This window comes from Mercenaria mercenaria, chromosome 14 (genome assembly GCF_021730395.1).
Source record: "Mercenaria mercenaria strain notata chromosome 14, MADL_Memer_1, whole genome shotgun sequence".
In the NCBI taxonomy this organism is placed as follows: Eukaryota; Metazoa; Mollusca; class Bivalvia; order Venerida; family Veneridae; genus Mercenaria; species Mercenaria mercenaria.
In genome coordinates, this window is record NC_069374.1 from 73,481,995 (window position 1) to 73,626,173 (window position 144,179).

The 144,179-nt window shown below is 35.1% G+C and overlaps 3 protein-coding genes and 1 long non-coding RNA gene across 5 annotated transcripts; 1 reads left to right on the top strand and 3 right to left on the bottom strand.

Annotated features, from left to right (window-relative positions):
- Nucleotides 1–53,369: 53,369 nt before the first annotated feature.
- On the top strand, nucleotides 53,370–55,242 carry LOC123559661 (gastrula zinc finger protein XlCGF66.1-like). Of its 2 annotated transcripts, none has more exons than XM_045351663.2 (3): nucleotides 53,370–53,677; nucleotides 54,017–54,178; nucleotides 54,739–55,242. In XM_045351663.2, the coding sequence occupies exons 1-3, from the start codon at nucleotides 53,613–53,615 to the stop codon at nucleotides 55,001–55,003; spliced, it is 492 nt and encodes a 163-aa protein (XP_045207598.1). In that variant the 5' UTR covers nucleotides 53,370–53,612; the 3' UTR covers nucleotides 55,004–55,242. The 2 variants fall into 2 exon arrangements, with proteins under 2 accessions (XP_045207598.1, XP_045207600.1); XM_045351665.2 differs by having other exon boundaries at nucleotides 53,371–53,458.
- A 2,211-nt stretch (nucleotides 55,243–57,453) lies between these two features.
- LOC123559660 (uncharacterized) lies at nucleotides 57,454–60,141 on the bottom strand. The gene is made up of 3 exons (XM_045351662.2): nucleotides 59,578–60,141; nucleotides 58,524–58,658; nucleotides 57,454–58,154 (listed from the first exon to the last, which is right to left on the bottom strand). Exons 1-3 carry the CDS (start codon nucleotides 60,117–60,119, stop codon nucleotides 57,950–57,952), a joined length of 882 nt encoding a protein of 293 aa, XP_045207597.2. The 5' UTR covers nucleotides 60,120–60,141; the 3' UTR covers nucleotides 57,454–57,949.
- A 12,277-nt stretch (nucleotides 60,142–72,418) lies between these two features.
- LOC123526932 (uncharacterized) lies at nucleotides 72,419–103,497 on the bottom strand. Its single transcript, XM_053523888.1, has 11 exons — nucleotides 103,330–103,497; nucleotides 101,272–101,428; nucleotides 100,204–100,467; nucleotides 98,721–98,938; nucleotides 96,377–96,641; nucleotides 92,175–92,348; nucleotides 90,437–90,658; nucleotides 88,958–89,017; nucleotides 74,632–74,673; nucleotides 73,250–73,471; nucleotides 72,419–72,566 (listed from the first exon to the last, which is right to left on the bottom strand). The coding sequence occupies exons 1-11, from the start codon at nucleotides 103,417–103,419 to the stop codon at nucleotides 72,439–72,441; spliced, it is 1,842 nt and encodes a 613-aa protein (XP_053379863.1). The 5' UTR covers nucleotides 103,420–103,497; the 3' UTR covers nucleotides 72,419–72,438.
- A 9,863-nt stretch (nucleotides 103,498–113,360) lies between these two features.
- Nucleotides 113,361–118,827, bottom strand: LOC128548303 (uncharacterized). Its single transcript, XR_008366926.1, has 3 exons — nucleotides 118,517–118,827; nucleotides 117,692–117,799; nucleotides 113,361–113,524 (listed from the first exon to the last, which is right to left on the bottom strand). It is a non-coding gene; the product is annotated as an uncharacterized LOC128548303 (long non-coding RNA).
- Nucleotides 118,828–144,179: the final 25,352 nt, after the last annotated feature.

Consider the following 144,179-nt stretch of genomic DNA (forward strand, 5'->3'; position numbering starts at 1 on the left):
GTTATCAGGCTGTGTACATCTTGCTTATTTTTCATCAACTTGGGAAAATATAATATATTGCATATGTGCTTCCTTTAAATACGTACCTTTGGGAGAAAGCTGTTATAAGGTGACTAGAAATGAAAATTACTTAATACATGTATATGCATATTTGTTCATTACCCGGAATTTAAAAGAAAAGCATATATCAAAATTTGAGTTACGTTCAGCTTTGTAAACATTAAAAGATATTACAACATTACGGAATTCGGCTAGAGCTGTCAAAGTGTAGTGTTGTCGCGCAACGGTAAGACACGTTAAAGTTTTGATATTCAAAATGTCATTCGTCGTGCCATGCCGTTAAGATTTGCGATACTTAATGTCGCGCGCCGTGTCATACATTCTCGTGTCGTGGTACTAAATGTCGCGCGTCGTGTTATACATTCTCGTGTCGCGGTACTAAATGTCATGCGTCGTGTCATACCGTCTAGATTCGCGGTACTAAATGTCGCTCTCGTGTCATACCGTCTCGTGTAGCGGTACTAAATGTCGCGACTCGTGTCATAGCGTCTAGATTCGCCGTACTTAATATCGTGCGTCGTGTCATACATTCTCGTGTCGCGGTACTACATGTTGTGCGTTGTGTCATTCCGTCTCATGTCGCGGTACTAAATGTCATGCGTCGTGTCATATCGTCTTGATTCGCGGTACTTAATACCGCGCGTCGTGTAATACATTCTCGTGTCGCGGTACTACATGTTGTGCGTTGTGTCATTCCGTCTCATGTCGCGGTACTAAATGTCATGCGTCGTGTCATACCGTCTAGATTCGCGATGCTAAATGTTGTTCTCGTTTCGTGGTACTAAATGTGGTGAGTCGTGTCACCGTCCAGATCCGCGGTACTTAATGTCGCGTGTCGTGTCAAACAGTCTTGTGTAGCGGTACTAAATATCGCGAATTATCGCGAATTACACGATAACAGCATTCCTGCAATATAAGCTTTTTCAAAAGAAAAAATGTATTATTATCATATACCTTTCCAAATTGTGTTTGTTAAATCCCAATTGGGCTCACATTCTCCGATCAGTAGATCGGACGTGTGCTCAACATTCAATTTTGATATGAACACTTCAATTTTATATGTCATTGAAGGAAATTTCTTTTTCCACCACATAATTTATGCCAAATTTCATATTGTCCACTATGTCTATTTCAATACTACTGTTTGCAGATCAAATTGACCTTTCACATGTTTTGAAGACGATAGATTTACATGTATACGTTTATGTCCCAAAAGCGACGAAACTAAATCTATTTTAAGAGTAATCCTCACAGGTTAACCCCGCCCCATCCGCTAGCTTTTACCGCTTGAAAGAATTGAATGCGTCCTTTCACATGTACACAAAGCGCGCGCTCTGACTCTACAACATGTCTAAAAATAGGCCCAGTATCCCCGTCCTATACGTTGAAACTTTATCCATTGAAAAGAGGTACAATAGCGTGAATATAACGGATACGTTGTGTAAAAAGTAAAATATTCCTATTTCAACTACGTCCAAATGGGAACAGGATTTTTTGGTTGTTTTGACAATTATTATCGACGTGGGAAAAATATTTGCATCTATAGTAATGTTTCGGCCACGACGTATATAGAACTAGTTTTTATTGCGTAATAATAATTAGTGAGTGACCTTATTACGGAGATTTAATGTTAAATAGTCATTGAGCTACACAGCACTTGTAAGTGTGATATCCATAAAAATCTGATTCTTAAACAACCGTAAATCAACCTTTTATCTTGTAAACACGCGACCAACGTAAACAAGTTCATTCAGTGTATGCGTAAAATAATCTGACCTCGTATCGGAAAAAAACAAGTTTACTGAAAGGGCGGAGTTACCAGCATCGCCGTTCTATCGATTTAAAAAAAGGCGAAAGGGCAATTTGATCTGCAAACAGTAGTAACATGAACGCCTCTAGCTATATATCAAACTGTCAAAGTAGGTTAAACCCATATCCAAAAATATGACAACATTCGTTTATCCATCTAAAACATAATTTACATTGATATCTTTGAAATACAAAATAAATTGTGAAAAGAGTTCTTCTGTTTCGCATCAAATTCTTACTAGGTTCCTATCGCAATAGAGAGCTTCCTTTTTTGTAGAAAAGTCACATAACCCTTTATAGTTAAATTTACAAACACATGAAACTAGTACAAAATGTACTTTTGAATTTCGAAACGTTTGACTACCTGGCATATATTTGTTTTTCTGTATTCTAATACACACATTGGTTAGCTCTAGGGTTAGAATCCATACTTTACGAAATGTTCCCGGAATAATCGCCTGAAGAAAATACGCTATATTTATATTAACTATTTGTTTTACATAGAAAGGGAAAAAACGTTTATTTTCTAATATAAATATTGGTAAAATAATATCAAGGATTACCATTTCTGAGAGTTTGCACGCGCGATTTGACGTTATTCACAAAATATACACGAGCGAAATGCCGTCGTTCGTAAACCTCTTTCAAAATAGAACACAAAACGTCCAAAAAGAATAAACATTATCGGTAAACCGATTTTTCTGACGATAAAGATCAAAACTAAATCGACAAAACTCCATGATTTATCCTTGATCTGTATTAAAATAAAAATCAATAACTGAATTTTTATCGGAAAATGATTTACAATTTAACGTGGGCGGGTGTTTCGGGCTGTTCTATTTAAATGTAGTAAAATCAGCATGCTGATGTTTATGTTGGTTTCTGACACTGAGGAAATGCACACCATTTGTTTTTGTAGCAAGATGCTGACGACGATAGCGTTTGTGCATTCTGGCTTGTTCTCTACAATTAACTTACAACTTCTCTGTTTGTCTTGGAAGTAGAGAATCAATGAGTTTTAGATACACTATGTTAAATCGTATAGAACATACTACGCGTCCGCGGATCGAACGCCCTGATTCCTAAATGTAAAGTCGATAGCGCTACCTTACCAGCTACGAAAGCTGGCTTACATAACCTAAAATGGATTTCCAAATCCCAATGTGGCATATATTCGAACAACAAACAAGGGTAGCAACATTCCAAAACAATCTATTCGTCACATTAAATTTAAAAATTCCTCTTGAAAAAGAAACACTTTCGATAATGCATATGAGTATTTTATAAAACCCGCCTGCAACGAAAGAGCCCACGTTTATTTTTTTTTTAATTTTACCCTTTTGTCAGATTAGTATTTAGTTACAAACCTGCGTTCGTGCAATTTTCAGATTGATACTTACAATACTAACCATGTCAAAACAAAGAAACTATCCTGTAAAATATCGTAAATAATATTAAAGAAATACTAACCCATACAGCCAATTGGAAACCAGCACATAAAGTCAGTGGTTATCAGGAATAACAAATTTCTTGCAACATGCAAATCATTTTTCCGAGTAACGTTCATCCTTATGTTGATAGATGTTTGTTTCTTCACTTCCAGGAAGATCAGGAGCTGCCCTATAACTATCAAGACGAACATAACAAAATTGAATCCGACAAAGATGCTGATAGAGTAAAGCCATCCAGGGGGTCTGTTTCGTGTCAATGGCAAAGCAAGGCAGACCGCCGATTTATTGTAGAAACCGTCGCTGAAATACTCAACGTAAACCAGTGGTAAGATAGAGAGAAACAATACGGATACCCAGCATAATACAGACATCATAATTGCCATACGATCAGATAAACGGACATTTCCGAATGGAAACTTTATGACAAGTATCCTATCTATTGTTATGAAAACGATGAATACAACACTTGCCTCTGACGACAAGGTAGATAAAACACCAGCCAGTCGGCACCAGGCACTGTTCCTCCAGTAGTCTTCTACCTCTATGTACCTGAAATGAAAAGAACAAAGTATATAACAACACTTGTTCCTTAAATAAACGTCAACTTCTATGTACCCTAAAAATTAACTTAAATACAATCGTGAATAGAATACCTGCCAGGCTGAAAAAATGTAATCCTCTACCTGTTTTAACTAGAAAAGCAAAAACAAAGTAGATAATATATCTGTCAACCGGTACCATGTCCTGTTCCTGCATAATCTGATCATCCAAAGGCTTTCAACCTCTTTGCCTCTGTCATAGTAAAGATAGAGCTGATAATACACCTACTTGCCTGCACCCTGTAGTATTACGCAATGCAGATAAAACATCAGCCAGCAAAGTACAGTTTTTCCAGTATTTACTAACATTGTGTAGCAAACAAAATGAGAAAATACACCTATCAGCCGATACTGTGTAGGTTTTCTACATAGTCGCTACCTCTAGTGAAAAAAAGATAAATTATACACCTTTCTTGAGATAACGTGTACCAAACCCCCAGCTGTCATTTACCCGTATATTCCTACAATAGTAAGGAAAGGATAGACAGTACGCCTATCATGCTATAACGTGTACTGTACCCTCACTATTCATCTACATCAGTATAGTATACCTAATATAGTAAAGAAAAATAGACGACAACGTGTTCTGTTCACAAAGTAGTCATTCATCTCTGTTGCCTAAAACAGTAAGGAAAAAGTAAAGAAGATAATACTTGTACATCTGTTGTGCGACAACGTGTTCTGTTCACGAAATAGTCTCCCACATCTAATTTCCTAAAACAGTAAGAAAAGAGTAAACAAAACATCTACCATGTGAGAACGTGTACTGTACCCCTAGTAGTCAGCAACCCCAATATACCTTAAAATAACTAAAGAATAAGTAGATAATGCAGTTGCTATACGACAACGTGTACTGTTCCCAAAGTAACTCATCCACATACATGCATCTGAAACAGAAAAGTATAAGTAGATAATACACTTGCGATGTGACAACGTGTACTGACACCCCCACCCCCAGTAGTCATCTACCTCTATACATCTGAAATAGAATAGTAGCCAACACCTCTTTGTTGACTTCATATGTATAATTCAGCTACCAGAGTAACATTATTATAATCAAATTAAAAATGGGTTGACTCTGTGAATGCTTTTAACAATAATAATATAATAGCCAGAAACATATGAGATAAGCTATTCCTTTGACGTGAAAGCATACAAACTTATTTATTCCGAAAATTCGCTCCTTAATTTTACTTCTTTTTCTGTCTTATTCAAGTACCTACCTATCTCTAAACACCCTATCGGCTATTGCAATAATGGTCAAGTAGATTCCCATCAATAGGTCTGATACAGCAAGGTTTGTTACAAATATGCCATAGCCAGTGTTTAGTCTTTTCTTGTCAAACTTAGTTCTGTATATAAGGCACAGGGCGTTTCCAAGCAGGGCTAAGCTGCCGATCGTCCATAGTAGTACCTGTAGGGTTTGGTTCCTCATTAAGTCCGCACACGATGAAAACTCATCTTTATATGGCAAACATGAGTCTTCCTGAACATATGACGGTCGAATGCAGCAGAATTTGTAGGCAGGAGTTACCAGTGTTTTAACATCTGTTATACCTTGGAACATTTTCTTTGTAAACACAGCTATCTTATTGCCTTGAAGGTTCAACTGTTTGACAGAAAAACTGTCAAAAGCACGATCATCTATTTTTTCTATCATATTGTATGACAAATCTATCTCATCAAGTATAAGACCGTCAAAGGTATTCGCTGATATGGCAGAAATACCACAACCTGTTAAATCTAGAGACCGGATCTTTAGGCCACTTAAAGCTTTAGGCTCAATATAAGTTAGAAAGGAATTTCCATGTAAATATAGACTGGTCAAACGGGTAAGATCAGATAAAATGTGAGACGTTAAACGTGTGAGGCGATTGTAAGATAGGTCTAGTGTTCTCAGATTTTTTACAATCGAAAAAAAGGAGTTTAATAATTCCGTGATTTCACACTTTGAGACGTTCAAAGAAATCAGATAACTAAACTTAACTTCGATTTCATATGAAGTTAGAAAAGTATTTCCAAAAGATTTTGTAACGCTCAAATCTAAAGTTCGGGTAGAGCTGTGTATGTCTGACACAACAAATGTTCCATTCTTGTCGTGTTCCGTACATTTCATTGTACCAAGACCGCAAGCACAGGCTGATGGACATTTAAAATCGCAAAGTTTTTCATCATCACCTTTTGGGCATTGTTTGATGCTGTCGCACATTTGATCAAACGGGATGCACACCCTGCTCAAAAGACATCGATATCCTTCCTTGCATGACGTATTTCTCAGACCTGAATTAGGAAAGTAATTCTAAAGGAAAAAACACAACAGTTACTGCTGACAATTGAATGGACTATATGTCGCGCATTTATTACAAGCACACATAAAATTATGCATTAGCTTGGAACTCTACAATACTACAGAAACAGAAAAAAACGTAATTATAAACCTTGATATAGTAAGTTAAACATTTCAGCGAGAATTTCACAGAAACTATATTTCAGTTGTTTAGCACTGCGAAAAAGGGTCAATATACTGGAGTATACGGTCCCGTATATTTCGAAAATACGGGAGTATACGGGATGTATATTACAAATATACGGACCTAATATACGATCCCGTATTCAGAACATCTAGTATACGGGAAGTCCGTATATTTGTCATGCATATACGGGATCCCGTATACGCCGAATATACATATATGTATATCTCCCGTATATATGAAATATACGAACTTTAAAAAAAATCCATAGAAATGGTGTTTATTCGTGTCCTGCTTTAACATAAGTTTTATTTTCATGTATTCGAAGGGCCTTGAGGCTTTTTCCCCCGTATACTTTCCGTATTTTAGAATATACGGAACACGTATACGAGCCTGTATATTCCGGATATACGTAGTATACGGATCCCGTATTTTTGTCATATACGGACTGTGATTGCATCTAACAAACGGTGCATATGCGGACCTGTATTTTCTAATATACGGGCTTCGGATTTTTTCCGTATACGCAAGATATACTTTGTATACGGATCCCGTACTTTTGTCATATACGGGGAATATACGAGACTGTATTTTTTGATATACGGGCTATTGACTAGTCCCGTATATGCATGGTATACGCAATATACGGATCCCGTATTTGTGTCATATACGGAATGTATTTGCATCTGATATACGGGGATATACGGACCTGTAGTTTTTGATATACGGGCCAGGTTTTTTTCCCGTTTATGCAAGATATACGTAGTATACAGATCCAATATTTGTGTCACATTCAGACTGATTTTGTTTTTCGTATTTGGGGAATTCACGGACCAGTATTTCTAAAAGATACGTTTACCAGGCTTTTCTCGTATATGCACTATGTGTAGTATACGGATCCCGTATTTTTCTTTTATGTGAACTGATTTCGTATATGAGCACAAACTGAAAGATGACATAAATTGAAGGTTAAACATACCTACAGCAGAATATGGTATCTAAGAAAAAAGCAAGACAAAGACATGGTATGAGAAAAAATGTCAAATTATTATTATTAATTGGAGACATGTCAGCTTAATATAACATTTTATTCAACTTAAATACTTTTTAAAACAGTTTTTCATACGATTATGAATTATTTTCATTTCTTGTCCAAATGAAATCAGCAGAAAATGTGAGTAATCAATAACATCAAGCATTTCTTATGTTCATTTCTAATTGAAAAACTAGCAATCCGCACATTTAATTCTGCGCCGTTTACTCAACAAATCAGTTGAGCATCACTTCTTTTATTACTGTTTGTACATGTTTTCAAAGTCTTTTCGATTTGCCGTCTGCTAAGAAGAGCAGTAAACCCCTTCTGATGTCCGAAGATGTATTCAAAACGAGCGCTTTGAAAAGACACACGTTGCTTCTGTGTTGGAACTCGATATGTAAGCAGGTTACCCCAAGAAAATATTCAGTTTCCTGATCTCAATAAGTATAAGCGTTTATCTGTTGTTATGACTGTCACTGAGAACGAATGGCTTATCCGGGCTGTCTGTCTGCATCTGTTGATCAAACTAGTAGAAACTTCTCACATAAGCATATTCTCTATCGTGAAAATAAATCGTCGTCCCGTTTTGTGATTCCAGTTGGTTTTAACCAAAAAAAGATCTCTTGTGTCAACCTGAAATAAAAAAATGCACGCATTAAAAGTTATAAAAATGGACTCTTGCAATTCTAGTGTCCCATAACCTTTCCGCCGTTATTATGCTGAATTAGTGTTCTATAACCTGTCCGCCATTACGCAATCCTCCGTGTAAGAACTTATTCAAAATGCACAATAATTCTTTTGTACAGTTTTGATAAAATATTTGAATGTGACATAACAGTCGCGTTGTTAAGCCTTTTTATTTAATTTCAAACATCTCGCGGTCAGTATAATATTCTCGCTAAGATTTATTGTAGACAAGTAAAATATTCATCATAAACGTCTCATCTCTGTTAAAATAAACATAATGCATCTCGGCTTTTAATTCAGTAGTCCTATATTAAAGTATGAAAATAGAAAACTAACTGTAAATCTGGATTTAAGATTTTCCAAATCTCATAGATTAACCTAACTGAAATATAATAAATAATGCCAGAGTATCAATAATTTACATTATTTCGTATTAGAGTTGCCAAATATTCGATAATGATTATGTGATAGTGTATACATGTCTAATCTGTGGTAAAATGAAAGAAATGGTACTAGTTTGATTGAATGTTTGAAGGTCGAATTTACAGACATACTCTATTTCATTTCTAACAAATGACCACTTTGTTTTCAGAATGACTGGTTTTGCACGAGCGCATGTCTATCCGTGCACGTGAAATGGCCTGGCTAGAGTAACAGAAAAACGGTGGACAAGCCAAGATAGACCTTACCGCGACATGTTTATTATTCTCAAAGATTGTTTTTTTTTGTTGTTTTTTTTTTTCGTTTTTTTTTTTAAATATATAGACCCTAGGCAAACCGGCTTTAATATTCCTTAATTAATATTCCTTAAATGCACAAGATATACTTGACGATAAAAATCTACAAATGACACCTGTCATTTATGAATACATAATAAAATATTGAAAGGAGGTTCGATTAAAAAGCAGAATTATCAGTTCATCAAGGATATCTTTTAAGCTGAAGTTTGGTCACATTATGAAAATTAAAATAAGAATTTTTGTTTCTAAACTATTTAAAAATATCATATATAGAAAAAAGATGATCGCACCAGGAATCGAACCCTCACCGCCTCGGCATTAAAGAAGTTTCAGCTGTCGTTACCAATAACGCTCTGTAGGGTTTAGTGTTCAATGCGCGTCAAATATATACAAATTTCATCGTAAAAAGTAGTTAAAACATGTAATTCTCATGTGTTTCCGCACCATATAGTCTGTCAGTATACGTAGCATATACACCATTACTTTCCAGATATATATTTGTTCTTGTCGGACGATCTGGAGGCCAGTGCTTTTTTTAATTATTCGTTTAAAAATTGCGTTATTTTTTTATTATTTATTTTGGTCCCAAGATTGCATACAGTTACATTTAAAATAAAATAATTTAATTGTGTCAAATGTTTGATCACCCTTTAAATTTCATTGTGTATTACAATATTGCCTGGAGATAAGAAATATCCGGTCAGTGTTGTTTCAAGCTGGGTCATAAAAAATATGTTACCCACTTACTATAAGTGATAGGTATTTTTATGGTTTTATGGTTTTTGCGTTGTAATATATGCATATCACTTTCTTTCTTCTGTCTTTAAATCGTCATTTTTCTTTCTCTCGGGGTTTTAGTTTTATGATTTTTACACTTATGTCATATAAATTATGACAGACGGAGGAATCAGTACAAACTGTTACCCAACCTTAGAATTAACAGTAATAAGTTATCGTAATGGACATGTTAATAGAGTTGCATACTGAGTGAATAGCGAACAGTAAAGATCCTGGCCCAAATTTCACGAAAAAAAAATTAAAGGTATCATGATTTTACTGGGTTTGGGGAAGCGCAATGGTAAATAGAGCGAAATCTAAAACGGTGACCCCCCCCCCCCCCCCCCCCACCATCCCCCATTTTTCTTATCTTTTTATTTTTGGAATCGATAGCGAATGAAATGATGTACGCTTTTTCAAAATTGTTCAAAAACTATCGGGCAGTTTCTTAAATACAGGCGTCTTTACGCAAAGTTTTGGGTGAAACTCGACGTCAGTTTTACGTGTTTTGTGTTCAAAATAGTTTGCCTCCAATGTGACGACTAATTAAACTTGACAAATTATATATCATTGGAGAGATAATTTTAACACAACCTTGAAAATAAAGCATTTTTGCCGTATTTTTGTTGTATATAGAAACGCTACTTAGAAAACCTATTAAGTACATCATTTTGCGCCCGTTGAAAAAAAGACATTTGTGGTCATATTTGAAGATTTTACAGCTGCAAAATGGAGTAACAGAGAACTAAGAAAATACCAGTCAATCGGAAATATCGTCAGCTTTAATTTGTGAAAATTAAATAATGGTCCGTTGAAAATCGATCGGTGGCGCCTATTTGAAAAAACAGACTTAGCTGAGCAATTACTTGTTTTTTGTACATGCATGGTCTTGAAAGTAAATGTTTGTGTTAGATGTATAATATGTGAGGCTTTCTAAATATATTAGATACCATATTCATATTACTAAATATTACTTTTATTTGACAATAAGTAAAATATTATATACATATTCGACTTGTTCTGCATTTCACTTTAATACTAATTAAAACTTCATTCAAGTACATCGTTTAGTAAACCGTCCGCCTGTAAATGCATCAGATAAAATTATAATGACCAAAGCTATTAGTTATCGATTCCCCCCAACTCCACCACTATGTTACTACAACAACAATACTTAGTACGGATATCGACGAATTGGATAATTTGTTCTATTGACTTTTATGATAGGTAAAGCTGTCCCGCTTTATCGGTTTTAAAGATGTTACTAAAAGTTGGTAATGCAAACGATCTAGAGTATGTATGTATTTTTTCCGTATTTTTAGGTTAATATAAAATTCTTAACACTTTCAGATTAAAAATCAAATTCTACATAATATGAAATTTTATTATGACCAAACTTTTTTGATATAATACTTTGAAAAAATAATACGCATCACAACCGTTTAATTTTAGTCTAGAAAAAGCGTTATTTTGTCAGTTAGATTACCCATTTTCTAAAGATAAAAGATCGTAATTATTAACTTCATGAATGCTTTCCCGAGATTCCAGTTTTGATCGAATGAATGAATGAACGTGCCGCCTTATTCATTGTTAAAGAAGCTAGCCTTGGCTACTTAGCTTCTACGAAATAAAATTTCTATCAGTAGCTGTTTTTGTCCTTGCAACTTTATTCTCGTTTAACCCCAATGGTACTCATCAAATGTTTTTGCACGATATTGTTTTATTTCAAACACTTGCAACATTAACTTTTGGTGACTGACATTCTTGTCGACTATTGGATGAAAGAATGAATGAATAGTTAAATGATGAGTTGTGAAAAAAATGATCGATCGATCGAACGAACGAACGAACGAACGAATGAATGAAACTATTTAATGGCTATTCTGAATTTCTTTTTCCGTATTAAGATTACAAAATTTATTAATTGACTTTTTTTGACACTTAGGAATTCGTTAAAGCAATAGAAGAATATTTCTTCTGAAGTGTAACATTAAATATTTTCATTTAAATCGACATAAGAAGCAACCCGTGTTTCCGATTAATTGAAATATAATTCATGGTCTGCTTTGTAACAAAAAGAAGTCATATTGAGAAAAAATCGGTCAAATTCAGTTTATCAAAAATTAAAACATATTAAATCAAATAAGTACTTACCCGTGACTTCCTTTCCCTCTGTAGATGCAATTTACAGATTATCGCGTGCGGTCACTTCAGCCAGATGTTATCGCCTCGGGATACATGAACGCGCGAAGCGTGTTCCCACTGATTGGACGGAAGAAATCATAGCTAATATCTATGCATTAAAGATCCCACTTAATTTGCGCTAATTTGTGTTAATTGGCATTTATCGAGTTTCTGATATTGTCAATTCGCAGGTAGAAAAAAGTTAGAAATTGTCAGACTGGATTCCCAGGCTTAGGGTACATGGGCTATGTCTATATTATTTATATCTCTTAAATTTAGTTAATATGCTTACAATTATTATTGATTAATGTTGCAGTAAATCTGTTCCGCAGAAATTATATGTATGTGTTTCGTAGAGATGGGTAAATCAGTGTAAACGCTTATAAATAGCATTTGATGAAAGGTTTATGTTAGACGATTGTGTTTATTTTCAATTTATCTAATATATATTATATATAATATATTATATAATATATAATCATATATTGTCCGTAAATATTGACCTTCCACCCACGTTACCACGGTTATCATTTCTTTAAAGTAAAGTAATGTAATGTTATCGCTACCTGTTTTATTTTTATGAATTTTAATTATTTTCTCTTAAAGTATTTATTTTCAACTACACTTGTGACAGGTAATTTGTCTTTTTGTCTAGAATAGTTTTAATAATCCGCTATTTTACAACGGGTGAACATGATAACTTTTAATAAATGGGCCATAAATATCACGATACGTTTGATAAATAAGTGCAAGTTTGCAAATAAAATTTTGGGGAAAAGGTATGGTCAAAACTCGAACCCACTAACCTGATATTGGCAGTTAAACGCTTTGTCCGCTCAGCTACCTGCACATGCGACAGTATAATATCAACTAAGGATTATATATGTAATATTTGTATCGCTATCTATGTTTGGACATTGAAAATAAATTTACGGAAATATACGAAATATTCATGAGTGCTAGGTCAATACTAAAGGACACTACATCCACGAGAAATGAAATAGTCTTAGAACAGTGTATACTACGGTGGCATAGAGGGGACATAGGGAACATTTTATCTATCACATGCGCACGTGTTAGCACCACATTCGCACATGTTAGCTACCACTTGCGAATGTGTTGATTAACACGTGCGCACGTGATAACTATCTTAGCTAATACGTTCGCTTGTGATAGCTATCACGTTCGCAGTTGTTAGCTGACACGTGCAAACGCGATTAATGACCAACGAAACTAATCAAGATATTAGCTTTTTTTCAAAATCAAGAAACACATACTTCATAAATTACAGGCAACTACTAAATAACACTTCCTTATGAAAGACATCCATATAGAAAAATTGCAGATCTTTCACGCTTTTTCACTGGTTAGCTAACACATGCGCACGTGTTAGCTATCACATGCGCACATGGTAGTATAACGTGCGAACGTGATAGCTGTCACTTGCGCCCGTGATAGGTACCACCCGCGCACGTGTGAATTACCACATTCGCACATGGTAGCTAACACCTGCGCACGGGAAAAATAAAATATTTCCTATGCCCTCGCTATGCCACCATACTATTCATAGAACATCTGCGGAATTACTTCGAAACAAAAGTCAACGGATATGAAAATATATTTCACTTAAAAATTCATAATCATATAACAGCTGAAATTGAACATTGAACAAAAAAGTATGAAATACATTTTTATAGCTCTTTGAATTATATTAAACTGAATGACTTCGGTTAAATATGTACTTTCTTTATAACCAAAATGCTATGATATCTACATGTTTGTTAAAAGGTCCGACCTACCCGGATTGGGTATCCGTGGCCGAGTGGTTTAGATCGATGACTTCGAACCAATTGCCCATCACCGATGTGGATTCAAGCCTCACTCAGGGTGTTAAATTCTTCATTTGAGGAAGACATTAAGCTCGGTATTTCTACCCAGGTGCTCGCTCGTGATGAAATAATGCACGTATGGGCACCTGAGGTATTCCTCTACAAACAAAACTGGAAAGCCGCTTAAGGACCTATAAGTGTGTCAATACAACGTTAAACAAAAACACAAAAAAACGACCTACTCGGACGGTAGCAGACGATACTGTATTAAATTAAAGTGCGTTTGTTCGAATCTTTGGACGCAGACACATCATATCGATTATTTTGCGTCTGTAAAACTATTAGAATCGATTTCATAAGTAAAGTATCAATACATGTCTTATATATTTTTTTCAGTACAAAACATAAATGGATAAGTTCATGTTTTTTTTTCTTTAAATATTTGCTTTGTATGCACAAGCGTTGGAAATGTGCAGAAAAAAGAGTTAATTTATGCTTGCATTTGATTTTTACAATGGCGATTATCCACGAATGTATTTATCACTACAAATAAATAGGGATGAATTAATTAATTAATCTTTTTTTTTTCAGTCGGATATTTAGATTATATGTTAAAATAAATCGGAAACGCGCAAGATGAAATGATGGATTCATTCATGTCTGATTTTATACTTGTTTTGGTCCATGAATGCTTTTTTTCGAGTTCATGACATATTAGTATTAAACATTTCTTTCTTTCAATATTGGCATTCATTCTACATACATGTACATGTTCGAAATCATGCAAAAAGTTTGACCTTTGAAACGGCCGGAGAATATAATTTTCACTATATATATTGATTGCATCCCGTATTTTCGAAATATATAAATTATTCAAATCCCGTATTTCCGGCATATACGGGAAATATACGGAGTTGTTTACAAAGAATATACGGGTAAGTCCCGTATTTTCAAAATATACAAATTATTTAAATCCCGTATTTCTGGCATATACGGGAATAATACGGAGTTGTATACCAAGCAAATACGGGACATATATCTTCTACAACATTTTGGAAATTAGAATGTTTAGTAATCAAATTCCGAGATAGGGAGAATACAAAATTCAGGGCTTGCAAAATGAAAACTAGATGTTATACTTGTAATGCTGATGGTTTGTAATGAAATATAGTTGTGGTAATATTGCAATATTTTTATTTCGGTTAAGCGATTCAAGACTTATGTGAGTTTTTGAAAATCAAGTCCGTCCGAAAGCGAAGAAGATGTATTTTTTAAAAGGAAGAATGGTAAGGTGTATTATATTACAAAAGTAACATAACGATAGCACGGAATAAGCACAGCAGGGTACAGAAAGAAGATAATAAAAGCACAGAAAAAAATACAATAAAGTTCAAACAGAAAATAATAGCACGAAAAGATACATTAGAGTACAAAATGAACAGCTTGGTTAAAGCACAGTACAGTAAAAATGGAATATAAATGCACGAAAAGGTACACCACAGTATAAAAAGAAGAGAATAACAGCAAAGAATATGTATAGTATAGTAAAAACGGAAGACTACCATACAATAACAGTAGCGCACAAACTATTAAAACTAAAAAGGGCTACAAAGACAAAAAGTTGACGCTACGGAAAAGAACCTGCAAAACAAACAGAAAATGCATTGCTGTTACACAGTGTACGAGAACATTGAACTAGATTGTACATAGAATAGGTGAAGACAATAGGTGGCGATAGAAAAGATACAAAAAACGATGTTTTCAAGAATGTTTAAATCAGATATCACTCATGGTGGTTCAGCTGTCGCTGATGGAAGCGGAAACTAAATATTGTTTCGTCAATTGATGTCGTACTCTGGCCTTTATATATCAGTAAGACCATTGTTATGTTTGAAAATGGAAATGAAAGGATTCTAGCTATAAATTATGCCAATTGTTTTACATTTTCTTGATTCCGAAAAGATATCGCTTACATTGTTAGATAACCTCATTATTTAGAGGGCAAATTTGTGATTATGGACCGAATACAAATGACCTCCGCTAAATCTTATTGCGCAGAAAATTCAGAACAAAATTAAACAATGGACAACGATCCAGAGGAATAGCTTTGTTCCAAAAATACAGACTCAAAGCAACCAAACCCTACATCAGTGTAGGTATTATACAGGGATCACTTTTGGCAGATACTATAATGAGATTAATTCCCATTTGCCTTGAATCAATGAGATTTTTGACAAAATGAATGGGATTTTTTCTTTTTATAATGAGATTTTACATCGGCGGACAGCTTTTATTACACTGAAAAGCAAACATCTGTTTATTTGCTTGTAAATAAACATAACAGTTCCTTTCAGAGACACCTTTTACAACTCTAAAATTCAGTGCAAGGAATTGCTCTGAATAGGTTGATGAAAGTTGTAACCATGTCTTGGGTCCACATGCATTTTTTCCCTAATGGTTTTACTTCAAAGCTGCTTTGTCAAAGTTGAAGTTCAGTTATGTTTTAATCTTTCTGGACTTGATACACTTCCTTTAGGTCAAAACAATTTTAAAGTCAAACTTATCTATAACCTATCCTCAACCATTTCGTTTAGAAATTCGGGCGTTCAGCGTTTTTTATGAAGGGACTTCACCGGGAGTTTCTCCACCATCTTGTTATTCTCATCGCTATTCATCCATGCGAATGGAGGCAGAAAGTATAGCCTTCCAAATGCTTAAATTTCTGTTTCAGTGGTATTTTAAAACATCGCGAAAACAGATTATTTTTGTCTGGTAGTCATAATCATCGGACGCTCTATGGAGATAAAAGCGAAATTCAAGCGCCTAAATGAACGTCATACGAAAATTAAGTAACGGCAAGACCGCATTGCAGTGAAAAGTTGCAATTTCGGCAAAAGATCTACGGCCACGCGGATGCGATTTTTAAGCGCATTTGAGCAAAATTTATGCGATTTTCACCAAAATAATGCGAGAATATCGCGAAATCGCGGCCAAAAGTGATCCCTGCGGTATAGAAATGTTTGTCATCAGGCAAGAATACTTAGATAAAGTAATACAATAAGACAATGTGGACAGGACAAACAAATTGAGGAGCAATGTTGGGCATCGCCTCAGGATAGTCAGTGATAAAGATGTAACTAAAATGTTAAAGACGATTAATGATGCGCACAAAAAAATAATAGGTAAGGGTAGATTTCTTGGAAGCACAGAGCACCACAAACACAACCTCAGAGCCACACATTTGCAAAGTAGGCCCGCTGTAATGGAAAAATATTATAGACGGGTTGCTTCAAATATCCAACAAGTACATTTTAGTTTTATGCAAAATATAGAAAAAGTAGGGGGTGGGACGGGGGGTTGAAGGAGAAAATGGAGCAAGGATGAATATTCAAAAGGGAATACTACATTCACAGTCACCCTACAGCAGTGCAGACACTCATGAACAAAAGACAAACACACACACAGACGCACTCTTACCATCCACTCATACTAGTATTAGAAGTTTAATTAGTCTACCAGTACAACATCTTCTAACAAGTAACAAAAATATCGACTTATCTTTGCATTCCTCTTTAAACAGCAATGGTCCGACGGCGTTAACAATTGCCCAGTTACGCACGAGGACCTTAGTCAAAGCTGCTTGGATAACTTTTATTTCTGTCTTTAACAGCGGATCCGAACGCACATTGTAAACACTGACTTCACCTTTGTTAGCGAGAATATACTTTTTTATATAATTTAGATAGGCTCGCTCTATTTCATTTAATTCGTATTCTGATATCCATAGAAGCACATACGGTCTCGATGAGTTGAAAATTTTATCAAATTTATGCAAATAATCTAATGGCCAATCGTTCCAGTCCCAATATTCTGCTCTAAGATTCGTATCAAATTCAAATTGGTCATAGGGTAACTGTTGTCCGGCCCTTGATTTAATCACCTGACCATGTAGACGACCAAACTCTGTACGAACTTTCAAAATCATAATAGTGCAACTGTTTGAATACAGTTTACCTGCCAGTTTATGTGCTATATCGTGATATTCCGTTTTCAAAAGTGCAACTAATATCACAATAGTCTTTTCATCTTCTGCACACCCTGTAATATGATTATTAGTTCAATAAATAAGCAAATACGAATCTACAAAGATAAATAACGCCATCTAGATATATCTAATTTATATGAATTTGGAACGAACATTAGAAATAAGTCTTCCCTTGCACCAACAGTTATACTTAGATGAATTGTCATAGTGATTCCTTAACTTCACTACGATCATTTATTAGAACAAAAGCCGAGTGCAAACTTTGTTCACGTATTTAAATATTAACTATTTATGTTTCATCTATAAACATCACTTACAGCAGTTTTCTTCATCTTCGCCATTCGGACAATCCATATTGCCATCACATACACGGTTCAGTAAAATACAATAACTTCCAGGACATTTCACGTACCATTCTGGACAAACAAAGTCAGCTGTAAAAGTAATATATGATCAAACATGTGTTACTTAAAGTGCCTTCATTTGGTGGTTTCACAATTAACACAGACAGTGAGTTGTTCAATACTGCAAAAAAAAAATTCTAATGAGCCAGTCAGGTTTTTGATCATTCCTATATGTATGTTCCAAGATAGTATTGTACTGCTTCGGTCAGTTTCTCACCTGTCATGCATGGGGCCTAATCATGTATATATGTATTCAATAACCTCAGCTCATAATTAACAAGATAGTTATTATTACGTAAATATCCCTTATTCATTTATTTAAGGTAGTGGAAGCGTTACAAGAATCGGATATCCGTTCGTTTACGTATTCTCCAGTATGAAAGGAAAACCAGGTGCTCGTTTGAGCACCACACATAGTTGTAAGGAAAATGGTGAAAGAAAGAGTTATGTTTGCTAGAATTGGTTGGACAATTGTCAAAAGAAAGTGTCGGTAAACATGGTGAAACAGAAATTAAAGTTTCAGTGCAAAATGAACATTCTTCAAATGATTCAAATAAAAATAAACACTCAGTGGCGAGAAGAAATTCCAATCGGTCTAATCGTACTTGTTGCACTAATTCGCTCTCAAGAAACATGAGCGACATTTTGTTACAATGAAAAACAAAGGCTGAAGCAGCTACGGCAAGGTTCAAGGACAATGATCTAGCAAAGCCGCTTATAGAACATAGAATGCGAGTTCATGTCTTTTGTAAACCCATCCTATGGATACGACGTACATATGGAATCCGTCAAGCTCTTTGTGGCCATGATACAGACGAAAGGTGTGATGGTATTTGTGACTATGTCAAAAACAATGTTTATGTAGAGGACGGACTTGTATCAAAGGCGCAATGACCTAAATAAACATACACAAGAAATATTACACAGGGTGGTGATATTTGTCTTCACAGGATTGTTTTAAGTAGTTTCCCTCCAAGTAACTTAGCAAAGAACATTCATAAAATTGACTTTAGTTCTGAAACACCGTACATAAAGAGAAGTTTAAGCTTAGGTTGAACTATTGTTCAAGACATGTTTATGTATCAGGTGTCTACATATAGAACACCGTATGCTAAGAAAGGGTTTTCGTCAACGACAAATGGTTTATTTGATTCACTTTGTTTCGTAGCACCGGTTGTTTTTGGTGGTCGCCTTATCATGAGAAAAGCTATACAAGCCAAATTGTAGGTTGGGATCATCCGTTGCCTGATAACCTCGTGAAAGACTGGACAAAATGGCAAATTTCCTTTACAAGTCTTGAACAGCTACAAATGCTATACGTATTTACAGTGTTGACAATTGGAAATAGCATAAATAAAACTTTATGTACATGTGTTCCAGGCGCATTAAAGGAAGCTGTAGCTGTGGTAGCGTAAATTCGAACATTTTGAATTAACTGGAAATTCTAAATAGGGTTCGTTGGAGTCGTGTGCTACAGTTTTTTTCCCTACGGAAATGGCTACATTCATACAGATACACCTGGACATTCAAATCGACATATTTCTATACGGACTGTCAAGTGGTCTTGGGTTACATAAACAACGAATCCCGCAGATGTTTTTTTTTTATTTAGCTTACAGAATTGAAAGCAATTTGAAGGCATTGTGAAGAAGTCAATGGAATTTTGTTCTTACCCATAGCGACCGAAGTATACGACCTGAATATGCATAAACTTAAAATATTGTAAGTGTCCAACAGGAACTGAAGCATGTTTGATAGCTAACCCTGACAACAACAAGAAAATGTTCGACTTGGTAGAACCTGATAAGGACAAGAAAAAGATTTAAGAAAATTAAAACTTGGTAGCCAGCGTCTCAAGCGGTTTTCATCTCGGAACAGGCTAGTGTTGGCAATTTCTTATTAAAAACAGAAAGCTGCATCATGTTGTAAAACTTTAAAATAATATAGATTTCAAGAATGATGCAGAAGTTGCAATTATCAAAGCAGAAAAAGTGTTTGTTTTTTTACAGACATTAACTGTTTGCAAAACTACAAAGCAATTCCCAGGGATAGTTATTTAATGAATCTTTCACCAGTCATAGACTCTTATGGATTGTTAATAGTTGATGTTAGGTTAAATAATTCTAGGCTGGAAACAGGGGAGACAAGTCCGATTATCATAGCAGGCAAACACCATATAGCGGTATCACTGGTTGGACATTTTCATAAGTTGGTAGCACACCAAGGCCGTCACCTTAAAGAAGGGGCATTTTGCTCTGCAGAATTATTGATAGCACGGGGTAAAAAGCTTATCAGCAGTGTTATTCATCAATGTGTTCGTTGTCGCAAGCTAAGAAAACCAGTTAGCAATATGTCGGACCTTCCAACTTGTCGTTTGACATTCACATATGTAGGAGTTGATACTTTCGGACCCTGAACCATATTCTCGAGGTGTACCGCGGTGGTTTGAATAACAATAAACGATAGGCAATATTATTTTTATGTTTGAATATTTGGTCTGTTCATATTAAGACTATAGAGGATATGAATGTTTCGTCCATTGTAAATGCTCGGAGACGTTTGATCGCTATACGAGGTACGGTAAAAGAGTTTGACTCAGATCGCGGAACAAACTTCGTGGATGCTGTTGGAGAAATAGGAATAGACAAAGTGAACGTAGAAAATACAGACGTGAAACATTTTCTGGTGAAACATGGAACTGTCTGGCATTTCAAGAAAGATTTCAGAATCTATGTTGTGTGAACATAAACATCCAGCTCATGAACTACTTAAATAGAGAATATTAGGTTACTGTCTTATAAATTTAAATTTATTAAGTGAGTCGGAGAAAATATAAAAGTCGAGGCTCTGCCGAGACTTTTATTTTTTCGTAGACGAACTTATAAATTTAAATTTATAAGACAGTAACCTAATGTTCTATTTATCCTACCTTCTGATCTAAAATCATTCTTTAATTAAAATTCAAAATTTACCACCAACTAGATCTGAGTCTGTCTTGCACAGAAATTAATACGCCCCACCATTACACAAACAGGTCTTTAAAATAAAAATATTATAAAATTAGAGCCGAAAAACAAAGGCTAACCTTGTTCTGCTTTGTGTCTGACTTCTCTGTTCTGCTGAACATTAAAGAATAATTTTAATTTGCTGCCAAGTGAAGTTTTGTCCGAAGTTCAGTTGAAATGTCGGATTGCCCATCCTCACCAAGCAAACAATTGACGATACTTATATACACGCCATATCGCCGCTTGACAAAACGAATAGGCAAACCGTTTCCTCGATGATTTTATTCAATAACACTCCATTACAGATGCAATATATTCCTAGATTGACGAGTAGAAAGCTAAAATTCTGAACAAACGCTATACATGAGTCACTTTCCGTTTCTCAGAGCGTTTCCGTTATAAAAACTTTTTGTAGTAATTGCAAGTACGGTATGCATACACTATACATTTGTGATGGTCTCACATACCTAATAAAAGCGCGTTTATGAAAATAATTGCATAAATATGTCTTTTAGCAGTTATTCTCAAAAACAAGATGGCGTCGTTTTAAAAAAAAATCCAAAAAGTAGTCCGCCAAGCTTTATTTAGTCACTGACCAGATAAAGCAAAATTTATCTGACCCCTTGATTTTTGCCTTTATTTTGCATGAAGGTAGGATAAAAGTTTGCACGTTCATGTGTATCATTAATAGCAAGCCAATTACTATAGCATTTTATTTCCCTAGTAGCGTTGTTTCTCCAAACGAGTTACTGAAACAAAAGGAGAATTCTAACATTATACCTTACCAAAATTTAGATATTAAAGACATGTATAAATCTCAGTGGAGGTAGGTACAAGTGCTTGGAATCGCTGAAAAAAAGTCAGTACCTTCAGGGTTACAAACTAGGAGAAAATGGCAAACTGAGCGTTCAAACCTAACGACAGGATATGTGTCCTAAAGAGCGACAATATTTTACCGCGTATTTATTGGCCAAATGGGATCATTAAAACTGTGTTTCCGAGTTAAGACAGACTAGTACGCAATATAATATGATATACTTTAATGTATTTTCCTTTTTGTACTTACAGTCAATTAACTTGCTTCCGTGGAAGAATGTAGCTTAGTAAGAAATAAAGACTAGAAAAGTTATAGGCGGTTCGTAACAACATATTATATATTTTCCGTTTTTGTCTGCGCCAAAAACATCTATTTATAAATGCAAAGAGATCCTTTCTAAAATGGTTAGAACATTAATTATATTATTCCCATGCCAACATCAACGAAATGCCTTTCAAACACACTTAATCCCAGAAGAATACAATAACATAAGAATAATTATAAATTATTAGAAACCATATGTTCGAACAGTGACCCTATATATTTATATAGCTTTCACTACACTACTAACAAAGGCATATACAACACTGCTTTCAAATAATTTGAAACTTAAATCATGAACTTTAATTATGTTTAATGGTCAAATTACCACAGTCTACAAGGTGATTCAAAAATACACATCCTTGGGAATAGAATTCGAAATCAACATTGTACAAGCAGCGCTTCCCCTCATCCATCGAACGTACTTCTTTTCCACATGATATTGATTGTGTAAAATGTTCTTCCGAAGCTACAATTAAACAAGACAATATTGGTAAATCAGGTGGATTCTCCCCGAAGTATGAATATTGCATTTTAAAATAATAAAAGTGGAATTCATCGACAGAACAAAACCTTTGTTTTAGTAGTGAAGCTTCCTTGACCATTGACAAAGTATGGGTCATGTATGTGACATACTCTCTGGTCAACGTTTGTGTTTAGCACTAAGATAATCCATCATTGCATATAAAAGTTATGGAGAGGAAACTATCTTTACTTGACCTTCAATAGTGACCTTTACCTACAAGCATATGTTATGTACGTGCATAATAAACATATTGCCCTCTGTTCACATACTAAGTTTTATTAATCTAGTTTGAATACATTTTGAGTAATTGCAGAATCAAGATTTGCGGACGGTCGTACGGACGGACGGACGAATGACACTATAGTCCCATCCCACCCGGTGTTCCGCCGGTAGGGAACTAATAACCGAAGAACAGTAACTCAACGAAAAACCATTTGACTAAATTAAACATGAAGACAACATGCGCATTTTCTACTGGGGAAGAATCTTTCTTTGAAGCTCTGCTGAATTCCAGCCAATAGTTGCTGGGGGAATATCCCGGACAAGAAATAAAGCTATAATTAAAGGGCAATAACTCCGTGAAAAAAGAACACTGGACAGAAAGATGAAGACAACATGTGCATTCCCGCTTGTTTGAAGCGTCCTATGAAATTTTGCTGAATTCCAGCCAAAGGTTGCTAAGAAATACCCCGGACAAAGATGACACTATAGTTTGCTATTACTCAATTGGCAATAGTTCAATGAAATACCATTGGACCGGAACATGAAGACAATATGCATATTTCCACTTCAAAGTAAAGCTTCCTATCAACTTTCATTAAACTCCAGCAAGCGATCGCTGAGGAATACTCCGAACAAGAAATAGTGCTGCTAGAGTATACTAAGGTTGAAAAATCAAAGGCCAGTAACTCTCTAAAACTGATCAGACCGGAACGTGCAGATAAATACCATCTACTCTTGGGAGCAAATCTTCCTATAAATTTTCACAGAATTCCGTCCAAGAATTGTTGAGAAATAATCACTAAAGTGTTCACTTATGATGAATAATTAAGGGCAACAACTCAGTGAAATATCATCCGACTGGAACACAAAGATAATATGCGCATTGCCGCTTGAGAGTGAAGCTTCCTTTGAAGTTTAATTGAATATATTGAAGCGGATGGCTGCTGAGGAATACTTCTGCTATTGTACACTTATGTTGACTTATCAAAGAACAATAACTCATTTAAAAATAATCCGACCAAAAATTGAAGAAAATACGCACAACTCCTTGTGAGAGTGAAACTTTCTATGAACTTTCGCTGAATTTCTACCCAACGGTTGCTGAGAAATACTCAGGACAAAGATGGCACTATTGTTTATCTCGCGATGACACATTAACCAACCCAAAGGCAATTTGCGCATCTCCTCTTAGGAGTGAAGCTTTCTGTGAAGTTTATCTGAATGCTTGAGGGTGGTTGCTGAGGAATACTTCGGACATGAAATGGTGATATTCTACTAATTCTAATAATATTCTAATGTTGCATAATCTAAGGGCAAAAATATTAGTGAAAATCATCCGACCGCAAAATAAAGACAATTTTCGCATATTTTCTTGGGACTGAAGCTTCCTATGAAGTTTAGCTTAATTCCTGCCAGTTTTGCTGAGCAATACTGCGAAGAGAAATTGCCGGACGTGCGGACGATGAAGACATTCGAGGAGCCTAAAACCGAATTATACCTTTTATTTTAGTGCATTCTATGGGTTCTACTCATGATAATTTGCAGCGATGTTATTTCCTTTTTGTACATATTAATTAGAATATTTTATAAAAATACAATACCTTCAAGGACAAAACTTTAAATAAGACATGACATATGTTATACGATTTACGACATCTGCAAATGTGCCATTACCCTAAGTATACGTTAAATGTACTCAAACTTGTGGTAGCTGCAAGGACGCACTCACTTTTGGTATAAGACGTAGGCTGTGTAAGGATGAGATTTTCTTATTAACATATTATATGTCATACAAAGAGTGGAATTTGCAAGGACGCAATGAACTTTAGTTATGTATGTATTACAAACTATGACATCAATGTCATACGATGCAATTACTATTCGTGTATGATAACTGCAGGCGATGAATGACCAACGAATGACGATATTGCTATTCTGCAATAAACCTTTCCTTCATTATATATACCTCAAATATGATTAGTGACATTTTGTAAGTTCTACAAATGACAATATTGGCTAGTCTGCACTTTACTTTTCTGTATGATACTCGAATATATGTCATATATGACTAGTGACATGCTATAAGTTCTACAAAAGTTTTAATGAAGTTATTTGCTAGCCTGTGATTTACTTTCCTGTATGAAGATATTTACATCCTATGAATAATGACATCTTATACAAATTCTACAAATGACAGTGATATAAAAATATTAAGATATTTTATAGCGTGCAATTACCTTTAAAACATGTTATAGGTCCTATTGTAATTCGATCGTTCACAACATCAAAATTGTCATAGTATCTCAACTGAAAACTTTGAAAGCTGAAGTGTACTTCAAAAGTATTTGTCTTTGCAAAACTGAAATACAAAATGTTACGTTAGTCGTCTTCTGATCTATACATACTCTTTTTATGTTTTTGTGAATGTTTTCTGTAGGTAGTTTGTACGAGTTGGCAATTACACCAAAGGTACACATATTAAAAATCCTAGTAGCTTGATGGATGTTAAACATTTCATGCTTCAAAATTGACTTCTTTCATTCAGAAAATGTATAGACCAGGGGCCATATTCATAAAGCATCTTAAGTATAAGTATAAAAATTGATTATTTACTTAAGTATTACTTAAGTAAGAAATTTATTTTACTTAAGTAGATTTGTTATTCATAAAACAACTTAATAAGTAATTATTGGCTTTTATTGTGGACGAATACATTAAAAGAAAACAACATTAATTCCAGACACATACAACATGCATAGTTATGTTTTTATCTGAAAAACAACGCTTTAATCGTACTCACGACGCCATTTTGTTTTTTGACTTAAGTCATTTCATACGTATCTTAAGTTTAAGCTGTTTTATGAATAGGACTTAAGTTTTTTTACGTAGACTTAAGCTGAAATCACTACAAACTTAAGTAAAATTTTCAACTTAAGTCAAAACTTTATGAATACGGCCCCAGGCATAATGTCAGATTATCAGACGGCGGACGGACGTACGAACGAATAACTTGCGACCTATATATCTTCGTCTACGACCTGGGTAACATACTTTGGTCTTGGTAACAAAAGCTTCTTTTTTTCTAATTCATATTGTACTTTCAATCAGTTAGTTGCAAACACTAAAGAAATAAGATTTCACCCTTCTTATGTAAGAGAAATTTGTTTATTGTGAGGAAAGTTTGTTATGTTGAGGACTTCAAGTCAAGCATTCTTATCCGTCTAATTCTTTTATTAACATAATATTGCTTGTTTGCTTGATCTCACCATAGTCAAACTCCATAGAATGATTGCCTGTAGTCAGTTGTTGTCTTTATTGCTTTGGGGTCAATAAGGCAGACCGTATAAGCGCACAGTCGTCCAATTGCAAAAGATAATTGCTTTTGGTTAGCAGATGGCCCTTACACATTGGATGTCAGAAAGTCTAAGGTAATGGTGAAACGGAACTTTGAGATTGAAAACGGGTTCCGGTCTGTAAGTTATGAACGTTTGCCTACATTTGTAAAATATGATTAGGTAATTGCATGCCCTCAGAATAGCACTCCTACTGCTGCAAGGGGCAGTAATTCAAAGGTAAATGTCATTGAGCTTGATAGCAACAATGCATATAGTCCGCAAAACTCACAAGATGACTGCATGTGTTCAGCAAATGACTCTTTTGTTTAAGGTTCAGTTGAACAAAGGGAAAGATCCCATTGACCTCTAAATCCTGTTTACACTAATAACTAGAAAATGCTTCGGATGTTTGCATTTGATCGATAGATGACTCATATTGTTTGAGGGAACAGTAGGTCAAAGTTCAATATCACAATGATCTTGTGACTGAAAATAATTCAGCTTAATAACGACAGAAATCTTTGATTTACATAGGATAGTTGCCTGTGGTACGTGGATGATCATGACAATTTTTGGACAGTAAATGATAAGGGATATGTTAATACCGGGACATAAAATGGGTCATACCATTATGTGGTCAAATGTTTTACAAACGGTTATTGTTTTCCTTTAGCTTAGCGTATATATTCTATTACGCACCACTTTAAAATAAAATTTCTTGATATTTTTAATACCTGTTGTTTTTGTAAAGAACCTCAAATAGATTGATTTCCAATACTGCTTGTTTTGTGTCATTGTCCGACGAATTCAATAGCTCTTTGACAAACTTCAGTCGCCTTCTAGGTTCCTGTGTAAACTTGCCGTGCAGAAACAAGTAAAAATGAGATTTAAATTATTGCAAAGAGAATGTCACATTACTAATTTATTTACCTAAGCACAACTACAGGCATCGCCCTGTGTTTGCTTGAAACATACAGGTAGATGTATGCAAAGTAAATGACAAAGTTTCAAAATTGAACGTTTACTGAGCTGCTGCATACTGGCATATTTCTTTGCAAAATGTAGATAAACATAACGTTACTCTGCTTTTAAAATTCCTGTCCGGTGGCACAATTATGTACACAGCTATTATAAATTATCAGATTAAATTATCAAAAAAGAACATGTTTCTACATAAAAACTTTTGCAATCTTACCATTAAGACTAGAGGTTTAATCGAATAAAACTCTACTGTCTTAATTTGATTGCTAAAGGTCAATTCTAGTCTAGAGTTAGAAATAATGTTTATTCAAATAATGTTTCCAGATACATTTGAAATATTTAACGAAATATATTTTAAAAAGTACCTTTTGGGAGCAGGTATACCCTTGTCCAAAGGCATTAAGTATGAACTCATGTGATTCCAAGTTGTATTCCGCCTGTTTCTGGTATAACCAGTCAACGTTATGGTACGTCATCGTGTGCTGTAGATGATTACCATATGCATCTGTTTCAAATGCACAGTGAATGTACTTGCCATCTGAAAGAAACCATTTGATTTTCACTTATTCACTAATTTTATTTTAAAACCGACAGTTGAAATCTTCTAGGTGCTTTTTTTAAGGGTTTATTAACAAAACGCAAGTGTGAGAACTGTTTACTATTAATATTTCATTCTTTACAAATAAGTCGATAATCGAAGTAAAAAAAAAAAGTTATATTGAATTAATATCAATTTCATTAGAATATAAATTTATCTAAAATATATGTTTTTTACACCTTTATTTTAAAATGAATATAAGTTACGGCCATAAAATATGGACAATAATACCGAGTATTTTCATACTATTAATATTTCATTCTTTACAAATAAGTCGATAATCGAAGTTTAAAAAAACGTTATTTTGAACTAATATCAATTTCATTAGAATATAGATTTATCTAAAATATATGTTTTTTACACCTTTATTTTAAAATGAATATAAGTTACGGCCATAAAATATGGACAATAATACCGAGTATTTTCATTCCATTTTCTGTAATTCCACTGTTCAGAAGGTCTTCGCATGTTTTAATGGTTGATTGACAACTCGACTCATCAGATGCATCGTCGCAATCAATAACCCCATTACAAACATAATGGTGTGGGATACAGGTTCTCGTCAGTGCACATTTAAATCCACTGAAACAGTTATCTGCAGTATAAATATCATCAGTTATAATATCGCCTGCGTGTGCCAATGCTCGTCTGTGAGTGAAAGAAAACAACATGCAAGAAGGTAGTTAATATAAATTAGGGAAATATACAGTGTTTCAAAGCTACAGTATTCAAAACATACTAACAAGAATATAACCAAATACCAGAACTATCAAATAAGAAGGTCATATTAGAGATGGTAATGGTTTTTAATCTAATTACAATATACCTAACAGTGTTCAAGGAAAGCAGACATAAACAAATATTTTTTACAAACTAGATGTGTGTCCATAGGACACAGGTGCCTCCCCCCCCCCCCCCTCCCCCTCCCCCCGCCACTCCTGCCACTGTTACATGCGGATGTCTCTAAATTGCTTTTTGTACTTTTAGCATTGTATAAATGTTGAGTTCTGCTCAACCCGGGGCTAGAGGGCGTGGACGGTAGCATGCATTTCCACTACCGTCCATGAACAGGCTCAATCAAACCGAGCCTGCAACATTTTCGTTTTTGTCGTGTTGAGCGACCTGTGAAGTTTCTACTTTTCTCTATTTTAATGACTCAGGTTAAACAATTTTTAAAATGTTTGCAACACAAACTTTTAAGAACCTTAAGTGTATTTTTCACTTAGTTGGCCATATCCCTGGCCTAGCTGAGTAAAATCCTAGAGAACACTTCATAGGCTATAAATAATCCTCTAATGTTTTATGATTTTAGGTCAAGTACATTTTAACATACATTTTTCACAAACTTTTTTTTTTTTAGTAGTCTGGACAAGAAGTCTGGTCTTGTGTAGTGAAATAATGACTGTAGGTAGAATCTTTTCGGAGCTAGGCGAGACAAAACATTAAAATGACAATTTTTTCCTAGGTCAGGGGCCATAACTCCTACAATACTGAATGAATCCGGACGCGAAACTCCAGGTGCACAATTGCACATGCTGACCAACATTCCTGTAAACTTTGGTGGTGACTCTAGGTCAAATACTTTTGGAGCTACACGCGACAAAACATTAAAATGACCAATTTTTAACTAAGTCAGGGGCCATAACCCCCACTCGACTGAATGAATCCGGACGCGAAACCCCAGGTGCATAACTGCACATGCTGACCAACATTCCTGTATACTTTGGTGACTCTAGGTCAAATACTTTTGGAGCTAGGCGCGACACAACATTAAAATGACCAAATTTTTACTAAGTCAGGGGACAAAAATCCTACAATACTGAATGAATCCGAGCGCGAAACCCCAGGTACACAACTACACATGCTGACCAACATTCCTGTAAAGTTTTGTGACTCTACGTCAAATACTTTTGGAGCTAGACGCGACACAACACTAAAATGACCAATTTTTACAAAGTCAGGGGCCATTACTCCTACACGACTGAATAAATCTGGACGCGAAACCCCAGGTGCACAACTACACATGCGGACCAATATTCCTGTAAAGTTTTGTGATTCTACGTCAAATACTTTTGGAGCTAGGCGCGACACAACATTCTCGGAAGGACGGACGGATGGAAGGACGGATGGACGGACAAGAGCAAATCTATATGCCCCCACCACTCATGGGGGGCACAAAAATCCCAATTTATTTATTACATGTAGGCCATAATTCTGACAAAGTACGGAGTTATGAGAGATATTGGTCTAGATCTACATATCAACCTAATGATAATATGCAAGGCTGCAAACTTCCAGGAAAGCTATAATTCTAATAGTTTTTGAGAACAAAAATCTCAAACAACGCCAATCATCAAGTGATGATAAAACCTTACAGATTGTTTTAAAGATCAGATGAGCTATAAATAGAATTAGTTCATATAATGGAATAATTTTCTTCGTGGAAATACACTTGTGTCATTTAAGATGTCATGTCGGTTACTTTTGAATATTTTTTACATCCGATAGTTTTTATAAATTTTGGAAACATGTTTTCAGATGGATTTCACAAGGCATACAGATAACATGAAAGATACTCACTAAGCACTAATTCAAGAATGGTAAAAGAATGCCATCCATGTTCAAGTAAAGGTTGGAACAAAATATAAAAATTGCTAATATTATGTAAATAAGTTCAAATAAAATAAACAGACAGAGATTAGTGATGCAATGAAAAACGAATAAATGTTAAGTTCTCTAAAGGCAATACATGTATGTCAGAAACCTATGCATTGATGAATCAAAAACGCACTTTACAATGTGAATTTAAGATAATGTTAAAGGGTACAATCAATGCAGAATTCGTCAGGTACGCGCACACTTTTGTTCTCTGTTCTATCCTAAAGACGAAAGGATTTTGCCTGAAATGACTGTGTATTATGGACAGGATGGGTACAGGTAACTATGGACATAAAAACCCGTAATGTTTTTTTAAAGTTAGGGTTGGAGCGGGGGTTTTGTTTGGGGGTTTGGCTCGGGAGGTGGGGATGGGGAAAATGTGTATTGCTGCACTCTTCGAATCACCTTATCACCACCCAGATGTATTGCAAGTTTAAATGCAATACCTCTGGACACAAAATACAATGGACATGGTTGAACTCAATTTGTAGCCTTGATTTTTGACCTACAGACCAAATTAATGTGCTTTGTACATCGTCCCATCGCCACCTACCTTTATGTCAAGTTTGAAGTCAATGCCTTAATTTGTTATCAAGTTATGCTCTCGACATAAATATGACAGGCATATTTTGACCTTGCCGTGACCTTGACCTTTCACCTACAGAACTGGTTTGTATGCGTTGCACATAGTCACATTGCCACCTACATATATGAGTTTAAAGTCAATACCTTTAATAGTTATAAGGTATGCTCCCGACACAAAATATGACGAACAGAAGCACAGACGAACGCCCCATAACATAATACGTCAAAACGGGCGTATAAAAATGTTGCAGACTCGGCTTAATTTAGACTGTTCGGACGGTAATTGATCAGAACTCAACATTTGCACATGGCACAAGTACTAAAATACAATTTACAGACAGACGTGTTCATTCGGCAGTGTACACAAAACATTCCAAGATACACTAAAATGCAATTCCGTGAAAAGCGCCTCTAGAATTTAACAATTGAGAAAGCGTAAAATAAGCCTGAATTTGCTTGTTTCTCCTGCAAGATCAAATTAACTTGTGAACGACAAATATTACATTTTTGCTCATGGCCACTAGTAGAGCGGCTTAATGTTGATTTTTCTTTTAGGAAATCTTTTTCAGATTGTGCACAGCTGTTCCAAACAATTGACCAAACAAGTGACGCATATACAATGAGGACAAATATATCTGATTAAGTATATTACGTTTAAATTTGTATTTTAACTGACGCATAAATCCGACGACTTTAAACACAGACGTCACAATGTTACTGACATGTTAATGCCATTTACCATCTTGACTGAGAGTTATACTTATGTCAAGGGAGATAATCATTTTCATCTGAAAGTTGAATTTTTTTTTTTTGGTGGCGGGGGGGGGGGGGGGGTGAATAATTAGATGAGGAAATGAATACCATAGAACATCTAATAGAAAAACACAAGATAAAACTATCAGAAAGAGTAAATCATTTATATATCCTTAATAAATATTGGTGACTATGAGAAGTTCAAATACTTTTTTCGATGTCACATAGGAGACAAACGAGTTATGAACGCAAAACACGTAAAACCGACGTCGAGTGTCAACCAGAAATTTGCGTAAAGACGCCTATATGTAAGAAACAGCGAGATATGTTTAAAAATGGTTTTACAAAATGTAACAAGCGTACAAAATGTCAATTCCCATCGATTCCTGAAACGAAAAATTGGGGTAATCGTTTTAGATTTCGCTTAATTACAGTGGAGCTTCCCCTAGCCCAAGTAAAAATACGGACCTTTTAAATTTCCATTAATTTAAATTCAGTTTCTGTACCTATTAGTGGTTATAAACATATACAATCTCAACAATGATGAAATGAAGATGTTATTTCGCGAAGTTCTTAAATAGATGTATGATTTTGAGAAAATGCTCTCGTATACATGACAAACAGAACAAACAATACTTTTATTGACAACAAGAACACCAATTACACCGATGATACTTTGCGTCTGATATCAGAAGACGTATGTTCGAACCATACAAATACCACAGTTATAAATTCTAAGCTGAAGGTGTTAAAAGCATGTGCACATCAGATCTGAGGTCAGAAATTAAAAGACAGACTTTGTAAAGCATGACTGCAGTACAAAGCCGTGCTAATGCTTTGTGAGTGCTTTATTGAATTCATGAGATATTTTCCAGCAAAAGTTAATTTTCATTGTCAGGATTTATTGCACATGCACATACATGTCCGGCAAACAAAATAAAATGTTGAGATAAAGTACTCAGTCATATTCGATATTTTTTTGCAGTCTGTTCTGTTGACACTTTCGCTAGTAGTCACTAGTTTTATATGTCGAGTTTAAGTATCTGCACGTCAAGTACCACAAATGAAACTACGCAGTGTGAATCTGTTGAAGAACATGTAATTCAGGACACCTTTCATAGAATAATCGGTCGAATCATTTCCGCTCCATATTAGTGTATGTGTAATCTAAATTGCTATTAATTGCTAAATTGCTTTACTGTTTCGATGTAAGAATGATATCAGTAATTACAGACTCTTCACAATTATGGAAAGAAAACTCACTACCATTTTTATTTTAGTATCCACGAGCTTGTATTCCAGTGAATCTTATATACATTTATTTCGGAAATTGACACGAAGAATAAGCAAAATAGGCGAATTGGTACTACGTTATTCGAAAAGCAACGAAAAGCAACGAAAAATGCATTACTGTATTTTTGAAAATAGAAACAGTTAATACGCTTTGCAGAGACACTTTGGCAAAATTGTTGTCAATAATAAGGCATGAACAGTGGTCGCTAACCTAGTAACACGTGTTTTAGAAAGGCGGGCGATAGAAAAATGCTTTTTAAAGTCAGTTACTACGATTTTGGAGACAAAATTTTAATGCATATGGTTTATTTTACAACAGGACGATATAGAGTTAGTGAAGGAATAAATAGAGATTTGAATTTGACAGTGAAATTGACGTTTTTGTGATTTTGTGCGGACAATTCGTTCGAGGGTGATCTCGTAAGGTAACACTGTTGGAATATTGTAATCTTTTCCGACGCGAAAGTGAGAGTTGATGAGTATTTGGACTCATACATAATTACACTTGTAAGCTGCAAAGTACGGATTGTGTACAGACAGATGGAAGTTAATACAGCAAAAGACTATGTGAACCATATTTTAGGTTTATCACAACCAGTTATGAAGAAAACTGTGCAAAAATCAGTACGTAGGAGACATCATTCAGAAACGGTAACTATGGACTTTCCTGATTTTGAGATGAGTAGTTGTAAAGAGGTAAAACAGAATTCAAATGAAGAAGATGAAGGAAGGGTGAGGGACAAATCAGTGAACTCCACAAACAATGTCTCATTCTGGAAGGGTCTTACACGTCAAAACTCCAGCAAAAAATCGATAGTCAACAGCATGGAGAACAGGTTATTAAAGACATACAACAAACAGGTGATAGTAACCTTGGCATGGCACTCATCCTCAAAAAATTAGATGCTTTAGCCAATGAAATTAAAAATGTAAGCACTTCTGTGACAGACAGAATAGATAAATTAGAAGTCGAACTAGAGAGGAAATTATCAAGTAAAATATCAAATATTGTAGACAAACGTATCACTTATGAAATGAAGAAAGAGCATCTAATATGGCCGTACTTGGCGATTGTGGAAGACACCCTCTGTATATTACAGCAACAAAACGGTGCTTGAAATATTGGCTCAAAATCCTTAACATGAAAGATCATAGATTAGTAAAAAAATGTTACCATATGTTACTACATATGGACGATCAAGGACATAACAACTGGGCATCTGAAATCAAAAACCTACTTACCAAAAATGGATTTGGCTATGTTTGGCACAATCAGTATGTAAGTGATGAAAAGCAATTCATACAAGTATTTATGCAAAGACTAAAAGACCAATTTCTCCAAGTTTGGACAGCAAATATAACAAGCAGCTCTAAACTTCTGTGTTACAGCAGTTTCAAAACAAATTTTGAACATGAAGAATATCTTAATATGTTAACTATAAGAAAATTTCGCAGTGCATTAGCCAAATTAAGAATATCAAACCATGATCTTGGTATAGAAAGAGGAAGATATAGAAATATCCCTAGAGAGGAAAGACTTTGTGAAATATGTCAGGAGGAGAACTGTATTGAGTCCGAATTTCATTTTGTTTTAATTTGTAAAGCTTATACAACTTTAAGAGAACAGTATATACCACGTAAATATTGGGTTTCGCCAAATATAAATAAATTTAATATATTGCTTAGCTCAAGATCAGAAAATGTATTGAAAAATTTAGCATTCTTTGTATACTATGCATTTAAGCACAGATCGGAGTTAAGAAATTAGTTAAAATTATAAACATGTGACTGCACATGTAGTGAGTACGGCTAATAACTTAACATACCATGTTACTGTATGTATATAATTACATTAATTGCTTGTAGAATTATGCAATTACCAGTGAATTTTCACAATATTGTTCAAATGTAAAAAAACTTAACACACCAGATGATGTTGCTGTATGAATATTTTTACATGTAAATTACTTTCTTGTAAAATTATGTATTTACTAGTTATACAATTGTTAAACTAATGACACACATGTACATATTTGTACCCTTTTCCATTAAAGGGAACCATGCAGTATCTAAAGATATAAACCGATATTATCTATTTTTTGAATATGTACACACTTTACCAACTACATTTTTGTGTTATGATTAGTAAGTATGCCTTTCTGTTTCGTTTCATTTAAGGCTACTGGTTAAAATTTCACAACGGTTGAATTAAAACACAGATATATACAGAACTTTCAAATATCTTTTTTCGACCACGGTAAAATTATAAATAAACACTTAAAATTGTACTACAAATTACCTGCAGTTTAAAAAAGTTTAATATTATAGAAAATATGGTTATTAAGTTACAATTCATAAACAGTTCACAGATCATACTTAAAGATGGTAAGGATATGACTATGAAGTGAAATTATGTGTATATGTTTGATATTACATTGTTTGAAACCGACTTGTAAAATTTACACTGCTCTGTACATTAGCATAATAATACACCCTTTGTGCCTTAATTGATTTCAGAAAAGCTTACGATTTCATATACCTCAGTCTGCTGTGGAAGAAACTTTTTGATATTGGCATAGGGGGTGGCATGTTTAATGCTTTGAAATTATTGTAACTGTATCATCATGTGTTAGAATTAATGGCCGATATACTGATTGGTTTGAAAACACGTGGGGTCTACGTCGAGGCTGCTCTTTATCACTTTTGCTTTTAAGTCTATTTTTAAATGACTTGGTTACGCAAATAAAAGCTACAGGTAGAGGTGTTCACATAGATAACGAAACAGTCTGTATTCTGCTATACGCAGATGATATTGTGCTTAGAGCTGAAAATGAAAATGATCTTCAATATTTACTTGATTCGTTTTATCAAATTGGTTTTTTGTGAATTCTATGACTGTAAACCCAAAGAAAAGCAATACTAGTATTATACATTTTAGATCACCATCTGTTACAAGAACACCCTATATCTTTACATGTGGTGAACATAATTTACAGACTGTCAATCAATTATCTTGGCATTCTTTTGGATCAGCATTTAGACTTTGATAAAACCGCAAAGTGTGTTGCACAAAGTGCTGGTCGAGCACTTGGACTCTTAAAAGCAAAATTTAAATGTCTTTGTGGCATGCCATATAATATATTCACCAAATTATACAATAGCACAATATGGCCAATGGTATCTTATGGTGCATCAATTTGGGGTATTAAGTCTCACTCTGGGGCCTCCGTGGCCGAGTGGTTAAGGTCGCTGGCTTCAAATCACTTACCCCTCATCGATGTGGGTTCGAGCCACACTCGGGGCGTTGAATTCTTCATGTGAGGAAGGCATCCAGCTGGCTTACGGAAGGTCGGCGGTTCTACCCAGGTGCCCGCTCTTGATGAAATAATGCACGGAGGGGCACCTGGGGTCTTCCTCCACCATTAAAGCTGGAAAGTCGCCATATGACCTGTCATGTGTCGGTGCGACCTTAAATCCAAAAAAGTCTCACTCTTGAATCAATGCCGTACAAAACCGTGCAATGCGTTTTATCTGGGTTTGGGAAATATACTCCGACTGCAGCTGTATTTGGTGAACTTGGTTGGCAACCTCCACATGTAAAGCAATGGGTATCTGTTGCAAGACAATGGCACAGATTTATGAAAATGGATGTTTCTAGATTGAATTATTATAAAAGAAAGTCAGGTAGTAGATGTAAGAATGGGCAATATAACTTTGTACAACATATGAGCTTGATTAACTTGTCTCAAACTTTAGAACAATGTACCCTTTTTTCATCTAGAGCTTTCTGTGATATTGTTGAAAAACATAATATACTGAACAGCAAAAGAAACTATCCAGATGTTTAACTGGTATATTTTGAAATAAAAAAATAATTTTTAAAATTTGAATTGTTTCTTCATTTCAAAATTACAATTGAAGATCTTCACGTGATAATTTTTTAAAAATCAATCAACCGTGAAGTCAGTAGTCCCACAATAACACTTTGAAAGTCTATATCTTCTGCGTGTCAGTTGCATTGTAACATCCAAATTTGGCGCTCGCGCTAAATTTGATTCAGTCGTGTGGTGCAACCAACAATATTTTTTCAACTTTATGCTGTTTTTCGAATTAGCCACTTATCAGTATTTTAAATGACAACAAAATTTCACAACGAAAATTGTTAGTTACAGGCGCACGCAAATTTCGTGCGAAACGATTTTGGGACTACTGACTTCACGGTTGATTGATTTTTTAAAAAATTTACACGTGAAATTCTTCAAGTGTAATGTGACATGAAAAACACAAGTGATTTGAAATTAATGTTTTTAAATAAAAAATACCCAAGTTATAAAACTGGATAGTTTCTTTTGCTGTTCAGTATATGAATATTTATATTGATGACTGGAAAGAATACAAAACAAGTCAGACTGGTTCTAATGGTCGATCCAGAAATAAATTGCGCACATATCAACTTTTCAAACATAGTTTTGAAACCGAAAGATACGTATATATTCCGATGCCTCTAAAACATAGATCAGCACTGGCTAAGTTTAGGTGTGGAGTTGCACCAATACGACTGGAAACACGGAGATTTGAAAACATAGCTGTACATGAAAGAATATGTCCAATTTGTAAATCAAGTGTAGAAACTAAAATACATGTATTAGCTCAATGTCCAGCCTATGAACCACATTGAAATGTGTTATTTGATCAAACTAAGGATATTAATGAAGATTTTGAAAATTTAAATGATGAACAAAAATGTATGTTTGTACTCTCTAATGTAAACATTGCTAAGCTAACTGCCAAAACCTGTTATTATATTCTTCAAGTACGTTTTGAGACACTATATCGATAGTGTTTGGTTAATTTACTAACCATGTATTTTAAGCTTCATATTTTTTTTTTTTAGTACGTAAGTGTGTACAATTATTGTTTTAATAGTACACTATCTTTTATGATAATGTAAGAGATGTCTGTTAATCTGTTCTCTACCAATCTGATTGGTGGTGATACATAATATTTTAGACCATTTCATACTAGAGCGCATATAGTGCACCTTTCACCCTATTTTTCAAATTTTAACATTTCCTTTTTAATGAAATCTTAAGAAACTAATGTAAATGGCGTTATGATTAACGGACATAGCCTACTTTTTAAGTAATTTCTTGTATATAAATTGAGACATAGGTATGTTGTAGTTTGACCTTTTGAAGTATTTGATATGAAAACTTTATACATTGTATTTGATGAAACATTTATGATACAAGTTGTATGAAGGTTTAGTAACAGTATCCCAATATCAGAGATAAATACTCGTTTGATATTTCTGGCTACCAGTATACTTTGTATACTCTAAATTCTTTAGAGACATATTAGTCAATCTAATTTCCACTCACTTTGGATATAACTATACTTTTTAGCTCGACTTTTCGAAGAAAAAGTAGAGTTATTGGACTCGCCCCATAACTCGGATTTGAATTTTGACAGAGTAATGCCCCCTTTTGTAACTTAGATTTTTTGGTTATAGTTTTATAAAGTTTTTACTGGCAAATCTCCAAATCAGAGTCAAACACTGAGAAAAGTCGAGCCCGCTGTCTTACGGAAAGCTCCTGTTATACTTTTATATCTTTATACTGTAATTGGGATTTGGTATGCCTTCATACAGTATGTTAGAATATTTGGGTTAAAATTAGAAGTAAACCATCTTTTGTAACTCAAATCTATGAGTGGCAACACATATATTTTATATATGTTTTATGTACCATTTATTTCTATTGTGTTGATGAGATGTAAATAAACTAGATAAATAATGTTTGTATTTGTTTGTCATGTATAGGAGACTTTTGCTCGAGCGCATTTATCTGTGAAAAGAATGTGATGAAATAACATTTCATTATATCATTATTTTGATCTTATTTCATTATATCAAGGAATTCAAACAAAAACTAAATTTATATTATATTTCAATTATATATTTTTATTTTAAATGGAAAATTACGAAATAACAATCAAAACGTCTTTTTTCTGGGGATAGCGAAAGCGCCACGGTAAATAGAGCGAAATCTAAAACGGTGACCCCCCATGTTTATTTTCAGGAATCGATAGCGACTGAAATTCTGTACGATTGTTAAATATATTTAAAATACTGTCGAAATTTTAGGTGAACCTCAACGTCAGATTTACGTATTTTGCGTTCATAAATCGTTTGCCTCCGATATGAGGCCGAAAAACAATTGAAAAATTAAGTTTATCACATGTTTGACGTCGCGGGAGTGTAATAAAGCCATTAAATAAAAATGATAATACACTAGTGTAATAAAGCTTTGACGTCGACGTCATTTATAGTATCGGAGACGTTGGTGAAATTGAGTTGTTTATATAGTAAAATAATGTAGAATTTTTGATGTTTCAAAAAGAAAAACTAACGTGATAAAAAGAATATTACATTTGTGACTTTCCACATTGAATTTATTAAACTCGTTAAATAAAATTGATAAAATGCTCGGCAGAACCTCGCATTTTATTATTTTATTCAACTCGTTTAATAAATTCAATATGAAAATACACTCATGTAATATCCTCTATATATCTGGAGAGAGAATTTTAAGACACATTTGAAATTATTTGCCGTGTTTTTTTTTTATTTGTTTTTTTTATATATAAAAACGCTGCTTATAAAATATGTCAGGTACGTAATTTTTCGCTTTGTTAAAATAAAACGTTAGTGGTCATGTTTGAAGGTTTTCAGCAGTGAAATGGAGAATAATAGAGAACTTAAAAATACCAGTGTAATGGAAATATCCCAATCTTTATTATTTGAAAATTTCATAACAGTACGTTAAAAAATATTGGGTGGCGCATTTTACCTTATCTGCAGTTTCATTTCAATTTTACCTCACAATTATTTGTGAAGATGCTATAAGGTATTATTCATTTAGTAAAATGAATCAAATTCATATCCGGACCAGACGCACGCACAAATAGAATACGATTTATATTATGACCAACAGAACACTCACCACAGTCCGTTTCGTCACTTCTGTCATTGCAATGATAAACAGAGTCACACTTCTCGGCCTTGTCGTGACATATTCTACCATCACAGGTAAATCCGTAACAAGGTTCGTACACTGATTGGAAAGAAAAACTTATTTATATTGTAGCAAATAATTGTGAATAATTTCTCTTATTGGTAATTGTCACAAAAATTAATAGTTATTCCATGAAGAATACTAAATGAAATGTAATGCTAGTCCTTAGAGAATATCACTTTGTGACAAATATTCAGTCCTTAGAGAAAATCCCAATATGACAAACAGTAGTTCCTTAACCCCCAGTCAAGTTAGTCCTCAGAGAATACCACCATGCGGCAACAGTCAGTCCTTACAGAATAACCCATGTGTACGTCTATACAAAATACACTAAGTGAGTTAGTTCTCAAAGGATTTCAATATGTTACAAGCAATTAGTCCTTAAAGGGTACCCCTGCATGAAAATAGTTAGTCCTAAGAAAAGTATCGAAAGGTTGTATACAGTTAGTCCTAGGCGAATACCCCTTTGTGACAAACAGTTAGTCCACAGAGAATATACCACATATTACAAACCGCTGTAGTTCTTAGAAGATCCTCCATGTGAAACACAGTTAGTTCTTAAAGAATAACAGAGTACCACCGTGTGATGCATATTTAGTCCTCAGAAAATACACCACTGTATCTAAAATTCCCAAGAGAAACCATCATGTGACAAACAGTTAGTCCCCCTCCCCCATGTTTAAAGAGAATAACCAAACGTGACAAGCAGTTTGTCCTCGGAGGAAACCCCAAGGGGAAAATAGTTAGCCCTTAGAGAACATCCCCATACGACAAACAGTCCATCCTGAGCAACCCCATGTTACAAACAGTCAGTCCGAAGAGAATACCCCTATTTGACAGACATTGAAATCTTATTCCTTACAAAATAACCCAAGTGACAGGCAGTTAGTCTTAGGTTTTAGTAAATACCAAATGTGATAAACAGAAAATCATTAGAGAATAACCATTATGACAAACAATTAGTCCCTAGACAATACCCAAATGTGACAAACAGTCAGTCATTAAAACATTCCCCCATGTGACAAACAGTCAGTCAATGGAGAATACACCCGTAAAATGTAAGCCATTAAAAAGTAACCACGTGCAAGAAACTGTTACTCCAACGAGAATACCCCTTTGTGGCAAACACAACTGATCCTTAGAGAATTACCAAATATAACAAGCAGTTAGTCTATTGATAATACGTCAATGTGAACGATCCTTAGAGAATACCCCCATTTGACAAAATGCCCTACGAGAATATCCCCATCTGAGAAACAGTCCAAAGAGAATATCCCCATATGATAAACAGTCCTAAGAGACAACCCTCGTTTGACAAACAGTCCTAAGAGAACGCCCACATTCGACAATCAATTCTAAAAGAATATCCCTATTAGAAAACCAGTCCTAAGAGAATATTCTCTTTAGAAAAACAGTCCAAAGAGAATATCCCCATCTGAGAAACAGTCCAAAGAGAATACCCCCATTTGACAAACAGTCATAAGAGAATATCCCATCTGAGTAACAGTCCAAAGAGAATATCCCCATTTGACAAACAGTCCTAAGAGACTACCCCCGTTTGAAAAACAATCTTAGGCGAATGCCCGCATTCGACAATCAATTCTAAGAGAATATCCCCATCTGAAAGCCAGTCCTAAGAGATGTGTGTGTGTGTGTGTTCGGGTTTAACGTCTTTTTCAACAATGTTTCAGTCATATAAACGACGGTGTCTACTTATAGCAGTGAGCACAATGCCCAACTTTATAGTGCTGCCTCACTGGAATATCACGCCGTAGACACGTGGCATGATACCCCACCCAGTCACATTATACTGACACCGGGCTGACCAGTCCTAGCACTATCCCCTTAATGCTGAGCGCCAAGCGAAGAAGCTACTAGTACCATTTTTTACGTCTTTGGTATGACGCGGCCGGGGATCGAACCCACGACCTCCCGCACTCAAAGCGGACGCTCTACCACTAGGCTACCGAGGCGGTAGTCCTAAGAGAATATCCTCTTTTGACAAACAGTCCTAAGAGAATATCCCCATTTGGCGTCTTCGATTGGAATGCTTTTAGAAAGTAAAAATAGATTGGATTGGTGTCTACTACTAGGCTAAGCATTATGACATGTAGGAAACTTCTGTAACGCGTTTGTCATGCATTTCAATATTCAGTACGACGATCTTTATTCTACATTAATGAGATATCAATTTCGATGATATCTTTTTAAGATATTGCTTTTTACACCTCTAAACTTCTATTTATGAAATGTTGAATTGGACATTCGATCAAAACAAATGTAATTTGATTTCTAGAAAAACACCATTGCGTTTTACATGTTTAGATATAGGCGATTAGATTGTATTTTAATCTTACATAGCAGAACGTGTTTTGCGGATGGGCATGCTGGCATATTTGCAGGTTTTTTGTCAGATCCCTGTGTAAATTGTTTTACTTGTATATGAAAGAAACTTGTACGTTGTACAGTTGTACAATCACGTTTAACAGAAATATATTAAATATTTTTATGGATACAGGTTTCGTTTATCATTCAGTTTTTCTTGTTCACTTATTTTATCATTCGTTTTAACTAACTGGCAGTATAAGGACCTTATGTTTTAAGCCACTTCTACCCGGTATATATTGATAGAAGTAGCTTCTTATGTTAAATAATAGTTAAAACTAAAACTGTTTAGTGAAAGTCCTTTTTGATGAAATAATAATCATAATATGGCATACACAGTGTTTGATGCCGCTCGTGTACATAACATTTTCATACCAACGTTTTTATTGTTAAGTGTGATAAAAACATAATAATATTCGTCCTTTTTATGCGAAACTAACTCATTACATACTTTCTAGACTAATACTGTTACGGTTACTTACGACTAGTTAATGTATTAAAGCATTTACTAAGTAAACTTCAAAAGACGACTGACTCGCAGATAGCTGAATTCGTACATAGCTGCATGGGATATTTGCATTAGAAGTTTTTTCTAGTTTCTGGACGTTAATACTAATAGTCTGATAACAAATAAATATAATCGGCTATGTCTGTTTTGCAATATAAAGGATCTTGTTATAATGAAAATACCAAAACAACATATTCAGCATTTATCTTAGGTTTTAATATATGCGATAACAATTTTATCACTGTTTAATACAAAAGTACAGTTGTTTGTTAAATCTTATGGACATGTCACAATAACTGACTTTTACTTACTTACTAACAAAACAGCTATCTTACTGTATCTTAATATTCTAATATTTTATTAATCTTATCTGATGCCTGATTTTTTGTTTAATACTTACTTAATAGTTTATTTACAATGATATTTATGCTCATTTTTATCTTACATCTTTAAAATGTCTTAATATTTAGACGTACATTTTTTATGTGTTTGTAAAACGCCACTGAATACGTTTTACGTAAAAATAGGCGTTTAATCAAATAAAGCAGTTTTCAAGTTTTCAAGTTTTTTAAGATAGCTATATCAACTTTGTATTTTTTTTTCAATACGCAACTTCGTACGATTGTCGCAAGTTTAAGAACCTTTCTTAAACACCTTTTAGTTCATACGAAATGCGTAAGAAGTTTGTACGATAAAAAACTTTCGTACGCAGTTTTGTGAAACAGGCCGCTGATTTTTGTGCCAGGAAGCACTTCATTTTCAAATATCGGCATAAATCAATAAGCGACGATCAAATCCAACCATTCTTGTGTAGATTCGTCGTTTTTTCCGTATGAAATGATTGTGGCTCACTTTCAAATAGAATAATTATCTTACCACAAGCCTCGTCTGTTAAATCATCACAGTCATTTACATGGTCACAGACTTGACTGACATGTATACATCGCTCGCCGTCACACTTGATTTCATCTTCCGCACATATACCTTCTACAATAAGTAGATAGTTTAAATGTTTAACGAATGCTTGCAATGCACTTTTATATTAAGAAGCTACATGTACTATTCGCACTGTATTTTACCAACTTTGGTTACTTTTTACTATACACATTTAATAATTCGAAACATATAGCACATTTTCAGATTACAGGTATCACTACGTCACACTCAATGCGGTCATCCCTATTATTAGTAACAAACACACGTGGCAGAGAGATTTTCGGACAGTAGAATTCTATAGCACATAGAGTTAATTACTGTAAGGATTGCATTTGCACATTCTTATCTCACAGTAAATGATGTACCTGACCAGTGTTGCAAAATTTGTTTATATTTAAGGCACTAGTATGCATATTAACTGAGATGGTTGAATATTTGATGCATTTTGTTTATATCTTTTAATATAATCATAAATGGAATATACATATAATAATTGATCATGTATACATATTTATGAGACTTATTCTTTGTATAAGAAATGCTTATAAAATGTCTTAACAATTGGCGAAATGGGCAGATAAAATAAGAACATCTGCATGGTTTATATATATATATACGATAGTATAACTTAAAAAATTAATGGGTTGTAATTTTATAGCCCATTTTAAGCTACATAATGAATGTACCTAGTAAAGGTGCTGGACAACTTTTAAACTATTATTTTCCGCGATGTTATTAGATGATATTTGTTAATGATAATAAATGGATTGCATTTTGTTACAATCTCTACTTTTGTTTAAGACGGAAAATTAAGTTTAAATTTTTAACTTTTACACATAATAATTATTTATATAATCTTGAATGATAGTAAAAAAATGCAAATAAAATATATTGTTTTTAATTTTTGTTACATATATAAATTTGTAACATTTGTTCTGACAGATTCTACTTGCTTTTTTTCTTTATTGTTTGTTGCAGCATTATTATCATTTTAGTCCTATCTAAGCTATGTATCATGAGTCTCTGAAGTAATGTAAATTGTCATACAACTTCCCCACAAAATTTGTTATCGAGAACAAATTATTTCTGATTTACTCTCTCTAGTCAAATTGTCACTGAGATCAAACATTCAACATCTGGATTGGTCACATTGAGTTGGCTAAAATACTGATTATGTTTTAGTTTAAACAAAAAAAAAATAATTCTCTTACAAAGTTAAGACAGTTGTTCATGATCTCCCCACTCTGGTTCTCAAAAAAGGGAAAATTGTTTTATACTGACAGATCACATTATGTAACTTTCATATTAATATGTATCTTTTTATTGATATAGATTTCAATCTAATTAAGGCTTCAATAACAGATGGTTTATTTTCCTATCGGTGTCATCTGTTGTTTACATTCACCAATGATAGAGAGCTAATACAGAACAATATGTGATTTGATTTTATGATAATCTTAGTTAAAACCAATTTTTAATGTTATTTTTTATTCATCAAGTTTTCGTGAATTATTATTTGTTATAACTAATGTCATAGCTCTCAGTATAGTCAATCTAATTAAATTTCAACACTAATAAGATATACTAACTAGTAATCTAATTTGGTGTGAAAACAGTTTACTGCACATGTTATAATAACATCAGGTAAAGTAAATGTTTCTGTAATTCAGTCAACAGAGTTCTAGGACATGTCTGAATCCATTTAAGTTCTTAAACAGAACAAATAATGTGTAAAACAATATTCAACCATCACATAACATTCATTGAGTCTATATAAATAACACCATCTCTCTGAATGTTTGTCCGAATCATAAAACCACAAACCTGGGATTTATCAGGTCATTCTAAAAATAGACACAGGGGCTGATTAGAGAATGTGCTATTGAATACATTTGCCACTTTCCATGAGTAGGTATTAAATAAAGCATAATCGGCCTTTAGAATGAGCTCTGTAGGTTAGGTGTGTAAACATTTACAATACAAACTAAGCAAGCCTGTACGGTCTGATTAGGTTGAACTCACTTGTATAGACATTACAGGCGCTTGTATGAATATATGAATTACTAGTATACCGAAACAAATAAAAACAATCAATCATTACGTTTCTATTGACGTTTCAATACATCAATATAATATATTACAGCCTGACTGTTACACTTACTTTATCTTATCCTACTAATGTGTGTCCATAAGACACTGGTACCCCGAGAAAACGTGAAATAATCAGGTGCCCGCCCTAAAAGTTTGACCTCACAAATGCTAGTTTCATTATTTGTGAAGGAAGCTCTACATGTACTGTTATTCACAGTGTTTATATTCAGTAAAGTTAACAACAGTTCATGAGGACTTTCTACAGTAAACGTTAATATCTAATGATACCAATTGCTTACAGACGAGCATAGAATATCTTTAACGGAACAGTAATGTAAAAAAACAAATTCTTATTTATTTTTATTCTGCTTTGATAAATATGTCCTGAAATATTTTTCTTTGCTTTACGTAAACGAATTTTTTCTTCATAAAATTTCAAAGCGAATGTTGTTACTTAAAATAACTATTAACTCATAAAATATATTGTATGAGAAATAACCTGGTAAGCAATCTTTTTCATCTGAATGGTCAATGCATTCCCAAACTCCATTACACTTTGCAAGCCTTGACACCCATTCACCGTTTGTGCAATTGAACAATAAATGTTGCAGTTTGAAGAGCACGCTAGCATTCGAGTTGACATTCACTGACAGTAGCGGAGTTGCTGTGTCTGAAACCAAAATGCTTTCCAATCAGTCTCAACAAGATGTTCTTACTTGAGAATTTAACTATTTGATGGTGATATAACAAGGTATACAGCTACGTACAGGTAAAATAAACTACTTTATTTTATGCTAGCTAATGAAATACTGTATTCTATCAGTTAAATATTTTTATATCTCATCACTCACACTGTGAGAGATATAGCTCCGCCCCTTCATACATTGTGTATGAATTTTAAATTATTTGCTTAAAACAGGATGAAAATTGTAGTCGCACTTTGTTCTTTATAGTATATTTCTCGATTCTAATTATTTTACTTAATGAGAATTTCATAACGTTATGCAGCAAAAAATAAAATAAATGGAACTCTATGTTGTGTGCGTCTTTCTAACGTCACAACATGTCTGATGTCATGTCTGTTTGAGCGCGTTTGTTTCCCGCGCTGAGATTAAAAATTGTTGCAAAATGCACATCTCAACGTCATTGAACATAAAATAAAAAGAAAATTTGTTTGTTTTTTCGTGAATATTGAATATATCTCACCTCGAAGTGAGAAAATGCTAACTTCTCAGTGAGATATATTCCATATTCACTCAAAACAAACAAATATCCTCTATGTATGCAAAAAAGAACTTTTAATCTCTCACAAATACTACAGTTTGATTCAAGCTGTAAAAAGTAAATGACTTTTGTTTTTGTTTGTTTTGTTGGGTTTAACGTCGCATTGACACAATTATAGGTCATATGGCGACTTTCCAGCTTTAATAGTGGATGAAGCCCCAGATGCCCCTCCGTGTATTTTTTCATAACGAGCTCGCACATGGGTAAAACCACCGACCATCCGTAAGCCAGCTGGATGGCTTTTTCACATGAAGAATTCATCGCCCCGAGTGAGGCTCGAACCCACATCGGTGAGGGGCAAGTGATTTGAAGTCAGCGACCTTAACCTTCCGGCCATTGAGGCGCCCAAATAACTTTTGTTTGATCGCGTATATTTGAAATACTATAAATGTACTGTAAACAATTGATGCTCTTTACAGACTTTAACTTCTGTTCGCAAAAGCTACATTACTGAAGAATGTTGTATGTAACATGATGTATATATTGTTAACCTTGCTCTTTTTTCTTCTAAAATATAAATTATTACAATTTTATTTTCGTAACACATCATAACCTATTTCTAAAGACAGTACATAGAAAAACTCGGTGTCATTTTCTTTTGAGAAAACCACGGGTCGGGTAAGCATTTAAGGCCCTTTCTTCCAAAATGCTGTAACTGCATTTCATATAACTATCTTGCATATCACATTATGTAAGGGATAACACACGCTTTTTGTGTGTATTAACGTCTGGAGAAACCCGCGGGAATTTTTTTGTCCGAGACGGTCTCTGTCACAAACATATCCCAAGGGCTTCTGCAGATGTTAATACACAACACAAACTTGTATTGTCGCTTATTCTTGCACGAAAAAATACGACACGGCGACTAACTGTATTGTTTTCATTTGTGATTTACTTTATGATTCCGGTACACTTTTTATTTATCATTTTGTTGTTCCTGGAAACGGTTAACATGTTTTCAATATCCGGAGCCCACAAATTAGCAACACCACCAAAAAGCATGAGCTGAAGAGTTTTTTTAACATTTTTTCATTTCTTGTTATAATACACATGACGGTACCCATAATTATGCATATTACTTTGGATAACAGTAACAAGAATTGTAACTTTACATTTGAGTTATTCTGAGTACGGACATATTTCGAGTACGTATAAGTATTAACGTAGTGAATAGCTTTCAAAATTTATATGATTTCTGCTAGAAATTAGATAAAAACATACTGACTGATACTTCCCAAAATCATTAATATGATACCCAAAAGCAAACAATAGCACAAGTTACACGCAGTTCAATACATTCACGGTTATCGACAAAAATTGAATCGACACCTAGTTCAAAAAAAAGGAGTAAACAAGAGGAGAAGCTGAAACCAAACTATAGTTCGACCGTGTGTTTTGAGCCGTGACGGAAAAATTCACTTTTTCAACTCGAGGATATCGGTATTCGGTCCATACCTGGCTTACTCTATAGAGTAAATTAATATATATGTTTTGTTTACTACAAACTTGATTATATCGCTGACGCAGTTATTACGAACCCCGAGGTGCAAGTACAGTCCTGATTACGCCCATTTTGTTTCTCGTATACATTATTTTTATTTCATTTTAGTGAAGAATCTTTGAAGACTCTGTACGAAAGCCAATTTATATATTTTGATAATATTATTTGACTTATATTTCTTTTTATTCTTTCGATATCTTTGATATATTTTTCTAGTTTAATTTCAATTAAATCCATGTCTCATAATTTCAACTTCACTTGCTGTGTCTGTTGACCACCCTTCAGCTGTGTCAGTCTCCGAGTCAGATGATCCGAGTTAAGCTCGATGATCACAGGGGCTGGTATATTTCGTTTCTTTCATCCTCTTTGATGCAGGTTCACTCGAGTCACACTTTTTATGATTGGCGAGCATCATCACTATATTTGTAACGTGTTGATGCCATTACGCGGTAACTAAAACTAATAGGCAATTATTTTTTACTAACTAACACATCATTAACATATCGAATCAATGAACTGCACAATTTTCTCGTGCAATGGCGATGTGTATCGAAACAAACAATAATAAAAAAATAAAACATGTGAACATACCAAGGCTCGAACCTCGAAATGCAAGTTTCTTATGCCAACTCCATATTCTTTTGGCAATGCATTCGCTTAGATTCATCGGTAACTTACACCGCTTTACTATGTAATACATGTACGTTCCTACCCTTTTTTGGTGAATCAACTGTCCCGCATAAATTAGTCACGGCTCAAAATTCGTGGTCGAACTATACATTGTTGGAGGCATTGCGTTTGGGGTTGGTAACTGATCAGCAAAATAAACTATAGATTAGAATGCATCTTTAATGCAACATGCTACAAAAAAGGTTATTATGGAAGAAACAAGACGCAGATGTCAGATGTCAGTCTGCGCAGAAATACATATATACGACTTAAAAATAAAAATTATATATTAACAGCACGTGAATTGCCTTGTTAGCACACGATTTTTCTCCCGTTAGTATATGGGCGGATTCAGTGAAAAAAAGAAGTTTTTTATGCAAGAATAAGTTACCATTGGCTTGGTGCTATTATTTGAAACACGGTGCAAAAGTGAGGAGCAGCTTGTCTGAAACATAACTGTATTACCCTTGTTCTCATACGGTCAAACTCTGCCACAATATTACATTATGGAACACATTAAATTTTAGATACTAGACGGGAAAACAGAAAGTTTACCTATTAACTCTGTTACCTCCACCTTAGTGGACTTCTCACATACAATGTTTGCATGAACGTCTCGAAAACAGTCCTCTGTTTTCCATCCCCGATTACCGGATAATGACATGCTAGTACAACGCCGATGATCAACATTTCTTGGTTCATTTTCATCCCTAAAGGTAGAAAAATGAACAAAATCTATACCAAACAAAGATATGTATAGAATGTATAGAATGTTTGTACACTACTTTGTTATAACTGACTGATAATATATTAAATCAAATTACATGCGCTTATCAATGTTTGTCCGGCCTTATTTTACATAAAAAATGACTATGTCAACGACTAAAACACGGACATTTTATATACCTAAAGAGTTTTAAAGGAACACAGTTTTAAATGATACAGTTTAACCTTTACTCTGCTAGCGGAAGGTGATTCTGCCTTTGCGACCAGTGCAGATCAAGATCAGCCAGCACGTCCGTGCAGGCTGATCAAAGTCTGCAATGTTCGCTATTCAGTAAACACCCGTTAGAATGATAAATGGTACTACCGAAATTGAATGGTGGACCAGTCCATTTTAGCAATTTAGCAGGGTAAAGATTAAATATCCTTAAGGCCAAACGTTCTGCACGGTCCTTTGAATCTGAATTAAATTAAAAGTAATAATTTTAAGACAAAACATGTTAGTAAAAAGTGGAAAACCACAGGTCGCCCTACACGACATAAATAAAAATGTTGCAGGCTCGGTTTGATTGAGCCTGTTCATGGATGGTTGTGGAAATGCAAGCTACCGTCGACGCCCTCTAGCCCCGGATTGAGCAGAATGTAACATTTACACATGTTATATATACTAGAATATAATTTAGAGACATCCGCAGATGTATTCATACGGCGGTGCACATGGAATCTCAAATGATGCACAGAGTGCAATGCCATGAAAACCGGTATATCGTCCCCTAAATATCTACCCTAAACGAGACAACAATGGGCAGAACTAAACAGGCTGGAATTTAGAGAGGGGATCTGAGGTTATGGAACCTGAAAATGCATAAAGACACGATTAAAAGGCAGGCACCATATTTAAGGGCTGATTAAACAATACCGCGTGAGTATTGAAACCACCCAAGCAAGAATGTTCAAGCTGAAAAACGGTATACTAAAATAACATAAATCTCGAAGAGATTAAAATATAACAGCTCTCACTTAAGGTACGGGGAAACTTTTTACAGCCGCCACACGGCACAAACACCGATTCTGTGATAATAAAACAAAAAAGTGGAAACCCATAGGTCGCCCAACACGAAATCACAGTTGCCAAAAAAATGATTAACGAAAAGGCAATGCTAAATTCTCAGAAACCACTGTCAAAATTTATTTCACAGTCCGTTTAAATCCAATTATACTAAATCACTAGACACCGCAGTCAATAATGCATATGTTTTCCATTACCTCTAATATCCGCAGTGCATCTTCTCCACATAGAGCTCACAAGCCCCTGTATTAAACTGTTTATCTAATGCTGAGACATATTTTTAGCTGGACCGTATTCTGAAGATTATTCTGAAGAAGTTAAATTTTCAAGTCGGAACATATATGTTCGAAAGTGCTCAAGTCCGAGGTCGTTGCTGGCATTGGATAAAAAAAAAGACAATATTATTCTTCCTGGGGAAATCTTTTGTCCTGTTAGTCGTGGATGGACGTGCATTTTCTTGTAATAACACAAATCCTGTGTTCTGTTGTGAAAAAGGTACAACAACTGGGCGTAGCACTTCATTGGTGAACAACGCCATCAAAGAAGACTAAATCTGTTTTCCAATAGCATTTGAACTCGACCATATCATTGTTTTTGGACTCGCTCGTTAACACAGGCATCAGAGAACCGTTCATTTTAATGTCGGTAGTAAATTGACGTCTGTCGTTTAATGCAATCTGGAAATTGCACTTGTAGGTGAATATAACTTCTCGCCAACGTTGGTCTGACCATTGCTATTGTTGTCGAGCAAAATGAGAACGAATGCGACGGTGTTGCAAATGTGCTCCACAATATCGATGTCTTGCCGTCAACTTCATGCAGACGACGTCGAACGGTTCCTGCGCTGGTATGTGTGAGTCCGACCAGAAGTGTCAGTCGGCACCTCAAAGCGCCTTCGCAGACGTATTAACGCAGTATGTCTGTCCTGCTGACGGGTCGTATCACGTGGACGTCCCGTTCTGGGCAGGTCATTAATTGGCCTATTTGAGACATAATGTTGTTGTAGGCGTCTGAATGTTTGTCCATGCACATCTAAGTTCCTTGAAACATGCGCACCATTTATTCCGGCCTGGAACAGCCTGCAACTGTTTGATTGCTCGCATACGTTCCGTAGTTGAAAGCTTCGTAATTTATAAAAGTCCGTCAACGATTGTTAAAAATATACTATTTAAACCCCCGAACAAGAAGTCCAGCCTTAAGTATATTTACCAAAACAATTAAATAGTTGCTATTACCAAATTACTATTTAATACAAAGAAATAAAAAAAACAATTTCGATCTCACATATAACTACTGATCAGAAATAATGATAAAGACATTAACTAAGCAAGATTAAAACATTGTCATGACGTCACTCCTTTGTATTCGCAGTGCTGTAATTTTGATTTTGGACTGCTTTTAATGGGACTCAGTACAGTATTTTCCACGTGGAGTCCAATATTTGTTTTAATATTGGACTGTTTACTTAATAGTGGACTGCACGACAAAAACGATTAATATACAGAATCAATGTACTCGTGTAGTCCAATATTTAGCAATAGTGAATTCCATATAAAAATACTGTAACCAAATGAAAGCAGTCCAATATTATAACACAGTACAGATAATAAAAAGGAAAATTAATAAATTAATATCAAAACTATAGATGACTAATAAATATGGACAGAATCGCAAAATTTTAAAAAATACATTATATATATTTTTTGCAGGCGTCGACGTAGTCTTACTCCCTAAACGACAACTTCCTAGAGCAACAATTTCTTCAATAATGTTTACGTTTCCTGGATTTCGAGACGAGGGAGGGCCTACTACAGTCTCAAGTCCTCTATATTTAACGAAACAATTATTTACTGCTTGTGTTAACTTTGAAAATAAAACAATAAATACAGTAAAAATCAACCATAATAATTCGGTAGTGCTTGTTTTACGTTCAATTCAGTGCGGGGAATCACGTGATTCTATTTGATGTTAAGCACGAGAAAATGGCGTCGAATCCTTCTCGATTCAGCGAAAATTAGCCGTTAAATCAGGTATTATTTTTTTATTATTGCATATTTCAACTTGCGACCTAGCCCACAACCTGGCCATTCGGACGCGCTTTCCGATGCTGTATGGAACAACTATCAAAAGCTCCTGGATTATTAGAACACTTCGACCAAAATTTTGATCGGCCAGAAGTGGGCGATGGTGTTTTACATGAACGTAACACTTTTTTACCGAAATCTCCTCTGTATGACTGCCAAGTGGAGGTAAAAGACCATAGAAATTGTTTATGTTGTTTGATGTTAGCCCACGGGATCGTTACACTTTGCAATTTTAACAATTTCCTCTTTTTCGGACGGTTTTTGTCTAGTGGTGTTATTCACGAACGATAATTGGAGGTGATGTTTTTCACGAACAGAATAATTAAATGACTACTTCATGTATTACTTAATACTTTGACCTACTATTACCTATTTTTATGTATTCTTTACACAAGCTTAAAGTAACGTTATGCAATGAGCTTAAACACTGTATACCGAGTGGTAATGGTAATATGAAAAAGTATCAAGTACGTATAGTATATTGCGAACATTTTTTTTTCTCAGAAAAATGGAGAAGTCCGAAGACGGATTGATGTGCCGTTACTGTGGCCGCCAATTTAAAAGTAAATCAGGCCTTTCAAACCATGAAAACAGACACAATGACCAAGCTCCTTACAGATGCTGTGGCCACAAAATCTACAGCAGAGCAAATTTAATGAGACACAGGTATGCTTTAAATCTTATCCATCAGGTTTTATCAATCTTGCACAGCTGATTATGTAATGCTAAAACTGTGAACAAACAGTACCGGTTTAAAGAGCAATGGTCATGAAAAGTACCACACTATCGTTGTACGCTCATGTTTGTTCTATCCCTGCTATGGACAAAGTGTCTCAATGTGACAAAGTAACAGTTTGTTAAAGACGATTGGAATCTAGTACTGGTACTTCCCAGGATCGATGGTCAGGTAAACTTTCCGACTCATATAACTGAAATAGTTGGAAACGGCCGTAAAACTCGAAAACAAAATGAAAACATTATACACAGATTGTCTAATTCATAAGAAAAAAACATTTTTGTCATTTATTATGATAGATATATTTGCTGGTAAACTCGAAGCTTTTGAAATAAAAGAAACCGAGTATATTTTACAAAATTACTAAAGATCCAAGGGAATCTATAGTAAATAGATCAACTTTATTGGTTTAGCAGCATTCTTTAAATTCACTGTCTTTTAAAGATTAAATGAAGTAGAAACGTCCTGAAACATGTACTCGTATTTTCAGATGCGCTGTGCATAATGAAGTAAAACAGTTCGCATGTAAGAAATGCGATAAAACATTTGCCATGGAGTCTGACATGAAAAGGCACGAACGGTCCCATGAGCAGCCTGCATTCAAATGCACAATTTGTGGAGTAGAGACAAAGTACCTGCATAGATTTCAAGACCACGTGGCTGCACATGACAGTGTAAGAAAGTATAGCTGTAAATGTGGGAAAACTTACAAGTACAGGTCTAATTTACAAAGACATAAGGCATCATGCAAGTGAACTATTATTTCGGGACGTCCTGTGAAATGACATGTTCTACATAAAACATTGTATTTTAAGTTCAATTTTTCCGATTTGCTAGATGTAGTGATTTTAATTTACAGTGTCATAATACACTGAATTTATAACAGACATAGGTACTGTCTTCTTTAATAACAAAATGCTCAAGGTAAGCTATTATTACCTCTGTTTGTCCGGTGTCGCCATATGCGTCCTCAATCAACTTTTGCCAGGTTAATACTCTAGGCAAAACTTTTAACCTTTGATTATTTGTCTTAATTATCTATAGATCAAATCTGAAACTAGGCCACAAGAGCACATGTAAGAAAACTGTAGTGGTCGCATTTTGTGTTTGAAACTCGGGAAATTGTTAGTCTATGTCAAGTTTGAAACTGGATCATAAATTAGTTCACTAGGCCTTATTATACCCTGCCGATGAAATCTGGAGGGGGTATTGAAATGGCGTTGTTTGTCCGTGCGTCTGTCCGTGAGTCCGTCCGCAGCCATTTCTCAGTAACTAACAAGTAGAATTTCATGAAACTTGAAATGAACATGAACCAATATACTGCGATGATGCCCGTCAAGTTGTTTTTTTGATTGGTTAATTTCCTTTAGTGTTACTGTCCTTGATATAATGAAAAATGCCCAAAAATGTCCGTCCGCATCCATTTCTCAGTAACTAGCTGGTAGAATTTCATAAAACTTGAAATAAACATGAAATAACATACTGATGTCCGTCAGGTTTTTTTTTTTTGGACTGGTCAATTTTCCCTAGAGTTATTGCCCTTTTTTAATGAAAAATCCACGTCTGCAGTCATTTCTCAGTAACAAGCTGGTAGAATTTCATTAAGCTTGAAATAAATATGAACCAACATACTTCGACGATGCCCATTATTTTTATTTAATTGGTCAATTTTCCTTAGAGTTATTGCTATTTAATTGTTTAAAAATCCACAGATTTGTACATAACAAACAAACCGATTGGTAGAATTCCATTAAAATTCTTTCATTCTTTTCCATGTACATTTATTATAAACATGTGAAGTTGTGTACCACCACGCCTGGTCCCAACCCCCCCCCCCAAAAAAAAAAAACGACAACATTCCTTTTTATTATTTTTTTTAAACCTTCCATGAATATTTATCAACATGCAGTTGTAAAGTTCCCCCACCTCACTCCTCCATCCAGCCATGCCCACCATCCCGATCATGCACCCCCCTCCCGCCCCACTTCTTTTTCGTTTTTAATTTTCCATCAATATTTATAATCAACATGTGAAGTTTTGTACACGCACCCGGTCACCCCCGCTGCACCCCCCCCCCCCCCCCCCCCCCCAAAAAAAAAAAAAAAAACATTCATTTTCTGTTAAATTGATTTTGACTAATGAAATTATTTGCTTCTTTGTAACATCCTTAACTTTTCACCGGATATATATTTATTTTTGCCATTCCTCACCACAAACTATTTCGGCGGGGGATACCAATTCATCGAATTGGCTTTTTAAAGGGGAAATGTCTTGATGATCTCTAGGTCAAATTGAAAACTGGGTCATATAGGGTCAAAACTAGGTCATGCCATCAAATTAAAAGAAAACGCTGTGCAATTATCACAAGACATGATGGGAAAGTTTGTCTTGATGATCTCTAGGTCAAGGTTAAAACTGGGGAATATGCGATCAGAAACTAGGTCACGCCACTTTTTAAATGCAATATGCATTGGTCAGCATGTTTGACTTGAAGATCTCTAACTTACATCGTCAAATCAAAGGCAATATAGGAGTAGTACTTGGACCTTAGCTAGTTGACCAATTAGTGCCATTATGGCCCTGTAGTTTTATGTTATAAATAAAAACTTGATTGTTACGCTTTCTTCTTCAAGTGTTGTGTCAATTTTGTCTTTTAGCTAACTGATTCGAAATGATTTTTGTTTTGATACTACATGTAGCTAGAGTATATATATATTTTATATATATCTAATTTTTGTGATTTTATATAAAATTTTATTGTAAAGCTTTAATGGAGACAATGTTTTGTTTTGTTTAACGTGTTTCTTGTCTTTTTATGTGGAGACAATTTTTTGTTGTGAGTAGGAAAGACGTGCGAAATTTTGAATTGATAATTAGTTCTGTCCTCATTTCGCCAATTATTAAACATTTTAACAAGTTTGCAGACAAATTATTTCCTTGACCTATGATGTATCAGTGATACCTTGTTACTGTTTGTTCTTAACACTTTTTTAGTTTAGTTTATTATTTATACATGTGTAATTTTTGCTTTTCAGTGCATTTTTATAAACAATTTTAAGTTTTAACTGTGATGGCACAAGTAAGCCTGTGATTAAGAATTAAGAAAACAAGTGATTTTCCGTCCCCGAGCATAGGTGATTGTACCCCCGTTTGGAGAGTGTAGTTTCTTTCCTTTTTAAAGGAAAATATGTAGGGGGATAAAGGTATTTCCTTTTACCACAGTTACTGTTTACTTACAAATTGATGTGATTTTTCTCTTGATTATCTCAGGTAAATAAATAATATTTTCATTACATCATGTTCTTTATATTTCTTGCACCCACTGTACATGTATAAAGATGTTCAATTTATATAAACTAAAGCCATTTGCCAGGGAACTTTTATTATCTCATTCCGTCTGATATTAACAAATAGCCATGTGTACAAATTGCGAATCTAAATATATACTTTAAAGAAGCTACCACAATGTCCAAAGGTACCAGATGAAAAAGACTAGTGCTATAGTTTGAACCTCAATGAAAAAGGATAATAGAAAGAATATTTCTCTGAATGTATGTACATGTGTATACCTCAATTTTAGAACATCTATTAAATGCAACATATTTGTTTATTGTGTTGAACAAAGAACAAAGCTGAGTTCCTTCAGTACCTTCCAGACACCGAAATGTAAATAATGAACGTTCCACTTTATGGTTAGCAGTTTATTTCTTTAGAACCGTCGTCTCATTTTGATCATATTGAATTCCCATTCGCTGTGATGGCAGCATCTTTGATTCGTTAGTTCTAGCCTTTTCCCATCTGACTCCAAGAGAGCCCTTCTGTAACGAATTTCTATCAAGAGACACAGTCGAGCATTTATTCTTTCCAGCAAGTCTTCCTCTTTCTGGCATGTCAAAGGTATGAGATCTAAAACAATAAAAAAAATCCTAAAATAATAGAGAGCTAGTCTGCAATAAATACCAGAAATGAAGCAATACATGAAGAAATAGATGGTGAACTATCAACCTGTCGATCACTTCTTAAAGCTTACTGCAGTGTAATATGTGTAAATGAAAGTACAGAATACATAGATAACAGTATTCATTCGTAGGTAATGGGGTGTTCATTTACCTCTTTGTTTAAACAAGGTATAGAATAGAAAACAAAATTTAATAAAGTGTGGTCTATTACATTACTGAAGTTCGCCATTGGAGATTGGGGTGTCCTAACAGAAAACAGTTACCCTTCTGTGTTTATACATGCGGTATTTTTAAAGATCTTTTAAAGAACATTTACTTTAGCGTGATGTTGTCTGGCAAGTTATTTTGCGCCGTGTTCCTAGTGCTTATCCCAACGTCTCCAGTATGCTCCGGTTCTGCTTTCTCCACAAGATTATATACTGTTGACCGACATGTGTTGTAAGAGAATTTTCTGCAAAAAAAAAACACATGTCATTAATATAAAGTTACCTTACTTTATTTGAAAAAAAGGGCTACTTTATTAGATACTTTATTAGAATATGTTTTACTTTTGTGTTTTACTTTTAAGGTTATCACTGGTACACAACACGGAATAACATTTGGTTTAAGTTTTACACGTTATAAGACTTTTTAGCTCACTTGAGCCTAAGGCTTATGGTGAGCCTTTGTGACCGCTCAATGAACGTCGTGCGTCGTCAGACGTCCGCTCGTCAACATTTTCTAAAAAATGTCTTCTTCTAGAAAACTACGGGACAGATTTACACCAAACCTCACAGGAATGATCCGTGGGTGCCCCCTGAAAATGTACTTCAAAAATTTCAGATCATATTTCCTAGACTGTTTAATTAAAACTACTTCATGACCCCAAGTGATAAGGGTCACCTAACTATGACCTTGACCTAATGACTTACTTTCTTGTTTTTTATTTTAAATACAGCGAGAATTTGGATGACATGTACAGTTTGGCACACCGATCTTAAAACCGACTTTCAGTGAACATAAATGAGACCCTCTAACATACTTTCATAATATTTCAGCATCATTTTGGCTATTGAAACATGTATCTCTTGTAACTCAGGTGAGCGATCCAGGGTCATCATGACCATCTTGTTAGATATCAATTCAAGATTTAAGAAATAATGCCGGGATCAAAAATAGTAAAGAGGAGACAACTCTTTTTGTACAATGTAAACGTTTAGAATGATTATAATTATATTACGAAAAAGTGTATTTAATTTACAGGTAAAAGGCAAATTGTGAATTGTTTGACCCACCGTGACCCAGTTTTGAATTTGACATAGGAACCATCAGCGTAAACATTCTGATAAGTCATTTTTCCTTAATATTATATATTTACTATGTATAATTACCTGTCGGGGTCTAGGCGAATTTGAACTTGCTCCAAAGCATTGCCTATAAACTGACCAAATTCTTTGCAGGACACCGTGCCTTGTCCTCTTCTATCATTGAGTGTAACCTCTGAAAAAAACGTTTCACCGATCATTGAACTGAAAGCTCTTACATTGTAAGTCTCTCCACGACACAAAGTGTATAAGTAGGCTTTAGCATCCATATTCGCTAACAAAGCCTCCCACAGTTGTATCGGCCAACCTCTAACATAACTGGTTGGCGGAGGAAACGATTTAAAGTCTACACATTCTAACAATCGCTTTCTTAAATCTCGTCTGAGTGAGTATCTTTCACTTGCTGAAATTCCCGGTTTGTCTTCCGACTCCCACCATTGGCGAACTTCTTTACATAATTCAGCACTATGAATGTCACCATTATTTCTCATGCCTGCCTCCACAGCCTCTGAGAAATGCGTTGCTGCCATTGTGATAGACATAGGATCAGTTATTTCTTCGATCATAATCGGAGTTAGAAGCGTTTTTCCGGACTTTGCTACTTTCATCCAACTTTCATTGGAAATGCCATTTAGACCACTTTACAACTCTTTCTTCTGATTCTTGTCATGAGATGAGTTGAATCTATACATCTCACCTCATACTGATTTCTACTTTGGCTGAACTCTGGTTTATAGAACCAGTCATAACTCTGACCATTGATTGTAATTCCTTGTATCTCTGTAATCCACTCTTCGTATCTTCTCGGCCATAAATACTCAGCGTGCATAACATTCAACTCAAACTTGTTGATTTTTCGTTCAATTACCTTTGTCGAAATTTCAGCAAGTGTTTTTACCTTTCTAGGTATAGATCGCTTCGGTCGTTGACTTTCAACATTATCAATTTTGCTCATACTTATTTCTAACCATTCAGCAATGCCAAGAGTTTTTGTCATTTTTGAACTTGATTCTTTTAGTTTTAGACCTTTCGTCTGCTTCAAATATTGTACTACTACTCTAAGTTCTACATCGAGAAATGACTTTAATTTATCTGTCGAACCAAAGAATGATCTGAGGCGGTCTGGAGAAACCGAGTTCCACTTATCTCTTTTATTACAGTTCTTGCTTGTTTTCAGAAGATTTAAAATACATTTAATATCTTCTTGTGATATCTTCTCTGTAAAATTAGAAAACTCTGTTACTGTAGCTCTATCTTGACAGTGCATACCGACTGAACTCGTTCGTCCCACCTCTGTACATGGTGTATTATCCGCTTCTGTATCACTATCTTTATGCGTTTGTACTTCATTCAGTTCTTGTGCCCAGTCTTCTTCATTTACATTGCATGCAAATATCTCTTTCTCGGCACCATCACTCACTGTGGTCATTGCAAGAACATCTTCGCCCTCTGAAGCTGATATTATTATCGGAACAGTTTCTGCAAGAGTGACTGACTCGATTGTATTATGTTCTTCTGATACCTCAGTTACTTTATGTCTTCTTACTGGTCTGTATTTGGGCAGTCTTGTACCATTATTCGTTACTTCAATAACTTTTTTGGTGCCTGCATTGATGTCATTGTTGACTGGTTTCATAACCACCATCCATTCTGGATCCTTGTTTAGAGCTTTCAGTCCATCGACAATATCTTTCTTCTTCATTTTTTCGACATCTTGCCACAATAACTTTTGTAGCTGTAGCAAAGTCAATGCATCACCCTTTAAAGACCTTACAACGAGTGAATGCCACTGTCCATCGAACGATGAGCAAGGTATGTGTATTCCCGCTAGATGACACTCGTCATGAACGTTTTCAGCAATGGCTCTCATTGTGTCTCCGTTAAGGCTATATCCTTTGGGGAACCACGCTACAGGGGCACAACGAATTTCCTCTTTCTTCCAACTTCTGTCTAAATCCGCTACCAGAAAAACAACTGCTTCTGTAGCTCGTTCCCTTTGCAGCTGATAGAAGTATTTCGTCAAATCTGTTACTTGACCAAGAAACTGTTTAAGCTTCTTCACCGTGTATTCATCATTGTCATAAACATTTTCGCAATCTGCATTTTTACAAGACTTGAATCTACCAATCAGAGGTACTTGTTTGCTCCTCGTGATTATCTCATTTTTTAAGTCTTTCTGTATCTCAGTCAGTTTGACTGGCCGTTTGAATGATTCACAGTCGTACAGCTGCATTGCCAATTTCATGGCTTTTTGAAATAAATGAGAGTCCCTTTCAACCTTAAAAACTGTTGACTCGTCTTCCATCCAGCTTACGAAGAGCAAGTACGCTGTATCCAAAGCTTCAATCTCTGACAAACACTGCAGTAAATATCGAGGTGGTAATTCTGTGTGAACTGACCGGACAGGACATTTGATTTCTACTGCAACACATGTACCCTGGAGACTAGAATCCTTCCTGAGGCTTCCATCGGGTGATATAACCATGAATATTTCTTGTTTGTCTGTACCTATGGTAATGCAGCCTTCCTCACAAAAGATTAACGCTGGCTCTAAAACTGGCAACACTTTACCTACTACTGTAGCCACACCATTTTGCTCGTTATCTATACCATGTTGCATAGCTTGCTTTATTTCTTCCTTTGGTTCCTTCTCCGGAATGCCACATATTACTTTATCAAAGTGATGTTTTTGTCGAGTTAAAGTCTCACAGCCAAGTGCTCCGAATAATGTACTACCAGTCACTTTTGCTTTAGATCGTATTTCTTGCCAGCGATCTGTTCTTTGTTTTATCAATCTTGTATTCAGTTCTTCCGTTGTTTCATCAATTTCAACGTATTTGTCTGTAAGTCGTAAGTTTATTTTTTCTCCAACAGTTATGTTGGAACCATTTAGGAAAGCAATAAACTTGCAGAGCTTTTCTGTTATTTCGCGTCCTTGAGACAGAAATTCATCAATGTCATGCAAAAACGCAATTACGGCGCTAATTGCAAAGACGTACTTACTTTTACGCCAGTCTTCTTCGCCTCCTTTCTCAATAAGTTTAGCCTTGCAGTACTCTTTCCTTCTTTTGAGATCTTGAATCCGGAAAATGTTACTAGAAATAACTGCTAATTTTTCAGACAAAAAATTATGTACCTTTTCTTTACAGTCAGGTGGTAATAATGCTATTGACGTTTCATTTGCCTCCAACTCTTCTAAGCAGGTTTTTATACTGGTTATATGATCTAAATCTTCTTGAAGCCTCTCCTGCCTTTGCGTAAGTGATTCATTCTTTTCAAACCCTAGCAAGTCCACATCTCCAGAATCATCTGACAACCCTTGTTTAATCTTTTTACCGTCAAACGTTAGACATGCGGATTTTGATTCCAGATTTTTACCTAAAACAGACATTATGTCTCTGTATAAACCCGGTGTTCTTTCTCCTTGAACACAAAACGGGTCAAAAGATCTTAATATTTTAGGACTGGGAACAGCAAAGTTTATATCTGACGATGTGGGTGAAAACTGTCCAGCTTCAGTTACATTCAAAATTATTTCACCGTGGTTTTTCAATCCCCCCATAAAGGTAACAAATCGTTCCCAAAATAAACGATAACCCAGTTTCCAAAATAGTTTGGTTTCCTTTGAATAACGCATATTTGTAGTCGATCGACAGTCGAACCACTGAACAACATCACACCACAGCAAAAACGATATATTATCAAGTGGAAAACGCATTTCTTTTATCTGCCGGAGAAAAGACAACAGAGTGAGATCAAGGCGGTTTTCATTAGCCAGAATGTTCAGTACAGAAGGCAGCATTTCCGCTATATCATTTTGTACACTAGCCCGTTGCAGCTGATTATCAGAATAAGATGTACTCTCATTTGAATAAGTATTATCTTCGTGATCGCCAATCATTTCAAAGTGTGTGTCATTCGGGTTTAAAACAGTATTCCCGTTTGAAATGTATTTAGTCTGCCCATTTGTTCCTGATTCAATCGTAATTTCACTACCGTCTTCATGTATAATAGCAGCACTTGATTCTGCAAAAAGTGATCTAGCCGATCGTTTTGCCTTTTTTGGTGCAGGTGACGATTTATAGAGAGGTGAACGGAATGGACTCCTAATGGATGAACTTGAGGGCGACTTGAACGGCGAAATTAAATGTTTTCTCTTATTTGAATACTTTGCTGGAAGTGTTTGAAGTACTTGATTCGACCTTTGTCGTTTCTTCGGGGGCCGAAGACTAAGCCGGGACTTCTTTCTTGTCATTCTGAAAATAAACGTGTGTAAACTTTATTAAACAATTAGTGTTCGTGTGTGTTTTTGTCACGTTTTAGTTTTGAGACATTTCGTCTTACAACATATACCGTAAATCAGGTTTTTTCGCGTGCATCTATGTTTCCACATGTTCGCAACTCGTGGGTGATTAAACATCCGCGAGTTTTAATATTTGGAGACACTGGGGCCGATAGTCGATCCGTGTTCTAAAAATAAACAGGGAATTCATCCACGGACTGATACATGTTATATAAATTAATTCACTGACGTAAGTATTCTATAGAAAAGTCGTGGTCATAAGGTTGAAATGACGTCACTAGAATGGAAACCGAGAGCTTTGGATGGATTCCATGTTCCCATTGGAACACATACCGACTCTAGAGTTCTTAATCCGTCGATCAATAGCACAAGCGAAATAACTGAGTGAACGAAAGTTTAAGTTGTGTAAATATACCTTTGAATTTTTTGAATTTGTCGCTAAATGTTATTGCCTGCAGTACTAGACGATGTAACTAATATATTAACGATAGATACCCTCGTAAAGTGTGAAACACAGTTCTTACCACAGGCACGGGTCCAGTGTATATTTTTTTGTTTAATATAATTTTTTTCACACAAATATGCTTTATATATGTTAGTCAAAAGAAAAAAATCGATGACAAAAAATCCGGTCATAGTATCATTTACATTGAATGTATATGACACTATGACCGGAATTTTTGCCATCGACTTTTTTTTTTCATTTGACTAACATATATAAAGTATATTTGTTTGAAAAAAATTATATTAAACACTGTTAAACAAAAAAAATGTACACTGGACCCGTGCCTGTGGTACTTACTTGTGAAAATTCTTCTGTTTGACAAAATTACAACAATGTTTAAGGACCCCCGATTTGTGTAAAATACAAGTTCTTATCTGTAAAAATCCTTTGTTTGATATTTATCAATGTTTTAATATCCCCCGTTTTTCGTTTTCATGTACCTTTATTCTTTGATCTTTTATGTGTAGAACCAAGCGAATTTAGCGAGAACACCAGTGTTTCAGAACGGGAATGTGACAACATTTAAACTTTATTTTCACCGACGCAGTGTGACCCCTCTTTTTAAGGAACTCGTTTCAAAATAAACATGTCCCTTTTATAAAAACGCAAAATGTAAAATCTGCCATTTCAAATTCGTGATTTAATCTGACGGAAAATTGTGAAACTTGATGAACGCGAAAATAACCTGATACACGGTATTTCCATTGATACTATTATACTATTTCACATTCACACTGTCTAACAGATCATTTTGATCGTTTGGATAATCAGTAATTATACACGATGGATGTAACAAAACTAAAAGCACACTTTGAACAATGTCATTATTCTGTTCGTGAATAACATCACCTCCAATTATCGTTCGTGAATAACACCACTAGACAAAACCCGTCCGAAAAAGAGGAAATTGTTAAAATTGCAAAGTGTAACTATCCCGTGGGCTAACATCAAACAACATAAACAATTTCTATGGTCTTTTACCTCCACTTGGCAGTCATACAGAGGAGATTTCGGTAAAAAAGTGTTACGTTCATGTAAAACACCATCGCCCACTTCTGGCCGATCAAAATTTTGGTCGAAGTGTTCTAATAATCCAGGAGCTTTTGATAGTTGTTCCATACAGCATCGGAAAGCGCGTCCGAATGGCCAGGTTGTGGGCTAGGTCGCAAGTTGAAATATGCAATAATAAAAAAATAATACCTGATTTAACGGCTAATTTTCGCTGAATCGAGAAGGATTCGACGCCATTTTCTCGTGCTTAACATCAAATAGAATCACGTGATTCCCCGCACTGAATTACCCTTTTAACAGTATTTCAGTCACAACAAGGAATCGGTAAAACCGAGTGATGCTCCCCGATGCTTGAGGGAGATTATTCAAAAATTAGGTACGGTAGAGTTATGGTTCTTTGACACTGAACTTTCCATCAATGGCCTCTATCATTTTTCTGAAGTGTCAATGAAATGCCGTTAATACTTTTCAAGTAATGCTCCGGACAAACCTTATTTTGTATAATAAAGGGATATATTTCAAAAACTAGGTTAGGTAGAGTTATGGTTCTTTGACACTTCTCTTTGTCTCAATGGCCTCTATGGTTATGTGAAATTTAAATAAAATGCCTTTAACACTTTTCAAGTTATACTCCGGACAGACGGACGGAATGACGGATAAAGTGGCAACTATATGCTCGCCCCTCGGGGAGCATAAAAATGATAGTAATAATTTACGAATTTACGAAAGTTAAGTGAATAATTGCATCCTCATACATAGCCCATTTTTTTGTTATGTCACAATCCACATTTTCCGAATTAATCCGTACATCTGTGCATAGAAAAAACTAAACTAATGCTTACGCGTTTCTGAATGTCCATGTAAACGCCTGCAAATGATATTTTTGTTATGGGTATTGACAGGTATATGTAGCATTAACCATAATAGTCTGCCAATATTTTGGGAAAATGTGACTTCTGATGGCATATTTTGTTAATGCTCGGATATTAGTATAAAAGTGTTCCTTAGGATCGAACATGAAATTTAAAAGGGGCTGTCGCCTCCTAGGGTTCTTCATTACAATTTAATGGGGTCAAAGGTCAAATGAGTGTGTTTACAAATAAACTATGTCACTGTGCATTCATTTCATATTCATATACCAACTAAATTGGTTTACATATTGTGTCTCGACGCCCTTTAGTATTTTGTAAATAAAACTGATGATAATATAAAATATGCATATATAATATATATATCATATTATATAGAATAATATATATCTGAGAAAGTGGCATACGATGGCAAAGTGTATTTCACTTGACATGTTTGCTAATTTTTATATGTGGATCAACTGCAGAAATATTTTTGGTACTGTCAAATCCAATGGTTATTTCAATGTAATTTCAAGGTCACAGGTATGTCAAGGTCAAAACTGTACATTTAAAAACGAGTTATTAAACGGTAGCAAAATGATGCGTATATATATAATATATAATCAAGAACTTTTCTAACTCCACATCTGTTTTTTCCCCTATTATCGCCAAATTTTGACAGATCTGAATGAATGTTTTACACAATGTTAAATGATTAGATCTACTTTTTTATAATATAACATAAAAACGAGCATAGGCTGATGTAAATTTATTTAACCGTAAGGGTAACAATAAGGTGACCTTTAGATTAAAAGTCACATGATTAGTCAATTCCAAATCACAGTAGTACACTTTGATCCTATTAATTCAATGAAATTCAAATTATTATATTCTTGATGTTCCACTATGTTAATTTTATAGCAGGTTTGTGACGTCATTTATGACACCACATTAATGACAAAATTGTTTAATCCAGCAGATAGACGTACTTTCCGCATACAGACCAGCACCAAGTAGCATTCATTCTGTAACACTTTTCTTCTTGGGAGGGGGTACCTTATTTGAACTGTCATGGTTCAACAAATATCGCTGTTTTTAATTGAACTGGTCATTAAACAATGTGTCCAATTTTCATTCAAAGCCGTCAAAATTTGGCAGAGATTAAAGCAAAAGTCACATAATAGGTTTTGAGGAATAAGACTACAACGAAAAATGAATTACATATAAATGTATAAAATTCTTACGCAAATAGTTAAAATCACTTAACTGTCATGTATACAACCAAGTACTTTTAGCTCAATTAGACGAGCGCAGATCTAAGGATCGCGGGGTTGTGAGTCCGATGTAGTAATAAACAAATACTACCGATTGAATATGTCCGGCTTAAACGTCTATAGCTTGTGAAGTGTCATGGGGTTTATTCATTTTTTCATATAAGAAGTTTTTATATTATGGTAGTTCATTAGCATTCCGCACAGAATTTAATTGACAATATATTTTTTTTTTCTACGTATAAGGCTACAATAGCGTAAGCTCACATAGCATCAGTAGATTCTTTCGAGATACATTGGCACGTTTGTTCTATCCGGTTCTATCACCAACTAATCACTCGGAAGTCTAAAGGCGTTGTAACAGGAAAACAAACATGCTTTGCCCCTATATTCACAGTAATAAAGATAATACTAATAACATTCTATATACTATCAAATTCACTGACAATTATCAAGCCTTTTTGAAGTTATTACATCTACAGAACCAAAAAATATACTGAGCGTCACTGAAAAGGTACCACCCTATTGGCCATTATATTTTAAAAATCGCATTGAACTATGTAAAAGCATAAGACAACTTTGTTTCTGACCTAACTGAGAAGTAACTGGTGTCAAGATTTGTCGAATGCGATGAACACTATTTGAGCCACTGGCTGCATGTGCAGTATGACTTTTCCGAGCATGGTCAACATGTACGCAACCTCTATCGCAAATCATTCATCTCACTTGCAAGTTAGTGGACACACTAAGAGGAAAACATTCAAAACCAGACTATTTTTGCAAAGAGTGCCACGTTTAAGGGACGATCAACGTAATCAGGCCATTGGAATGGTTGACACCGGACTTTCATGTTGTGAAATAGCACGTCGCACGGGCTGTTCTCACCTAGCAGTCATGAAATGGGTAAGGAGACATGATTAGTCGGGGTCTGAGAGTGATAGGCACATACCATGAAAAGGTGACGTCGATATTGTATAAAAAATAAAGTGGTATATATAAGTGGTAACATTTCAATGACACACAGTATACTTACAAAATTAAGGATATTGAAAATACTTGAAGAGCGGTTACCAGTTATAATAGCCTTATGTTAATGTGCAAATAAATTTTTTTTAGCTGATTCAAAATTTGAAGAGTACCATTTTCATGCAAATGGAATGAAAGAAAACAAGCATTTGCGGTTATCTGATATTTATATTTTCATTTTGATATCGCTTGATTTTTATACATAGACAGTATTTTAAACGCGCACATATTCATGAAATTGCTACAACACATGCGTAAACCACTGGAATAGAGTTTTGATTGACAGGATAGACCATTTTAGATAATGCTTGAGAGAATTTGCACATTTCATACTATCTCACAAACAGACTTAATCAAACCTTGTTTGCCATTTTTACGTCCTCGAGCTCTATGCTTCCGAAGGAATCTATAGATCTGTCAACAGTTTGTACAGTCAAATAATGTTTGCTAGGGCTCGACGGGACAGCAAAATGTGTTAGAGATATCAGTAATACAAGCCAACGTGAAGTATTCATTATATAACCCTGATGCTGAGTTCGAGCCTAAAGTAGTAATCGGATAATCCGAAATCGATCAAACGAAGTTTGACTGTACTAGTCTTTACAAAATACGCGCCATAGATATTTTTCTACCTGTACTGTCCATATACAGACAATCATATAAATAACCAACCAGTCTTTATGTAAATTGTTAGCCTGAAAACGGAAATTAAGACAGCTATTATTAATGTACAAAATATCAGAGCGTACGAAAAGTTAAGCTCATTCTATAAAAATGACTGTACTAGTTTTTACAAAATACACGCCTTAGATTTTTTCTTCCTGTACTGTTCATATACAGACAATCATATAGATAACCAACCAGCCTTTATGTAAATTGTTACCCTGAAAACGGAAATTTTAGATACATAAGAAAGATAGCTTTCATTGATGTGCAAAAAATCAGAGCGTACGAAAAGTTAAGCTCGATCTATAAAAATAACTTTGATATAATTTATTTTACTTCTCAAATTCATCATTATTACATAAAAAATACAAGTTTATGTAAGAATGTAGCAAAAATGGCGAAAGTCTGGCGTTTATAACACTTATTGACCCTTGTTTATTATTTTTTTTTTTGTTGGATTTAACGTCGCACCGACACATGATAGGTCATATGGCGACTTTCCAGCTTTAATGGTGGAGAAAGACCTCAGGTGCCCTCCGTGCATTATTTCATCACGAGCGGGCACCTTGGTAGAACCACCGACCTTCTGTAAGCCAGCTGGATGGCTTCCTCACATGAAGAATTCAACGCCCTGACTGAGGCTCGAACCTACATCGATGAGAGGCAAGTGATTTGAAGTCAGCGACCTTAACCACTCGGCCACGGAGGCCCCCTATTGACCCTTGACCTTGTGCTGTGACCTTACTATGACCCTTCGAAGCCGACAGCCCCCAAGAAACTTTTCCAATTTTTATCAAGTTAACAATGAACATGGCTGTCGGGCATTAACAAAAATGCCATCAAAAGCAATTTCTAGGCCTCTTTTCTGAATCTATTGGTAGTCTATAAGAATTTACAGTTCATGTTTATTTGAGTATTACATTCAGTGTACCTTCAAGCAAAATACTGCGGAAAAAGTGAAACACGTTGTGGTTTTTCTATAGAATATCAGGCTAATTTATAAGTATACCATTCAAAACGATAAAAACGATAAATGCTTATTAATTTAAGTGACTATTCTAGATCCTCCTAACACATTTTATCCAATACCCTAAATTTTCCGTTGAAAACCTAGGCGTTATCCGTATTGAAATTTTTTTCAAAAAAACTGGGTGTTATTTCAAAATATAAACGTTTATAGCACCCTACGTATAACAAAATGCCTTCATTTCTTGTGTTTGAAGCCAGCGTGAAGCATTTGCTCACATTTGTTCAGTCTGTGAGACTGCCTATTGGAAAAGAAAAAAAATTGCAAATAAGGGACACAGTTCATGTACTTACATGAACCTTAGTTTTGTCGCAATATTTTTGAATTTTGTACTCGTATATTCTATTTCATTTTCTGCTTTCGCTGTTTTGGGTGAAATACTGAGATTTAAGTGAAATAAAATCTAATAAATCCAAAGTGAATGATATCAAATATATTTTTCAGAACACCAGTCGGGACTACATTAAATATATTTCCCCTTTTAGTGCCGTATGCACTGTCATCCATTGTGATTATAACTTAAATAAGAGTAGTTTCGGGTGCACAAAAAAATTTATATTGAAAGCAAGTTTTCCTTAGTTTTCAGCTTCCGCCTCGCCACTATGCGCCGTGTATTAACCAGTTAACAGGAACGAAAATAATATCACAAGTTTAGTATGGTTTGGACTTACCAGTAGCTGTATCCGATAATAGATTAAACGTGTCTGTTCTTGAGTCGTCTTGCACTGAATTTGAAGATTTTCGGGCAAATTCATGTACAACCCAACAAAAACTGTCATTGAACTAATAAATCACAACAATAGTATATTGCCAGGCATGTAAACGAATAACCCATTTTCTCATTCAGTGCACATGCAGCAGTCAATTTCTCCAACTGCCCGATTCCAACTACGCTTTCAGTGAAACATTATCCTCATCCACTATACCCTTGTAAATTTTAACACCAAGGAAGTGTTTCACGCTTAAATAAAAAGAACAGAAGCACTATAACCTTGCCATGAACTAAAATAAATCCAGTTTTTGTTTCCAAAACGTCACAAAATTTCTTTCCTCCCGCCGCCACTCGTGACAATACTACTGCTTATTCCGTGCATGTTAACACAATTAATAGGGGATGAAAATCCCCGAGACGGTAACGTCCGTATATAGTTATTCGTTTCTGTTGTCTGCATATACTGAGGCAATTTTTTCGATGTTTTCCGGTTCCGGTTTATGTTCAAAACGCAGACTGGTTGTCTGCAAGAACATCCGAGCACCCCGAATCAGTCACAGAAATTCGTAAACCGCGCCAACATGATTCTTTTTACTTCTTTTATGTAATGAAAACTGTACATGTAATTGAAAAACACTTTTAAAACAGTTAGGAAGTGTAAAGGCTGTCAAGTTTCTGCGTGGAGTGCAAACAAACAATAAAATCCTAAAGCCAGTGCCAGAACGCGGTGCATGACGTCACCGTCGCGGCTTTCCGTAAATTTTGCAAACTATGATATTCGCTATAAGAGGTATGATGACACTAAATGTAAACTGATTAGCGCAAAGTTTTATTTCTTTTGAGTGTTGAACATTTCTTCGTAAGTAGATATATATAAAAGATAAATCCCCATGCTAGGCAGTGTCTTTATTCATATTAGCATCACGAGAATCCCGGGCTAACATAAGTCCAATATTACGAAGGCGAGAACCACGTGAAAAACGCAATCGTGCATTATGAGAAAAACGTGCGTAAAATGGTCATGAGGATCTACAGAGTATTTCATAATCATATAGCAACTGATATTAAATGCGTTACAGTGAATAAAAACCGATTTACTTTATGAATATTTTACGTCAATGGTTTATACGTAATTCTTTATTGGTTATGTCATAAAAACAATGTTTTAAGTAAGATATAAGACTCAAACGATCCAATATGTAAAATACTGGTCCTCAGCGCTGACCGTCCAGTATTTTACATATTGGATCGTTTGAGTCTTATATCCTATACAGAAAGAGGGAATCTAGATATTTTACATAGTAAAATAGATTGAAACTATATAACCTAAGAAGTCAATGCGTCTGGTTTAGAACGCCGATTCAAACTCATATTTCTTCATTTTACGATGAAATTATAATAAAAACATGTTATAAAATTAACCGATAAATATTGGATAGCGCGAAGAAAGTATCAAAATCGAGACTCCAGTCTGTTTCCTTTCATAATTATTCAGATGAGCATTTCTGTGTTTTTATCAGTCATTTACACACAGCAAATTAATATATTTTAATGTCTATAAATATGACATGAATGTATGAAATGTCAGTGTTTCATGACAATACCATGCTGTGAATTCCAAAAGTCTTCCATCTACCCAGTAGTCTCTGTGTCTCTCGTTATCAATCACATAACGGGTCAAACCTATACAAAATGTAGAGATTATCGTTGCGTTCTCTCAGAAAACAAGCATCGCGAATGGCAAGATTGAAAATGAAAACTATAAAAATGTAACATCAATATGACAGTTGCTTATTCAAACAATAATCCTAATTTGTTAGAAAAACAGGATAAGTGAGCGGTTTTATGAGCTGAAGCCGTTTATTGTAACTACAACTGTCTACACGAAAATATATATTACATAATAAAAATAGCTGGAATGCAGTTTGCTTGCTTCTTCTTCCATATGGAATCGGAGCGTCAAAGTCTTGACTATCCGTGGCACTAGAAGGCAATCGGTTAACTACTCGGGGTGCAAATAGGCAATCGCTTAACTACTCAGGGTTACAAATAGGAAATCGCTGAACTACTCAGTGTACACGTAGGCAATCGCTTAACTACTCAGGGTACAAATAGTTAATCGCCTAACTACTCAGTTACAAGTAGGCAATCGCAAAATTACCCAAGCTACAAATATGTAATTGCTCAACTATTCGGAGCGACAAACGCTTTGCTATTAGGAAGTCAAAAACACATTTACAAACTAGATCGTAGATTTTTAATTATCAATAGATTTGTGGTACTGCTAACGAGCTAGATAAAAAAAAAATTATTACAAATTGCAAGTAGAGGAAAGGAAAATAAAGTGAGTGTAAAATATAATGTACCTATAACGAGAGGAAGACTGTAGTAGTCTCTTCGTATACCAATAATGTCTATATCCACCAGCCACTTTAGAACAGCTTGTCGCACATATTCCATTTCTAATTTTGTTTTAAAAGTTACTAATGTAGCGTTTCTGTCTGCGCAAAATCGAAATAGATCATCCCACAACATCTGAGGTATTCCGACGTAAATTGTGTAACATTTTTCAAAGGTTGGTGCGCATACTAGAAATAAATGTACATAGACGTCAAACAGTTTTTGTATGTACTTAACACTTGGTACAATAATAGGTACAGACCCATACAATATTAAGATTTCTGGCCCCAATTTCATGAAAATAAAACTTTAACTAATTACTTAGTTAAGTCAGTTAATTCAAAATCGTGCTATTGCTTATGTCATTGTTATTTAATGTTGATATTTTCTCTACAACAATGTATTTATAGCTTAATTATGCTATGGTTTGTAGTATTTGTCTGCAGTAATTATTTCAGTCACGTAAGTATGACATTTCTATTTAAACACAATATAACGAAACGAAATATTTTCTTAAGTATATTTCTTATTTCTATACTTCGTTTTCTGTAAAATTCACAACCGTTGTGTCTTGATATGTGAAATAGTCATAAACGGTTACAATATAGATGAAAAGGTCACCATTGAAGACGAAAAAAATGCAGAATCAAGCATTTGAAATAACAAACTTAGCTAAACAATTAATTATGTTTTTTTAGCGAAAATGGGGCCTGAACTCAAGCTTGATTTTGTTTTGTGTGCATTTTCAACATGTTCATACAGCATCGGTACCCTAGTGGTAGTGTTTGCTTCAAGCGTAATTAAAGAGGTAAACATTGGTACAGAAGCTTCTTATCTTGGCGCTAAGTATAGCAGCATAGTTCTAGGTGTCAATATAACGTAGCAGGATGGGATATCATGTCAAATGTCTGTGGCGTAATATTCCAGCCAGTGAGGCAGCACTATAAAACTGGACAGTGTGGTCGCTACAGTACACATTGCTTATAGGACTGAAAAATTGTTTAAAAAAATCACCAAACACATGCAAGAAAGCAAGCACGCATGCCCGCACACTACTGTTTATACCTACATGGCAGACATTTTTTTTCCGAAATGTTGATGTCTTTGTGTCACAATGATATTCAGAAATACGTATCAAATGAAATGGTAGTCAAATAGTCGAACTATTGCAAGAGATTCTTTTGGAAACTATTACCAAATAACTAAATAGGACATACAATGAAGCAATCTATTATCAGTATCAGTCTCATGTCCATTTCAAACGTATGTTGCATACTTTAAACAAAGGAAATGTCAGCCTTTAAAAGAATGAATAAACTCTTTATATGACTGTCATATAATAGTTTACCTTCCCGGAATTTTCCTTCGTTCAGCATATTAGCCGTAACATCTGTAAAAGAATATTAATTTTACTTTACAACTCGAGAAGATAAAACAAGCACAGAAGGTGCGCACCGTTCTGTTACAACTCGTTTTGTAATAAAGTTGTTAATTGTAATAACTATTACAAAACGGATTGGAGTGTTAATTACAATGTGAAATGAACATCGCAACCCGTTTTGTAATAAAGTTGCAAAATATGATAAAATTTCTGAGTGTGTGTAAACGCATTTGTTTCATATTTCTAAGGTTCATTATGTGAATAAAAGTGAAGGAGATGAAGATGTCAGGTGTCTTACCTTTGGCAATATGGCTTTTACTAATTATACTTAAATAAAAAGAGGAAAGCAGTCAACAAATCAAATGAACATCATTGAAATTGTTACAATTATTACAACACGGGTTGGAGTCCGTATTACAATGTGAATTGAACACCGCAACCCGTTTTGTAATACAGTTGCAAAATGTAATAAATTTTCTAGTGAGATAAATGTCATTTCGGTCATATTTCCAAGTTTTACTATGTGTATAAAGACAAGGAAGTGAAGATGTCATGTGTCATATTTTTTGACATATAATTCTAGCTCATTATTTTTAACTAAAAATGCAGTTGGTTAGCAAATCAACGTGAACTTTCATGACATCAATGATTTTTTAAAAATTATTACAAAACGGGTGGTAGTGCTTATTACAATGTAAATTGAACATCGCAACCCTTTTTGTAATACAGCTGCAAATGTAATAAACTTTCATACTGTGTGTAAATGTCATTCGGTCATATTTCTAAGTTTCATTGTGTGAATAAAAGTGACGGAGGTAAAGATGTCATGATTCCTTCTTTCGACAATATGTTTTAATATTTAATATTTAATGTTTCACTAAAAGAAGGCAATTAATTGGAAAATCAAAGTTAACATTCATTAAATCAAAGAAATTGTCATAGTTATTACAAATTGGTTGAAGTGCTATTACAGTGTGAACTGGACATCACAACCCGTTTTGTAACACAACTGCAAAATGTAATAAACTTTTCTAATGCTTGTAAATGTCATTTTGGTCATATTCACGGTGAATATCCATATCGGCGGACTTCTTTGCGTCGGTACCGGCTTTTCTTTGCTATAAACAATGTCCAGATAGGATGAGGAGGCGAAAAGTCGAGCTGCCATCCATGATAATATCTATGCTGCTCACTAACCCGACCTTTTCCACAGTCTTTAACGAGAAATTGCTTTGATATCATACGTATCAAGCGCACTACTTGTATTCATTTTTCAATATTCTTCCAAAAAATATTGACAAATAGGTCAAAATGTAAATAGAATGCTTCAAAACCCCTTACTTTCGGTTTTGTCGGGGCACCGGCGGTCTCTCTGCACACCAGTTTTTGATGCACAGGCCGGCTCTCTGTATTACGCACAGGCAGGCTCTATGCTAATGTCTGTTTGGACACGTTATAGCTTAATTCATTTGGTGTTTAGATCTGACTTTTTAGAACTGTCAACCATCACGCCTTATTTCAAAACGTCAAAAACCAAGCTGACAGGGCAGATTAAAATTTCGGATGTTCAAACCCTTACACGCACGCGTCGTTTCACAAAATATACTAAATATCTATTTGTGTATTGCTACGAACAGCCAATCTACACAAAGAAAAGCTACTTTGAAAAGTTATTTCTCCCCTTAAATTTCTTTCACCAGTGTCCATGTTGTCAGTTTCAATTGTTCTACGAGTGTAAAATTACAGCTGCTTTTTTAGTTTAGTTATTTTTTATCTTTATTGTGTGTTTTCTTTTCAAATATCACAGACTGCAGGCTTTTAAAAATGGTAAGTTGTTTTCATTGTTAATAGGGTCGATATCAATATTTTCTTACTTGTAGGAACTTCACAAATTTATATTGATAGTCTAAACGGTTCACCATATCTACATTTCTTTCGATAAAACAGCTGTTGTGTGTAATAGGAATAGCAAATGTAAATATAAAAACATATTTTGTATGGCAGAACCAGGATTCGAACTCTTTCCGTATGGCAACGTTGCATGGGAATGTCAAAAAGCAAATTCATACTATACATTATATTGTTTAAAAGCAGGGGAACGATTCAAATAAATTTAGAACACAAGTAAGATGATATGCAGTTCAAAGATGTAAATGCTAAAGTCACTTTTCAAACGGGTCTGTCGGGCCCCGCACAGCATATGAGGTCGGGCGAGCACCGGTCTTTTCAGTCATGATAAAAACTGCCCATTTATTGTGCCAAGGTGGTTACCGACGGGGTTCGGGCGGCTTGATTTTAAAATAAACGAAAGTTCTCCTCGTGTGTTTCGTACTAGTAAGAAAATGTTGATATCGACCCAATTAACAGTAAAACAACTTACCAGTTTCAAAAACCTGCACAATCTGTGTTATCTAAAAAAAACACAGGAAAGATAAAAATGCAGCTTTAATTTTACACCCGTACAACATTTGAAACCGACACTGGTGAAAGAAATTTTAGAGGAAAACAACTCAGTAGCTTTTTTTTGGTGTCGGCTGTTCATAGCACTACACAAACAGAATTTTTGTGAAACGAAGCGTTCATGTAAGGGGTTTGAAAATCCGAAATTTAAATATGCCCTGTGACTTTTCAGACGTCTTCAGGAATTCTGGTTCAATAAAAAATCTCTTACATCCAAATATAAAAATTGTCACTTCAAGGTAAATCTTAAGTATTTCAATATAGCAATAATATGGGTCAATAGTAAATTCATTTTCAGCTTGATTTTTGACGTTTTGAAATAAGGCGTGATGCTGACAGTTATAAAATGTCAGATCTACATACCAAAAGAATTAAGCTATAACGCGTCCAAATAGTCATTAGCATAGAGCCTGCCTGTGCGTAATGGATAGAGCCTACCTGTGCATCAAAAACTGGTGTGCAGAGAGACCGCCGGTGCCCCGACAAAACCGAAAGTAAGGGGTTTTGAAGAATTCTATTTACATTTCGGCCTATTTGTCAATATTTTTGGAAGAATATTTAAAAATGAGTACAATGATGCGCTTGATACGTATGATATCAAAGCAAAAACTCGCTAAAGACTGTGGAAAAGGTCGAGCTAGTTTTCCATGTCAGTACACCACCAACTAATTTCATCGAGTTTGCGAGAAAAATGGCTGATAATTAAAAAGTAAACACTACAATACAGAGTAAAGACATTCTAATGTTCCGTGCTCTACTTATTTTTGAGCGGCATACCTATTATCATGGATGACAGCTCGATTTTTCGACTCATTTATTGACCTGGACATTGTTTATAGCAAAGGAAAGCCGATACCGACGCAAAGAAACCGCCGATATAGCAAATTTCGCTAAGAGTCCGCCGATATGGATAGGCACCGTGATATTGTCAATGTGAATAAAAGTCAAGGAGGTAAAGATATCATGTTTCCTACTTTTAACAATATGTTTTTACACATTATATTAAACTAGAATAACGAAATAAACTGGAAAATCAAAGTAAACTTTTATTAAATCAAACAAATCGTAATAATTATTATAATTGTTACAAAATGTGTTGGAGTGCTTATTACAATGTGAAATGAACATCGCAACCCGTTTTGTAATGTTTATAACAATTTCATTGATTTAATGTACGTTTACTTTGATTTGCTAACTACTTGCCTTTTTTACTTATAAATAATAAGTAAAAGCCACATTGTAAAAAGTAAGACATATGACATCTTCACGTCCTTCATTTTATTCTCATAGTGAAACTTAGAAATATGACACAAATGCGTTTACAAATTCAGCAATTTTGTCATATTTTGCAACTTTATTACAAAACGGGTTGTGATGTCCATTTCACATTGTAATTAACACTCCAACCCGTTTTGTAATAGTTTTAACATTTTCAATGATTCAATGAATGTTCACTTTGATTTGCTAACTGATTGCCTTCTTTTACCTTTAATTAGTAAAAGCCATATTGTCAAAATTGTCATATTGACATCATCACCTCCACTTTTATTCACATAGTGAAACTAAAAAATATGACACAGATGCGGTTACACACACTCAGAATTTTTGTTACATTTTGCAACTTTATTACAAAACGGTTTACGATGTTAATTTCACATTGTAATTAACACTCCAATCCCCTTTGTAATACTAATTACAATTTGCAAATTTATTACAGAACGGGTTGTAAGATGGTTGTTATGTCTAAGCATCTATTCAACCAAATTTAACACTACGTTTTACACCATAGGGATCACGGGCACGCCCTTTGCCCTAAGATACACATTCAACCACATGCGGTTGCAGTGAAACAATTGTCATTTGACGCCAAATAGTTTAACAAAATTAGGACTACGCCATTTAAATATAATCACTCACTTGCTTGGTGTATCACTTAACCCTTACTCTGCTATATTTCTATAATGAACTTGTCAATCTTCAATTTGGACGGTACCATTAATTGTTAAAAGGTTTGCCTACAAAAATTTTACTGACTGAATGGCGAGCAGTGCAGATCTTGATCACACTGCACGGATGTAAAGGCTGATCATGATCTACACTTGTCACAAAGGCAGAGTCAATCATTTCCAGCATTATAAAGGTTTACTCAGATCGATGCTTTACACCAACTTGCATATATATTATGGGGATTCAGAACCATTTGTGTTTGGATTCTACAATAAAAGATTGACTCATGCCAAATTAAATTGCACCCAAACAAGTCGATTAAGAGTACATATTGTTTAAACAAAATGTTCTTATTACCGTACGAGTAATAAGACTCATTAACCTTTTTCCTATGTAGATTAGGTAGCAGGGTACACTTCGAATTTTGGCCCCCGTCAATATTTGTTATAAATAGAACTTATTAACCCACACAGCGCATATTTGGCCCACCGGCTATGCATTTCGTCAATCAGGGGGATGTTCGGACGGTGGGGACCCCATGAAATAGGAAAATAGGGGGTGGGGACATTTTATTTTCGCAAAATGGTGTAGAATTGCCCTTATATCATTCCTAATGACAAAATAGTTAAATCATGTCAGAAAATGGTAAAAACGGATGTATTGTACGTTCTTTGTCTCATAGCGACAATTTGTAAATTTTGGCTAAATTTGCGCATTAGGGGTGGGCAAGTTTAGACTCTCTCATACAGACTTCTTTTCATGTTATTGAAAACATTTTTATTTGGTTTAATTTGCGAAAGACATATAAAAGTTCAGAACTAGTAAAACCCTCTTTTGTTCATTAACTAAAAAATCTTAAGGTAGCAGGGTACACTTCGAATTTTGGCCCCCGTCAATATTTGTTATAAATAGAACTTCGTGATTTTGGATGTCTGTAAATTAAGGTGAGAGATAATGATTATTAATTCTTTAGAAAATTTATACAGCCGATACATGTAAAATTCTGATGTCAGTTGGAAAACTAACTGCTGGTAGCTTTGTATGATCAATGAGACACCTTTTCGCGGAACAATTCAAATCACGGAAGGGTTCTATGCTTTTTGATTGATACTCAGGAACATTTTCGCTATTTTGTGAAAAAACGAGCTGGATGGGCCCCCATTCCGTTTATGTCCTGACGCTCAGTAAGGACTATTAAATTGAGAAATGCAATAAAATTGGGCATTGTTCTTGCAGCGGGATCATTGCAGGCTGTTCAAAAAGTGCAAAATTGATGATTTTGGCATGCTATTTTTCATGGATGGTGTAAACCTTTGTTTTGATAACATTCTTTATGCTTGTATGAGAATCCTGATCTTGCCATTAATTAAAAGCACAAAACATGCACGCAATTTATAAAATGGTCATCCTAATTCTGCTCATAAGGGAAGTGCAATATTGCGACTCGCTACATGTAAGACCGTCCGTGCCCAAAATTTTCGCATCTAAGTGTACCCTGCTACCTTAGATAAAAGAGAAATAATCAGTATGATTAAAACTCTAACTTTAAAAGTACACAACTGAATTTATTTGAATTCTATCAAATTAGTCTGAAAAAAAGGCTTAATAATCACACCTTATCAAGAACCGTCGTACGTTCAAAGACATTTTGACAGAGCCTTCATTTGTATCATGGTATACAGACCCTAAATAGGAAAATTGCGTGAAGGAAATGGTAGGCGCATAATGGCCGATTCAAATAATTTGCTGAAATCACATGACAGATCTGTGCTTGACGTAAGTAGCACTTTCATAATGAAATAATAACATCTTGGAAACTTATACATATTCGTTTTTAGCTGATTTTGCAGTTTGCGTGTTTACGGTGCACAATCACGTGACTTGTGACGTTTAAACTAGGGTATCATGTCAAGCAGAATTCGTAAACGAAACGGAGTTTTTAAAGGTAAACTTTTTAAAGAAAACTTTTTGTCAAATGGCACCTAGCTTGTGCAAGTCCTTATATCAATGCGTACCTCCGGTGATATAACATATGTCCGTATCTTCTTTACTTTTGCTGATAACATGGACAAACCGCAATACTTCCACAGCAAGCGTATTTTCAAATGGCTTGAACATCAAACCCAGGCGACTGTTCCTTGATAAAAGAACAAGTAGTTGTCACTGCAGCATTCTGTGTGATATATAAGATATTTTTTTTTAGGATTTTCGCTCAAAAAAGGCATATTTCTTGATAGATCATCAAACTCAAAAAATGCCTGTTCTAAAGTCCAAAAGCTCTCACAGAAAGCACTATTTTTAATCGCGATTTTCTCGTGCCTCTCGCCGAATGAAATGCCGCATTTAACGCAGATTACGTCATTTCCCTACATACGCGATACTTTGTTAAGTTTTCTGCACGTGGATAGTGATATTTTCAAGAAAATGTGGGTAAATCAAAAACATGCTTTCTTGAGCCAGTTACTTTAGACCAATGCTTTTACATCAAGCAAAAATCTTTAGATAATAGTTTAACCATTTTCTACTGTTAATTTTGCCAAGAAGATAAAGTAAAATGATTCTTATGGAATCTGCCGCCGATTATTTACTGTATTTCGCACTTGTGTAAGATGTCGATAAAATCCGTTGAGACCAATTGATTCTTCAATTTTCCCGCCATGTATTCAACTGGCACGTGGCGTTTATAATGCATTAATCTATTACTCATAAATATTCCGTATGTTTCCGTTATCAATTTTCGGTGTGCGAACCTAAATGAAGATAATCCTTGAAAAACCTGTAAAATATTAATTAACTATAGATCTATCTCGTAGTTGAAGTATAGAGACCTCTGTGTTGCCATATCATTTTGTTTCTTACATGTTAACTTAACACACTCATCATGATTATCGCTAATTTTCTTGAAAACTATTATACTATTCAACATTCTTTTTCAAGCATAATAGTTTCGAAAAAAAAAAAACGTTTTATGAAATGTCTCTTTCCATTTAAACTAGTTGAATTTTTCTTTTCTAATACAAATACAATGTAGTAAAACAATTGTATAGAATCCTCGTGATTCGCTATCACATGTACCCATTTCATTATCCGGTGGTGATGTAGTGCCTTTGTGTGGCACGAAATTGCTAGCCCAACAGGTATTTAAGCTGTTGCGCACGTATTTTGTCTGTCGAATCGTTCGCTTAGATTGCCAAAATCAATAAGGATTAATAAGGATATGTATCAAATGCAATGTTAAACTCTAAAATTCGATGTCATTTTCTCTCATGATTGATCATTTGCAGAGTGAATTTACCTTCTGTTAGATTCAAATCATACTTTGTTGCCTGATTAAAGCTAATGATATGTAGCCCTGCATCTTTTTTTTTGCTTAAACTATTATTGACAAAGTCAGCTGTTTTACGATGTGGTAAAAATTGTGACTTGCGAATTACTTGATATAATTTCTGAAGCATTATCCGTCTTATTAATTTCTGTTATTCGTTATGTAGTATGTGGCCAAAAATGATCACAACATGTAAATTTCGCATTTTAGCCATTTAATGAAAATGTCATAAAATATGTTTACTTAAACATGTACCTCATGATATTATTATTCTAAAAACTCGTGACTAATTTCCAATAAATCATGTTCAATGAAATGACTAGCCTTGTCTGCATCAGGACATAATACATGTATGCTTTAAAATAATGCCATTGACTCAACAGGACTTTTGCAAAAGCATATTTCTGTTGAAATTATGCTAAATCAATAAAGATCTTCTATATATTTTTGTCAACTGACCAGCAGATTTTATACTTAGTTGAACGCGGGTGTTAATTGTAAGGATCCAGCCTAAACGAATGAATACGACTTAAATATGTGTAAATATCGGAGAATCTTATACGACATAAAGGATTTCCAAGTGGAATGGAAAGCTGACGTTTCTTCAATCATTTTGGCGGGAAAACAGCACGTGCCTTCTATGATACTCTTGTGGTATTGACCGCGTGTTTACAGCAAATTTAGTATTTGCGTTATATCTTTTTATTATTAAGTGTTGTCTCGATAAAACTAAATTCATGTCAAATTCACTTAGTTAGGACTCTATGTCAAATCAGAATCATTTTGCTTTTTCTTGGCAAAATAAACAGTAGAAAGTGGTTAAACTGTCAGCTAAAGATTTGTGCTTGATGTGAAAACATTGGTCTAAAGTAACTGGCTGTGAAAGCATGTTTTTGAGTTACCCACATTTTCTTGAAAGTATCACTTTCCACGTGCAATAAACTTTAACTAAGTATTGCGTTGGTAGGGATAAAACGTAATCTGCGTTAATTGCGCCATTTCATTCAACGAGAAGAAAGAGATAATCGCGATTTAAAATAGAGCTTTCTGTGAGAGCTTTTGGACTTTAGAACAGACATTTTTCGAGTTCGGTGATCTATCAAGAAATTCGCCATTTCTTTTAGCAAAAATCCTACCAAAATTATCTCAGGTATCAGAATGCAGCGGTGACAACTAGTTGGTCGTTTATCAAGGAACAAGGAACAGTCGCTTGGGTTTGGTTTTCAATCCATTTGAAAATACACTTGCTGTGGAAGCATTGCGGTTTGTCCAGGTTACCAGCAAAACTAAAGTAGACACGGACATATCTGTTATATCACCGGAGATATGCATTGATATAAGGACTTGCACCAGCTAGGTGTCATTTTACAAAAATATATCTTTAAAAAGTTTACCTTTAAAAACACCGTTTTGTTTACGAATTCTGCTTGGCGTGATACCCCAATTGAAACGTCACATGTCACATGATTGTGCACCGTGGTGTTTGACTGAAAATATTATTCTTGCATCAAACATGACCCCCACGTTTCTTGTCATTATTAGACAGCACTGACAATGTTCTTTAGGAAAATGTAAGTTACAGACATTTAAAATGGATCTTGATGTGTGCTGCAGACATTGAAAATATGTCGATGTTATATAGAATATAGAAAAACAGCTATTTAGTGTATTGTTACCTTATTTTTGGATTCCTAGTAACAAAGCAGTTGACTGTAGAATCATTGGAAGCACGTGACTTGCCTCAAACAATCATAGCAACCTTAGCGAAATTTCAAACATAAACGCTAGCTGAATCAGGGATTTTAATAGCTAAACTGAATGGATGCCGTTACTGTAAAAAGTTTTGTCTTTAATTTGATAAAACAAGGGACAGGACGTGAAGTGGTTACACACTTACTTCAAGCGAGCGAAATAGTTGCAAACTTGCAATATGGCGGATATTTGCTAAGATTATCGCAAGTTTGTTCACTTTTCAGGAGGTATTTGGGTTTCTATTGTATTTCGAACTCGACGGATATGTGCATGTATCAGTTTTATGTCTACGTCACACTCGATTTCGCGTTTCAGTGTCGTTGAATTGACGAAGTTATTAAAGGTATAAAATGGTCATGTGCATTTTTTATATTTGATCGGGCTCGTTTCAGGCCGATTTTTTAATCATTATGATCAAGCTAGCCTGTTCTGGGACCCTTAAACGAGAAAAAAACCAATTGTGAACAATTGTATAACAGTTTTGTTCTGCATGTTTCATATATGAGTCTATACACAAATTAATCTTGTTCAAGCTCTTTTTTGTTGCAAACTTGTACTTCAAGCAATTTCGGACGCAAACTTTTACTTGGAAAATAATGTCCAACTCTCAGAATATGTCGATTGTGTTTCATGTATAAAATTTGTTCTGACTGGGGTTATACATTTTGTGTAGCATCACGCGGCCCTTTGGTGTTTTGAAATAAAAATTAGTTTTGATAAAAACTCGTCATATTTTCATGAAAATTGGTCCAGTGTAATGTGCGACTTACAACTGAATGCACTGACTTTATTAAACTCTATAAGACGATCTCACTAAACAACAAGAAGTACAATTGATAGTGTACCTTCAGAAAGCAATCATACATATACTGGCAATGATAAAAGTGAAGAATACTGACAAAATGTAGGTGAAATTAATAAGGCTACTTCACTTTTGACACGTTTGGTACGGGAATGGGAAATATTCTACATCAAGTATTGCATTTAAGTTGTTCAAAGATACCTTACATTGATACGATTTTAAAGAGATTTCTAAAACGATGTATTCCGAAGAAACTAACGAATTCTTCAGGACAGGCCATATGTAATTTGGGAGGATTCATTCGAGGCTTTGTCCAGCAAGGGCTTGTTCAAGGAGGAAAAGCGACAGTAGGGTACTACAATCCATCGTCATCTGACATCAATCTTCCAGTTCCGTCAGACAGAGTATTAAACGATTTCAGACCAAAGTCAATTGCATTTGGCAGTGATAAATTGGAACTTAGAACTAAAACTATAGAAATGTCGACTGAGTTTTTGGTTATTTTTTTTTCCTATTAGAGTCCCTGGTTCTAATTTATCACTACCAAATACATTCATTGAAGGGCAAAGCCACGCACGAATCTGACAAATTGTCCTCCGAATAATCTCTGGCCTGTCCAAAATAATTCTTTAGTTTCTGCAGAATAAATCATTGCAGAAATAGTTTTGCAATCGTACCATTGTAAGGTATCTTTAAACAAGTTACATGAAATATTTGATGTAGAATATTTCCTATCCAATCGTTTAGTTTCCACAGTTTCCTCTTTATAAATACCACTTAATGTTTGGAAAGTCCATCGTATATTATTTGTAAAACATTTTCGTTTAGGAGTTTTTTTATGTCGAAAAAGTCATGTGCCTTTTAGATGAAAATCTGCACTTGACGAATCTTGGAGTGGAAATAGTGCAAACTATTTTTGTAAACATACATGTCCGGCACCACTTAATGCGCTGTTATTTGCACTTTCTTACATTTCGTTTGCTAACCTTTATAGCTTGGCATGATGGAAACGCGTCTTCAACCTTAAATATGAAAATACATTAAAACTGTTTAAATTTCAAATAATTATTTAACAAGATTGTTTTATACTTCAATAAAGTTAAGTCGTGCATTACTTCCTACCAAAAAGTTTCATGGAACATGATAAGGCTTTTATCAAAGAAACTGTTATCTAAACCATCAAAGGGCCGCGTGATACTGCACGAAATGTTCAATCCTGATCAGGACAAATTGTGTACATGAAACACAATCGACATGTTCCGAGAGTTGGACACTATTTTACAAGTAAAAGTTTGCGTCCTAAATTGCTTGAAGTACAAGTTTGCAACATAAAACAGTTTGAACAAGATTTATTTGAGTATAAAATCTTTTGTGAAACATGCAGAACCAACTTTTATGAAATTGTTCACAATTAGTTGGGTTTTTTTCACGTTTAAGAGCCCCAAAATAGACTAATTTGATCATAATTAATTAAAAAAATCGACAAGAAACGACGCCATTCAAATATCGAAATATTCACAAGACCATTTTATACCTTCAATAACTTCAACAATTTGAAATCTACGACGCTGAAACGCAAAAACGAGTGTGACGTTACCCGATGAACAAGAACAAGCGAACGTGCGATAATTTTAGCAAATATCCGCCATGTTGCAAGTTTGCAACCATTTCGCTCGTTCGAAGTAAGTGTGCAACCACTTCTCGTCTTGCCCCTTGTTAATTATTTCCAGGAATGAGGTTACTTAAACCAAATCCTTTGAGCAGTTATGAACTCTTTTACTGGATGATGCTTTTTGCTATGTTTTGTTTTTCTAATCAGATATATGTGGTAATTAAAAGGCAAGAATAAAAGATGAATAAAAGTTTTATTTGACGTAATTATTTTTATTTAGGACAAAAATGATGAAAATAATCTTGTGTGAACCTTCCAGATAAAAAAAAGACAAATATAGTTACAGCAATCTTTAATGGTCATGTGGCGGCCATAAAAAGTCTCCCCGTTCTTGGATTCAGTGTTGTTTTTTTTTAAATTTCTGGTCCTTTTAGATCATGGTGTCCATTGAATGTATTTGTAAAAGATTTCCGCTTAAGCCGGGGCGTAAGGGGACTTGCACTTCCCATTTACCTGTCATGAAAAAACTCAATCAAACAGAGCTGCATTTGTTTTTCTTGCTTGCATTCTGTGCTTCCATAGGAGGTTCTTATATATTTAGATAGATAGATTTATTTCAACATTAAATGTACAATTACATGGCAAGTATAATATTAATACATACAACAAATAAGAAACAATGTATGAATTAATATAGACTTGTCAATCAACATTATATGTCAAGGAGAACACAAAAAATGAGTTAAAAAAAACTCTTATTTCCATTGTGGTCCTTGAAATGTAGTGCTATATGACATAGGAATATATCAATGAGTGAAAATTAATCCGAGTTGCCGTGCAACATTAAAATGACTGAACATATTGAAACTTACTTAAAAATGTTTATAGCACATGTTGTAAACGTTACACATTAAAATGACTATTCTATCTATCTGAACAAGTTGAAACTTACTAGAGAAATTTAAAAAAAATTGTAGCCCGTGTTGTAAAAGTTAGATTGAATTTAAAAAATGTTCCTTAACCCTTGATTTAAAAGAAGAGGTAGTTCTAGAATCCCTGATATATTGAGGCAAACTATTCCACAGGGTACACCCCATATAGGCAAAAGAGTGTTTGCTAAAGCCTTTGACAATAGGAATAGCGTATCTCTTGCTATCTGACACTATATCACATGTACTGTCAAAGTTTGAACCAACCTTTACCCCGAACCTAGTAGAGTAATTATGGACAACACAGACAGGGGAAAAATTATCACTTATATATGAGGGAGCAAGGTTTGAATTAATTTTGAAAACAAGACAAAGAGTTACTCGGTTCACTCCATCTGCAAACAGCTAACCAGTTAATATTTGAAAAATGCTCTTTACCTATATGAGACCTAGGATGTAATCTACATACAAATCTGATCAAGCTAAATGGATTTAGGGCATTATATAAAGATATATAGAAATTATATAAAGGCTTAGTGTGTGTGTGTGTGTGTGTGTGTGTGTGTGTGTGTGTGCGTGTGTGTGTTAGAAGTGTGTTCATCTGCGTGCTGTTAGTTTCGTTTTAGGGAGGCTGCGTTTTTGGAATGTGGCATTCCCTGTTTGATATCTATCCTTGTTTTGTAAAAATCACATCTTATTTGTTTGGGTGTCTGATTTTCAGTTTTTATATAACGATTGATGTTTGTTCGCTATGAGTTATAAATCTTGTCAAGACAACAAACTGATATAAAATATCATATGTGTTAGAAAGAAAACAAAACACTATCATCATCTACCCTTACCTTCTATCTTGTGATGATATATTTCTGGACACGACAACTTGTTAAATTTCATGAAATATAATACAAGTTTAGCGGGAATTTAATTTGTTCGTCAAAATTAAAATGCTTTTCTAGAAAACATGTGTTCATTCATTTAAGTTGTAGCCTCACGATTGCAGTGGAAAATTTAACTTCGGGAAAATGTTCATTCCATTTTGTTAAAAGGACTGCTTTCATGAAATTTTGTTCGTTCAAGTTTTTTAGGGGAAAATCAAAATATTTTGATAAAAGTTCCGAATTTCCTATTTCAGTTTCAGAATAAGTTGGCAATCCTCTTTTATTCTCTCGAAAAAGTTTTTGTCATGAAAACTTTTAACTTTATTGAAAATCTTATACTTCGACTGTATTCGTATTATACACTTAATATTTCACCGAGACTTTAATCTAGATTTTACAATATTTAATTCACTGCGACTGTAACCTAGAATTCCTAATATATCCTAATATATTGAATCCAATGCAACTATAATCTAAACTTTCAATATTTAAGTCGATACGATCATAATATAACTTTTCTTACATTCAGTTTACAGTGATTATAATCTAAGTGGTTGTAGATTCTGTTGTTGCAGCCTAAACACATACCTACTCTAAATTCCGGAAAAACTATTTTTATCAGCCAGAGCGGTCGGTGGTCTACCATATCTGAAGTCAAGACAATACATTAATTGAATATGTTGACTACAATTTCAAATCTGATCTTATTATGAAGTTGTGATAATGTATCATCAAACAATGCTTTATCTCAATCAAAAAAGTTCAAACAAGCAAATTCAAAGAATTGACTCTACTCTTCCAATCCCAATTCTATAATGTAGACAATGTTTGATGTAACACAACATTAAATCTGAACCGTGAACTTTTGCATACGTAAAATGTATAAGTAAATAAGTATTTATTTATTATAGTGACATGTGTACACAGTTTTACATAACTAGGTTATACAAATACATACAAAATACACCCGGCCCAATGGGCCTATAAGTCACTTTTAACCATGTAAGTAATCATACGGCATTTACATGAAGTCACAAATGAATACAAATACATACAATGTAGTAATATCTTTAAAATTAAATATTAAATTATAACAGTGATGTAATAAATTTGTTCAAACTTGAAATTGATCTATTCGTAATAATACGATGCAAGTAATATTATCTCTACTGTTTTAGAGTCAAATTATCCATATAGACTATGACGTCTATACAAGTACGCTTTGACAATGTACTTAGCCAGTGTGCGAGGTTTGTTCTTAATCAAATAAATCAATTTTCCAGAATCAGTCTTTGTATATGTAACGGTTCAGATTTAATGTTGTATTTGAAACAAATATTGTTCTACAATGACGAATTTTGTTAAACCAACATTACATACGAAAGTAATTCAGCCAGTAAAAATGATAGGGTCAAGTGCTTGATATTTTGTAAAACCGATCTGAAAACGTTGTCCCTTCTGTGGGAAAATCGCGCCTTTGGTGACATTTTCGTATACAGAAAATGTTCCACTTTGTAAGTTTTAATGAAACTTTTCATAGTTATAGATCTATATATTTTAAATGAATTGTTCAAATACAATGTATACGTCCGTGCGCTTTATTTTTCACAATTCGCCAAAAATCAACAGAAGCCCATACATACCTACCTATTTTATGTGACTAGTTTGAATTATTTTACATCAAACCCTGTCCTTATAAAAGACAGTAACGTTGACTGTTTGACACTCCAATCATGGGCTAAATTTGATTCTTAGCTTACCTGATTTGTAAAAAATGGAACTCAACCAAGTTATAAAAAAACTGTCTGTCGGAATATTACACTGGTAAACTTTTGCAAAAAAAATGAAAGCAGTTTCATGTCGGTTAGTAAATTATCTTTTCACGATGTACACTTCCGTTGTTAAGGGATTACTCTACGTGACATGGTAACGTTTCCATCGCCTGATCAGTATGCTTTGTGGCCTCAAAATGATTTTGATGTCAATATGTAATTCATAAAAATCTGAAAACGACTGTTGTATAATTTTGTCCATATTTGGACGAGAAATATTATCACACAAACGTACCTGATTGGGACGTTGTAAGGTTGAGTATTTTATCTCTTTTTTCAGGAATAGTGTAAGATAAACGAAATCCCTCTCGAAAAAGCAACTGACCACAGAACGATACCGCAGTATAAAAATGCAAACTAGGTAATAAGGTGTAAGTTTGAAACTCTCCGAAGGTTCTGTTTCCATTGCAGTATGATTTTGCTATGCGCGTATCTTCCTGCCAAATAAACTGTGCACCTGGTAATTTCAAACAAATGTGAGAGTCAATTTGTTTGTATATAACTCAACGTATATTTGCTAACTTAAAGTCAAAATTTAAATTTATTTTTAATGCAATGTCATAAAGTACTTCTCAAACAGCTTTTCAATAATCAAAATTATAAGTCATCAGTATTTCGGATAATATATAATAAATATGTATATATGTAATGAAGAAAAAACTAAAACACTTGATATAAAGGAAGCGCAGAAATCAGCTCCAGCTTTCAGTACAGAGGAATAGTTTTCAAGCTAGGATAATGTACATCACCCCTGTTTTTTTTTAAGTTACAAAATAGAATTAATTGCAAATAGAACAAGAGGGCCAAGATGACCCTAGGTCGCTCACCTGAGAAACACACCATAACAGTATAAACATGTTTGACATAGTGATTTCATGGAAACAAATATTCTGACCAATTTTCAGATTTTTCAGAAATAAGAATTTTTAGATCGGACCAAAAATGTGGTCTCTTAAGTGTAAACAAGCATTTTCTTCAAAATGACATAGTGACCTAGTTTTTGTGCCAAGATGACCTATATTCGAATTTGACCTAGATTTGATAAAGGCAAGCATTCTGACTAAATTTATCAACCTCGATTGAAAAAAAACAACCTCAATCGCATACGAAACGTTTTTCTTTGATATATCCTAGCGACCTAGTTTTTGACGTCAGATGACACATATTCAAACTTGACTTTAATTTCATCAATGCTAGCATTCTGACCAAATTTCATGAAGATCAATTGAAAACTACAGCCTCTATCGCATATACAAGGTTTTTCCTCGATTTGCCCTAGTGACCTAGTTTTTGACCACAGATGACCCATTTTCAAACTCGGCCTAGACGTTACCAAAGTAATTATTCTGACCAAACTTCATGAAGATCAGTTGAAAAGTACAGCCTCTATCGCATACACAAGCTAAATGTTGACGGACGACAGACGTCAGACGACGGACGCCGGACATCGAGCGATCAGAAAAAAAATCCATAGGAAAGGGAGGTTATTTGGATGCAGATGTAAACTTCAAAAGAGGCTTTAATGAAATGATAGCATAAAGTATGAATCATAATGAGCTATATTTCATTCAAAAATAGAATCTGCTTTATATTAAGATAGAATAAAATATTGTTTTACACACCTAGTGTAAAACATATTCATTTAAAAAAGAAGTATTTTATACTGATTTGTCCAAATATGACGTTTTTTTTTATTCTATATCTAGTCTATTTCGTCCCTGATATTGTGGTCAAACAGTGAGACTAAAATAAGAAAAAGCGTTGACAGGAAAATTTGAACTTCAAAAAGTCATAACACACCGCTTAATCAAAATATTTCAGTATATCATGATTTTATTACTACGCCCGAGATATGTTATTTCCACAGACGGACGGATAAACGGACAAAGGTTTGACGGTATTGTGAAAGCACTACGCACCTGCTGGCGTTGCTGATATATAAGGATGTCATGTATCAATTTAGTTTAACTTACCGGAAGTGCAGCTAACATCAAAATCTAACAGAATGAAGCTACGTTCAACAAATTGCAGAATACTCCATGTATAAACCATATCAATTTCTTGTAAATGTCCCAGAAAACTTCCTGATGAAAGTTCCATAGACGGCAACCCACAAAGCATTTTCTCCGGGCATGGTGCTAGCGCATCTGAAACACGAATAAATAAAAGCTGCATCTCACAAAAGTATACCTTATAAGCACAAATTTCAGTGAAACAGCACTTGCTCGAGCAGATAATGTTTGCCCGGGCCGAGCGGTTTGTTTTCCCAGGCCGAGCAGTTAATGTTGTCCCAAGCCGAGCGGCTTATGCTTTCCAAGACCACGCAGTTTATGTTGTTCCAAGCCGAGCAGTTTATGCTTTTCCAGGCCGCGCCGCAGTCTATGTTGTCCAAGGCCGAGCAGATAATGTTGTCCAGAGCCGAGCCATTTATGTCTTCCCTGGCCGAGCAATTTATTTTTTTCAAGGCTGTGCAGTATACGTTGTTCCAGGCTGAGCAGTTTATGCGTTCCCAGACCTAGCAGTTAATGTTCTCCCAGGCCGAGAAGCTTATGTTGTCTCAGGCTGAGCAATTTCTCTTTTCCAAGGCCGAGCAGTTTCTGTTGTCCCATGCTGAGCAGTTTATGTTTTCCCAGGCCCAGCAGTTCATGTTCTCCAAGGTCGTACTGTTTATGTTGTCTCAGGCCGAGCAGTTAATGTTTTCCCAGGCCGAGCACTTAATGTTGTCCCTGGCCGAGCAGTTTATGTTTTCCCAGGTCAAGCAATTTATGTTGTCCAAGGCCTAGCAGTTCATGCTGCCCCATGCCGAGCAGTTTATGTTTTTCCAGGCCGAGCAGTTTATGTTTTCCCAGGCCGAGCAGCTTATGTTGTTGCATGTCGAGCAGTTTATGCTTTTACAGATTATGTTGTCCTAGGCCGAGCAGTATATGTTTTCCCAGGCTGTGCAGTTTATGTTTTCCCAGACCTAGCAGTTAATATTTTCTCAGTCGAGAAGATTATTTTGTCTCAGGCCGAGCAATTTATGTTTTCAAAAGCCTAGCAATTTATGTTGTCATAGGCCGAGCAGTTAATGTTTTCCAATGCCGTGCACTTTATGGTGTCTCAGGCCGAACAGTTTATTTTTCCCATGCCAAGCTGTTTATGTTTTCCTAGGTCGAGCAGCTTATGCTGTCCCAAGCCCAGCAGTTTATGCTGTCCCAGGCCAAGCAATGTATGTTTTCTCAAGCCGAGCAGGTAATGTTATCACAGGTGTAGCAGTTCATGTTTTCCCAGGCCAAGCGGTTTATAGTATTTTAGGCCGAGCAGTTTATGTTTTCTCATGCCGAGCAATTATGTTTTCCCGGGTCGAGCAGTTTAAGTTTTCTCAGGCCGAGCAGTTTATGTTTTCCCAGGTCGAGCAATTTATGTTGTCCCAGGCCGAGCAGTTTATGCTGTCCAAGACTAAGCAATTTATGTTTTCCCAGACAGAGCAGTTTATGTTCTCCCAGGCCGAGTAGGTAATGTTATCTCAGGTGCAGCAGTTCGTGTTTTCCAAGGCCAAGCGGTTAATGTTGTCCTATACAGTTTTCCGATATATTCTCTGTCCCGAAACCCTGGCTTACTCTATCGTTTTGCTTATTCCAGTTACTTTTATCTGCAGAATAAGTTCAGTCCCTTGAATGAACTTTCATATAATATTTAAACGTTTTACGGTCCATCATTTACAACATTAATGTTTCGATAACGTATGTTGTTTCGTGTTATAACATCCGCAGAATTCCGAGGGACTGGTTGGTGCCCGAACCCGGTAGGGCATAACGTGTCCTGAGTTATTCTGAAGCTGTTATAACTCGAATTGAACATGCGCTAACGCTATTCTAGTTTAAAACTAGTAAAAACTAATTAACGAACAATGCGTTTACGCTTTGCCTAGGAACGCGCATATCTAAACATGTGTTTTTACAGCACGTGATGGGGGCCTCCGTGGCCGAGTGGTTAAGGTCTCTGACTTCAAATCACTTGCCCCTCATCGATGTGGGTTCGAGCCACACTCGGGGCGTTGAATTCTTCATGTGAGGAAGCCATCCAGCTGGCTTACGGAAGCTCGGTGGTTCTACCCAGGTGTCCGCTCGTGATGAAATAATGCACGGAGGGGCACCTGTGGTGTTCCTCCACCATTAAAGCTGGAAAGTCGCCATATAACCTATCATGTGTCGGTGCGACGTTAAGTCCAACAAAAAAAATTTACAGCACGTGAACGCGAGAATGGCAGTTTTATGCTAAAATTCTTTATGGAAACATATTAGATCTCAAATCCAAGATAAATATATATTGGCCACATTAATGTTTTAACGCGTAAGTCCTTGTGTCATCCAGTGACACTTTCAGAATGTTAAGGGTATACGTTATTGTATGTAAGAGCAAATAAAAACCGGTAATTGAGTCAAAAACTATTATTTATTCTAAATTATAGATATTGTAGTTTTATTATAAAAACAAAAAATTAGTGTGCACATAATTAACTCCACTAACCCATCCTCTTCCTCCCGCTTCAGCCCCCCCCCCCCCCCCCCCCACCCCCCACCACATACACACAAACAACCAAAAAAATTTGCACTGAAGTTAATTATTCTACAAAATAAGTGAAAATAAACCGGGGAACTGATCATGCTCTCCCATGCGGCCATATTTTCGAAGCTTCAGGATAACTTGGAGAATGAAAATAAGGGGATGCCATTGAACAATTGTGTAATCTGTCTTTTAAAGTAATGCCAGCAGTATCTGGCAAAGAAGCTTTTTAAAATTCCCACTTTATGCATAAAAGGAAAAGTGACAACGCCCTCTACGGATTGTTGTTGTTGTTGTTTTTGACAAACGCAATAACTTGATCTGGGAAGGTTAGAGAGCCATCCAAAAACATTTTTGCAAAAATATTTTAAAACAAAACTAGCAAATAGGAGATGCTGTTTAGAAGATTTTTTAATCTTTAGTTATGGCAGATATACAGGCTCACTCGTAGGTTTAATTGTGTGACTTTATCTTAAATCGGGCTAGCAGTTTATGAAAAAACTTCGTTTAAAGTTTCAGCTATAAAAAAAAACATGGGGAAAAAGCCGTGACGGCCGTGTTTACCGACAAATCGCAATACTTATAAAAATCTTACAAGACGGACTGAAATTATTTCAAAATCGGTTATTTGAAGATTTCTTATTTCTAGCTATAATGAAATCCGTTTGCAACCGAGTGGAACGGTTTGAACAAATAATGGAGAGGACCACTCAAGACATATCCAGGCCAAGTTTCATCATCTTCTAATCAGTGGTTTTCAGAGGTGAAATCATTCGAAGAAAATGTTGATGCTAGGACGCTAGACGGTAAGTGAAGACAATAGCTCATCTTTAACACGTTGTGCTTTGGTGAGCAAAATGCAAAATACTAACTGGTCAAGCTATGAAAATATAGAATGTTTGACTAACTGAAGACACAGGTAACGGTATTTTCAGGTAAATATGCCAGTACAAAAATATACATTCAGATATGTATCGATATACTGTGGAGAAGCCACTGTACATGTTATACCTTAGCCCTAGGTATACTATAAGAACCATGTTCCTGAACGGGAAAATATACTAACCTATTTCAATCGCGCATTTCTCACATAAAACGCACAGTTCGGAAAATGGATACTATGGATATTGAACAAGTGGTAATTTATCTTCAGAGAAGCAACGCGTAGTCTATAGTTTCAACAACGTTACAGGAAAAAAACTTGGGTGAACTTCCCTAATGAAGTTCCGGTCTAGATCGGATGTTCATTAGGGAAGTTCAAGCAAGTTTTTTTTTCTGTAACGTTTGACGAAAGCATAAAATATGTGGAATTTCTCTGCACTATGGAATATTGAGACAGTATTACTGGTGCACGATGGAAGATAAATTACCGCTTGTTCCATATCACATTGAACTGTGCGTTTTAGATGAGATATGTACGATTCAAATTGGTTAGTGCATTTTCCCGTTCGTAGCCATGGTTCTTATATAGATATTGGTCACATGCCTAATTACTGCACCATAGTATTAAGCTTTCTTTTTATAAATTCATATATAGAGGTTGTACATATGAAGATATTGCATGAAGAATTACTACTTTCTACATCAAAATGAAGGAACACTTAACAGTATTAACCATTTAACAGCATACCTTTGTCATGAAACATGTAAACAGAGAATCCTCTATATGACTCATCATCATTTTCTTTCCGTGTACATGCGCGGAATTCCAGGAAAATATTTGGAAATGGAACAGGCACGCTTGGGTAGTGTCCATTGTATTTATTGTCAAAAATATAGAATATCTGAAACTCCTCTGTTTTGGTATGTCTATGATCTCTGGGGATCAGTTCCGTTGACACTATGATAATGTCACTACATAACTCATCATTCTGAACTATGTGCGAATCATCTAACTGAAATTCAAAAACAAAAAAAAATATACTAAACTGATTCTTCTGCTAACTTCATGCTATCAGATATTTGTATTTTAAATGTTTTGATTAGAAACAGGAATACCCCATAGCAAATGTCTAATACAAAACATCGCCAATGAATATTTAGATATATTTACATGTAGCTAACTCAAAATGTAACTTCTTTTTAATCGCAATTTCAAACACGACGTCGCGTTTAAATGTACGACACTTTTTGCCGCGCCGTAGAGCTATATAAAATCATACATACAGAAGGAACCTAAAAGCCTGTCGAAACACATTTTTTCTTCTTTTTTAGCGGGGGGGGGGGGGGGGGGGGGGTAAATGTAACAACGACACAATGATATACCATATGGCGATTAATCAGCTTTTGATGGCGAAGAAAGACCCCAGGTGTCCCAACGTTTATCATGTTTTCACAGGCGGGTACCTACGTAGAACCTCAAACCTTCCGTACGCCAGCTGAAAAATGAATAACTGAAAGCCATGGCTCGAACCTATATGGGTGAGGAAAAAGCGGCTGGAAGTAAAACGACCATAACCGCACGGCAACGGAGGCAGGTAAAGCAGATGCTATTACGGTCGGTTTAAATTAGCAAAGAATATTTTACATTATTAATTATCTTGCGTTAGCCGGGTCCACTGGCTCCAGAAAATGCCACTGTACATGTTATACCCTACCCTAGGAATACTAGATTGTCATGAACGGAAAAATGTACTTACCCGTGCACCAGTCAAATTGTCTCAATATTTCATATTACAGAGACACTCCCCATCTTTTATGCTTGCGTCTACGTTACAGAAAGAAGACTTATATTAACAATGAAAAATTAATAACCACTTGTTCAATATGCATAGTACCTATTTACCGAAATGCGCGTTTTAGGTTAGAAATGCACGATTGAAATGTGTAAGTACATTTTCACATTCATGACCATGGTTTTGATAGTATAGCTAGAGGTAGGGTATAATATATGCTTTGGTGCCAGGCCAGTGTCCGGGTAAATATTGTTATTCTACCGCGTGGCTCCTTTGTTATGATAGGTTTAGATTGGGCACATAAACATGAAAAGCGCACGAGCGCAGGCTGGTAAAGGTAAACGTAAATTTATTTACCGTCGCTTTGTGAAACAAATAACATAAGCTCTGTAGAGTTTTGAGCGACCCTATTTCAAAAACAGTTAAAACCAGTTATACCTTACACCCAGCAATTCGATGGTACCCATTTACAGCTGGGTCGACTGAGGCAATCGTGATAAAGTGCCTTGCCCAAGGACACACTGCAATGGGAGTAGCCAGGATTCGAACCAGAGGCATTCACCTCCGTAGGAAAGCGTCTTAGAATGCGTCCACACATGGTAACCAAACACTACCCTGACTAAGGTTAATATTTGAATATTTGCCTGGACCTGTACTCGTGCTTTACAAGCGGCGTTGCACACAATACATGCATACAAACTCGATACTATTTTCCAAAAAGTGAAAACGACATTAAACTTTTTAAATATCGGAGAAAATTGAAAATAGAGGTACATTGGCAAAAAAAATAGTAGTTGGAACTCCCTTTTTGTAGTTCCAGTATATGCCACTTTAGTTTTAAAAGTCTATTTCATTATGTATCACCAGCTGCCTAGCTCCGAAGATTGAGCACAGTACTCTGCATCGTGAGTTTGCGACTTGGATACACGGAAGTGTCTAAAGTTATATCAAAACCCAAAATTATACGGAATCCACAAACTCTGCTTACGTTAACTAACCACCATTTTGTAATTAAAACAATGTTGTAAAACGGTTTTACCCGAGTCAAACAAACAAATAAACACTGTTACGTAAATTGTGTTAGATTCTGCTTTCAAAGAAAACTTCAGAAAATACATATTTTACTAGCTTTATTTACTTGTAAATTTAAATGAAATAAAACCGTTTAATGATTAAGTGATTTTAGCATTATCTGTTTCCATAAACGCAGTTTTCTATTGCTATGTTAACAATTTGGTGCAATTTTCCTGTCGTCATTTCCCTACTATAAAGTTAAGTGCAATGGTTTGTGTCATATACCTGATTATTAATCTTCAGAGAAATGTCTGTAAATTGTAACGTAAACCAGTCTGTCGCTGAAATTATATTCCACCTGTAAACTTGATCATCTTTGTAGCTAAATGGGTAACCAACACTTGTCAACACTTCGAAGTCGTACACTATAACTTGAAACGTGTTCACGTTATACAATTGGTCCTCAAATATATCGAAATATGTCGATGTTGACATGGATAGATCTAAAGCAAAACATACACCTTTAAGAATGGTAGAATCATAGAATTTAATCAATTAGAATAATTAGAATTTTAACGAAATAATTGAAAAAGACTGATAGACCCGATGGCCTTATACTGCTCCCTGACTCAAATGGGTACCTCAGTTCTTGGTAATGAAGTCTACACAATGCTCTATGCAAAATATCTAAGCTCAAGGACTTACGATTATAGGCATAACGGTTTTAGACTAGAAGACTTTTTCCTATACATGTCAATGTTTAATAACTGAACCCATGGAGTTGGGCCAATTTTGAATTACTTTATTTACATCGTCTTGTCTTACTAGCTGGTTAGTTTAAGGTGGCAATGCCCAAAACGCAACTTAAATCTTTGGGTCCTAACCGTTTTTAAGGCAACGTCCCTATTTTCAACTTGCTTTTTGTCCGTTTCGTTTTATGTTATGTTTACTGCTTTATATATTGGTGGTGTTACGTCCCTTTAATCCTGCAGAACGTTGAATTTTTGTACTACTGACCTAAACATCGATACCAAAATATGATCTTTTGAATAATACATATAAGAAATAAGAAATACCGCAATTCGTATTAAAGATAATGCAATTTGTAATAAAAAAAATATTCTAGAATCTTATCATAATGGAACACTTTGAAAGTCTATTAAGCTTTAACGTTAATTACTTCAACAAAAAAGCGTAACTTAAGAACTAATATATCCAAAACATTGATCAACGTGATGAATGAAATCATTGTTAACAGTTCAGAAGCGTAGGATTAGTATGTATCATTTCAATTCTAACACGACATACACTAAAATATTTCCCTACTTTTTATTGGCCATTGTTTCGTTTGACTCTGACCTGAAACGAATGGTTATACTGTATAAAAAAAGTTACATGTCCAGCCTTCTTGTTTTTAGAAAAGTAAATGGAGTCGTGTTAGAATGTAGTTCATAGAGGTTGGCGATGAAACAAAGAAACAAGGACAATCATCTTATAGGAACATTCTATTCGGTTCAAACAACGTAATCTCTTAGAAACTACACACTAAAGAAGTGAGTGACAGACATATAACCAAAACACATAGTCGGATTAGAAACAGATATTAAGGAAAACACATTTACATCAAGAAACACTGTTATGATCTCGGGACGATCCGTGACAGCAACATCACTTAGAAACTTAAACTGGTAAAGTACGCACAAACTCTCAACAGACACTGTCTTGTTGTGGCGTACATAATCAACACTATACAATCACAGATACAAACCTTGCCAGCATGGAACCGTTGCGGCTGTGAAATCGGTTCGGAAACTTCTGTAACTTTGTCTTTCATCCGCAAGAAATATCCTACAAGTCCCATTTGACAGTTCAAGGCCAATACAAGAAGTCATGATGTAGAAACACCAGTCATGACACTCCTTGTACGGCATATTAAATCCTGTTGCATTTTTCTCCGACAAAGGTATGAATAATTCAGTAGTTTCTAATACTTCACGATGTTGACGACTGTAGCACCGCAGTGACAGTGATCCTGTAATAAACAGTTGTTAGATAGAAGGTCAGTATTATGTGCCCGAAGTATGACATTATTATGTCTCTTGACAATATTTAAAACTTGGCCTAATACTCAAAACACTTTAGAGAAAAAAATAAATCATATGACGCGGAATGCATATGAAGTCATAAATATATTCTCGAAACTGAAAAGAAACACATGTCGTAAATAAGCTTTTGAAACTGGGAAAAATGTCATTGCTCAATATTACTGGGAGACACACACATAAATCAATATAAAATTGTTAAACGACGTTATTTTGATCTTAATCTAGTTTTGTGTTCATATTATGAAATGCTATCGTTTAATATAATGCTTGTGTTTAAATAGAAAGCGTTGTTAAATAACATACCATAAAATTAGATGATGTTCGCTTTGAAATGTATATTAATGCCGTCAACATAAAATTTTAATAATCAAAACAATGGAAATATATCAATATCATCTGTAAGATCTATGAGACTTTTTGGAAGCAAAAAAATGCAGCCAAACAAAATAATGGCAGACTCTATTTAATTGAGTTCGTGGGAGAACGTGCAACATCCCTCAAACCCCCTGACACGACTTGAGCAATATACATGAAAAGAACTCAATCCAAAATGACTAGAAATTGTAACAAAACTGTGTATGTAGCCGCCACAAGGAACTAAAAAGTTACGGTTGTGGTAGTTTATAAAATCTGTAAAAAGATCCTTTGGAAGCATAGACTGCAACCAAACAAATAAAAAATGAATGGTAACTTCCACTGCCTTACATTTAATAGGTATACCAGAGCAATACCTTCTGTCCTACAGCCCAGGAGTTCTAGTTTTACACAGACTGGTTTTGCGTAGTCATGTTCATAGGGATATACCCGTAAAAATCGTGCCAAGAAGGGTTCGTAGAATAAAATGGTATGAGGTTCTTCGATTGCACGTGTGGTATCAACGACGAAACGCTGCAAAACAACATCAAGAAGTTATTTCTACAAGAACCTTATGTACTGTACAAATTATCTGCTTAAAGTATGATACTGGGTACTAACGGTTATCTGTACAGCTTGGTTGCATTAGTTATAATCATCCAGAACTGTTAAAATGTCTGTTTAAATTTTTGACGTGATCTGAACACAGACAAAAAAAGTACAGAATGAGCAGATCTGACCAGATTAAACTTGAAATTACAGAAATAAACCTACCAAAAGCCAGTAAATAAACACCGATAGATTTATACTAAATGAAACTGTTGGCCAGTCAGAGGAGGCGATATAAAACGAGTTCTACTTAATTGTGAAAGATGAAAAGTAATTACCAGATTTTAATGAAACCATATAATCACCTTAATGTTTTCATTATAATTGCGAATTCTGGTCAATGTCTTTTACAACTGTAAAACAATAAAATGCCGTGGTATTTTAAAACTTTTGACGTTAAAACATAAAGAACCCCTATGAATAATTAAATGCTTTCTCTAAAAATAATTTACATCTGGCTTCTTCAAGTATGCACAATTATGTGACAGTGACCATGGTAAGATTTTGTTTTTCAAAGTGGTGCCTGAGAAATTTGGACATTTAACATTTGATGGTTATACATTAACATTGTGTATATATTTCTTTCTTTAAAGAGAGGATTTGTATTCTTTGGATATTCTAAATACAATTTTGATTGTGTGACAAATTTGGAATTAGCACTGAAAGATTTAAATTTGATTATTCCTGCATATCATAGTTTGCGTTTAACATTTTCAAGGTAGCTGAATTTTTACTTTTCAAAATAATTTTTGTTGTTGTTAATAGTTACTGGTTTGTGTTTCTGTCTGTTACCTGTAGTATTTTTTAGTATTTTAAGCAAAAGCAGTTGTTACCCTTAGACGTAACAGTACATAAAAGTATTTTTTTCTTAAAAATCTATTCCAAAGATATGAAAGATAAAAGAATTATTAAGTTTTGTTTTTCCGAATTTTCTTGCCTTATATCGAAAATCGTTCGTTTCTAAATTAAAGGCATTGACTTGATTTATTTGTTTTTGCTTAGTTTTGTTTTTGTTAAGGTTAACGTCGCACCGACACAATCATATGACATATGGCGGCTTTCTAGCTGGATAGCTTCCTCACATGAAGAATTCAACGCCCCGAGTGAGGCTCGAACCCATACTGATTCGAATTTGACTATTCCTGCATATCATAGTTTGCATTGAACATTTTCAAGGTAGCTGAATTTTTACTTTTCAAAATAATTTTTGTTGTTGTTAATAGTTACTGGTTTGTGTTTCGATTACCTGTAGTATTTTTTAGTATTTTAAGTAAAAGCAGTTGTTACCCTTAGACGTAACAGTACATAAAAGTATCTTTTTCATAAAAATCTATTCCAAAGATATGAAAGATAAAAGAATTATTACGTTTTGTTTTTCCGAATTTTCTTGCCTTATATCGAAAATCGTTCGTTTTTAAATTAAAGGCATTGACGTGTTTTATTTGTTTTTGCTTAGTTTTGTTTTTGTTAAGTTTAACGTCGCACCAACACAATCATATGACATATGGCGACTTTCTAGCTGGATGGCTTCCTCACATGAAGAATTCAACGTCCCGAGGCTCAAACCTATATTGATTCGAAGTCAGGGGCCATAATCACTCGGCCATTGGGGCCCCTGTAATTTATTGAATTCTTAAGATCGGGTTGTGGCCGCAGAATTTATAAATGATGTTATTACATCAGTTCATTTTGTTGAAACTTACACATTTCTTTTTCAACACAATGTTCTAAATATGTTAAAAATGTCAAACGTATGCTATTAATAATATGAAAGATATTGACAAAGATCTCAAGTGAGCATATGAACCTCCGTTAAGTGTGTTTACCTCGATATTGTGACGTATTAGCGTGTCTCTGCTGATTCCGTACTCTATATAGAAAGAATGACAACCACGTACATGTACATCAAATGACATTACATTCTCAGCAGTATGATTATCTACTTCCAACCAGTTATACAAAACTATGCCATCAATTGTTGTAACAAAAAGCAGATCAATCTGAAATAGATGACACTAATGAAACAATCTAATATTTTCCTCTGTCGAAATACGGTCCTTACTTTAACCAAATGAAATGCAAGTTATAAATAAATCTTCTGAAAGACAGGAAAGGCAAATCAATAAAATCTGTCTGAAGATATACATGTAGATGTCTCGCAGTCTGGGTGTTTATCAAATACATGTATCGATATGGACATCGTTCTACAACCATAAATGATCTTGAGTGGGTATCCATAACGTCACTGTTTTACTTCCTTAGTTTGCATTTTGTTTGAAACTAAGCATTTATGTAATGAATTCGAGGAGTCCGAACATCAGAAGAATTCGATTTCCAGCAAATCAATTTTAAGGTTGTTTATCAAACATTAAGAAATAACAAAGCCCAACGTGGTGTAAATGTTGATCGCTATGTGGCACTGCCAAATCATACTAATTATCGCCATAAGGCACTATCATTATCAGACTGCTATTCATCGTGTGGCACAGTCACCATTAAACTGCTTAATGCCATGAGGCAACGACACAATCAGACTGCTTATCGCAATGAGGCAAAGTCACCATCAAACTGCTTATCGCCATGAGGCAAAGTCACCATCAGACTGCTTATCGCCATAAGGCAAAGTCACCATCAGACTGCTTATCGCCATGATGAAAAGACACAATCAAACTGCTCATCGCCATGATGCACAATCTACATCAGACTGCTTATCGCCATGTGACAACAATCGCCATTAGACTGCTTATCGCCATGAGACACAGTCATCATCAAAATGATCATCGCCATGATGCACAATCACTTATCGCCTCGAGGCAATGTCGCAATCGTATTGCCATGCGAAGCTAATGTTAACACGCATGAGTCAATATCTCGATCAGGCTGCTAACCGGCATGTGTTACCATCAGACTGTTTATCGTGTTAGGCAATGTAGCTATCAGACTGCTTATGGCAATGAGGCTAATGTCACCATCAGATTGCTAATCGCTAAGAGGTATGGTCGCAAGCTGACTGCTCATCACTATCAGGCAAAGGCAACAACAGACTACTTATCATCATCAGGAAAATGTCGCCATCAGACTTTTTATCGCCATTAGGTAAAGTCTCCATCAGACTGAGTATCGCTATGGGACAATGTCATCATCAGACTTCTCATCGTCTTGAGTAACAGTCACCATCAAACTACTTATCACCATGAGACAGTCACCAACAGACTGCTTATCGACATGAGGCACAGTCACCATCAGACTGCTTATTGCCATGATTTACCGTCATCATCAGACTACTTCCGCCATGAGACACGGTCACCTCTAGACTACTTCCACTATGAGGCACAGTCTCCATCAGAATGCGTTCTTCTATGAGCACAACCATCATCGGAATGCTTACTAACATGAGGCACGGCCATCATCGGAATGCTTACTGACAAGAGGCACATTCACCATCGAAATGCTTACTGACATGAGGCACATTCACCATCAGAATGCTTACTGACATGAGGCACAGTCACCATCAGAATGTTTTCTTCCATGAGGCACATTCACCGTCGAAATGCTTACTGCCATGAGGCACATTCACCATCGAAATATTTACTGCTATGAGGCACAACCACCATCGAAATGCTTATTACCATGAGGCACAGACACCATCGAAATGCTTACTGACATGAGGCACATTCACCATCAGAATGCTTACTGACATGAGGCACAGTCACCATCAGAATGTTTTCTTCCATGAGGCACATTCACCATCGAAATGCTTACTGCCATGAGGCACATTCACCATCGAAATATTTACTGCTATGAGGCACAACCACCATCGAAATGCTTATTACCATGAGGCACAGACACCATCAGGTAGTCTGGCTACCGACTAGATAATTTTTTTCTTTTTTTAGAAAACATTAATTCTGTGAAAAATTCTGACTTCATCAGTCCTGGCTCTGCTTATCTAGTCTGGTAAACTCTGGTCAGAGCTTGTGACCGATATCTAATGATAAACCGTTAGCTGACCGATCACAAGTATGCTACAGTCTGCAATAAATTTCTCCTGTGGATAGAGATCTTAATCAGCAGTTAGTTTACGTGTGGTCATCAGGTCTTCATGAGCTGAGATTCAGTTTTGTGTTACAGTTAAATCTGGTTTGTTTTAATCATACACAAAAAAAAATCCGAAAGGTCTGAATTGACCGTAGTCTTCTATAATAATTATGAAAAAAAACTACATATATATGAAAATATTAAATAGTCTTCTTATTGGTTTGATTAATAAATATGTATAAACTATTTAGAAATGCATTATGTTACTTTGATACCAGTAATTAAGTCTTATCAAATCGCACAGTGCATAATAAAATAAGAAATCAATTACCTTTCCATAAACAACAGTTTTAATAACATAATTATTAGGTAAATATATTCAATAGTGTATCCTTAACAGCAAGTATTGCATTGCCAAAAGTGCAAATGATATTTGTTTTAACATAAACAGATATTGAATGATGTTGAACAGATATTCAGTTAAAGTTGGACATTATAAGGCAAAATGAATATTTTAACAATGGATTCAGCATGAGATGTTTTACATTAAAAAGCGTTAAGATGTACTTAAGGCATATTTAGATGGAAGTGATGTTCTTTTTTTTTCTTAACTTTTCAAAGATAGTTTAGAAACAGAAATTCATTTCCTGAAGTCCATAATAACTAAATAAGACCAAACAACAATTATAAAGAAAAATCATTTAGAACCAAAATCTAGAGATCGGTGCCCTTACCTAGCAAAACTTGGATTCAAAGTCTCGCATATTTGTTACTACTGTGATAACTTTGACTAAACTGAAGTATAATTTTCTTTGTATGGGAATGAAATGAGTACATGTATGTGTGTGACTTCTGCACAATCTACAGGTCTACAACAGCAATTTTCAATTCTGCACATATGACAAATTACAAATGTTTAAAGCCTTAATATTCAATCAAAGATAATCCCTGCATGACCACGTTGAAATTAACTGAAGATGGCATTAAGGATCTCAAAAGATTTTCAACTCGTGCAAAAAAAATTTATAATCAAGTTATATTTTACATTTTGAGACGTCTGCTAAAAGAAAAAAATCTTTTTTACATAACCGTTATCATAATTACCATTTCTTTTCAGTGATGCAGTGTTATAAATTTACATTTTGTTATAAATGTTCTTGCTAGTAGCTGCTGAGTTATTATACATGTATAGAATTAATCATCTGTACAACATCTTTTTCCTAAATAAATCATTCAAATTAAAAAACAAAACAAAAAACAACAACAGAAAGCATGATATGCAAAAAGTATAAACAACATCATTAATCCACTATCAGACTATATTATCCATTAAGTATTCTTCCTAGTTCAATAATTTTTACCAAAGTGCTCCCTATAACCTACAGATCAAGGTTGTTAGGTTGTTAACAGCAAGGGTTGTTTATAAACATGTGTGAATGGCAATAAATATCTCAGAACCCCCACGCCATGTAACATGATCATTATCTAATGTAATAGCTTTTCCTCAGACAAAGGTCGATCTCCAGGATTTAGGAGATGCTCAAACCAATTTTGCACAGACCGTATGTTTTGAGAAGACAAGGGACATAATTATACAAAATTTGAATAACCTCAGGAGTTATCTCCTTTGAACAAATCATACGGTCTGAACACAGACTAACCATCAGGCTGTTTATGACTGATCGACAAACCTTATATTTAAACCTTTTAGATATCGTTGCATACAAATAAATATAGCTATCCTGTATATATAGCATCACTAACCAATAGATATGAATACAAGTGCCAGACCTTTAGATATGGTTGAAAGTCTTGAAGTATGTCTTACTTGCAGATACGGATGTTTGTCATACAATGAAGCACACCATCCGTTGTACTGAGGTCTTGCTTGTCTCGGTTCGTGAGCAATTTGAGAAGAAGAAGCCGATAGCTGGAACTCTTGTATCCCTAAATCTTTCATTCCCAGTTCGCTTTGACAAGAAGAAAACCTTGTTTCTGAAAACAGTGCCAAAACTAATGAAACTTCGTCAAAGTATAAAACTAAATTTACAACATGCTCTTTTATATCTGTCATGTATGCACTTAACTTGTCAATTTAAATACTAAATAAATATTGAATACGACAACAAAATAAGAGTACAATTTTTTTTTATGATCAAGTAAAGAAAAACTTATTACAAATACGTTTTTCTTCTCCGTTCAGTTACAATGGAATCACAAACGTCAATATTTTTCCATACTGACGTCTGAATTTCATATCAGGTCTGTGACGTCATTCAAACGTGTACTGCTGATTTATTTTATTTATTTAAGTTATTTTTGTCAGTTTTATTCAGACTATTGAACAAATTCATCATATTAATTCAGTATTAATGTGTTCATGTGTATATAATAAAAGGATTAGCAGCTTTGCATCGAGAAATGTGCATTCGTTCTTTCGCAATATTTCCACTGCACAACTCTTATAAAACTTTGCATCGAGAAATGTGCATTCGTTCTTTAGCAATATTTCCACTGCACAACTCTTATAAAACTAATAACCTTCAGGTTCTTTGTGATCTGACACTGTATATCAGTCCCTAACTGATCAACTTTGTGATCTGACACTGTATATCAGTCCCTAACTGATCAACTTTACTAATACGATATTTTGATCTCTGTATAAATGAAAATAATTCTGAAATATCTAAATATCAAAATGAATTGATTTTGTTCAATTAGTAAATTTCATTAGATTTTAACACTCATCTGTTCTAAATTTTCCTACACAATGTCATAATATATGTTTAACCGACATAAAAAGTAATACTATGAATACAAGATGGTCATGATGACCCTATATTGCTCACCTGTTAAACTTGGCCTTGGAATCATCAAGATAAACATTCTGACCAAGTTTCATGAAGATAGGGTAATAAGTGTGGCCTCTAGAGTGTTAACATGCTTTTCCTTTAATTTGAATGGTGACCTAGTTTTTGACCCCACATGACCCAGTTTCTAAATTTATCTCGGAATCATCAAGATAAACATTCTTACCAAGTTTCATGAAGATAAGCTCATAAATATTGCCTCTAGAGTGTTAACAAGCGATTCCTTTGATTTAACAGGGTAACCTAGTTTTTGACCCCATATGACCTGTGTTTAGCGACCTGTGGAGTTTCCACTGTTTTTACTAGTTAAACTTGGCATAGGAATCATCAAGATAAACATTCTGACCAAGTTTCATGAAGATTGGGTCATTAATGTGGCCTCTAGGATGTTAATCCTGCTTTTCCTTTGATTTGACCTGGTGACTTATTATTTGACCCCATATGACCCAGTTTCTAACCTATGTGCAAGTTCGTATCAAACCAAAGCATTAATGAAACCTCTATATGTTTGAATGGGCCAAAATAGAAAATTTTGCCCCTTTCATGTCCAGTAACTCTAGAACCCATGATGGAATTTAGCCTGTTCTCAAAAGGAACCGAGATTTTATTGTGACTTAATTTTATTTTGATTTTTTTGTGACCTGTGGAGTTTCCACTTTTTCTATTTTAAGTTGTGTGTAAGTGTGGTTAAAATGAATATCACTTCTAACGTGTTCACAAGATAAAAAATAACAAATTTTGGCACTTTCAGGGGTCAATCAGGGGTCGTATCTCCAGAACCTATGATTGGATCCAATGGATTTATCAAGGAATTCAAGATCTAATGTTGTTAAAGATATTTGCAAGTTTGTATTAAATCAAAACCAAAAATGAAGTCTTTATATGGCTGCAAAAGCCAAAATAGCAAATTTTGGCCCTTTAAGGGGCCATAACGCTGGAACAAATAATAGGATCTTGCCAGTTTTCGAAAAGAATCAAGTTTAATTAAAATTGATTGCATTGCAAAATGTGATCTCTATCGTGTTCACAAGCCAAAATAGCAAATTTTGGCCCTTAAAGGGGCCATAACTCTGTAACCCATGATGAAATCTGGCCAATTTTTGAAAGGAACCGAGATATTATGCCATTACAAGTTGTGTGTAAGTTTAATTAAAATTGATTGTAAAATGTGGTCTCTATCATGCTCACAAGAAATTGTGGACGGACGGACGGACGGACGACGAACGAAGGGCGATCACAAAAACTTACCTTGTCATTACGTGACAGGTGAGCTAGATTTTTTAGATAGATTTATTTCGATAATTGAGCAAACATAACATAGTTACAATACATGCATATAATAAAATTTATAATCACATATAAAAGTTGTCATATGAAGTAATGTGTTATGAACTATGTCAGTCACATCAATATCAAGGATGACACAAGAAAGAGAAAAAAAATCTCTTATTTCCATTGTGGTCCTTCATGTCAGAAACATGAATTACTTGATAGCAAATCTTAGCATCTGACTTATGTGCACGGTACATATACATTTGTATATGCTTATAAGTTCATACTGCATTGGATCAGTGTTTAGTTTCCTAGGAGTTGTAAGCTTTCAGCTATTTGAACGACGAAAATAACAATATTTTTGATAATGTTAAAACCAAACACATATTGAGGTCTAAACGGTTTCATGTAGTCACTTTAGTGGTTGATTTAAGATTTGTGTGGATTCATTGACAAAAACACTTCATTGATATTAAGTAAATTCCACTTGATAAACAATATATTTGCCCCAGCTTCCTTAGATGTTAAGACTTGAATAAAGTGTTCGTTCATTTAAATGCAACCAGCTAGAAAATGTCAGAAAAAGAGCCAAGTTGTAAAGTTTAAAAGTTTTTATAAGATGATTTTAGTGTTTTAATTTTTTAATCTTGTTACTAAACACCTTTTGCTTATGTCATGTAAGAGGTCTCAGATACAGAAATAGAAAAAAATGGAAACTACAAAATCTAAATTTTGCTTTCCTTCCCTGTAGGAAGGTTTCAAAAAAGAATGGGGACACTTTAAAGTGGTTACCTGCTGTATCTGGCGCTGCACAGGATAGAAGTGTGACAAAGGTTGTTGCCATGGCCTCCTTCAGTAGACTTAGTCCATAATCCACTCCAATGAAAAGTGAGACATATCTTGCTTCTAATGGTCTGGTGGTCAATGAAATATTTTATTACAATGTGACAAAACGATTGCAAAATGGTTTATGTCTCCGCGTATAGACGGATTTAAACTGATCTTTCGAACAAAAGTTATACTCCTTGTAAATATAGATATACTTGCAAAATATATAATGTTGACAAGATAGTAGGCACTTTAAGCTGAAGTACTAGAGTTGACTTCATTGGCTACTTTTCATATCTACTTAACTGAAAAGCTGACTACTACTTACCCTGCTCCAAGGCAGGACTGATTGGTTCCCAGATCGCAATTGTCGTGCGGAATAAGCTGGGCAAAAGCAATTCAACTTAATGCGATAGTCTGTGACTGGCGAGAGTCTGTGGCAGGTCAATAACTTTATATGTGGGAGTAATTATACTAGTAAGGCAGCCTACCCTACCCAAACAAGGCAGTCTGAAAGACAGCTATATCCCCCGCCACTGTTATGGATAGTGAAAGGATTGATGGTATTGGGCGGAAACATTGACGTTGTTAAGTGTATTTTATAGTCCATGCATGACGACATCAATGAATTTGAAAATCCTTCAAGGGGCTTAGGAGATACAGAGCTGACACAAAATGGAAAACTCAAACCTTTGACCTTGAGTCAACATGGCTGACACATAAGTTCTGCATATCGTCTTGATGAGGTGATCATTATAGTTTGTTTTATTATGATAAATAAAGTTGATTTTCAAACCACTAGCTTCTTTATTACTGGTAGTTGGTTATACATTGGATTGGTAGATATCAGAGCCGATACACTGAGACCTGGGTATCATACAGAAAAATGAAGTCCTTACACAAATTTTGGCCTAAGTTTCATGAAAACCCTTCAAGGTGTTTAGGAGATACAGAGCCCAAACCTTTGACTATAAGTTGTGACCTTTACCTTGAGCCGACATGGCTGATTCATGAGTTTGCACATCGTCCTGATGAGGTAATCATTTGATCCAAGTTTCATGAAAATGTTTCAAGGGGTTTAGGAGATACAGAGCGGACACAAAATGCAAGGATCAAACATTTGACCTTGGGTTGTGACCTTGAGCGTACATGACTGACTCATTAGTTCGGCACATCGTCCTGATAAAGTGATCATTTGACCCAAGTTTCATGAAAATCCTTCAAGGGGTTTAGGAGATACAGAGAGGAAACAAAATGTTACGGACGGACGGAAGGACGGAAGACGGACGGACAGAAGGACGGACGGAGACCATTACTATAATCCCCCGCCACGATTAAAAATGCCCATACACTGTGACAACTTTAAAACTCTACCTTACGCTAGAAATGCTCGTAAACTATGACATCTTCATAAGATGAAGTATTTATATTAGCGAGACAGCCTACCTACCCTGGTAATGCCCGTGCATTGTAACAGCTTTACAAGCGAAAGTAATCATATTAGCCAGACAGACTATCCAAACTGTAAATGCCCATAAACTGTAACGGCATCATAAGTGGGAGTTATAATATTAGCCAGACAACCTACGTACCTTCCCTGGCAATGCCCGTTAACTGTAACAACTTTTCAGGCGGGAGTAATCATATCAGCTAGACAGTCTACCCTACATTAACAACTCATAAGTGGGAATAATTATGTTAGCGAGACAGCTTACCTTAAACTGGAAATTCCCGAACACTGTAACAACTTTAAAGTTGGGAGTAATTATATTAACGAGACAACCTACCCTACCCTAGAAATGCCCGTGTACTGTGACAATTTTATAGTTGGGTGTAATTACACTTTATAGTTGGGAGTTATGATATAAGCGAGACAGCCTACCCTATCCTAGAAATGCCCGTGTACTGTGACAATTTTATAGTTGGGTGTAATTATTCTTTACAGGTGGTAGTTATGATATAACCGAGAAAGCCTACCCTACCCTGGAAATGCCCGTGTACTGTGACAATTTTATAGTTGGGTGTAATTATTCTTTATAGATGGGAGTTATGAAATAAGCGGGACAGCCTACCCTACCCTGGAAATGCCCGTGTACTGTGACAATTTTATTGTTGGGTGTAATTATACTTTATAGGTTATGATAAAAGTGAGACAGCCTATCCTACTCTAGAATTGCCAGTATTCTGCAACACACAAAAACCTTAGTCATTACTGCATCACCATTTCTACCAAATGCCCAAAACTGTTTCTATTTAATAAATAGAACTATAACCTTCATTAGAAAGGCCATTTCGACTCCGATCTGTTTTAACAGATAAATGTATATGCATTGTTAACAAAATATTGAATAAATTACAAGAAGGTGAATTGATAAAATATTACGGGTTTTCATGTCGTCAGAGTTATTGTCAATGGGATTGCCTCTATATAGGTGTGTTTTAACTGGTATTACAATCACTCACTATTCCTGCGATGGGTAGTTTACAGAGAGAATATAGCTTATAGCTTGTTCGCATAATGAGCATCTTCCAAACAAGCAAGATATACAATCAATTCCACTGATACATAATACTGGCGCCCTGCATTGAACTTTGGGAGCTACACTATGCATCAATACGTGGTCTGCACTAGAGTTCGAACCAGTGGTTTTCAGGTTGATGGTAGTTACTATGTAGACCGAACTACTTGTTCAAATAGAAGATACTCCCAACAACTGGCGAAGTCAGTCCATAACTGACCATGACTTGTAAGGAAGATATCTTGTCCTCTTCTTCCAAATGGCTTTTTTGCGAACAAAAATCTATAACGAGTTTTGGCTTATAAATTATGTTTACCTGGTGCAAATAAATGCAACATTCAGGCTAGTTGTGTTGTTTTCCCAGGTTGTTTCATTTTCGCGATTTTCCAACACTGTTTCGTTGTATCGGCATACAAGAGCGCCATTCACGTAAGACACGGACAGGCGTGTGTTACTCGCAAATATATGAAAAAACTTCCTTCCTGTAAAAGGAACTGGAAAGGAAAATTTACAACAAAACATTTATGATCTCCTACAGCCGTGCCATTATTTCATATATGGAACAGACATACCGTTAACTTAACACATTAAAGAGAGTAACAATACGATGCTGAATTAAGGGAAGATATATAGTAGAACCGCATTTGTTAATATCTTAAGAACACGAAGGTATTATATGCCTGATGAATAACTTAACGGAAGCATAGCCAGAGTTAATCATTACTAGCGAGGTATTAGATATATGAAATATTCATGGCCATTTTCATTAAAACACAGCAATCACGTCATGACGACATATATTATTTGGCGCCATACATGCACCGAGAAGAATGCTACCCCATTAGATCTATTATTGTATATAAAGCTACAAAAGAACAATATTCACACACTCTGAATCGATTAACATGTCCGTAGAATAAACTCACTAAAAGCCTACGCAAGCTAAACTATTCCACGGAATATGTTACCTCCCGTGTTTAAATGTTATTAAAACCTGGTTACGGTGACGTAAAAAGAAACAAGGATAAAATTCCAACAGGGAATGCCACGTTCCAAAAATGGAGCCTCCCTAAATCGCAACTAACAGCACGAAGTGCACACTACCAACACACATGATAAACACAAACACACGCATACACTCACGCACAAAGCAAACACACGAAGACAAAACGCACAAATAAAGGAACACAACGAGGCACCGCCTTGAAACGGTCAAGGGCAACAACACCACTGGGGTTGACCTAATATATCAGGCACTGTACATGCGTCATGAAAACGTGATTTCCTATGTCATCCACTTATTTGCATAAAGACATAATTATAAGAATCGAAATAAAAATAGCAGAACCAAGTTTTAATACATTTAGACACGACGAAGAGGTTATTCGCATCGTAGAATAATTCCCTCTTAATAAGCGTGTAATAAATGAAATTAATTTTGATTAAGTAATCCAAACATTATGCTTTGTTTTCGTATGTATATATATGTGTGTGTTTTTAAAGAATAAACGGGCCATATCTTATGGATCCATAGAGGAAAAAAAACTAAAATGCATAGAATATTTCGATAATCAAAAACGCAATGAACTCAGTCAGTCTTCATGCAAAATGTCAAGCATTAAGCCATTTTTGGTCCGCTTTTGTCATTTCTGCGGTAGCTTTGTAACCATTGAATTTGTTTATCATTAGTCTGCGCCACGAAACACACATCTGCCTAATTTATTGTCTTAGGATTGTCTCTTTTCAAATGAGCATTTATGCATACATTGCAATGATTACTGGTAGGAAAATTTGTGAATAAGATTGTGACGGAACACATCATAAAAAAGTATTGACCATTAATTGCAGTACAAAAGATAAGAGTATTCTAACAGTGTTGAAAGTGTTGATAAATAGCTTGCGTGGTGGAACTGGAAGGGCGCAGATGTACTGATATGAGTTTCGTATGTTCTTTGTGACAACATTTTAGAAGACATTGTGTAAGACATAATTCTTACTCTAACACTGGTTCTTGTGGAGCAGTTGACAGTTACTTACGGAGAACAAGTTTGTACTAGATTCCAAGAACAGCTTAAAGCGACTAACCCACACATCGTGATGTGAGAATCTATAAAATCAAACGTTTACCTATAGTCACCTTTACGTTGCATATTTAATGTTCTAACAATGTATTCTCATCGAATTGTCCAAAATCGTTGTTTTCCTAATAAATCAAAAATAAAAACATTCGTCTACTATTTCTGATAAGGGTTTTCAGGTTTATAAAAAAACGGAATTCCCGGCTTCAGCGAGCACCTTGCAAACATCAGGTGACAGTGAGAAACGCGATAATCAATAGAGCGCACATGTATAGGTGTCACGTAGTGTTATGGCGTTTTCGAAATGTAACGGAATAAAACAATAATATAAAACGAAGTCAGTACACTATTGTCCGTAAGTAATGACCTTGCACTCATGAATATTCCGTATCTTTGCGTAAATTATTTCTCGGTGTCTAAAGCTTACTAGCGGTATAACTATTGCATACATATTTCTTTTTATTATACCTCACATAAATGTCCAACTTGAATAATATATCATTTTCCCCAGTGATTTTATATCTCATGCGCAAAATCGTTATTTTCAATTTCTGCGCATGTGATATGATCTATAATTTTACATCACATGTGCAATAGCGCTATTTTGTTTTTCTGCGCATGTGATTTATTTTTTCATATCTCCCGTTGAGAAATTGATACTTTCGCAGTGATTAAAAGACTTAGACGATCAATTTTTAGACGAGGCGCTTATATATATTTTAGGATTTAATTACATTTTCTGGTGTTCATGCATGTGTGAACCTGGCCGATTTTTTTTTTTTTTTAAAGATTTGTTCTACGGGCTAAAAATTTCTTAAACAACTTTTTATCAAATACTGAATCGAAACTATCACCATCAGATTGGAAATGATCTAATTAAGAAAATGAGTGCTCACACTTATATGTTTCGTTTAGAATTAAGAAAGTTATCTCCGTTTTTCGAATGTTACTGCTGTCGATTTCAGAATTGACTCAATGTTGAAATATGCACATAAATATAGGGGTCAGCGATTGTGTAAACGTCTCGACTAAATCTATCAAAAAAGCCTTATTACACAGCAAAATCGTCACAGTTTCTGAGCGCTAACAAGTAAAGACTCCTTAATTCTATCTTCATTATTTGGTGAGTAATTACTTTTAAATGTTAAATAAATCATTATGTTGATTTTCCGGTAAATGTTTTGACCTTTATATTTTTTCGGTATAATAAAATAAATATTGCATTCCTGAGAGGGTGATATGAAAAATGTTCACCCCTCGAAATATGAATATAGACTTGCAGACAATACGTTTACGATGCAGTCAGTGATTTCTCGTTGGCCGACCGGTTACGGTATTCGTAGTATAATGTTTCGTTGGGAGTTCGATTCCTAGACCCATTAAAAGTTTGTTGTTTTTTTTCTTCAATACGATTCAACAAAAACAAAACGAGTTAGTTAATCTAGTTCTAACTTGTTCACTAACTTATATATATCACTACTGACACGTAATTATGTTTATCCGCCTTTAATATGGTCTTATGATTTTCAAGCTTTCCTGTGATATTTTTAACCTGTACGGGTTAGTTTTTAAATTTCATATAATCTTATACTTCAATTTAATAAAGGCATTGTCCGGTCCTAATTTCAGTATCGACTGAGTTAAACATACTACCGATTTTATACGAAAATAAGAAACAAAACAATGCATTCGAAACCAGGGAAAAACAAACTTACAAAAAGTATGTAATGCAAAAAACAAATGTTGGTCGAATGCAAGGTTCGAACCGTCAAAACTATCACTATAACTTGAAAACGTATCATTCCACTCAACCTACTGCGTCACCAAGCCAACTATTGATATCAAGGGTATATCTTTACTTTAAACGAGAGCGCTTTACTTTAAACGAGAGTGCTACTGATGTTTTTTTTTTGTTTTTTTGTAATTTAAAACGACATAATACTGTACAATACCTATAGATACGTATCCGACGGAAGCAAAATATACGTATGCGCAGTATATGGTTTGCTGCCCGCGTGATGAAAGTGTCATAAAATACTGTCGCGTCTCGTTCTATATTTATATCAATGTTTACAAAATAAAGCGTTGCAACGGTTTATAAAAATGCGTGAGAAAAACTCCGAAAGCTCGAATGTTCCCGTAAATCTGGAAACTAGAAACTTATAAACCATTAAGTGTCATGTTGATATATGAAATAGTGGCGGCATTTTGCCTTTCGGTGATCAATTATTTTAAAAATCACAATTCATAATGTGTGGCTTAGTCGCTTTGATAATTAAAAAATGATGATATCTATAGATTTTTTGTTTTCAGAAATGTGCACGGGTTCTGTTGCAAAAATACTGCGCGAAATTCGAAGCGTAGCTTTCTAAAACAATGTTGCGGAAGACTGAGTGCATACTTTGCGATGTATGGCGAATAATACTATTAGATCTATTACATGCGCATTTACACACAAATGACAGACACCCAATGAAATGACATCACAATTGACGTCACATGCCCGATATAGAATTTGAACTACAGGCTCCTGTGAGATTAAAAGTGGATATTATTACGTGATGAATATGAACATATACTTACAGAATGAGCTGAAGTTGTCGAATTTTAACATTACTCCTGATACACTGACCATCCTGCCAGCATCTATGGAAAGCTGCACTAATTTGTCACAGGCATTAGTGGGAAAACCTTAAATATAAATTAAATTTTATTTTAACTTTAAATTAAACAGAAACTTTAAACGTTTATTTTTCTTCAGATCAGAACGTGTCCGAAAACATATTTGAAAGTTCTTTTAGTTATTTCTTTTAAACACTACACTTTTAGACATAATATGACGATTTTTCTTGTTATAAATGTATGGAAAAAGATGAACATGAATAAACAATGCTTTAACAACCTTGAGCAAATAATTATACGTGAAAAAATATTGTTACATATAGAACTCGATCCCACATAACTGTAGAGGGAGAAACTTTTTTTAATTAGGCCTAGCTTTTGTAGATAACGGTGATTTCCCATGCGATTAGTATATGAAATGTTCTATTCTAAACATAAGAGTTTGCTGTGAAATGATGCACGCAGTCCATTTTATTAACATTGAAAGAAAATGTTAGGCCATACTCCTTTGGTTACTTAGATTCTGCACAAACGCTAAGTCAGTGGAATGTTCTGGAATATTTAGAACGTGTACAAAACCTTGCTTGTGCAGGCAGAACAGTCACGTGATAAATATTTACCACAATGGAAATCACGTTACTGACCACTATGGATAAACTATGGGTAACAGAGTAGAATATTATACTATTTTTATTCCTTAGACAACAAATAGATGACTACTCTAGATTTTAAGAACACTGTTCTACATTGTCAGAGGAATATGGCCTTGGTGAATGATACAACCACCTAAGAGCTGATTTCCACAGGAATATTCATCCCAACTGACGGTTACATACAGTAATCCTCCGCAGCCTGAAAAATGACTTAATCATATAATAACAGTAATAAGTAGCAAAATATATCAGTTTAAAAATGTTTTGTTTTCATTCATATTTCAATTTTTGGAGAATTACATTAAATCTAGGTTATGGAATATTCGTCTAGCGCTCTCTTGTTTGAAAATTTCAAGTTGTTTTCAGATAAGGATATTACCTTTTCTTCAGAAATAGCGGTTAATTATCATGAATACAAATCTCATAATACGAACTGTCCATTAACGTTTCTTTTGTGACATCTATTGTAGAAATAGAAACAGTTACAAACAAGGAAACTGACAATAAACTAGTGAGACTGCAGGTTACTGGTAGAAACACAAAATAAAAACAAGTCCTTACGATTTCTGTCATTATGTCTCCCGTAGGTACTGGCATGCAAGTAGTCCCCGGACAGAAATCGCATATATTTCGTCCCCAAAAGCTTAAACAATATCAAAAATAAAAACGATTAACATATATAAATACCTTAGCTCCGGTATAACCAGTTTAGGGGTTTTCCTGTGAAATGACGTCACGTTCGCGGGGAATATGCGAGGCCCGAAAAGGGGTCTGTAGAACGTCAAATTTTAACATGCTCAATAGTAATGCCCGGACACTATTATTTCATGAATATATTTATTGGGAACTGCCCATATGAGCTTGAATTATGAAAAAGACAAATAATATTTTATATAACTGTAAAAAGATCAAACGTTTGAGTCAAATTTATTTGTCCCAGCCATACGGAAAATTGCGACAATAAAAATAGAGTCACGGGCAATAACTGATTAATCCAACAAATTATGAAATATTTTGGCATATTAGTAGTATTGTTGTCACAAAGAAAGTAATTTTTTTTTGTTGAACGTGTATGTATCGTCTGCTAGTCGTGCAGTAAAGACATGTAGCCTTAATTTTAAAACCCTCCAGACGGGCCTTTCTTGCGCATGCGCAATAAAAACGGAAGCCCCGCCAGTGAAAATATAAACAAGTAACCATGCGGAAGGATTTCCACGATTATTATATGCATATGATTACCTATAAAAAAATAAACTTGATAAACTTCTCCAAAACAAACGTCTGTATGATTAGGCATAAAAATATGTAGACGAATCGCGAAATTAGAGCGTTGTGGGAACGTGTCCGGTGACTACTGCTGTCCGGGGACTACTCGCGTGCCAGTAGACTTATATATTGATTTAGTGCTCTGTCTGAGCACACAACTGATACCTTAGATTTGGGAGGTGTGGTCTAGGACAATAAAAATCCAATGTATTCACTTCGTGACCACGTAACTATTCTATTCCTTACGTGTTCGTTTTGTTGTTTGCTATCCAATACAAAATAATTGGGTCGTCTATAAGTTCGTCTACCTGTCACAACGTTTATCAACTCCTCCGACACAACTGAATGGATTTACACCAAACTATTTTGGGGTAGATAATTTTCAGTGGAGTTATGTCCCTTTATTCATAACATTTCATCATTGTTGGCCATTTCTCTTATTTTATTTGACAGTTTTCCACAAAACTTTACAGAAGTTTTCTTGCACACCGGACCGGCGTTTCCGGTGATTTTACCCATGCCTGCAAAACCCATCTGGCACCCCCATGCCAGATGACTCTCATGCTGTTATGACAACTAGCGATTCATGCATCAAATATGTAAGATAAGAAAAAAATCAGGTACCTTGATAGTTTCTCTCCGTTCCTTATAGTATATTTCTCGATTCAAAATACGTTATTTTACGGTAAGAACATACCGTTACGCTACAAACGATAAAATTAAAGGAGAACTTTGTTATTGTGCGTCACTGAAACGTATTGACGTCATTTCTGCTTACGAACGTTAATTTCCCGCGCTTTGTGTACATACTCTACAAAAAGAAAGAGTGCATTTCTATTAGCTTAAATTATTTTTTTTTTGTAAAATACGGTATGCAAAAAATAATGTAATAAAATGTTTATATGTATACGATATGCAAGAAAAAATATCAATCATGTGTTTACGAATCGGAAAGAAATGTCCGTCCCTCGGCCACATGCGCATGGGCCCTCGGGATGGATATTTCTATCCGATTCGTAAACACATGACAGATATTATTAATCAGTGCTAAGCCTTATTGTGCCTATTGTGTCTATTGTCGTCATTTTTCGGTTTGATGATTTTCAGCAGAGTTATTTCCCCTTGATGTATCAACCTATATGGTGTTTTGGCCACTTCTCTTATATTATTGGACGGATTTCCACCAAACCGTACAGGAATGATCAGTGCCAAACACATATTGTTGACATGTTCTGGTTCAGTGATTTTCAATGGAGTTATGGTCCTTGATTTATTGTATTTAAACTTGTTCGGCCAATGGCCACCAGGAGAAATTACACCAAACTTCACTAAAATGATTCATTGCCAAATCTAGTTGTATCGTGGGAATGTTCCTGTTTCGTGTTTTTAGCAGAGTTATGGACCTTGATTTATCAAGTTTTATGATGTTTTAGCTATTTCTCTTATATAATATACCGGATTTCCACGAAACAGTACAGGAGTGATCGGTGCCAAGTCGTATTATACGTATTATATGTTCTGGTTCAGTGATTTCCAGGTGAGTTATTGTCCTTTATTTGTAAAATGTTATGATATTTTAACTTCCTTTACAACATTGGACACATTTTCACCAAACCTTTCAGAAGTTAATCAGTAAAAAAATAGAAAAAGTGAAAACTCCACAGGTCGCTCAACACGACAAAAACGAAAATGTTGCAGGCTCGGTTTGATTGAGCCTGTTCATGGACGGTAGTGAAAATGCATGCTACCGTCCACGCCTTCTAGCCCCGGGTTGAGCAGAACTCAACATTTACACATGCTAAAAGTACAAAAAAATAATTTAGAGACATCCGCAAATGTGTTCATACAGCGGTGCACATGAAACCTTCAATGATACACTAGCTTTTAATTCCATGAAAAGCGGCGTATTGTTCCCAGATAAAGTAATGGGTTTGCCCTAAACGAAACACCAATGGGCACAACTAAAAGAACTGAAATTTAGAAAGGAAATTTGAGGTTATGGAGCCTAGTTATAAATATCATAGGCATGTCCCAGTTCAGTGGTTTTCAGCAGAGTTATGGCCCTTGATTTGTCATATTTTTACAGAGTTTACACTACCTGCATGCTGTATGAAATTGACTGGATTTCACTTAACATCACAAGTAAGTAGCATGAAGCGTAGTTGTGCATATTACCGTCGGTGTCTGATTAGATTATTTTCAGCAATGTCATGACCCTTGATTTGTTATATTCTTTGATATATACTAATGGATGGAAATTCAACAAACTTCACAGGATTAACTAATGCAAAGCCTAGAAGTATGCATGGTTGGAATGTTATGGTTCAGTGATTTTTCCTGGAACGATGTCCCTTCATGTGAGGCGTTTTACAATTTCTGCGTGGAAAGTTGAGGGACACATACTTTCTTCGCGAAAAACAATTTCTAGTTTAGTCGAATTGTTTTCATTAAAATTATCAGTAGAAATCGCTCCTGCCCGGTGTAATTGAACTATTGCTTGGCAATAAATTCAATCTAACGCTTGCATTCAGACAGTGAAGAACCGAAGATTTTGGATGTAAAGTAACTACTTTATTTGCATGACTTGAATATACCACTAACTATCAAACTATGTCGGCAAAAGAAATGTAATCATTTGGGAACCAATCCATTTCGAAGAAACAAGACGTTACGTCGGTTGAATAGCTATAATCTGTTAGGAATATATCTGTAACAAATTAGCAAGAGGGTCTTGACAGAGTTAGACCGTTGACCTAAGCTTCACGGCTCATGCATGTTTCATTGGGACTAGGTTTTTAACAAACGAACATGATTTAACTATATTGTTTGAGTGTTACTAAAAAAACGTTTGTATGAAATTATTCCGACATCAAACAGTCTCAGACGACATGAATTTCAAATATTCCTCTATACAGATGTAAGTCCAGCACATGTCATGGCAGCCATGGATTTTAGTTATCTTGAATGCCATCCTTTACAGTAGTTCACCTGAGGAGCACCGCTGAAAACTAAGTATTTAACTGATACCTGGTTAGCGAAAGTGCAGTCAAGTAGAAGCATTTGAAAAATAGTTGAGGAATGGCCATCATGGCCTCGGAATGTTTCTAACCAATGAAAATCTCAGCCGGTTTTGAGATGCATTTGTCTGCAGTATTGTTACGGTCGCTTACGTATAGCCTTGCGTTTAAAACCAATCTGTGACAACGGCGTCAGGGAGCCGACTCTTTGACTCAGTGGTTAGGTCATTGGATCCGTGCGACCCGGGTTCGAATCCCTCCCTTGAGATTTTTCGTCATTTCGTCATTAAATTCTATCATCTTCAATTTCTGTTAACGCCCAAAGGTCGTAAGGTGGGGGCTCGTCCGGGATCTACCACATACAAATGTGAGATTTTTCCTGATAATTTAATTGTACCTACGGAAAAGCTTGTTTATGAAAGATTTACACAGATGGGTAAAACATTGCCAAGACCTGCAAATCTGCAATTGTCTGCTACTATGTGAGATTTAAATCGACTGAATTATTTTTATGTTTTGATCAACGTTTTATGAATGTCATTTAAACTTACCTAATATTGTATGCAAAATACGGCAGTAAGTTTGTTATAAAATTAGAATGAGTGCAAACAAATATGATGAAATGTTTTACAATTACCCTCAGATACGTTAGCAAGGATTTCCGATCCCCTGGTCCAAAAACTCTCTTCAACTGAGAATAAAACAAAAATAGAAAAAATATTTTTAATTTGAATACATTTATTGGTCCAGGAACGTAACTTTCATCCACACTATATTATATCATTATATATGTTATATCATTATATTATATGCCGATTACATTCAAATGTACATGAAAGCAGCTGACTCAAAATGGCATGATGGTATTTTATATGGCTGCTGGTTCAGGACATTTCATGTTGTCGCGTTGGCGTGCGCGAGGTGTATGCAGCACGTTTTTCCTTTTGTCGTCTTTCCGCTTCCGCCAACGCGCCATAACGCCATCGCGTTGTCGCACCGCCCAAAACAATGCACAAAACTTTTTAAATTTCGTTAAAGCGTGTTGACGAGAGCGCCAGGATGATATAGCGAAATGTGTTTTGAAAGCTTCGCACACATTAATGCAAAATAATGAAAAGTCCGAAATCAGCCTACATGATTTACAGATTCAAAAGTAAAAAATATGAAATACTGGATTAAGTTAAACACTTTGATTAAAGAGGAGACGAAATATTCAAAATAAAACACGAATTGCCATTGGAGTACTTTCTTTTTGGGAGTGAAATAAATTCTGCTTAACTTATTGTCGAGGTGTTCGGCCACAATGCATCTACATACCATATGAAAATTGCTTAAGCGCGATTCTTTTGTTAAACAAGATTTATTTAATGAGCCAGTAAACAAACGTTACACTTGGCGAAATTTAACTTAATCCTTTTCGTTTCAAAAATTGTATTAGAATAGTCGAGTACAATCCTTTCACCGATCAGTACGATTACACGTCAGACGATGGCAGCTGTACTTAATTAGAAGAAGAAAACAAAGACTTGTTGTTAAATTTTATGAAAACAACGCATGAGTTTAGGGTTAAAATGGCAAAATAACATGATAAATTAAAAAACACAATTTTCGGAGTCTGATGTGTTCTCACGAAGAAGCTACGCCTGAAATCAAAGTTACATCAAAGCATCATGAACAATGTTATCGTTGTTTTTCTATACATTTAAAGTAAAACGCACTCGCAATCTGACTTTAGGTATGTGCTAATTTAAAAGCTAAATCGACTATTGTTTTCTACTTTCAATTTCACTGTTTCAAATCTTCTTATTTAAAGACAATTCATGGTAAAAACGCATTTTTCAAAACACGCTGAAATGTTTCAAAATGTGTTTTATGATCGTGAGCTATGCAAAATACATATAAAAATGCTACAACATATTCGCTAAGCTAAGCAGGGACGGAGGAGAGTGGGGTGGGTAGGGGTAATCCTGACTCCAAGTGTCTGTGCATTCACATTCATCTTTCTGTATATTTGTATTTTCGGAATTGCTATTCTTATTTTCGCAAATCTATTTCAGACGACTCGTTTCAACAAGCATTTCGCTGAACCATCAAAAAAGTGTCAAAGGGTAAGAATGGGCACGCCAGAACAGGGGAACCAATTATACATATGTGTAACACAAACCCTTATTGGTTCCCCTGTTCTGCGTTGTCGATACCTGCGCATGCAAGCCGGGCACCATGGACAATCCAGCGGAAAGGTGATGTGGCTTGTTCAAAATCACTGGCATGAGATGTCAATAACGAAGAAATTTGCTGGTATTAGGCCATGACAGGTAATAATATATACATGGGTGGAAAGATTTTAAGGCTGAATCGTTGGACACCAATAGCATGTGTTTTTGTTTGATAAAGTTAAATGAAATTGTCCGGAACAAGATTACTGTATGTTAACAATGAGCCATTATGAGGAGACATTTGGAATCTTTTTTTTTTGTAGATGCTACAACAGGAAGCAAAAGAAGAAAAAAAACGTTTAAAAGCTTAATTTAATGATTATCAAAAGGATAAGCTTTCGTTACCGTTTAAGCTTGTTTTAATTATGGCCATAATTTGAATCCAACATATGAATGCTTAATGAGATATGAGCTTGCACGCAAAACTTTAACAAGGTTTGATGACGCCGGCGTCCGGATGAATTGAAAAGCTCTCACTATTCTTCGAAAACCCAAGCTAGAAAGGAGTGTCAACAGCATAATACCACAGCATGATGACTTTCTTGTCAAAAATACTCCTTGTAATCGGCAATAGCAAGCAGTTTATGCATCAGTTGTTCAAAGCTAGTATCCTTACCCGATTCGTATCATGTATTTACCGCTGACTATAAAAATATGGACCTTCAAAACGTGTAACGTTTCTTCAGTGTCTCAATTTACAACGTCGCATGGAGTTTTGTTATAGTGTATGCATTGCTTCCTGTTAAACCACGGCAGCCTTCAACACTTCAATACTTTTAAAAATTTTCTCAATTTTTAGATAAAATTGATAGAAAATAATACCTCCAGAATCATTAACGACTGGCATAAAATAACAAAACTTCATTGTTTGCTCGGCATACATCCCTTCATCAAAGAATGGAACATACAAAGGCAACGATTCTTCTTCTGCATGGTATCCAGAAATGTACGGACATTCTTGATCTGGGACCTACAATGATACCATAAACGCAGAAATAATATACAGCTGTAGTGATTTTCTCTGATAATAACAGCCACAATTACAGTTTTGTCGTATGACTTACCCCAAAATGTGATTTTCGAGAATCCCGGAATTCCTGCTGGCAGTAATTTAACTATACTTGAATGTGCGCTTGTATAGTCATTGACAGCAGAGCTCCAGCGTATCTGCGTAATACGCTGTAAAAAGAAGTTAACACCCAATTAAAATCAAGCGTACAAGAAAACATAGAAAAAGTCCCCATACGCAAAATTTCACGACCGTGCGTAAGAAGCCGAATATCCGTCTATAAGCCGAATGATACGTTACATCGCACCGTGTCACTAGGCGCTTATTAAAAATAATAGTAGAATAAAGCGTCTGCTGAGTTGTGAAAATGGCGTTGCGAGGTAGAAAAAAACATGTCAAAATATACGCATAAAAATGTCATTCTTAGCTACTTTACCGCCGCTAGCATTTCGACCGAAGGAGAAGCAACAGTAAAATACATACTTGACGATATTCTTACACAGTGTGTAACTGGTAGCAGCGTTATTGTGCGTAAAATCGTCAATGATATTGTAAGCGGTGCGTCCGACCGATTGCAGAAACCTTCGGCACATTCAGGCAATCATGATATCAAAAGACTAAAAACAAGCAACAGTTCTGTCCAGTTGAAGTTCATTGTTTAAAAATAGATATGCACAAAATATGTGCTGTTTGCCAGTTCATGCACAATGGATGTGATATCGTGTACCAGATGTAAGTTTCACTCCAGCTTAGTGCTTTGTTCATGGTATTCAACAGATATGCTGATATTTACACTTACACTGGGAAGAACTTTAAAGGTTTTCTGTTGTTGCTGTTAGGAAAATACCCCATTTCAGCATAATCTCTGGGTATCGAAAATTGATTTTACCCAGCTTAAAATCAGGGTTCCCAATTTTTGGTTAGGTATTTACTCAATTGACTGGAGCTCTGTTGACATAGACGATATTACATGAGTGTCTTTCCATACTGAATTTATTAAACGAGTTGAATAAAATAATAAAATGCGAGGCTCTGCCGAGCATTTTATTAATTTTATTCAACGAGTTTAATAAATTCAATGTGGAAAGTCACAAATGTAATACTTTTTTTATCACATGTTAGTTTTTCCTTTTAGAACATCAGAAATTCTATATTCTTTTAATATATAAACAAGTCAATTTCACCAACGTCTCCTATACTTATAACGACGTCAACGTCAAAGCTTTATTACACTAGTGTATTATCATTTTTATTTAATTGCTTTATTACACTCCCGCGACGTCAAACATGTGATAAATTTAGTTATATGCCATATTTAAACAAATCCTTTCGTACCCTGCATTTATTAAACTAGACAAAAGGGTGGTCAAATAACTGAGGTCTCAATACAATCACTTCGATCCTTGTAACGTAAAATACACTAAGTTAATCAAAAGATAATAGGTAAGGTAAAACTGATTTACCTTCAAGATAGAAAATGGATGAGTTACAGGCCATGGCTTTTCGAAATCGTTAACTATCTGTTTACGTATGCACATTGTGAACTGTAAATCTGAAACAAAATCTCTACATAAATTTGAGACAGGACATGTATACATGACAAAAATGCCCTCTTCATCGTCTTAATAATAATAAATATAACTTTAGCAATTAGTGTAGTCTTTCGGCAAGTAGGACAGTCTTTCGGCAAGTAGGACAGTCTTTCGGCAAGTAGGACAGTCTTGCGGCAAGTAGGACAGTCTTTTGGCAAGTAGGACAGTCTTTTGGCAAGTAGGACAGTCTTGCGGCAAGTAGGACAGTCTTGCGGCAAGTAGGACAGTCTTTTGGCAAGTAGGACAGTCTTTTGGCAAGTAGGACAGTCTTGCGGCAAGTAGGACAGTCTTTCGGCAAGTAGGACAGTCTTGCGGCAAGTAGGACAGTCTTTCGGCAAGTAGGACAGTCTTGCGGCAAGTAGGACAGTCTTGCGGCAAGTAGGACAGTCTTGCGGCAATAAGTGTTATCTTACGGCAAACATTATATTGTTAATTAATGCATTATTTTAGAAAGTCTTTTATCTCGATAATTCAACAATGACAATGTCATTGTCATTGTCGAATTACTGGAATTAAAGAATTATGCATTTTACGGTATGTAAAGAATCAGATCTAAAGACACTTTATATTGCAGATATATATATTTGATAGAAGTTGCTGCGAAACATACAAACTCAAACTACAGAGTGCCCCGGATATTCCTCAAGATTTGATAAGCAATTGAAAAACTGTACTCAAATTACTTACTTGTTGTTTTGTTGTTGTTTCTACCAGCAAAAGAAACAATAGGTAAGTAGCCGCTATGGTCAAAAGCAAGTAGTTCCGGCATACAAATACTCACATTGTGTTCTTCAAATTCTGTTAAATGAATTTTGTTAAATTAAAGAAAATAATTATTACATGGCTGGTTGCAGATGATATTGTACCACAAAATATTTCAGTAGAATTAATTGCTTTTACATTATTATACAACATAAAAGAAAACCTTTATATGTGTTACTTAGCAGTATAACAATTTCTCTTTTTTACATTTTTTTGCAAATGTTTCATAATTATAATCTAAATGAAAATCTGAAATCGTTTGAACCTATTATATGAGATTCCCTTTTCAAATAGAGATTGAATATTTATAGTCTGAATAATTAGGAGCATTTGAGTACACTTGAAATTACTTTCTTGTCATAGAGAAATAACAATTCACTTCTTACAGGAAGAGAAGAATAATGCATTTCAGTTATAAATGAAATAGTGAAACTATCGTCGAAAGTTTACACAAATAAATTTAGTCAAGTGATTATCTGTACACATATCTAAAGTAGCATATGCTTCGTGTAAAAGGTAGACAAAAAGAGGATATACTTTATAATAGTGAGTGTTCAATATTTATGGTTATATACTAAGTTCCTTAACTTCTCTTAACAACGCTCTTGGAGTTTAAATACATTCCATTTAAAAGGGTGAAGGAAGATAATTGAGAACATAAGCAAAGTGGAATTATGGTTCTTGTACACTTTCCTCAGTCCCCTCTGTAAGTATATACAAAGTTTTAACAAACCACTTTAAGGAGGTAGTATACATTATCACCAGGATAGACTGAAATTAATTGAACCGTAGCAATTTATTTTCTCTGTGTGTGTAATTCAAAGTTTTAGATGCCACAATCTCAATTTCGTTTATCTCTGTATCTACAAGTACAATTTGTTTCAAGGTTTGAAGCACATCACCCTCAAGTTGTTTTATATTGAAAGACGCAGGAAAATACGGGCATTTGACACTTTTCAGTGTATTTCGGTTTCACTCTTATCCGTAGAAGTTTTTGTAGTTGATACATTTATTAGCAATGGCGTTAGCGTTTGAATATAAGCTTGAAATATCACGGGGCTCGTGTTTCTATGCTAACGCGTTTTCATTTCTAAACAACTACGCAAGATACAGATTTTTTTCGACGGCTTCAGTGCCATTCTTTTTATGATCAAAATGGAATATTAGGGTAATGTTATTAGCAGAATATATACAACTCAACCTTTTTATCTTAACGTTTAAAGTACCCATGGCAACAGAGATGTTTGAAATATCTTATAGCTTGCTTTGTATCTTAATTGCTTCATACCCACTTTGCATTTCAGCGTAGTATTATAAAAGAAATACAATTGATTATCCATCTGAAACAGGCATATAAAATATTTACATGCATCTATTTAGAAAGCTCCCCGATGTTATTTGTTTTCACATCAATAACTAGACTTACAAAGTTTGTCGAGATCAAGTAATCTTATATAAGGTTTATTCTTTCTTCATACTCAGAAAACCGTTTTCTCTCTAGGCTCATCCCAACGATAAGAGATATTGTAATATTTTTTCAGAATGTGGTATTTTAGCGGATTTTATGGCATATGGCAGAGATGTTTATTTCAAAGGTCTCTAACGACTGATGCCAGTCCAGTCAAAAGCCTGATAACAAACACTTGTCCCGCTAATGTTGACGGTGTAGTTTTTACATTTTTTCCATTCCAATATTTTATTATAAAGTCTAGTTTTAATGTTATGTGCCTTTTTTCTAAACAAATTCTAATAATTTTTAATCTGACAGTAGTAATTATTGACGTCATTGTGCAGCTTCATTTTGACATCACACTGTTTACATGAATCGATCCTTGGAAAGGTTTATACATTTAGTCTTAAGACAATATACCTATTGTGCATTCTTGATTGATGCCTAATTTAAGACATTCATTTTTGAGCAAGTAAGGGCAAAAGTGTTTATGTTTATTATTCTTCTTGGAACAGTGTAAATTTGTCTAAGCTGACTTCAACATTGCCGCCGTATTGTTCGTTCAGATATTTCAGGAGCGGATGACTTTTCAAATCCGTAAAATTTGAATTTATATATGTTTGCTCCAGAACTCATTTTTACGAAATAAAGTAAGGAAATATGTTGTTCCAGGCAGGTAATATGAGCTACATGATAAACAAATTGTTATACAGAGGTCATTTGATACCAATGTTATCAGGCTCGACAGGTATGGGCGAAAGGAAATCACTGAACTTCTCCCGTTCCAGCCGATATCAGCCTAAACCTGATAACATTAACATAAAAAAAACAGTAGTCTGTTATTCTCTATATAACAATCTACAGCTTACCATATGGACAGTCATGATGTACACCGTATATGCTATAATTTCCTGCTGGCCAGTTCACATCATAGTCAGACTGATTGTCAGATGTTTTATAGCAAAAGTTCATTTGAAGTGTATGGGCTTCGTAATGTCCAGAAATTGCTGTATATCCATCACTGGTGTAGCTATCGAATGTCCTTGATATGTTATCATAGTTCATGCAGCCGAGGTAAGATTTCATTTGATTCATTGGATGTTTTGTGGTAACTTTGATGTAGCCCGTCCTCCAGCCGCTAGCGGTATCTTCTGGGCAGCCATCAATGGTCATAGGTATAGCATACGGCCCAGGAGGCCAGTCACTGGTCTTTATTTCTATCAAACCAACATGATATGCAACATTTAAATATATTAGATAAATGTTCAGAAATACGAAACTGCAAAATCAAAACAGAGGTTTTCACGAGACAATATAACTCGTATCCTAGCGCATTATTTTACATCATAACATCACTCCTTATATAAACCGCCAGTCCTTAGTTTGTGCTAAATGACTTTTGAATAGTCACTTCAATATTTTGCCGTGTTAATTCAAAACTTGAAAAAGAGAGTTTCGAAGTCATGTAATAAAACTCTTACTATATGGTTTACCGGTCAATAGTCAAACCTATCTACACACGGTTACATAGATGTCGGGCGACAGATTTAACTCACTTTGACTTTATTATTTCAAGCATATTCTCATAGTCCACATAACAGAATCATCATGTATGAGACTGTGTTCTAACTTACGTTGTTCACAGAGCAGTCCTGACACATTGTGTGGACACTGACATCTACAGATACCAAATACCAGCGTTCCACCATTTTGACAACGTACACCTAGACATTCTGCAATAGAGATCAAATACAAATCAAACGTGTTAAAGACCACGTACACCCAGACATTCTGCAAGAGAGATCAAATACACATAAAACGTGTTAAAGACCACGTACACCCAGACATTCTGCAAGAGAGATCAAATACACATCAAACGTATTAAAGACAACGTACACCCAGACCTTCTGCAAGAGAGATCAAATACACATCAAACGTATTAAAGACAACGTACACCCAGACCTTCTGCAAGAGAGATCAAATACACATAAAACGTGTTAAAGACAACGTACACCCAGACATTCTGCAAGAGAGATCAAATACACATCAAACGTGTTAAAGACCACGTACACCCAGACATTCTGCAAGAGAGATCAAATACAAATCAAACATGTTAAAGACAACGTACACAGACATTCTGCAAGAGAGATCAAATACACATCAAACGTATTAAAGACAACGTACACCCAGAGAGATCAAATACAAATCAAACGTGTTAAAGACCACGTACACCCAGACATTCTGCAAGAGAGATCAAATACACATCAAACGTATTAAAGACAACGTACACCAAGACATTCTGCAAGAGAGATCAAATACAAATCAAACATGTTAAAGACAACGTACACCAAGACATTCTGCAAGAGAGATCAAATACAAATCAAACATATTAAAGACAACGTACACCCAGACATTCTGCAAGAGAGATCAAATACAAATCAAACGTATTAAAGACAACGTACACCCAGACATTCTGCAAGAGAGATCAAATACAAATCAAACATGTTAAAGACAACGTACACCCAGACATTCTGCAAGAGAGATCAAATACAAATCAAACGTGTTAAAGACAACGTACACCAAGACATTCTGCAAGAGAGATCAAATACAAATCAAACGTGTTAAAGACCACGTACACCCAGACATTCTGCAAGAGAGATCAAATACAAATCAAACGTGTTAAAGACAACGTACACCCAGACATTCTGCAAGAGAGATCAAATACAAATCAAACGTGTTAAAGACAACGTACACCCAGACATTCTGCAAGAGAGATCAAATACAAATCAAACATGTTAAAGACAACGTACACCAAGACATTCTGCAAGAGAGATCAAATACAAATCAAACGTGTTAAAGACCACGTACACCCAGACATTCTGCAAGAGAGATCAAATACAAATCTAACGTGTTAAAGATTACGTACACCCAAACATTCTGCAAGAGAGATCAAATACAAATCAAACGTGTTCAAGACAACGTGCACAAAGACATTCTGCAAGAGAGATCAAATACAAATCAAACATGTTAAAGACAACGTACACCAAGACATTCTGCAAGAGAGATCAAATACAAATCAAACGTGTTAAAGACCACGTACACCCAGACATTCTGCAAGAGAGATCAAATACAAATCTGACGTGTTAAAGATAACGTACACCCAGACATTCTGCAAGAGAGATCAAATACAAATCAAACATGTAAAGGACAACATACACCCAGACATTCTGCAAGAGAGATCAAATACAAATCAAACGTGTTAAAGACCACGTACACCCAGACATTCTGCAAGAGAGATCAAATACAAATCAAAGTGTTAAAGAACGTACACCAGACATTCTGCAAGAGATCAAATACAAATCAAACGTGTTAAAGGCCACGTTAACCTGAGCATTTCATGAGAGAGTAGTTAATCAATGTAAAGGACAAATCACTCAGACATCTGCAAGAGAGTAATGCAAATATACACGGTTGAATGAGTCGTTACATGAGAGGTAATGCAATGCACGTTGACTGAGTAGTTCATGAGAGAATGGAAAGTGACGGTTGACTGGTCGTTCAAGAGTAAGGAAGTGCCGGTTGACTAGTCTGTCAAGAGAGTCAAAAGAAAGTGCAACGGTTGACGAGCGTTCCATGAAGTAATAAACCTCTGGTTTGACTGATTTCCGTTCATGAGGGATGAAAGTGTAGTTTTGAACATGTGATATAGCCATAAAGTACGTAACAGCAAAATAATAGCAGATTCGGTTTGAATGAGTCTGTTCATGAGAGGTAATGCAAAGTGCACGGTTTGACTGAGTCAGTTCATGAGAGGTAATGGAAAGTGTACGGTTTGACTGAGTCAGTTCATGAGAGGTAATGGAAAGTGCACGGTTTGACTGAGTCTGTTCATGAGAGGTAATGGAAAGTGCACGGTTTGACTGAGTCGGTTCATGAGAGGTAATGGAAAGTGCACGGTTTGACTGAGTCGGTTCATGAGAGGTAATGGAAAGTGCACGGTTTGACTGAGTCAGTTCATGAGAGGTAATGGAAAGTGCACGGTTTGACTGAGTCGGTTCATGAGAGGTAATGGAAAGTGCACGGTTTGACTGAGTCGGTTCATGAGAGGTAATGGAAAGTGCACGGTTTGACTGAGTCGGTTCATGAGAGTAATGGAAAGTGACGGTTTGACTGAGTCGGTCATGAGAGGTAATGGAAAGTGCACGGTTTGACTGAGTCGGTTCATGAGAGGTAATGGAAAGTGCACGGTTTGACTGAGTCGGTTCATGAGAGGTAATGGAAAGTGCACGGTTTGACTGAGTCGGTTCATGAGAGGTAATGGAAAGTGCACGGTTTGACTGAGTCTGTTCATGAGGGGTAATGGAAAGTGCAATACACCTCACGCCCCCTAGCACAGGTTTAAGCGGAAAAAGTCATAAAAATGCATCAAAGTAGAGTAAACATCATTAATAATGATTCAAAGTTTTCGCTGACATGATGAAATATCAAAACAAATGTTTGAATTCATCTCCGATGTATGACAGGATAAAATTAATTTTGTATTTATCAATATTTTTTTTTCAGTTATCAATAAATTCGTTCGATTGTAAATTGTTAACATTTATGAGGAGTTCTGTAACTTTTTTTAAATTGCATTGAAAATAAATAAAATGTAAGCATCACTCGGCTTCGTTGAATACTTGATATTTTTCAACATACATTTGTATATAGTTTTCTGATTGTGTGTGATACGAAAGATATAGACAACAACATCGTAGGGCGTTCGAAGTTTAATCATGTGTAGATGAAGCACGCTTCCATAATTACACAGAATTATAGTACCACAACTCGAGCAACTAGACCTCCCTCAATAAAGAATCACGTTATCCAACTCATCGCTGTAACAGCATTGATGTATCTAATGTAATATTTTCAAAGCTCCTTACTCCATGACAGCTATCAGCCAGATTGACTGATATTGGTAAACTGTCAAAAACTGTTTCCTCGCCCGTTTGATTTGTCTGATAATGCTGTCTTTCCCCCCCCCCCCCCCCCCCCCGCCCCACGAGCACACGAGGGCGCAAAGACACTACAAACCACCAGTTTGTCGTCCATTCATGTTGTTTTCTCCTTCCGTTACACATACGCAGAAACGACTTCTGTACTACGAAGTTATACACAATACTTTTACAACTAACTGTTGCTTAAACTTTTCTCTTTCTCCTACAAAATTTCCGTAGTGTAAGATTTAAGGTAGTATGCGCCCTTTCTAGAGATTTTTAAAACATCTTCGGATTCTACTCAAATCTGGATTAAATACATGTCACACAACTGCCGTTGCGAAAATATAGTTTTTATTTTATTTTGACGTCGGTAACATACCAACATAATGACGTCAAAGCGCCATCTGCCGGCTCTTAATGAAATCGGGGTGTTTCTGTGTTTTTTCGTTGTATCTTTTTTATTAGTGCCTCAAAATTTAAAATTCAAACTACACTGTAATCGCGAAGAAAATATTTATGAAAACATTACTAATATTTGTCGTTAATTCTCCGAGTGTGTGTAAATCAGCATAAATGCAACGTCAAAACGTTATAAACGTACCTGTTTTTAACACACTGTTGCATCTTTGACTGCGTATAACGAAAAAACGGCGCGGTAATTTTTTTTTAGAAATTTGCTATGAATTCCTCTTTCATTTCTGCACTAAATGGATTAATAAAAAACATACCTTTTCCATTTAGATTTTTCAGCATTCAGCTCCATATGAAACGCGATGCATTTGTTTGTGTAACGTCAAATATTTATCATGTCACCTTTCAGTGATTCATATCAGTTTAATTTCTTAAAATTTCGATATCCAAACACTAAAACAAATGTTTAAAATGAAAACTTATTAAAACTGTTCAGTTGTGTGTTGGGAATAAACCAATGAAAACAACACACATACACTTCAATTTAAGGATATTTCATTGTCGTTATAATATTAAATGAACAAAACAACAGCAATAATCTACTACAACCAGCTGTCCAGTTGTTCATTTAGTTTTAGTTGTAATTCATTCGAATAATTTTTTTCATTACTAAAATATGTTTGTTACCAATGACAATTTCGACAACGGTCTTTTGTCTTCCTCAAATGTATCATACTACGAATATCGGCTATCTTCGGCCTTGTCTGCAGTTTCCGTAATATGATTTATCTAAGGAAGACAACAGACCATTGTCAATACTGCGATGGTAACAAACATATTTTAGACACTGCGGGGAATCACATGATCAAAATAGTCTCTATGCCGACATACATGTATCCTAAAACTACATGGATTTCAATCACAATAACCTTTTGATTATCCGGAACACTTCAAGAAACTGATACTTATTATTTTCCTTAGTGTTTGTAACTACAGGATATCTATCATTATTGTCAATTACATGATAATTTAACAATTTTCATTAGTCACATGATAGGCTATGTTTAAATTTCATATTTTATCATGGCAGGAAATTTATTCATGTTCTTCAAAATATAACTTTGGTTTAGAGATTATTTTGATCAAGTGATTCCCCACAGTGTAGAAGTGAAAAAAAACTTTATTCCAACAATAACTGCTATTTCTATTTGTCATCGTTGTAGAGAGTAGAACAGTGCAAGAACAGTGCCTCTAAATTAGGCGTCCTTTTTGTAAAAATAAAATGCTAGTTAGTAAGTAACTGATTTACTGAAAAAATGATGATACAAGGCATAGGAAACATTTGTCAAAAAAAAAAAAAAAATCGGGATACAAGGATAACCAGTTTAGGGGATAAGCTTCGTATATTTATTCAAACATGCGTAAAACGATGCGCAGTGATATCAATTTTGAGGGTAATATTGAAATATCATATGTGCGAATTTTATGCACTACGGCTCACTGATGAAAGTAATCTGGATCCCAGTGGTCGCTTGCAAGGAGCGCTCGCTGATAACAGAACATGCACAAAGGGTACATAACAATAAAAGAATTTTTTCTTTGTTTCATATAAAATTCAGCAACTTCAAAACAAGTTTGATACAATTTCTACATTTTCCCTCCGTCGTAGATCTATTTTTTTCCACAAAATATCCACACAAGAAAACGAAAAGAAAAAGGGGTGTTGAATAGTTTGCAGTGAAATAAAAGTCAACTGAAATCATGGTACCCGCATATTGCCGCATTTCAGAAAGCGAACTGTAAAATAAATACCCTGTTTTCATTTCAAGCAAACAACTCGAAAACATGCATGGAAAGTTTCTTATTCCATGTAAAATTCATTTCATGAGTTAAATAATGCGCATTTTGCCCCCGGTTGACGCGAAAACTTGTACGAAAAATGGGAAAATCAGGATCAATTTGTTAGTTTATATTTCATTCACAATAATACATGTACAAATTTAATACATACATCATAGTTTGAACAAGGTAAGTAGGAAAAGATAAGAATGAAAGTCACATAGTCTTAAAGAATTCTTCTCTGATTAAACTAATCCGGACTACTTTCGACTGAATCACGGAAGCACATTTTTCACCCAGTTACTATATACCATATGGGTTTTGTTCGTCTCATAATTATTTTATGACGATTTCTGTCGGTATAATAAAATATTGCATTCTAGAGTGTGAAATGAAAATCGTTCACCCCTCTAAACAAGAATATCAAGCCTTTATTTCACTTTTATGAGAAATAAAGGGGAAAAATAAAATTTCCTTGAAAATCATTCAATATACCTGTGCGTTTTTTTTGTTTTTTTTTTTTTTTTTTGTTTTTTTTTGTCATTTCATCGACGATCGGTCGGCTGTTTTATATCACTCTCTCGTGAAGAGCAAGATTTACATATTATTTTATCTGACATAAATATCCAATGCAAATTTTCCATTATATTTCCATTAGTTTAACTCGAATGATATATCATACCCACCAGTGATTTTATAACTCTTGCGCAAAGCCGTTATTTTCAATTTATGCGCATGTGATATGGTGCATAATTTCATATCACATGCGCAACTACGCTATTTTAGTTTTCTATGCATGTGATATTATTTTTTCATATCTCCCATTTAGATATCTATACTTTCGCATTGATAAAAAGACTGAGATGATACATTTTTATACGAAGCTGTTGTTTGTAGATGTGTGAATCCGGCCTTCGTTATGGCTCCTCGGTCGATATTCATATATCTCGCGGTGAAAATTTTGCATATCACCCTCTCAGAAATTCCTTTCTGTGTACTTTAAAGTGTATGTGCTTTTCCCGTATTTAACAGCCTTATTTTATGAGCTCATCAAACGGGTAAGTCACGGAGATCAGGACAAACCGCCCACAGTACCGTCACACGCACAATGCGCCGCGTTTCAGATTGAGTTGAATTATGCAAAATCTAAATCGAGAAGGTATGTTTTTTATTAGTCCATTTAGTGCAGAAATGATAGAGGAATTCAAAGAAAATTTCTAAAAAAACATTTACCGCGCCGTTTTTTCGTTATATGCAGTCAAAGATGCAACAGTGTGTTAAAAACAGGTACGTTTATAACGTTTTGACGTTGCATTTTTACTGACTTACACACACTCGGAGAATTAGCGACAAATATATAGTAATGTTTTCATAGATATTTTATTCGTGATTTCAGTGTAGTTTGAATTTTAAATTTTGATGCACTAATAAAAGAGATACAACGCAAAAATACAGAAACACCCCGATTTCAGTTAGAGCCGACAGATGGCGCTTTGACGTCATTATGTTGCTATGGTACCGACGTCAGAATAAAACAAAAGGTTCATGAAACCAACGGCAGTTGTATCACGTTTATTTAATCTAAATTTGAAAGGAATCCGACGACTTTTTAAAAATCTCGACAAAGGGCGCATACTACCTTAAGACTGATATCAGGATTATATGTACTAACATCTTTTCTCTTTCGTTTGGAAGAAAAACGAAAAAACGTTCCGAGTCCAAATTTCCTTTAAGGAGCGCCCCCTTGCGATTCATGTCTTCCTCAAGGAAAATCCGTTTTTATGTTAAAAGCGGTGCAATTTATGTGAGATCATATTTCAGACTCGATATTATAGGAACGTATAGCAATAGTGTTAAGATTTTGCGTTTAGTGAATAATTTTATTTAGAAATGACCAAAATAATACGATATCCGTAGTTTGGTTGGGAGAACATATTGAAAACTTACAAAGTATTCTATGAACATTTGGCTTAAAATAAACTAATTATGAACGGTCAAAACTTTTGATTTTCAAATACAGTTTTCTTTAATCATGTCTCCTCGAGTAAATTAAATAAAAAGAGTGGCCTTTTTGGAAGATTTTTGGAAATTTATGTATAGTATGTGTTATCTAAATACGGTGACGTTGACACACCAATTATTGCGCTAGTTTCAGGCAAACGTTGAGTTCAGGTTTTTATTCGGGACTGATGACTGTAGATCAGAACATTTATTCAACAAATTAGAAAATAAGGTTTTGTAAGTCTGTCCGTTATACTTCTCCACGGCATCTTTCCCGGATGGGAGTGATTTATGATTGAATTGTTCCTTGTCCGACAAAAATCTATATCATCTGACGTTACCACGATCGTGACAACCGAATGTATGGGTTGGCACAGCTTTCTGGTTTGATCTTATTCCTTCTGGATTCCCTTGGATTTGGCTACATAACTATAAAAACTTTTTAAGAACTATTTGACGGGCGAGAAAGCCAGTAAAATATCACATATTATGTCTGTGCCGACTAGTCGAAACGTGGGATTCCCCGGAATTTCATGTTCATATTTTCATATGTAAAATATTGTTTGGTTCACATGCAAGCCATTTCTACTTTTTTAAAGTTGTGAATTAACACATTTACAACTGATACAGGAGATTAAAGGTGGGTGTTGCTCATTTATTGTTAGAATTCTGCCTTAACTAATCCGCGAAAACAATGTTTAAATCATATATAAATACATATATTGTCGAATCGATAGAGCGAGGCAGAGAAGCAAAAATTCAAAATTACTCGGCCTAGGTAGAAAAAAAACAACGAAAACTTCGTGACCTGACATAAAATGACAAAACGACTTTGGCAATTTGAGGCCCGTCTGCTTAAATAACATTAAAGCGTTGTGACTATACAACTGCATAGAATTGTAAAGACACAACGGAGGAAGTGGGCCTCAAATACCCCAGCTTAAGTCCTAACAGTAAATATCACAGTTTAAAACACGCCTGCACAGAGCGGGCAAGAAAAGCATGTATAAGACTGTAATACCACTGTTTTTTTTTTAATATACCAAACTAATGTCTTTAATGTAAATGCGCCGTTTTTGTTTATTAAAGATATTTCTTGTTGTAGATATATATTTGCCAAGTCGGAAGTTGTCCTGTATATTTGTTTGTCCGTCCATTTGTTTTATAATACGTCCGTCCGTCGGTCAGTCTACTCATCTGTATTAGTAGAATGAAATTTATACTTAAAAACACACGAGTTTATTTTTCGCTGATTATACTCGTGCCATTAATTGTTGGTGTTTCCCGAAATTATCAATTATGTATCATTTATGAAATAAATGTTTCCGATGCCAATGTTTCCGATTTAATAGATATAGGCATTTTTAATGACACATTCAATTGGAGGGAATGTGTATATTTTTTCAGTAAGAATTAAACAATAATTATTTACGCTTGACAAATGTAAACATTTGTTTTTACGACGTGTGTTTCTGGGGATGAATGATGAGCCCCGTTCAGCTAGTTTTCGTATATCTATATTTGATTGCCAACAACCATTTTTAAAAAGTTTGCTGTCTAATTTATTTTTTGTTGCGTTTTCGTCGTCCTCAACAAAATATATTTTAAAAAAAAATTGTTTCCAAAATACCTTACACAAATATGTACTTACGCTTTAAACACATACACGACACTGTTATCTTAGCGTCAAATGAATAAATAGTGTACACTTATCATCTAAACTTGCATTATGAAATTTAAGAAACACTCAAGTGTTCCAAGGACCTCCCACAACAGTCACTCACTCTCGGGAGTTGACTCGACTGTCACTCACCTATATGAATACATATTGTATCTTCCCTTATTAAAGACGTGGTATTGAATGTCCGTTTTATTTCTCATATGTTTTCAGTACTCAAAACATATTTACTTTCTGTCGAAACTAATGTAGTTTCTGTCAATTCGTGTTGTTCTCAAACCCCATTGTTGTATTTTCTTAAACAGCTCAGTAAAACAAAAAGCTTTTTTTTCTGTTATGTTCTATTCTGTTCACCTTTTCGAAGTATTCTAATGAGACAATTATGAACGTTATCATTTCATATCCCTAGATTGAATTGTCAATTGTTGGTTAATGTAGTTTGTAAAGTAACACTGTGTAAGTTACAAGAGATCTTTAAGAAATCCACCAGTTTTTAGTTTCTTCATTAACTTTGACGTTAAATGGAAGCAAGAATATTTACCTTATTAAAGTTGTAAATATGATATCATATTGTTCATAAAGGGAAGAACGCCTACATATGTGCTAATAAGTTGTTATATTTGGGAAAACATGATTTTGTTGCCAATAAAATGAAAGAACTTGTAAATTTTAGTGTTTTTCACTATATGCTCAATGTAACTGATAGTGATACTTTCAAAACAAAATTAAAAGCAAGAAGATACTAGTATCCAATTAGAATAGATAGATATTTTTGCATGAAATTGAAGAAGAGAAATTGATGTATACTGTCATAACTGATAAAACATTCCCAAATGAAACGAAATATTTGAAATAGACCATTGACCACGTTTTCCTTGTTCAGTGTTTTATCTAGACTATATCAGTCAGTAAAACCAATATTGAAAACAAATAAGTGAACAGAAATCAAGGGCGATCTAGTCTGGTTATGAAGACATATGTATGGAAGAGCAAACGCCGAAGGCAACACAATAATTATGTATCTGCCCCTCAAGATGATGATGCCGATGATGATGATGTTGATGCTGATAATAATGTCATAAACAAATTGAAACACTAAAAGCGCGGATGGACAGACACTGTGATATATTTTCGGAAAAAAGCATGTGTCACATTTGAAAATGTAAAAATATGATCTTATTTTTCAAAAGTCTGCGAAAAATGTCGTCTGATAAAAATATGGTCTTACAGTGCAATTTACATCAGACGCCGTCCTTAATGTTTTAGCTTCCCTGATATTTTAACGTTCCTGGTGTTTTAGCTTCCCTGATATTTTAACGTTCCTGGTGTTTTAGCTTCCCTGATATTTTAACGTTCCTGGTGTTTTAGCTTCCCTGATATTTTAACGTTCCTGGTGTTTTAGCTTCCCTGATATTTTAACGTTCCTGGTGTTTTAGCGTTCCTGATATTTTAACGTTCCTGGTGTTTTAGCGTCCCTGATGTTTAAGCTTCCCTGATGTTTTAGCGTTCCTGATGTTTTAGCTTCCCTGGTCTTTTAGCGTTCCTGATGTTTTAGCTTTCCTGATGTTTAGCGTTCCTGATGTTTTAACTTCCCTGATGTTTTACCGTCCCTGATACTTTAGCGTTCCCAATGATTTAAGTTACCTGATGTTTTAGCGATCCTGATGTTTTAGCGTCCTGATGTTTTGGCGTTCCTGATGTTTTAGCGTTCCTGATTTTTTAGCTTCTCTGATGTTTTAGCGTTCCTGATTTTTTAGCTTCTCTGATGTTTTAGCGTTCCTGATGTTTAAGCGTTCCTGATGTATTTGCGTCCTTGATGTTTTAGCTTTCCTGATGTTTAAGCGTTCCTGATGTTTTAGCGTTCCTGATGTTTTAGCGTTCCTGATATTTTAACGTTCCTGGTGTTTTAGCGTCCCTGATGTTTAAGCTTCCCTGATGTTTTAGCGTTCCTGATGTTTTAGCTTCCCTGGTCTTTTAGCGTTCCTGATGTTTTAGCTTTCCTGATGTTTAGCGTTCCTGATGTTTTAGCTTCCCTGATGTTTTACCGTCCCTGATACTTTAGCGTTCCCAATGATTTAAGTTACCTGATGTTTTAGCGATCCTGATGTTTTAGCGTCCCTGATGTTTTAGCGTCCTGATGTTTTGGCGTTCCTGATGTTTTAGCATTCCTGATTTTTTAGCTATTCTGATGTTTTAGCGTTCCTGATTTTTTAGCTTCTCTGATGTTTTAGCGTTCCTGATGTTTAAGCGTTCCTGATTTTTTAGCTATTCTGATGTTTTAGCGTTCCTGATGTTTTAGCTTCTCTGATGTTTTAGCGTTCCTGATGTTTAAGCGTTCCTGATGTATTTGCGTCCCTGATGTTTTAGCTTTCCTGATGTTTAAGCGTTCCCGATGTTTTAGCGTTCCTGATGTTTTAGCGTCCCTGATGTTTCAGCGTCCCTGATGTTTTAGCTTTCCTGATGTTTAAGCGTTCCTGATGTTTTAGCTTCCCTGATGTTTTAGCGTCCCTGATACTTTAGCGTTCCCAATGATTTAAGTTACCTGATGTTTTAGTGTTCCTGATGTTTTAGCGTCCCTGATGTTTTAGCGTCCTGATGTATCAGCGTTCCTGATGTTTTAGCTTCTCTGATGTTTTAGCGTACCTCATGTTTTAGCTTCCCTGATGTTTTAGCGTTCCTGATTTTTTAGCTTCTCTGATGTTTTAGCGTTCCTGATTTTTTAGCTTCTCTGATGTTTTAGCGTTCCTGATGTTTAAGCGTTCCTGATGTATTTGCGTCCCTGATGTTTTAGCTTTCCTGATGTTTAAACGTTCCTGATGTTTTAGCGTTCCTGATGTCTTAGCGTCCCTGATGTTTCAGCGTCCCTGATGTTTTAGCTTTCCTGATGTTTAAGCGTTCCTGATGTTTTAGCTTCCCTTATGTTTTAGCGTCCCTGATACTTTAGCGTTGCCCATGATTTAAGTTACCTGATGTTTTAGCGTTCCTGATGTTTTAGCGTCCCTGATGCTTTAGCGTTCCTGATGTTTTAGCGTACCTGATGTTTTAGCTTCCCTGATGTTTTAGCGTTCCTGATTTTTTAGCTTCTCTGTTTAGGTCTGTTTTTAGCTTCTCTGATTTTTTAGCGTTCCTGATGTTTAAGCGTTCCTGATGTATTTGCGTCCCTGATGTTTTAGCTTTCCTGATGTTTAAACGTTCCTGATGTTTTAGCGTTCCTGATGTTTTAGCGTCCCTGATGTTTCAGCGTCCCTGATGTTTTAGCTTTCCTGATGTTTAAGCGTTCCTGATGTTTTAGCTTCCCTGATATTTTAGCGTCCCTGATACTTTAGCGTTGCCAATGATTTAAGTTACCTGATGTTTTAGCGTTCCTGATGTTTTAGCGTCCCTGATGTTATAGCGTCCTGATGTTTTAGCGTTCCTGCTGTTTTAGCGTCCCTGATGTTTCAGCGTTCATGATGTTTTAGCTTCTCTGATGTTTTAGCGTTCCTGATGTTTTAGCTTCCCTGATGTTTTAGCTTCTCTTATGTTTTAGCGTTCCTGATGTTTATGCGTCCCTGATGTTTTAGCTTCTCTTAT

Coding starts and splice junctions, on each gene's coding strand:
- LOC123559661 (XM_045351663.2), top strand. CDS start 53,613: ATGGTGTTTTACATGAACGTAACACTTTTTTACCGAAATCTCCTCTGT. Junction 53,678..54,016: donor TGTATGACTGCCAAGTGGAG/GTAAAAGACCAT, acceptor TTTTTTTCTCAG/AAAAATGGAGAAGTCCGAAG. Junction 54,179..54,738: donor GCAAATTTAATGAGACACAG/GTATGCTTTAAA, acceptor TCGTATTTTCAG/ATGCGCTGTGCATAATGAAG.
- LOC123559660 (XM_045351662.2), bottom strand. CDS start 60,119: ATGAAAGTAGCAAAGTCCGGAAAAACGCTTCTAACTCCGATTATGATC. Junction 58,659..59,577: donor ATTCGCCTAGACCCCGACAG/GTAATTATACAT, acceptor TTTTTTTTGCAG/AAAATTCTCTTACAACACAT. Junction 58,155..58,523: donor CCAGACAACATCACGCTAAA/GTAAATGTTCTT, acceptor TTATTGTTTTAG/ATCTCATACCTTTGACATGC.
- LOC123526932 (XM_053523888.1), bottom strand. CDS start 103,419: ATGTCATTTGATGTACATGTACGTGGTTGTCATTCTTTCTATATAGAG. Junction 92,349..96,376: donor TTACATGTTTCATGACAAAG/GTATGCTGTTAA, acceptor TTCGTGTTTCAG/ATGCGCTAGCACCATGCCCG. Junction 73,472..74,631: donor CGAAGGAAAATTCCGGGAAG/GTAAACTATTAT, acceptor ATTTATTTCTAG/TATGCGCACCAACCTTTGAA.